This window comes from Panthera tigris, chromosome F2 (assembly GCF_018350195.1).
Source record: "Panthera tigris isolate Pti1 chromosome F2, P.tigris_Pti1_mat1.1, whole genome shotgun sequence".
NCBI lineage: Eukaryota > Metazoa > Chordata > Mammalia > Carnivora > Felidae > Panthera > Panthera tigris.
The window spans coordinates 57,896,590-58,040,768 of NC_056676.1; the positions used below are offsets into that span (position 1 = coordinate 57,896,590).

The 144,179-nt window shown below is 34.0% G+C and overlaps 1 long non-coding RNA gene, 1 other non-coding gene and 1 pseudogene across 2 annotated transcripts; 2 read left to right on the top strand and 1 right to left on the bottom strand.

Annotated features, from left to right (window-relative positions):
* The first annotated feature begins 1,597 nt into the window (after positions 1-1,597).
* LOC102964768 lies at positions 1,598-2,083 on the top strand (annotated as a pseudogene).
* Positions 2,084-9,335: 7,252 nt separating this feature from the next.
* LOC122235215 lies at positions 9,336-9,441 on the top strand. Its single transcript, XR_006213337.1, has one exon. It is a non-coding gene; the product is annotated as a U6 spliceosomal RNA (small nuclear RNA).
* Positions 9,442-42,704: 33,263 nt separating this feature from the next.
* On the bottom strand, positions 42,705-111,650 carry LOC122235114. The gene is made up of 5 exons (XR_006213243.1): positions 111,538-111,650; positions 85,896-85,933; positions 83,024-83,088; positions 47,036-47,089; positions 42,705-42,912 (listed from the first exon to the last, which is right to left on the bottom strand). It is a non-coding gene; the product is annotated as an uncharacterized LOC122235114 (long non-coding RNA).
* Positions 111,651-144,179: the final 32,529 nt, after the last annotated feature.

Here is a 144,179-nt window from a genome sequence, read left to right on the forward strand (position 1 = left end):
TAGAAAGGGTAACAATGGAGGCCCTAATGGAAAAGAGAACATTTGAGAAAAGAACTGAAAGAAGAGAGAGGGGAATCGGTACATCTTTTGAGGAGAAGAGAGCTAGAAAGGATTCACAAAGGGGTACCTGGGTGGCTCAGTGGGTTAAGACCTCAATCTTGATTTCAGCTCAGGTCATAATCTTGCAGTTGGTGAGTTCAAGCCCCAATTTGGGCTCTCTGCACTGACAGCATGGAGCCTTCTTGGGATTCTCTGTCTCTCCTGCTCTCTTTGCCCCTCCCCTGACTCTCTAAATAAATAAACTTAAAAAATAAAAAAGGGCTCACATATCTTTGCCTTGACTTTAGTGATGCTCATAGTAAGCTCTCATATAAACCTTAGATCTAATGTGATTAAATGGCCATAACTATAAATGAAAATAATACTCTCAAAGGGTTTGTTCATAAACTGATGCCAGCTTATAGTAAAATGCATGTCAAAGTTTCTGACCTTCAACCTGCACTCTATATTAGTTAATAGTTGCAAATCAAGACCTAGAAGGCTTACTTTTCATACTAGTAGGCACATCAATAATGCTAAGGTTAGTTATTCCTGCATGGATAAATTATACCTCTTTTAAAAATTGGACTTACAATAACAATAGTAAATTTGGCAAATAAGAATATTAGATCTTGTGTTTAAGAAAAATAAACTTTGTAAATGTAAGATTATTGAGACATGGATAAATAAAAACTTTCCTTAAAACATTTGAAAACATTGACCACAGGCTTAACATGCTATTAAGTTTTGTCAGATTAAAAAATAGTTATATTAACTTAGGCCTTACTATATTGAGGAAAATAATTCAGATATTGTCTTTTACAAGTGTTTATTATGTCAGAAAATGTGTTCAGTGTAAAAATAATATTTTAAGGGATCACTAAAATATTGATGTTAATCTAGAAAGGAATAATAACTCTAGAAGAAGATTTAAAGCTTTAAATGTAGTTTCTGAGAAACACTTAATACAGGTAATAGCTGTTATTACAAATTTCAGAAAAGTGTAAATTTCCTCCATGGTTGTCTTAGGCTGGTCAAGAAAGGTATTTATGCCATTCACCTCTGGAAATTGCTTTTAATTAATGAACTCAGGCATGCTGGACAAGCCAAGTAGCTAAAGGGTTGTAAAAGTTTATTTCTATAAACAAGGCATTGTTTTTGGAAAAAGATGTGAATGTGAGGAAAAAGTAGATTAGCAAGCAAGGATTTGAGGTGATAATTCAAAGAAAATCAATAGGTAAATCTGAGTGAAAAATTATATAAGAACACCTTGGAGACTATATTTAACTTTTAAAGCAAAGATTTCAAAAAAAATGCATGCATTTATTTGAGAAATTATTATAGACCTTAAGGAATGGTATCTGGTCAAGCAATGAGTAGCAAACTGAAAAAAGAAAAAGAAAAAGAAAATTTCTTGCAGACAATGAAGTTAGTACTAGTGTGTTGAGGGGGCCACATGAAAAGAAACTACAAGCAGTCTATAAGTGTCGAGACTGGTCCCTCACTAATGGCCAGGAAGAAAAGGGAGACCTTACAATCACAGGAAATGAGTTGTCTTCTCTACACTGGGAACAGTGCTCCTGCCACAGCCCCTCATCCCCTGAAAATGTATGCCTGTCCAAAGTTCTCCACCACCTTCTTGGTCAAGAGCACCTCTCAGCTGTTGAGCCAATCACTATCTGCAGTAGTAGTGCTAAAACCACTGGAGACCCTGACAGATGAGAGCCTTAGCAGCTTGGCAGCCATGTGTCCCCTGACCTCACTTACTCCTAGCCACATATTGAGAACCAGTGCCATTTCATGGGGCAGTGACACAGCAGCCAAGTTCATTGGGGCTGGGGGAGCCATGGTAGGGGTGGCTGCCTCTGAGGCTGGAATTGGGACTGTGTTTGGGAGCCTCCTCATTGGTTAGGCCAGGAGCCCCTTTTTGAAGCAGGAGCTCTTCTCCTAGACTGTGCCATTCTAGGCTTTTCTGTCTCAGAGGCGATGGGGTTTTTTTTTTTTTTGCCTGATGGTGGCCTTTGTCATCCTCTTCTCCATATGACAGAGCCGTCTTCACCTGCCATGGGTCTTTCTCCCAGGTCTCATATGCTTTGTATGTTCCTTTTCCTACACCTCCCTACGCGGAGAAAGTGGTTGGTTCAGAATTTGACACAGAGAAGACAAATACTGTATTAATAAGAAAAAAATTATTATTTGTATTATTTAGTTAATTTAATTAATTAATATTATTTATTTATTTATTTATTTATTTATTTATTTATTTATTTATTTTTATTATGAGGCACCTGGGTGGCTCAGTTGGTTAAAGCGTCCAACTTTGGCTTAGGTCATGATCTCACTATTCGTGAGTTTGAGCCTCCTGTTGGGCTTTGTGCTGACCGCTTAGAGCCTGGAGCTACTTCAGATTCTGCATCTCCCTCTGTCTCTGCCCCTCCCCTGCTCTCTCTCTCTCCCTCTCTCAAAAATAAACATTAAAATAAAAATTTAAGAAAAAAAGAAAGGAAATGAATTTTGCCAACCATCTGAAGGTATTTGAAGTAGATTACTGTCTCGTCTAGTTTCCAGATTATTGACTTTGTTAAATTAGCATTTATTAAGTGGACCCCCAGAGTGTCAGATGGTGAACAGTGATTCAACAGAAGACCACAAGAGAAAGTAAGATAGACACATTTATTATTCATAGGTCCTGGAGGAGACGCAGGTCACACCCCTAAGGGCATGCGGGAAACTCAAGGCAGGTAGAGAGAACACAGTAGGACATGTGACACATGCCATTATTAGGATCTAAGGGTTGCATGCTTTGGAGTTCCCAGGCTGAGGCTGTATTGGTCAGTTCAAACCAAAGGAAGCAGGATTTTGGTAAGCTTCTATGGGTGGGGTATCTTACCAAGGGGCTCACAAGGGGAAAGGACAGGGAGGCAGGGGAGAGTGCATATAGCAAGAGATGTTGGAGGAAGTCTTGTGGCTCTGGGGGCTGTTATTGAGGGCACATCCTTGCACTCTTGAGAGGGATTAGTGTCAATTCAAGGCCCGCCGTCCACTTGGCCACAAAAATGGATGCCAAGGTAGGATAATGTGGACTAGTTTAGCTAAGCTGTCAATAGAGATGGGCATTCAGTCCCTGAAAAAAGGACCCTGCTAAACTGCCTGCACTCCTGACCACGGAAACTATGAGACAATAACTGTGTGTTGTATTATGCTTGTAAGTTTGTAGTAATTTGTTATTCAGCAATGGAAAACAGATATAAGCCATTGGAACAATTTCAATTAGCAGGGTGGTGTGGTGGTGGTTATTTAACCTAAGTCCAACCAAATGGAATTCCATTCCCTCAGCCAGAAAAAAACTGATTTAGAGATGAACATGTGAATCAAGCTGAGTTGATCAAAATTCTTTTTAAGATATTTTCTGCTACAGCAGATAAAACATGGTTCTGCTAAAGCTTTTTATGCCAGTCATCATGCTACCTGAAAAGAGAAAAAAAACCCTTAATATTTCCTCCATCTAGCTATATATAAACAGTCTCTAATAAGCTGCACATCTTAGAATTCCATAATTCCATAAGAAATATCACTTGCTAATAATAAGTCATGGCTAATACAAAGACTAATGGTTGGATCTATTCCTTCCTAGCATATTCTTCATAACCATTAAATTCTGGCCAAGTTTAACTATATGCCATTTCCCTAACTCATCGCCTGTACTTGACTTCTGTATCTTTGCTCACAATATTTTTTTCACTGCAATGCATTCCCTTGCATACACTTTCCTTGACTTTTTATAGCCAATTCATATCCATTCATCAACGATCTGAGTTGAAGTTGCCTGTCACTAGACTATCTTTGCTCAAAAATTCAAAATAAATTTCCAGAACAATTTTACCTTGGTCATACAAACTGATTTCCACTTTGGAATTTATTAAAAATGTCTCTGTGGCTTAGCACATGATCATTCCATAGTAATTCCTCCAATCTTACTTGAAATGAATGTATATTCTGCTTATAGGCTTTCTTTTTGTTTAGATCCTTTACCTAATTAAAGTACTATTTATAGACTTTTCAGTTATGTTGTAAATAAATCTATTCTAAGTTAAATTTTAAATACGTTATATCTAATTAATGTTGATATTTTTAAAGGAATTAAACTTGAAATTTGGAGATACATGATTATAAATATAGTTCTAATCAAGCAAGATGCTACCATCTTGACTTCTGAGAATGAAGAGCCTACCATAGACTATGCTAGTGGAACGAGATATAAAATACCTTCTGTCACTTTGGCTAGTCATTTTGCTCTGGACACAGGATATCCTACTGAATCATGATCCTGGGATACTGGTATTTAACTCTTAATATCAGAATTCTGATGAAAACATTGAGTTGGACAGGTTTACCTATAGCTAACAAGCTATGCATCTCCTTCCATACTCTAATTAATAATTTCATATTTGTATAAATTTGCTTCATTTTCTAGACTGTAAAATTTTGTGTGTGACAGGAAAACTATCTACTCTACCTTGACTTTATATGCTCTGAGCCAAGCCCCAGCAATAAACAGTTTTTACTTAGCACATTATTGGTACATAAAATAATGACAAACTAAGGAAGCAGTACTAACAGCTCAGAACTGAGTAGTTTAGTGAAAATGCTTCCACTTGGTGAAGCAACTTATGGGACTTGCCATGAATTTAATAATAACAGTGAATTAATCTACTGAGGAAAAGAGGGCAGACAAATTATGTGCTAACAGATTTGCAATGTATATACTCACTGATATTCTTAAATCAAACTTTAGGACCTTCCTTGATTGACATACTTAACTTCATCACTATGTATGCTGCATAAAGGTGGGATCTTTGTAAATAGTATTTCTCCATCTATTCTCAACATATATTGGGCCTTTGGTAAATATTGATTACATGGCTTAACGAATTAATCAGAACAATTATTAGAAATATGAATTAGAAGAAAAGTTGCTTGTCTTGTGGATGTTGCCACCCCACACCATCCACGCCACCGAGCCGTGGTCAGCACCACTCTGTTTTTCGACATCACTATGGACTGTGAGCCCTTCAACTGCACCTCCTGTGAGTTGTTTCCAGACAAAGTTCCAAAGACAGCTTCCAAAGAACTGTCATGCTCTGAGCACTGGGGAAAAGGATTTGGTTTTAAAAACTACTGCTTTCATAGAATTATTCCAGGATTAATGTGCCAGGATGGTGGCAGCAAGTCAATCCAGGGGTAGAAATTTGATGATGAGAATTTTATCCTGAAGCATATGTGTCCTGACATCTTGTCCATGGTATATGATGGACACAACACAAATGGTTCCTAGTTTTTCATTTGCACTGCCAAGACCAAGTGGTTGAATGGCAAGGAAGTGGTTATGCTTGGCAAAGTATAAGAGGGCATGAACATTGTGGAAGCCATGCAGTGGTCTGGGTCCGGGAATGACAAGACCAGTAAGAAGATCACCATTGCTGATTGTGGACAAATCTAATAAATTTGTCTTGTGTTTTATCTTAACTATGATACCATTCCTTCTGTAGCTCAGGAGAGCACCCCTTCATCCCCATCTGCTGGAAATATCCTATGATCTCTGTGTTCTTCCTGCAGTTCTATGGGTTCCATGTTTTCCTTACTCCCCTCCAAGTCTAGCTGGATTGCAGCATTAAGTTTATTATAATAAAATAAAAACTGAAACAAAAACAACAACAAAAAGAAAATAATTTGCCTAAAATATGTTCCTTATTTGTTACATGAATTTCTGGCTGTCATTTATAGCAAGAAAACCCAGTGAATTTGAAGAGCATCTACTTTTATTTTGTTTGCAAAAACTCTTGGCTTATATTAAGAAAGGTCTGTCCTTACCCTGAGTTCTCGCATTTTATATCTGTGTTCCACTTGGTCTTCATAATAACATGTCCAATCCTCTTTGTTATCATCTTTTACTCAGAATGGATTGACTTCTTGTCTTCCTCATTCTATTACAAGCACTACATTTTTTTCTAGCTATCAAATCCTGCAAACTTATGATAATTTTCAAATGTATTCTTGTTCCATCATATCCAATTAATTGTCTTAGACTTTGAAGACATCTGTTAACCACATTTATTTTGATAACGACCCAATTGGACATGGTAGAATTCCGTATACAGATGGGGAGATGGTGAGTCACTTTGAAGGTTTAAATAACCATTATTCAGGCCCAGATCCTGTCACAATATCCCCAATAGCTCTTTCTGTAGCATTTACTCTTCTATTTTACTTTTTTATGACACAATGTGTATAATATCCTATATTTCAATTATGAATCTTACAGTTGAACTGTTTCACTTGTGCTTAGCATGTTTTGAGCTATAGCAATGCCTTTGATGGCTCAGAATAAGGCTCTCTGTGTCCACTCCAAAAGGTGGCTGTTTTTGACCACCTCTGAAAGATGAATAGCTATAGCGTATTCTATTTACTATATTCCTTCTAGACAGTTACTTTCAGGGCAATTACCATTCTCATTTTGAATCTGCCTTATGATCACAGACAAATCCCTAGCAGGCACGTTCTATTATAAAATTTTTCCAGTGTGGTGGATTTGTACCTCAAGCACACTTATAGCTATCAGACAGACGTATTATCACTAATACCCATAAATCCACAGTCAAGGTGAAAAGACATGCAAATAAATAGTAATTTCTCCTGTTAGAGATATGTAACAGGAACCCATGATACCTATAGAGAGTATCAAACCTAATGTGAAGAAGTCTTGAAAGCTTTTTCAGTGGGTGGAGGAACTCATATTTTTATTTAGATACATTCATATGACATAAGATTCTCCACCTTAAACATTTTAAATTATACAATTCAGTGCTATGCAGCATATTCACAATGTTGTGCAACCATCACCACCACCTAATTCCTGAAAGTTTTAATCACCTCAAAAAGAAACTCCATACCCATTTTAAGGAGTCACTCCTTATTTTCCCCTGTCCCTTCCCCTAGAAACCAATAATATATTTTGTCTCAATGGATTTGCCAACTCTGAACATATTCTAGAAACAGAAACATAAAGTAGATTAGTCTTAATCTAACAAGATCAATTTTGGGCTTCCTTAGGGACAGTTTCTGTTTATTGAGTTTCCTCCCCTCCTGTTTATGGGCCATATATGATCATATTAGTTGTATGCATCATATTTTTGTTGAAAACTGAACATTTTTAATATAATAATTTGGCAACTCTGGAAATCAGATTACCCAATGCCCCCAGGGTTTGCTGTTTTTCTTTGTTGCTATTCTTTGTTTGGTAACTTTTCAGAGCTAATTTGTAAAGTCCCTATTCTGGGTCATGTGTTGCCACTAATGTTTCTATTAGTTTGGTGGAGCTAGAGACTGGACAGAGATTTGCTTAAACACTTGGAAACAATAAACTCCAGTCTTTTCCAGTGGCATGTATGTATGCTGGGTATGTCTTCAACACTCAGCTCAGCAGTCTACAACTCTGCCTTAGCCTTTACTTCCTCCCTGTGTAGATCCTGAAGGGCAGTCAGAGTGAGAGCTTAGGGCCTTCTTTATTCTTTATTGAGCATGTGCCCTGCTCTGGAAATTCACATGACTTTCTAGATTCCCAGGACTATGTTGAAGCTTTTAAAAACAGGTGTTTCCCTAAAGCATCTCATTCCCTGGTCTTTTCTCCCAAGCTCTTTCATTAGTGAGTGATTTTCTACAAGTGTTATCCATTGTTTCAGACAGATATACATCTCCCTGTAAATGTTTTTGACAAATGCCCCAGAAAGCTGCCTCAGCACCTGTAGAGTTCCAAGTTAGGCAGGATAAAGGCAAACCCTCTAAGCTGGTCTTTCAGAGAGCCATCAGACAGGTCAAAACAAATAGCCACGATTCTTTGAGAATGAGTTCTTGTCCACCCTCTGGTACTGGTACCTGTATAAGTGTTGTGTATCAACTTGGGAATGTGAAATGAGAACAGGGAAAGTTAAAATACCACAAATCTCTGTTCTTACCAAGATTCAGAATACTTTTCTTACTTAAATCTTGCCTTCGTTGTTGCAAGCTTTTGATCTGTTTCCAGAATTCCGAAAAGGTTGATTCTGACAGTTTTTACAAGATTTTGTTGCCTTTATGGAGGGATGAACTTTTGGATTTCTTTACTCTGCCATTTTCACTGACAACACTAGAAAAAACTTTTCAGATGATATTACGATTAAGCCGGGTTTTAAAGATCCAGCAGGAATTGGTCAGGTAGAAAGTTAAGAGAACAAACTAGATAGAGCTTTTTATCCAAAGGCCCAGAAGTACAAGGAGGAAATTAACATGTTCTGGGAAATGACCCTAATTCAGCAAGGCTGAATTATAGGATACAATTAAGTAAAAAAGACATCCATTTTGGAGGATATAGGATGAAGACTCAGAACTCCTTATGCCATAACAATATTTGAACTTAATTTGGGCAGTGTGTACTGAATTATTTAAGCAAACTTGTTTAAAAAAATGAATCTGATTTACCTAATCATTTTGCAAGCATTGTGGAATATGGATAGTTTGAGAATGAATTTAGGCAAGGAATCTATTAAAGAGACTAATATAAACATCATGAGCATGAGAGATGATGAATCAAACTGAGGATGTGACTGTTGAACAGAAAAGAGTATTTAGTACTTAGGGAGATACTTAGGAGCTAAAATTGGTACTCTCCAGATGTTTCAATGTGTGGAGAGAGGGAATGCACGGCAATGAGGAGAAAGTGTAAGGAAAAGGTCGAGAATAATGCCGGTATTTTGGCTTCAGAAAAGTGACTGGACATTGATAGCATTCACTGATTAAGAATACTCAACATGAAGTAAACTTGGAAAAGAAAAGAAAAGCTAAATGAATTCAGGTTTGAACATTTTGAGATTAAGTTGTTCATGAAACATGCAGAGGAATATTCAATGGACACTGGGGAGACACAGGTTTGATGCTCAAGAGGGAATGTGGAGCTGCCAATGTAGCCTTTGGATAGCTAAGGTATATATTAGTGATAAAGAAACTGTGGGTATAAATGAAGTCATTAGAAATAAAAAATATAGGGGTGCCTGGGTGGGTCACTTAGTTCAGTGTCCTACTCTTGGTTTTGGCTCAGGTCATGATCTCTCAGCTTCATGGTTTTGAGCCCCACGTTGGGCTCTGTGCTGGCAGCATGGTCCCTGCTTGGGATTCTCTCTTTCCTTCTTTCTCTGCCCCTTCCCCACCGGTGCTGTCTCTGTCTCTCTCAAAATGAATAAATACACTTTCAAAAAAAAAATATGGTGCTCACTTCTGTAGTACATATATTAAAATTGCAATGATACAGAGAAGATTACCTTGACCCCTGCACAAGTGCTCCATATTGTGTAATCTATGGACATGGTATTTTGTGAATGGCCTTTTCAATAAAAGAAAACCTTATGGAAAAAAGTGAAATAAATATAGTGAAAGAATATGATTAAGGCTATCCTAGAACTCTTTAACAATTGAATAGAAAATTTATTATTAGTATTCCTAGCCAAATTGCATAATACAATAAAAGTCAATGAAAAGGTTTATTCATACTAGTGTATGAAGAGATTATAACATTCTTTATTATTAGATGTGTACCTTAACTTTAGAACTATTGAAGTTTTCATATAGTCAACACAGAAAGTTTTCTGATGGAAGATTAAGCCTGGAGGGAGAGTTTTGTTCCAGTAGTGTAGAATCCAGAGTTCTCATTTATATGGTAGAACAGTTTACCTGAGATAACCATTCTTTTGTTTTGTTTTTTTTTAGATATAGGTCCTCAGTATGAATTTAATTTTTAATATTGTGATCTGCAAGGAAATTAAGTTGCTTTAAGAAAATAAGACGAGAGAGTCCTTCAAAATATAATCGGGGGGGAAAACTGCTCTTGAGAAATGTGAGGTATAGTTAAATCCCCCAGGATTAGTTTTATTCCCAACTTTAATCTATCCTAAAGTTAGAATTTCTTTAAATTACATCCAAAGACATAGCTCATGCTTTAACAAATAAATAATACATTATTTATTTCTATTTAAATGTGCTAGTATTTGTGGATAAGAACTGCTTTTAGGTTTTTTTTTTTTTTCAAATTAACACCATGATTACATAATGTAATATTGCATATATGATACCAAATACTATATATTTGACAACAGAAACACAGTATTTATAAATAAAGATTGTAATAATCGGTCACAACCAGTGTTCAAGATGGACATATCTAATGAAGAAGAGTAAACTGAGTTACTCAGAAAAGATTCACTCCAAAGGATTGGAGATTAGCTCCTTTCACACAGCAAGATAATTCCCCAGCTACCATGTCATATGGGTAGTATTTGTGAGGGGCAGCACATCTTTCTATAAAGAAAGCAAATATTTTAGGCTTTGCAATTTATACCATCTTTCATAACATCGGAAATATGTCCATGTATTGCAAAAACAGCCATGGGAAATACATAAAGGAATGAATGTGCTTAGTGTTTGAAAAAAAACACAAACAAACAAACCTTATATATAGCTGCCAAATTTTGATTTCCTATAACTTTCATGCACCAGGCAATATGATGCTTTTGATTGTTTTCAACATTGAGGGTAAAAAAATACTTTCTTAGTTCAACATGGAAAGCAAACAAAAACAAGCAGTAGGTCACATTAGGCATTTGGACTACAGTTTGCTGACTTCTGATTTAGCACCTAAAATCTAGGTGATTATTCTTTCAAACTGAGTATATGCTAGCCTAAGACTGAGTTTTCTGGATTCTGAAAACTCTGAGGTTGGAGCAGTGTGGTTTTTCCCCCCTCATATCTTACTGTCCCTCTTATTTGACATTAAATAAATGATTTTGTTTCATAGACTCTTAAACGTAGGTATTTAGAATGACTATACAGTCATTCTGCAGACTACACATGTATGGCTGAATAAAAATGTGAATGACACTTCTATTTTGGTAGGGCACTAGACAGAACCCAAAATCAAATGACTCAATTTTCTTTTTTCCCAACATTTTTAATGGGACTATATTATAAGAAGTGCAGTTCCTTCACTGATGTTGACTTAACCCACAATATGTAAGCATAATCAGTTTAAAATTCCATATCCATTTCAATTACTCATAAAGGAGCATAATAACAGAGTTCATCACTGGTCTAAATAAATATATTATTGGTTCTGTGCCTACAAAGCTTAGGCATTTAAAGACTAGAGACTTGGGGGTGCCTAGGTGGTTCAGTCAGGTGAGCTTCTGACGCTTAGTTTCGGCTTAGGTCATAATCCCAGGATTGTGGGATCCATGCTCAACATGGAGCCTGCTTGAAATTCTCCCTGTCTCTCTCCCTGGGCCCCTCTCCCCAGCTTTCTCTCTCTCTCTCTCTCTCTCTCTCTCTCTCTCTCTCTCTCTCTAAAGTAAAAGAAATTTAAAGAAGACTGGAGGGTTTTTTTATGGCTATAAAGCACAATTATTTTAAATATGGCATTATTTAATAAATATATGTATATAAAAACCAGATAATCATATTGATTTTCTTTTGGCTACGTAATAGTGTACTAAGCATTGGAACATTTGTTTCCCTCAATCATGTGTTTAGTTGTGCTAACTCTCTAGATGTTTAATTCTTCAGGTGATAATAGATTAACAACCTTGATATAATAAAGCATAATGGTTAAGAGCATAAGGTCTGCAATTAAACAAAACTTCATATCTCAGATCTTACTTCTGACTACCTATGTGACCTTGGACAATTTACTTGTCTGTGACTTGTTTTCTTCTCCTTTGCATGCAGGCAACAATTGCTTAGCTCAGAGGAAGTTAAAATTTAAGAGTTAATATGTACAAATTGTTCACAACAGTTTCTGGTGCATTTTAAGGACTTAATACATGTGAGACATGCTTATTTTTAGTTATCTATTTCATCCCACCCACCAAGTATAATATAGGAGAAAATAATTAGGAGCCATTAGAGAAGATTTCAGACAAATTGCCTGATACATTAAGAATATTTCACATCATACAAGTAACCTACATTGAAAATGAGAACTGAAAGAATATTCCTACCAGCAGAAAGCAGCTAAAGGCACTATGGAATTTTACCCCAAATCAACAGAAGAAATGGTTACCTTTTCCTTTTAAAAGGACATACTCATATTCATCCATAAGCATGCTTTTACTTGTATCACGTTTCTTTTACTTTCAAATATTTTAAGTTAGAAGGCACATCTGTCTCCCTTTATGTGAATAAATCCCCTTTGAATGTTGCCTTTTCCTTGGCTGTGGGAGCATATTAATGAGAAGGTTATTTACAAAACTCAGAGTTATCTTGTATCATGATCACTATACTTAGAATAGTCAGCGGATTCAAAAGTGCATAGAAATAATAAAGTAAGGTATCAAAATTGAATTAAAAAGGGAAATACTCAAAATTTTTATTAGAAATCATTGCCACATATCTTATCTTTAATTTGTTGAATAATTTATTAATTTATTGATTCATTATAAAGAAGTTTCTAGCTTGGAATCTTCCAGAATAGGCATAAATCAAATAAATAGCTTTTGATAAAAAGCAAATAATCCCCAAATATCTTCAAGTACAGCTGGATGGTTTTTTGTTGTTGTTGTTTGAGAAGTTTTTGCTGTTGTTGTTACTGTTCTTTTTTAAGGAACTATGTTCGCAGTGAATAAGATGCTTGACACTAGTCGGTTTTCAGTGTCTAAGATAAATATGTACCATATCTGAGGTAATTCTCTTTTAACATCCTAAAATTAGGTTCTGTTTATAATTTTGAGAATGTTAATTCATACAACATTAGACATTTTTTCATTTCATAAGGCACAATTTATATCAATCAATTACTATTTAATCTCACAAGAGATAAATTTTGACAAACGTTTTCAGTGAGAGTATTAGAATCTCTTAGTTTTTGTGCAACTTCAATGCTACATCCTTATCATTTGCATGCTCCCTCCCATACCCAAATAACCATTTTTATTACATTGCTTCTTCTTGTATTTTCATCAGATTATATTATTTAGTGTTTGTCACTTTGTAACTTAAAAACATTATACTATAATGTACTTTTCAATCTTGCTTATTTTACTCATTATTTCACTAATCATATCCATTTTGTTACATGTATCAAGCATATAGAAAACAGTGTTTGCTTTTTTCCATTTTTGTTTTAAAAAAATATTTGCTAATTCTGTTTATTTGATTTGTCATTTTTATTAAGGGAATGTCAAGCATGCTTTAATACAGGGAGAAGTTCAATTTAAAATTGATATCTTGCATTACTTGTTTACCCAGAATTTCTACACAAGAAAGAATTATACAGCTTAGCCTTTTTTAGCTATATGCTGATAGATGCAGCAAGGTAAACTGATTTCTAATTCCTAGTTTTACAGAGATGATATATTTATCACAAATAAATGAAATACACTCCAAGAACAATTTTATAAAGTTTCCCCCAAATCCACATTTCTTCCTTATTGAATTAGATAGAAATATTCATCGTCATAGGCAACCAAAATTTCTCTTGGTGGTTTTAGTTAATGTTCTCAGTGGGAAGAGAATAATGCAAACCCAAATATAAATATGGCTTGTACTAAATCAAAATGAAGTTTAATATTGTTCACAATACCAAATTTAATAAGCATTACCAAAGGTTTAAAAACAATTTAATTGGGGCGCTTGGGTGGCTCCACTGGTTGAGTGTCCAACTCTTGATTTAGGCTCAGGTCATGATCCCAGAGTTGTGGGATCAAGCCCCGTGTCAGGATTCATGCCTGAAGCCTACTTGAGATTCTCTCCTCTCTCTCCCTCCACCCCTCTTCCTGGCTCGTGCACACTCCCTCTCTCTAAAATAAAATAAAAAATAATAATGTAACTCTCTTAATTTACATCTGACACCTTAATATAAGATAATAAGGCTTGACTCAGACACATGGTTCATTTAATCAAGTAGGCTTTTGTCAACACAAGTCTACTGACAGATGTTTACAATAATACAGATGTCACAACAATACAGATAAATAACATCTGGGAGATTATTTTTACAAGTGAATATTCTTGGACTTTATTCTCAGAGATTCACTTCAGTAGATCTGGATTAAGGCTGAAGTTTGGACTTTAGATGGTCAATCTAGAAGTTTTTAGTGTGATTTTCCACTCATCTTGGATTGAAAACCACTGTGGTCCCTTCTCTGAACTTGTACCATAGTTTACATGTATCTTTATGAGGAATACGTAGCACATAGTTCAGTATTATAAATTTTTTCCTCGTAAGGAAATAATTTCATCAATGGTCAGAAAAAGGTTTATATTGCTTTTGTTCTTTTTTGATGTTAAATTTCATGTTGTAAGCAAAATATTAAGCACATTAATTTTTAAGGAGTAATTTAAATACCTTCCATATATTTCTTAGATGTCATATTGTACTAGGAATGCTTCAGTTATAGCTTTTTTTCCTTAAGTTTACTTGTGTTTGTCCATATAGCCACTATTTGTATGTAAATCATTCACATTGATTTTTTTTAAATAAAAAAATACTGAGTACCTACAAATTACCATTTATGGTTCTTGAGTTGCTGGGATTCCACACAAAGTCCTCTCCTCTCCCTAAGTAAACTACCCAATTGAGTACTATTTAGTAGGGACAAAAGAAAGGCTCTAGACATAAATTAATACATTTCAGGTAGTAATAGGAATTTTAGGGAAAAATATAGCACAGTTGGTTGGATCACAAGTGGTGTAAAGGCTAGCTATTTTATATAGACTTAATAGGAAAGGCCTCTGTGGAAGTGACACTTCAGCAGATGCATAAAGGAAGTAAGGTCAACCACTATAGACATCTAGGAGAAAATAATTCAGGTCAAGAGGTAGCAACTGATAGTCCTTAAAGCAGAAATTGGCATAAGGATAAAGAGAATGAGAGGACACTGTGAAAGCAGCAGATTTAAGGATGAAAAATGGTAAAAAATGAAGGCAGTGACATAGCTGGTTGTCTTATGGGTCATTTAAAAACTTTAGCTTAGGGGCGCCTGGGTGGCTTGGTTGGTTAAGCGTCATACTTCGGCTCAGGTCATGACCTCACAGTTCGTGAGTTCGAGCTCCTTATGGGGCTCTGTGCTGACAGCTCAGAGCCTGGAGCCTGCTTCCGTTTCTGTGTCTCCCTCTCTATCTGCCCCTCCCCACTCTCTCTCTCTCTCCCCCTCTCTCTCAAAAATAAGTAAACATTAAAAAATTAAAGAAAAATAAAAACTAAAAAATGAAACAAGTAAAATATTTGGCTTAATATGTGTGAGGGGGAAGCTACCTGATTGATGTTAATATAAATGCAATATATCTGGTCTTTTTGGTTACTGGATGGAGACCAGACCATTGAGGGAAGGGTGGAAGCAGGGATACCAGTTTGGAAGCTACTGCAATGCTCTAAATTAGGGCTGCCAGGGCCTATACAGTGGGGTTGTTATGGTGATTATAAGAAATAGCTGGACTCTGGACATTTTTTCAAGGTAGATTTGATAGGATTTGCTGATGGATATGGATGAGAAATATATGAAAGAGATAAGTGAAAATGGCTGGAAAAATTGGGCCTAGGAAACTGAAAGAATGGATTTCTACTTACTGAGAAATATCAGATTGCATCAGAATCATGTTGAAAGTAGATTTAAAATATATATTTATTTTGTACATATTAAGATACCTATTAGACATTCAAGTGGACATGACTGTGAGGATTTCTTCTGGCTTGCCCGTATTATGTTTATTATTTATCACTGGTGTTTAATGTCCTCACAACCTTGAATGTTTAAAAGTACAACAGCTATTAATGGCAATTTATGCAACTATTAAATACGTGGTATTAAGCCTGGATCTGAGATAATCATCTTTTAAAAATCTTTATCCAAATAAATCTGCATTAATGTCTACCTTTAGTTTTGTTTCTAAATAATCTTTCTACCAATAGAAGAATGAAATGTCTGCCCCTCATTCTCTCTTTTCCCACCCTAACATGCACACGCCCTAACATACACACCACCTCAAACACACACACTCCAAACACACATCCCCAACACACACCCACACACGCTCTCACAAGTTTTTTACTCCAATGAAGCTCAATTAACTAGATATATAATGAAATAGGACTTCAAACTATGTTTGTACTTGTATGTATTTATTGTTGAAACAAAAAAGGAAAGCAAGTATTAACCTGGAATTTGAGATTTTTCTCTACAGTATAATATTTATATTTCTCATTCTCATCTTTATAAAAGTGAAACAGAGTTTAGCCTAATGTTCAAAAGACAGACGCAATGACATTTTGCTTAAATGAAGGAAAGGAGTAGAGATAATTCTGTATAAATCAACATAATATGGCTATAGAGATGTTTGACTTGTAAGCAGAGCTTATAATAGTAATGATATGAACATTTGCTGAAATCTACTATGCACTAGGCATTTGCTAAGGGATTTGCATGAACTATTAAATATTCACACAAATATTGTGAGGTTGATTCCATTATCATTCCTTTTCTAGATTATAGGGAAATGGAGGCACTAAGTAGTAAAGAAACTGGAATGTGGTAACACAGCATTATTAGGTATACTTAACATGATCCACTTCTATCTTACTCCATCATCTGTTTTTATAAGCATGAAGCCACACAGCGTTAAGTGAATGAAAAAAATATTTCTGTATGTGCAGTTGTGATATAAGAGATTTATGTGAGAGAATCCACTAGACTAGCCTTGTTTAGATGATTGGTATTTGGATAACAGTGTGGTTGGCATCTCTGGGAGTATTATTTGCAAGGTGAACCAACAGTTGGCACATGTTCCTTTGCGAGATAATGATTTGAGATTCAACTCAATAATCCAACTCTTCCTTTTCTACTAGGACAAGGAAAGAAAAAAATGACTGGGATAGCAGTTTCTGAAAGATGTATCTATAAAATAACACTAATCTTGAAGTAGCCTTCTTTCCTTCTGGTTTTCACTCAGGTGAGCTCCCACCTCAGGTTTTGCACATGTTTTATTTTCTGAAGATGTGCTTCCTTGATTTCTTTCATTTTTTATTGGCCTTCTAAACTCAAATATCATGTCATCAGAGAGGAATTTTTTGACTACGTGATCAAGAGACTTCCCCTTACCTACCATGTGCACAGGCATTATTACTTTTAAAAAAATCATAGTCTTGTATTTATTTCCTTCACAGCACAGCTCATACCATTTGTAAATTCATTTCCCTGTGTACTTGTTGATTGCATGCCTCCATTTCTAAAATATAAGCTTACTTCACTTTTCAACGTGTAACACTTGTCTATAATATCTTCCTATACATCACAGATGATCGATAATGACTTCTTACATTAATGAATCGATAGTGCCACCAATCTCTCATCATCTTTCCACTACATCCAATGAATGAGAATTTGCCTCACTTGGCAGTGCCTGGTGTTAAAGACTACTTACTGTGATTGAAAGATGTAGGTCAGAATGTGAGAAATTAACCAAGCTTTCTATAAATTAGGCTAGCCCAGTAACCATTTGCTGCAAATAGGTTTGGAGTTCATATTGAAATTACTCCAAATTTCCAGTTAAGAATTTTTCCTAAAAGCCTATCATCACTTCACACTTCTAATAATTAAGACAAGACCTGCCATCTGGAATCTAGTAGGTTCCTCTACTCCATAAACCTGCTTCTGTCGCTCATTTACTAAGCCTAAAATCTCAATACCTAAGCTTTATTTTTCAGTCTTTTTTAGTCCTTTCCTTATAAACCCATGTGGTCATGGAAGTCTTTACCTAGTCATTTATCTGTAAATCTCTGATGGAATGGGAAATGGGTATGATGTCCTAGAATATTTTTAAATCCAGTCCTGTCTCTGGACGTGGACAAGTTTTGACATCTGAGGCTCAGATTTATCATCTATTCGAAGTGAATGATATGATATGGTTCTAATTGGTATTATGTAAATTACACTATGATGCAAATTAGAGCTTTGGGATTTGAAAGACTTTTATTAGAGTCTTGAATCTTCCCCTTAACAACTGTTAGTCTCTGAGGAGTGTTCCAACCCATAAACTTGAAAAAGGACTAGCATCTACTTCATATGCATCTAGAGTGAAAAGTGCACTTCCTTATACAGAATAGAAACTAAATAAATGGTAGCTACTGAAGAGCGTGGTGACTCTAAGGGAAAGTTGGGCATACGAATATGAGTACAGTAGCAAGATTATATGCAGAATAATGATCTCTATAATCAGAGAAGGCAGTAACCAATCTTCTGAGGAAGGGATTCTTTACAAGATGAGACAGTTAAACTGAATGATGATCAATAGGTTTTCACCTGATGCTCTCTGCTTTTCCCCTGCTCTCTCTCTCTCTCAAAAATAAATAAAAATTTTTAAAAAATTAAAGAAGTGTGGTAGAGAATGAGAAGCAACAAGAAATGGTATGATGATCTGAGGCTGAATTGAACATTGGATAGAAGTGGAGGGCAGGAAAAATGGCAAATACATTGTTATATCTCATTGTAATTTTGATTTGTATTTCTCTGGAGATGAGTGATACGGAACATCTTTTCATGTATCTGTTAGCCATCTGGATGTCTTCTTTGGAAAAAAATGTCTATTCCTGTCTTCTGCCCATTTTTTAATTGGATTATTTGTTTTTTGGATGTTAAGTTTGTTAAGTTCTCTATAGATTTTAGATACTAACCCTTTATCAGATATGCCATTTGCAAAAATCTTCTGCCATTCCAAACATTGCCTTTTAGTTTTGTTGATTGTTTCCTTCACTGTGCATAAGCTTTTTCTCTTGATGAAGTCTCAATAGTTTATTTTTGGTTTTGTTTCTCTTGCCTCCAGAGATGTGTCTAGTAAGAAGTTGCTATGGCCATTGTCAAAGAGGTAACCACCTGTGTTCTCCTCTAGGATTTTGATTGTGTTCTGTCTCACATTTAGGTCTTCCATCCATTTTAAATTTATTTTTGTGTATGGTGTAAGAAAGTGGTCCAGTTTCATTCTTTTGCATGTTACTATCCAATTTTCCCAACACCATTTCTTGACAGATATCACCTCACACCCGTCAGAATGGCTAAAATTAACAACTCAGGAAACAATATGGTGGTGAGGGTGAAGAGAAAGGAGAGCCTCTTACACTCTGTATAAATTCAAACTGGTGCAGTCACCCTGGAAAACAATATGGAAGTTTCTCAGAAAAATTAAAAACAGAACTACCCTACTATCCAGCAATTGTACTCCTAGGTATTTACCCAAAGGATACAAAAGTACTGATCTGAAGGGATACATGTACCCTGATGTTTATAGTAGCGTTATCAACAATAGCCAAATTATGGAAAGGGCCCAAATGTCCATCCACTGATAAGTGAACAAAGAAGTGATAGATAGATAAATAGATGTAGATAGAGATAGAGATAGAGACATATAGAGATATATAAATATATAATTGAATATTACTCATCCATAAAAAATGAAATATTGCCATTTGCAACAACATAGATGGAGCTAGAAAGTATTATGATAAGCAAAATAAGATAATCAGAGAATGACAAATACCATATTATTTCACTCATATGTGGAACTTAGGAAGTAAAACAGATGAACATGGGGAGTGGGAAATTGAGGCAAACCTGGAAACAGACTGGTAACTAAGAGAACAAACTGCAGGTTGATAGAGGGGTGGTGGGCAGAGGGATGTATTAAATTGGTGATGGATTTTAAGGAGGGCACTTGTAATGAACACTGAGTATTATATGTAAGTGATGAACCTCTAAATCCTGTACATGAAACTAATATTACACTATGTGTTAAGTAACTGGAATTTAGACAAAAACTTGGAAGGAAAAAATCAAAGTTAAAACAAAAACAAATACATTGTTAGATGTAGATAAGGACCAATCATGAAGAAATTTATGTGGCATAAAAAAATATCATTTAATTCTTACTGAGATAGAAAAAATTGGAGGATTTGAACCAATAAATTGTCCAACCTCTGAAAAACTGCTGTGATATTTATGATTTATAATAATAATATATATTTGGTCTTTGTCTCATTCTCTTATACAGTGCTCATAAAGCCACTAGAATTCCCTAACTGATTACAGTTATAAAACTGCCTCTTGTTATTTTATGAGGTAACTTTTAGACCCTATCTAAGGATGGGGGCTGGTTGCCAGGACAACCAACCATGTGATTAAAGGGTTTGAAGTTACTTTCCATACCCGGACTTCTGGAGAGGATGGGGACACAGGCTCAAGGTTGAATCAGCCTCTAATGGTCAATGATTTAATCATGACTTTGTAATAAAGCCTCCATAGAAATCCAAAAGTACTGGTTTTGAGAGCTTCCAGATTGGTGAACACATGAAGATGTGAGGAGAGTGGTCCTCCTGGAGAGTGCATGGAAGCTCCTGCCCTTTCCCCATATCTTGCCCTTTGTATCTCTCCCATCTGAATGTTCTTGTTATATCCTTTTATAATAACTTAGTAATATAGTAAGTAAAATGTCTCTTTAAGTTCTTTGAGATGCTCTAGTAAATTAATTGATACTTTCTGAAGGGGGTCATTGGAAGAGTCAATCTATAGCTGGTAGATCAGAAGTATAGGTGATAACCTGAGCTTTGGTGTCAGAAGTGGGAGAAGAGAGCAACAGTCTTGAAGGCCTGGGGAGGGTGTACTTGGAATCTCCAGTTCTATACCTGGTTGGTGTGGGTCAGAATCCATCCATAAAAATTAAATACTACCAGAAAACCTAATATTTTTCTTCAATATTTATGAATATAGTACATATAATAAAGTGAAGAGTTACTACTATTTTATGTTGATGAGTTTTGAGGATATGTTATCTTTCTACCACTATCTAAAATCAATGGAAAGTTCATCATCACCATGGAAAGTTCCCAAATGTTTCCAGTCAATTCCTAGTCCTTCTCTGCACCCCTACCCACTAAGGAAACCACTTTATGATTATATTATCATGAATTATTTTGCTTACTTTGGGTTTAATACAAATAAAGTAACAGAGTCAATATGGTTTGGTTTGATATATTTTGCTCAATCTAATGCTTTTTTGTATATGGTAACAATATAAATTTCTTTCTTTCTTTGGTTTCCTTTAGCAGACTGAGGAAGTATGCTTTTATTCCTAAGGTGCTGAGTGTTTTTATTATAGATGCATGTAGAATATTATCAAACATTATCTCTGCATTTATTGAGATTATCATATATATCTCTTTATGTTGTTAGTGCAGTTAATTAAATAGATTTTCTATGTAAAATCTGTTTTTCATTATTGAGATAACTCTCATTTGATCGTGCTTTCTGTATAATAGGATACAATTTGCTAATATTTTGTTAAAGGATTTTGCATGTATGGTGATAAGAAATTATTATCTGATTTTATTTTTACCATATTTTTATCAGATTTTCATGTCAGGTTATATTGACCTCACAGTACAATTTGGGAATTGTTCCAATCTGCTAGATTTTCTGGAAGAGTTTGTATAAGACATTTATTTGTTTCTTTAAAGTATTAATAAAATTTACCAGTGCTGCCATCTAGGCCTAGAATTCTCTTCATAGTTTTTAAGATTGTTTTCAACCATGTTAATTGATATAGAGCTATTTATTTTTCTTATTTTGTTTTGAGCTTTTTTAGGTAAGTTGGGTTTTGCTTTATTTTTGTTTTTGGAGAAAAATTTTGTGTTTGATATAAGTTTTCAAATTTATTGGCATAATGTCCGTGTATGTCCTTAGCATCATTTTAATTACTGGGATGTCTCTACTGGTATCTACTCTTTCATTATTGAAATTGTTAATTAGTGTTTTCTCTCTTCTTGATTAGTCTTGCAAGGGATTTATTAGCTCTATTAATCTTACAAAAAGCAACTACATTTACTTCCTATCCCTGGAGATAATGCAAACCTGCTACAATGTTAGCTCCTGGAATCATAATAAAAGCAGTGATCTATATGGAGGTGGATAATGTCTGTAATGAGCATGTTAAAGTGAATGCACCATCCATTCTCCAAAACTCACCAGATGGTCATCTTCTATGGGAAGGCTTGGAGGTCATTCCATTTACCAAAGCGAAGAGGCATGCACTGGTTAAGTGGTACAAAGACCAGTATCTTGGCAGTTCATTGGTGGTTTTCCCAAAGGAACTGAAAACAATTACTCCAATAACTGCACTGAAAGGAAAATTGGGGGAATATCTAAATGCTTTCAAGATTGCTGGTCACACACAATGTTCAATTTTACATGGATTTCTGGAGATCTGAAAGTGGCATCATGATGTTGGTAGACAATTCTACATTGTCCTCTCAATTTTTGCATATCTTGAATCAACTTTTGTTCTGTAATATGTTTCCAAATAATGTTTGTATAGCAGACAGCCTTAGAAGATAGAGATAGGGTCCCCTTCCAGGACAGAGGTTATATTGTTTGGCTTTGATGATAAAGATAATGTTTCTTCTGGGAAGGTATTTGAGCAAGTTTTCTAATAGCTTCCTCATCACACATTTAGAGTTTGAAAGCTTGAGGTCCCTCAGTTGTGAGGCAAATTCACTCTTTGTGCAACATTCTGTGGGATCACTCCATGTGAACCTTGATGGGACTTAGAGAGCAGGGAGAACTAATGTAAACATGAAACTCAAGATTCTTTCTCTGTCAGGACTAATAAAACACTTTCCCTTTGTCTTTGACCTGAGTTTCATGTCTTCTGCTAGCATACATGCACTTGTGAAAGGTTGACTTGTTAGCTTGGAAACAGAAAATTTCAGATACTTCATAGCTTTTGATAATTAACCCCTATCCCCTTACAGATTTAGAACATAAAGGAAGCTACTGTTAAGCTGAGTTCAGACTAAGTGGACTGGTCAGTCCACAGACACACTTAGAGGTCATCTCTCTAACCGCTAGATGTATAATCAAAATCAATGTAGTTGGCATAATGCATAACCACTACATTTGGTCCTTGGCCTGTGTGGTAGGAACTCTTGTAGTTTGGAAGTCTATGTGGTGCCTCTGAAATTGTCCCTTTCCCATAACCAGTATTTTATTTTATTTTATTTTACTTTATTTTATTTTATTTTATTTTATTTTATTTTATTTTATTTTATTTTATTTTATTTTTAAATCACATGTTTGAGGAAATAGCAAAAATTAACAGCACCTTAAAGAACCAATGAATGCAAGAGTGGTAATCCTACCATATCTCAGCTTAGCTTCCAAGTCCAAATGCTACAAAAATCAGAATATGGAGAATGAAAATTATATACTATTATATCAAGCAAGTGATAGCTTCAATTCAGACACTCTACCAGATGCAGTATCTGCACTAGAGAGAATTAACATGATCTGAGAAACATGGCATGAGACAAAGTATGATTTATAAAATTGATTTATTTATATCTCTCTCTGTTAGGGGAGAGAATCAGAATGAGTTCACATTCACTTAGAAGAAAAAATGGTATATAGTTACAATTTCCCCAGGGCTGTGTTGATTCCCTTGCTCCCTTTTATATCCTCCAAAGAGATCTAGACTCTTTGGACATTACATGGAATATCACTGGTACATTGAATTGATGATATCATACAAATAAAAGATTGGATGAGCAAGAAGTGGCTAGTGTATTAGAGGCCTGGGTAAGACATGAAGTCCACGGGGTGGAAACTAAAGACTAGAGACCTGCTACTTTGGCAAAATGTCTAAGGGCTAATGCTCTTAGCATTCTGGGAAATCCTCTCCAAAGTAAAAAAAATTATTTCATCAGACTCTCCCACCATGAGGACTCTGAGATTTATTTCTCTTATTTTATAGTGATTCTAGAAATAAAAAAATATCTTACTAGAATTTGTATTCAAATAACATTATGCTATTTCATGAACAATATAAGAAACTTATAACTGTACAATTCCATTTATACTTTCTCCTCTTGATGTCATATATTTTACTTCTGGATGTACTACAAATCTCACAGAATGTATACATTTATTTTAAAATAATTTATTAGTTAATAATATATCCACTGAATGTATAGAAGAATGATGGCCCTATGGCCTTTGCCTCCTGGTGCTATGCCCAAGAATAAGTTCCATTAAATGGAAAAAAAAATGACATTGTAGATGTCACTAAGATTATTAACCACTTGATTTTAAAATAAGGTTATACTGGATTATCCAGGTGGGTCCAGTGTAGTCACATGAGCCCATACAACCAGAGGATGTCTAAAGAAGAGGAAGTTAGGGAGATTAGAAGAACAAGAATTTGACCTTTCATTGTCGGCTTGAAGATGAAGGGGCATTGTGGAAAGCATGAGAAGGAAAAATTTCTGGCATCAATCAGTGCACTTAAAAGTGGATCCCAAGCATAGAATATAACTGAAGTCAGGCTGATAACTTTATTTTAGCCAAATGTGACTCTGACCAGATTTATATACTACCTACCAAGTTTCTGACCTTTGCAACTATGAAGATAATAAATTTATATTGTTTAAAGGGCTGATAATGTGTTATACAATGATAGAAAGCTAATTATATACAAAACATACATATGTATGTGTTATAATTATGTATATTACTAATTATGTATATTATAGACATTGCATATAATTAAGCATATATGCATATATATGTAATAGATACATAATAATGAACATATCCTTTTCTGTTACTTTTTACTCCTTTTACTCTTCTGTCACCTGGTATTAGGGAGTGAGGCCTTTGGGAGGTGCTTAGGTCATGAGGATAAAGCCCTCATGAATGGGATTAGTGCTTTTATAAAAGAGCCTCCAGAGAGCCCCCTACCCCCCTTCCACCATGTGAGAACACAGCAAGGCACTAATGATGAACAAGTAAGGGGGCCTCTACGGGAAGGTGACCACGCTGATACCTTGATTATGAACTTGCCAGTCTCCAGAATGTGAGGAATTTCTGTTGTTTATGGGCCATTCAGTCTGGGATTTTGGTACAGCTCTTCTTTTTTTTTTTATTTAAAAAAATTTTTTTAATGTTTTATTTACTTTTGAGAGAGGCAGAGTATGAGCGGGGGAGGGGCAGACAAAGAGGGAGACACAGAATCCGAAGCAGGCTCCAGGTTCTGAGCTGTCAGCACAGAGCCCAACACAGGGCTTGAACCCACGAGCTGTGAGATCATGATCTGAGCTGAAGTCAGACACTTAACTGACTGAGCCACCCAGGTGCCCCTTGGTACTACTCTTCTATAAATAAACTTAAGACATACTCCTTGTGGATGTAGGCTTCTTTTATTTCTTTCCATTAGCTTGAAGAATTTAGCATTTATTAAAGGTTGTATCTATTAGAAATGCAATCTGTCAGAGTCTGTCTGACAGATTTATTTCCCCTTCTGTATTGAAGAATATTTTCACTGGTTATATAATTCTAGGTTGTTTTTTTTCATTCAGCATTTTAAAGATATCGTTCTACTGCATTGTTAATTTGCCATGAGAAGTCAGCTGTCATTTGTATCCTTTTCCCCTTTGTGTAATATGACATTTCCTTGTGTGGCTTTTAAGAACTTTCCCTTAACTTGATGTTTTTAACGTTAATCTACAATATGCCTAGCTGTACATTTTTTATATTCCTTGGGTTTTCTAGGATCTGTTAATCCCTCACTAGTTTTTTTTGGAAAATTCTCATACATCTTCAAACATTTCTTCTCATCTGTTATTTCTCTTTTTTGGAGACTCAAATAACATTTATATTAAACAATTTGATTTTGTCCCACAGATATCTGACCTTATTTTCCATTTTGTTTTCACATTTTTTTTCACTTTTAATTTTGTAATGAGGTCAGTGGAAACTATCTTCATGTGTAGCAATCCTTTGTTCTGCTGATTCCATCATGTTGCTAGGTATGTCAAATAATTTTTAATTTTTGATAATTTTTTTTAATTTCTAGCATTTATATTTTATTCTATATTTTAATGAATTTCTCCGTGTAGGAATTTTCCATTTGTCCATATGTATTCTCAATCTTTTCCACACAATGTGTCATTTAAGACATTTATTATAGTTATTTTAATGTTCTTATGTGATCACTACATTGTTAGGACCGTATCTTGGTCTACTTCTGTTGGCCTTAGATCCTATTTTTGTTCTTTTTTGTATGTCTCACAGGTTTTAAAACTGTTATTCCTAACTATACTAGAATTAATCTATTAAAATTACCAATAAGGAGTTAATCCATTATAAACTCCAAAAATTTTTTTATTTCCAAAATAGTGTGTAAAAGCTAAGAAGAGACTGAAGTAAATATTTATTCCCAGAGAAGGCAACATCCATTCTTCTGTCAGACTGCTCTAGGGTGACTGCTGTATGGAGTCTGCAGTTCAGCTGGGCCTGGGCTTTATTGCAAATTCATTTAGAAGCAGTTCAATGCTGGCTTCAAATGTTTTAGTGGCAGGATCTGGGCTTGCTCTTCAGCAGGGTTTGGGATCTAAGCACCAAAAAAAAGCTTTGGTGATCTTTTTACATTTTCTGTAATAATAAAAGTGTTCACCTTCTTCAAGCATCTTATGGTTCCTCCTACTTTAGGGTTAGGATACCTACTTCTAGGTGACTTTGGAAATATTCTTTGCTCCTAAATCCCAACTTCCCATCCTAACCTTTTTGCCATCAAGCTCTCTCTCTCCTCCCCTTGTTCAGCATCAAACCTTTAACCTATCATAACTTGAATGATTTTTTCTGAACTCTCCTGTGCAGTATACTTTAATAGGCCGCTGCCTTTTACTTGGTATACAGATTTCAAGGTGGTCTCCATGCTCTCCACCTCCTGCTATTCATGCCTTTCTGTGATTTCCTCTGATTCAGTGCGCACAGGACTGGTAATTTCTTCTAATCAGTGGATGTGGCAAATGTAACATGATATATGTGATTATGTTGTGCACATGATTACATACAAATACAGCACCTATCTCTGGACTCAGTACCTCTGTCTCCCTCTCTGCCATTCCTTCTCTGTTCTATCCACTTACCACCTGCAGGCTTTCAATAAGTCATCTGCTATTAATCCTACAAGGATTATAGGGGAGTGAAAAATGCCAACAACTGGAAGGACCTTGGAAGTAGCTTCTTGGTCAAGCCTCTTGTGAGATCCCAGAACCGGAGTAAGCTTTAACCATAGCCTTGTGTGGATGTCTGTAGGTGGCTGACATAAGCCATTCCTGGATTCTAGAACTGCAGATACCATGAGATAATAAATATGTGTTGTTTTAAATCCCCATGTTTGAGGTAGTTTGCTATAGACATTCTTAGAAACCCTGTCTGCCTCATGGGTGATCTTCCTCAGCTCTTTTGCCCTCTCCTGGGCCTTTTGTGTGTTGCCTCCATGCATCTGATACAGATTTGTAAAAGTTGGGCAGGTGAAGACTTGCTGTGTATACCATCAGCCCTGGTATACAGTAGAATCCCCATGGACTATATACCATGTTATTAAGGACAGACATATTTATACTCGATAAATTTCATTGTTTACCTGAAATTCAAACTTAAGTGTAGCCCTATATTTGTTAGAGGGCAGTCATAAATGGAGAGTCACAACCAAATATTTTTTGATGTCTGTGCCACTCTCACTAGTTTATTCCTAACAGTCTTGATAGATGGTATGTTCATTTTGGCCTTCCCAAGGAGCATCATATTGTGGAGGTCTTATGGCCTCACTGAACATATCCCATCAGGAGGCGCACCTACCTGAGTTTTTTGATAACATCCTTACTATCTGTCAGGGCAGCCTAAACATATATTTATACTTTGCTTAACTTTGGCCATTACTTTCTTCATGTTTCTGAGATTTTAACGCTAGCAGAAAGTTTGCCCCATTCTTTAAGGTCCTTGCCAAATTATCATTTTCATTTTTTTTTAGTGTTTATTTATTTTTGAGAGAGAGAGAGAACGCATGAGTAGGGGTGGGGCGGAGAGAGAGGGATACAAAGAATCCAAAGCACACTCCAGGCTCTGAGTTGTCAGCACAGAGCCCAATGAGGGACTTAAAGCCACCAACCTCAAGATCATGACCTGAACTAAACGGCTGCTTAACCAACCCACCCACATGCCCCCAAACTATCACTTTCTATTCCAAAAAAATGCCTGATGCCAGTTAATTCTCATTCAGTTTTATATTCCAGTCTCACTTAATTCTTAAATAGAATCTCAAGGATACCCTCTGTCTCATAATGGGATATGCTAGCTAAATCTTGCACTTCCTTTAGGGTGTAATTACATTCCATGCTTATCAGGTTTAACATGTCTCCAGCCAGCTTATGATGATATAGCCCTTGTTTTAGGCTTGGTGGTTAGGAAATTAGCTCCTGAGAGTCAATTGTTATTTTGTAGACAAAAGGCCTATTTTGTGTCTTCCTGCATGGGGGAGACATTATTATTATAATTGTTATAATAATAATAATTATTATTATATTTGATAATAGTCAATTTGACAATGTGAATGATATCTTATTGTGATTTTGATTTGCATTTCCTTGATGATTAGCCATGTTGATCATCTTTAATGTGCCTGGTGATCATCTGTATGTCTTCTTTGGAAAAATCTCTACTCCAGTCTTCTGCCCATTTTTTAATCAGGTTATTTGATTTTTTGATATTAAGTTGTGTAAATTACATATTTTGGCATAGCCTCTTATTGGTTGTATCATTTGCAGATATCTTCTCCCATCCCACAGCTTACTTTTCACTTTTGATTTGCTGAGCGAAGCTTTTTAGTTTGATATAATCCCATTTGTTTATTTTAGCTCTTGTTGCCCTTGCCTGAGGAGACTGGCTCAAAAAAAACAAAACAAAACAAAACAAAAAAAAAAAAACAAAACTTTTTTTAAAAGAATGTCAAAGGGCTTATTTCTTCTGTTTTCTTCCAAGAATTTTAAAATTTAATCCATTTTGAATTTATTTTTGTATATGGTACAGTAGTGCTCAAGTTTAATTCTTCTGCATGTAGCTCTCCAGTTTTTTCCTACACCATTTATTTGTAGAGACTGTCTTTTCCCCATTTTATAATCTTGCCTCATTTTCCATAGACTAATTCCTATGGCCTAATTTCCATAGACTGTACATTCATGGGTTTATTTTTGGGCTGTCTATTTCATTGATCTGCATATCCCTTTCATTCCAGTACCATACTGTTTTGATTGCTATAACTTTTTAGTATAGTTTGAAACCAAGGAGTATGATACCTCCAGATTTGTTCTTTCTTAAGATTGCTTTGGCTATTCAGGGTCTTCAGTGACTCCATACAAACTTGAGATTCTTTGTTCTAGTTCTTGGAAAGATACCATTGATAGTTTGATAAGGATGTCATTTATTTTTTTTTTTTATTTTTAAAGTTTATTATTTCTTTTTAGGGGGGTGGGTCAGAGAGAGAGGGAGAGAGAGAGAGAATCTCAAGGAGGCTCTGCATTTTCAGCACAGAGTCTGATGTGGGGCTTGAACTCATGAACTGTGACATCATGACCTGAACCAAAATCAAGAGTCAGACATTTAACCAACTGAACCACCCAGGTGCCTGGATAGGTATGTCATTTAACCTGTAATTTGCTTTGGGTAGTATGGACCATTTTAACACTAATTATTCCAATCCATGTGTATGAAAATATCTTTCCATTCGTTTGTGTCTTCAATTTTTTTTTTTTTTTTTTTTTTTTTACCAATGTCTTATAGTTTTCAAAGTTTAGGTCTTTCACCTTCTTGGTTAAGTTTATTCCCAGGTATTTCTTTTTTTCTTATTTTAAAATTTAAATTATATTAAAATAATTTTTAATGTTTATTACTTTTTTGAGACAGAGAGAGACAGTGCAAGCAGGGGAGGGGCAGAGAGAGAGGGAGTCTCTGAATCTGAAGCAGCCTCCAGGCTCTGAGCTGTCAGCACAAGCCTGATGCAGGGCTCAAACCATGAACCGTGAGATCATGACCTGAGCTGTAGTCGGACACTGAACTGACTGAGCCAAATTTTTTTTTATGAGCCAAATTTTTATTTATTTTTAAGAGATAGAATGTGAGCGGGAGAGAGAGAGAGTGATCAAGGGCAACATGGCATCCAGGCTCTGAGCTGTCAGCACAGAGTTCTGTGTGATGAAGTGAAGAGCTAAAGTCAGATGCTTAACTGAATGAGACACCCAGGTGCCCTGGTATTTATTCTTTCTGATGCTATTATAAATGGGATTACTTTCTTAATTTCTCTTTTTGATGACTCTTTATTAACATATAGAAGCACAACTGACTTCTGTATGTTAGTTTTTTATTTGTTGACTTTACTGAATTCATTTATTCTGATAGTGTTTTGATGGAGTGTTTAGGGTTTCCTGTATATAGTCTCATGTCATCTGTGAATAGTGACGATTTTACTTTTCCTTTCCAAATTGGATGCCTTTTATTTCTTTTTCCTTTCCTAACTGATATTGGTAGGACTTGCAATAATATGCTGAATAAAAGTAGTGAGAATGGGCACCCCTATCTTTTTCTTGATATTAGAGAAAAAGTTTTCAGATCTTCACAATGGAGTATGATGTTAGCTCTGATTTTATCATATATGGACTTCATTATGTTGAGGGATATTCCTCTATACCTATTTTGCTGAGAATTTTAATCATGAATGAATGTTGAATCTTGTCAAATGTTCTGAATCTATTGAGATAATCATTATTTTTATCCTTAGTTGGTTTCTTTTATAAATTTGTGGATCATATATATTGATTGGATCAATCACTGGAATGAATGCCATTTGATCATGATATATGATACTTTTAATGTATTGCTGAATTTGGTTTTCTAGTATTTTGTTGAAACTTTTTGCATGTATGGTCATCAGGGATATTGGCTTGCAATTGTGTGTGTGTGTGTGTGTGTGTGTGTGTAGTGATTTTGGTTTAGTTTTAGTATTAGGGTAATGTTGTCCTCATAAAATGAGTTTTGAAGATTCTTTCCTCATCAATTGTTTTAAAAATAATTTCAGAAAGATAGGTGCTAACTGTTATTTAAATGTTTGGTAGAATTTATGTGTGAAGCTCTCTGGTCTTAAGCTTTTGTATTCGGAGAGTTTTTAAATTACTGCTTCATACTCATTACTTGTACTTGGTCTATTTAGATCTTCTATTTCCACAAGAGTTTGTTTTTTTTTTCCTTTAAATCCCTGTCTTTCAGTTAGTCTGAGTGACTGTTGCTTCTTTACTTGTTATAGCTTTATCCTTTCACTAGTCTGCCCTTCCTATAGATATAATTTACTAAAATATACAATAATAAAATTACTCCTACTTCTTGACAACATCCAATAAAGAGTTAAATGACACATACATCTTCCCTAAAATCACCTAAAGAAGCCTAAAACCTATAACAAGTTCTTTCTAATACCCTACAATTGTGATAATCCACAGTTCCTTATGGTATGATTTTTCCCTCACTAAAATGAATAATAACCCACATTTCCAACTACTGGTGTGTTGCTCCTGACTTTTCAGTAAAGGACATTTATAAGAAGGATAAAATAGGAGCAGACTGGTAGAGAATTTAGTCCACAATGCCTGTCTGATCCTTATGACAGGAGACAGGGAGAGAAGGAGGACTGGCTAGCAAGAGACTCCGATCCAGAGCAGTTCTGAGGAAATGTGATCTGGGCAAGTGGCTTCAGCAGAGATTGCCCATCAGTGGAGTTCCTTAATTTGGCAAGATGTGTCTCAGACTTTGATTAGTAACAGTCTGGGGAAAGTGCAGCCAGAGGGTGAATGTTGGAGTAAATCTAAATGTAAGGCAGGTCCACTTCTCACAAAAGTTTCTCTTCAAGGGAGATCTGACTGATGCACCTCCATGGATGCTATGGAGAGAAGAGAGATAGCTAACAGTGATCTGAATCACAAGGCCAAAATTTTATCACTGATGTGAGGTAGTACAGTTTGAGAATAGTAATACAAATAGTGGATGGAAAAGGCAATTTTAAAAGCTGTGAAAATAATTAAAAAAATAAAAAGCTATGATTGTTAAAACTTCCCATCTGATTGGATATTGAGGATTAAAAAACAGGAATAATTCATGGAGAACAAGAAGTTTGAATAACTCTGAGAATAGTAAAGTCAACACAATAATATTGGAGTTTCTGGGTGGCTCAGTTGGTTAAGTATGTGACTTTGGTTCAGGTCATGACCTCGCAGTCAGTAGGTTCAAGACTCGCGTCAAGTTCTGTGCTGACAGCTCAGAGCCTGGAGCTTGCTTCAGATTCTGTGTCTCCCTCTCTCTCTGCCCTGCCCTGCTCACACTGTGTTTTTCTCTCTCTCAAAAATAAATAACATTAAAAAATATTAAAGTTAAGATAAGAACAGTTTGTTGGAGGCTATGATGAGTGTATTTTGAGATGACAGAGGGATATGTTAGTCAGAATTACAGCAGAAAATTAAAATGAATACTGGAGTTCATAAGAGAGGAGGGATAAAGTTTTTGTTTTTGCTTTTTTTAATTTTTTAATGTTTATTTAATTTTGAGAGAGAGTGGGAGACAGAGTGTGAGCAGGGGAGGGGCAGAGAGAGAGAAGGAGACACAGAATCTGAAGCAGCTTCCAGGCTGCAAGCCATCAGCACAGAGCCCAGTGCAGGGCTCAAATCTACGAACGGTAAGATCATGACCTGAGCTGAAGTCGGACACTTTGCTGACTGAGCCACCCAGGTGCCCAGGGATAAAGTTTTTAAAGAAAAAAAATGAAATAGAAAAGGAAGATTTGGTATGAATTTACTTCTATATTAAGTTGAAACTATGAGAAGTTAAATAAGATAGCCAATATAGGAAGGAAAAAAAAATCATGCAGGGATTAGAGTATGGAAAATAACAATAGTAAAGAGGAAGAGATATTAATGGAAACAAAGAAGGAATTCAAGAAGTTGGGAGAATAAGAGCTAATAGAGAATCCTACAATGACAGTGAAAATATATAAATAAGGTAAAGGAAAAAGGTGTCAAGTTCTTCAGAAAATCAAGGACAAGAATTATTAATTTATTGATTAGAGAACCATTGGTATTCATTGAGTAATATCAACATGGTGATCAAGGCAAAGGATGACATGTTCTAGGGATAAAATGTGTTTTCTGAAGTTTGGTTAGAGCCCACTTAGATTAATAATGGAAATTCTTGTCTTCTCCCCAAAGAGGCTATATCAGAATTAATGTAGAATAAATTGGGTGGGGCAGTGAGTCCTATAAATCAAAGTGTGAGAGCCACTGGAAATATCCATTTTCTAAAGAAGTTTGGTAGTAAATAACAAGCCACAGATAGGATAGGCATAGAAACAAATATGTTCAATAATGTTAATGCCACTCCAATGAGAGAAACATGAGACAGAAAATCCGATAAATAACTAAAAAATTAAGAACTCCAAAATGACAACAGAGTAGAGAATTAAGAATATATATTTATAGTTTTTCTTACATAGAGATAAGCCTACTCTTCTTTTGAAGGGCAATTTGGAATGGAACGAATAAAACTTGGTGAGGATATGCTTTTATAAGGCTAAACAGTTGAGATAATGCTTGCTATTACTTCCCAACCCAAATATTACTGCCTAAAATGACAGAGCTACTTAATCTTTCTAACTTTTGGTAGTTTTTATTTAGGCTATATACATAAGTATGTTAAGAATTTGGAAATGCTGAAAACTGCCAATGACAAACAGTATTTACATGTGGTCAGTATGGAATAGTATATGAGACTATATGACAGGGACAAATCTATCTGTAGGGAGGTTCATAATTTGAGTATATATTTTACTTTCAAGTTTCTTTATTAGAGGAAAGGGAGAGAGAAAGGAGTTTTGGGAGCCAATCTTTAGCATATGTCACTTTAATATTCATAATATGTCCCTAGTCAGAAAGATGTTTAAATGTTATAGGAATTAAGGGATCTGGGTGGCTCAGTCAGTTAAGCATCCAACTCTTGATTTATCTCCCGGTTTATGAGTTCAAACCCCACATTAGGCTCTGCACTGACAGCACAGAGCCTGCTTGGGATTCTCTCTCCCTCTCTCTCTCTCTCTGCTTCTCCCCCACTCTCTTTCTCTCTCTCAAAAATAAATAAATTTTAAAAGATTAAATATTAATATGAATCATCAGTTAAGGCTACAATTTACATTTTAAAATAGTGAATAAATATTATTGAATATTATTCTGTTTATTTTATAGGCTAAAGAGCAATAGTGATTTTTGATAGTGTTATATTTTGGATAAATTGTGTGTGTGTGTGTGTGTGTGTGTGTGTGTGTGTGCGCATACACATGCGCATATTGATGTTATGAATATTGATATATATTTAGCCACATTTTCAAATACTGCATATTTAGCTTTATATTTAGACTGATATTTTGGAGTTCTGGAAACAATTTCATCATGTGGTACTTTTGAAAAATTTTGAAAGAGAAATTGTTATAACTAAAGAAGATATTTTTAATGGCTTTGGTCTATAGAATCTGTGTTGTCTAATAAAGTCACTGTTTACTTAAATAAGCATGATTCTAAAATAAGTGGTGGCAGGAAAGATGACAATTGAAATAGTTACTTTAGAAATAGTGTATGAAGATGTAGTAACAGATGACAACTTAAAAAATAATAATAGAACTATTCTTGAAGGTGTGTGTGTGTGTGTGTGTGTATATATATATGTGTATATATATATATTATTGTGTATATACACATCTTGAAGGTGTGTGTATATATATATATATATATATATGTTATATATTTAATTAACCTACACAGTTTTAAAATGAGGAATTAATATTTATTTCATATTGTCTTCTATTCATGTTAAAATCTTTAGGTGATTATTTTATTAGAAAATAAACTTTTCTAGTAAAAAATTCTTTGCTTGCATTTGAAACATGTTTCAGAGAAGTCTAATCTGAGGTAGAAATCTAAAAATATTCTACAAAGATTTTATTCAAATTTTTAGAAATGAAATGTTCAAGGAAATATTAAAGACTGAATTTAGATATTACTTGTCTCAAATCTTCCTTCACTCTTTCCTGGTTTATAGCAGCGAAATCATATACACCATTTATCACAATCAGAACCATCAGTCTTGACCTTCCAAAGTGTCATTTTTATTCTAAAAATTCCAAAACAGTAGAAAAATCAGGGCACATTTTCCAGGAAAAAAAAAAAACATCTAATTTATGAACCTTGGACAGGTACTAATCAAAAATAGTTTTTAATAGAATGATATTAACACTAAAAAAAAAGAATATGCTTTATTTCTAAAGGAAAATCTCATTTTTATGACAGAAGGAAATGTGAAACTCAGCTTACAAACTTAAAAGTGAACTTTGAAAATAATAAGCATTCAGAGTTAAAATTTATTTATTATTTTTTATTTAAATTTTCTTTTTAAATATTTATTTGTTTTTGAGCAAAAGAGACAGAGAGACAAAGTGTAAGCAGGGGAGGGGCAGGGAGCGAAGGAGACACAGGCTCCAGGGTCTGAGCTGTCAGCACAGAGCCGGCCACAGGGCTTGAACTCAAGAACCATGAGATCATGACCTGAGCCTCTCAGATGCTTAACTCACTGAGCCACCCAAGTGTCCCTCAAAATTTCTTTATTATTGAAATATTTTTTTCTATTTTATCTTCCATCCAAGGATACATTTAAATATCAATTGCTTAGTGACAAGATATATAAACTATATTGAAAGCTAAAACTTATTGTTCATTGTGATGTGAGAAGTTTCATCTGCTAAAATAAGAATTTTCCTCATTGTATATTGAAATACTGGCTTTTTAAAAAAGTACATTTTCTGTGAATCTCATCCTTTTTTGTGATATAACTGCAATTTCTAAATAGAGATAACCTTAAATACTGAAGTTACTCAGAATCACCCTTCTTAGTTAGAAAATTATGAGTGGAATTACCATTTCTACATTGTTATACCTATATTTCTCATTTTCTCATATAGAAACAATTTATTTCAGTGTTAATTGGTAAATTACAAATCTGATAATACTTCCTGGGATTCCATCCCAATAATTGAATACATATAAATTTAAAAAGACATATCAAAGAAGTGGAAGTAGAAAAAAATACTTATGATTGTAGAAACATATAAGGTATGAGTACTAAAAGAATTTTCACGGCATATTCTGTTTTAAAATATGTCTGAAATGTAAAATAAAACTTCATAGCTCCATAGTTACTTGTCTAGTAAAGATTTTAAAAGAGGCTTTGAATGCCTAAATATTGTCTGAAAACACTTAGTATTTTATATTCTGTGATTATTGAAGTCATTAAAATGGTGTCTTTTTTCCCCAGGGCTGTGAATCTTCCTTTTTCTCTGTGTTAATCCTGAAAGTATTTCTTCTGTTGGTTTGAGTAACTCCTCCCATTTATTTTATACACTTTGGCAACATATCCAGGGATATATGGGCAGATATTTCAGTTCTATTGTCTGGAAACTTTCCAAGACACAATATTTTTTTTTCTTTTTAATTTTAATTGAATACCAAAGATGTTTCTGCTTACATATTCATCTAAGAGGTATAACTGTCACATAGCAAGGAATTCAAAATGAAGCTTTTAAAAGTACCAAATATCTGTTTAGTTTCATAACAGATTTAAACACAAAGATTTATATGCTAAAAGAAAAACAAAGGAATGAGGATAACCCCTTTATAGATGATGAAAAAACTTTTAAAGATAAAAACTCAAACATGGAAGTTAGCTTATATAGAAAAATCATTCCGTAAAAGACATGACTTGCTATTCAGGCTCTAAGACACTTTATTGATGATAACCCATTTAAAAATCATAGGTTTGAAGGAAATGAGAAAGATCAATAACTTTAAAGTTTTAGAATACAGGCAATTAAAAGATTATCTAGCAAGATTTTCTTTTTGTTTCTCTATAGCTTCATGTACATTAAGTACAGTTTTTGTTGAAAATATTGAATAGTTTTTTTTGTGTAAATCATTGTATAATAATGGATTATATTATTCTCTCAAGATTATATAAAATTTAATAATAATTTAGTGATTACCATTAAATTTGAATATTAAATACTTGTCATTCATGGATTTCCCATGAAAAATTTTTAGAAAGCTACTTGCTGTAAATGTCCCATAAATGAAAACAATGAACACTTACAAAATAAACCATGTACTATTTTTAACATGTTTACTAGTTAAAAAAATGACTCAACATAAAATAAGTACTTTGTCCAGAGCATCAAAAAGAGTCCAGAGTACCTTCCTGACAACATGAAACATACATAGTTACTATTTCTAGCTTTAATAAGTAGCTGACTACATAATGAGATAAAATTACAGGAGCTCTCTCTCCCACTGGTCTGCATAGGGGTTGAAATTGACTTATTCAGAATACATTTATGAACTCTTAACTACTGTCAGCAAATCTAAGGAAAATGGATTTAAAGATAATCAGAAAAAAAGAGTCTCTGCCCACACTATACTTACAGGCTAACTTCCTAAGGTAGAGACGTCTTTGGCTCTTATAAAGCATACAGTATATTTGTTCAGGGCATATATTTTAACACTGTAGCACAGAATCATCTCTGTGTTCTTTTGCAAAATATACAGCTGAGTATAAAATGACAAAAATAATGCTTAATAAATATATAATTATAATTTAAATTATAATTTAAATTATAATTTAAATTTAATGATTATAATTTAAATTATATTTCAAGTATAGATACAGAATATATGAAATAAAAATATTCTACTTATTAAAATTTAAAAATTTGTTCATGATCAAATGCTGCAAGATTGGAATGTTGGAGCAAGTTTCTTAGCCAAATAGTGAACTTAATGAGTAACTTCTAAGTAGGAAACAAACGTTTTAATATGACTCATGAATTTGGCATTTCTTCCCAAGTATTGTAGTGTGTCTAACATCATTTTTTAAAAAATTTCAACTGAGGTAAACCCACATAACATAAAACTTGCCATCTTGCCAATTTCTAAATGTATAGTTCAGCAGAGTTACATATATTTACAATGTTGCACAATTTCTAAAATTTTTTCATATTGCAAAACTGAAACTCTATCCATTAAACAATGATTTTCTCTTTCTCCCTACCACCAGTCTCTGAAAAGCCTCATTTTACTTTCTGTTGCTATGAACTTGACTACTCCAGATACCTAATATCGTTGGAATCATATAATATTTGTCTTTTTGTGACAGGGTTACTTCACTTAACATAGTATCCTCAAAATTCATCCATGATTTAGTATGTGTCAGAATATTCTTCCCTTTCAAGCTTAAATACTAACCCCTTGTATGCATAACACCTTTTGTTTATCCATTCATCTGCCAATGGACAGTTGGATTGCTTTTATCTCTTGGCTCTTGTGAATAGTGCTGTTATGAATATGGATATGCAAATATCTCTCCAAGGCCCTACTTTCAATTCTTTAGGATATATAATGAGAACTGAAATTGCTGGATTGTACATAACATCTCATTTTTAAACAAGCACCGTAAGAGCTACATAACAACTTCTTCTCTTGTCACCATCTTCCTACACTTATCTTGTTTCAATATCTTGTGCATTCCAAGATTTTACCCTTCTCCAAACCATATGGGGAAGTGATGAAACATTTTCCCCCTTGTTTTTATTTTTTCTCATATTTGGGTTCTCCATAAAAGCCATCTTTTCAGAGTTTCTCCTCCCCTGTTTCAAAGATCTCTCTATCATCTTCCTATCATTATCTCCCATCTCATACTAGTCTTTATTGCAGCTGTTCATTTCTTTGCTTCATTTCTGACTCAAAATTAATACTCAGAGTATTTCCTTTTTTATTTATTTCAAGTACCATGAGGCAAAGAACATATCTCTCATTCACTGCTATGCATTATTTCTGTTCACAACTGTGTACTGTCTACTGACTACCTAATGAGTGAATGAATGAATATGACTTACACTAATAATTTTGAATTCCAAGGAGAATGAAGTGGGCGGTTGGCCTATTATATTAAAATAGTCTTTTTTGAACGGATTATTTTTTTTTACCATGTTCTTACGATGCTTATTTTGTACTTGCAGACATAAATATAAATAGGTCGTTAAGACTCTTCTTCGCCATTCAAACTGGTTATGATTCTATTAGAGGGTAATGATTCTATTAGAGGGTAATGTGCACTCAAAGTTATATAATCCTTAACTCTTTGATTCTGTCAAAAATGAGGCAAATTTCTATTAAATAGTGTTTGTTTGGTATAGCATAATGAATACTTTATGAAATCTTGAGCAATATAGAGCTCAATTTACCAGCCAGTTCAGCCAGTTCTTATCTCCGAGCTATCTGAATCTCAATATCCTCCTATGTAAAAATAAAGCAAAAATATAGTTATCTTCGAAGTTAAGGTCATCATTTGGTAGGATAGCATATGCAAAAGGCCTAGCACACACACCCATAATTATAACTTTTTCTTCCTCTTCTCTTATTTAATTTTTTATTTTTAAAATATGTTTTAAGATTATTTATTTGAGAGACAGAGAAAGAGAGAGAGAGAGCACAAGCAGGAGAGGGGCAGAGAGAGAAGAAGAGAGAATCCCAAGCAGGATGTGCATTGTCACCACAGAGACCCATGCAGGGCTTGAACCCACAAACCATGAGATCATGACCTGAGCCAAAACCAAGAGTCAGACACTTAACTGACTGAGCCACCTAGGTGACCCTCCTCTTCTCTTATTTTAATCAAACTGTTATGCAGTCCTGTTTTTAGATATGTAGAAAAATATTCTAACATATTTACCTATTAGTTTATTTAAAATCTTATTTTTATAACTGAATTTCTTCGCAAAGGGATATAATATAACTTGCAACAAGAACATTTACCAGTCATTGATGGGAAAATACAAATGTCTAGATGAAAAAAAATGTATATAATACAGAAACATTTGCATGGTTGATATAGGGGATTAACTCTAAGATTTTTTGTTATTCAAAGTGGATAAATAGAACAAATAAACAAAATGTGGTATATACATACATTGGAACATTGTTCAACCTCACAAAGGAAGAAAATTCTGATGCATGATATTAATGAATGTTGAAGATTTTATATTAAGTGAAATAAGCCAGTCACAAAAGGACAAATACTGTATTAATTCACTTACATATATGAGGTACCTAGAATAGTTAAATTCATTTAGACAGAAGGTAGAATGACATTTGCAAGGGGGTGAGGAGAATGTGAATGCACATGCCACGGAACTATATGCTTAAAAATGGTTAAAATGGTAAATTTTATATTGCATATGTCTTACAATTTTTTTAATTTTATGAAAAGAGATGCAGAAATCTAGTGAACAAAATTATTAAAGACAAAAATCAATAACAAAGCAATAAATAAAATTTTCTTATCTCTGAATACAAAGAGCAACATATGGCATATCATAGGTTGATGTTATGATTCAGGTAATGACTAGGTGAAGAATCTATATTTTTAAGTGTACTACTCTGGTGATTTTGATGAATTAGGACTAATGTGATAATAGAAAATATCCTCAATAACACTTCTATAAATATTAACATTAATTAATATTACAAGAGAGTAGAAATTTACCTGACATGGCTACAACTTCAACATCAGGGTATGTTGTAAAAACTGCTCTGAGGGGTGCCTGGGTGGCCCAGTCAGTTAAGCATCTGACTTCAGCTCAGGTCATGATTTCATGGTTTGTGGGTTCGAGCCCCCGCATCGAGCTCTGTGCTGACAGCTCAGAGCCTGGAGCCTGCTTTGGATTCTGTGTCTCTCTCCTTCTCTCTCCGCCCCTCCCCACTCATGCTCTGTCTCTCTCTGTCTCTCAAAAATAAATAAACATTAAAAAAAATTACTCTGAGTTTAGTCTTATGATACTGGTATGATGTACCTTTCAAAACTAGATGTTTCCTGTAGAAAACAAGCATACATAATGCAATTCCAGTTCATTAAAGATTATAAACAAAGGAATTCTCTAGGAAATTGGGTGGTGATGAAGGAATCTTAAGTTTATACCTTCAGGTATATTTAAATTTAGGTAAATTTAAACACATAATTGTTTTTATATTTCAGTATTTGATGGAAAGAAAAAAAGAGCCCATATACTCCTTATGCCAAGAGAGAATTCCTTGGAGGTTATACATTTTGGGGGCGGCAATCAGAAAAGCACTAGAACCATGCAGAGAGCATCTACTAGAAATTCTAGACCATTTGTTCCAAAGCCTGGAAACAATGGTAGCTATTAGAACATTTGGTTGAGACTGGAATATTTTACTGCAATGTCAGGGATTGAGGATGATTACCAGCAAACGTCTTGGGTGTCCAATAGGAGCTACATGGCCTCCAAACCATCACTGTCTCATCTCAGTGTTGGAAGCAATAGTTTCTGGTTACACAATACTTTGTTAAACAGGACTGTTAAGTGCGTTGAAAAACATTCACCATGTTGGGATCTTGCCCCAATCCTCAATGACACATATGTAGTCTACTAGTGTTTTTGAGATTGTAAGTCAGTGATGAATGTTAAATGTTAGTGTGGAACTTGTCTCCCATGAATTCTGTTTTCCTTGCCTGCCCAAATCCCACCAGTTATAAAATATTCTGTACTCTCCCAATCTTTTATCTCTTCACCTTTAGCCTTAGCTCTTCGGCCTGTGATTCTCCAATCTTTGTCACTTTATGTTTAGATCTTCATCCTCCTGTCAATCAGTCCTGTTCTATCCTTGTTCTTATCCATGTTCATATCAATCAGTCCTGTTCTTATCATGCAGGGCTTCAACAAGCATGCATGTGAGAAGGGCACACACACATGTACACAGAGTCATGTGAAAATTGGCATACAAAAATAAATTAAAGGAGGAAATCAGACTTCTTTAAAACTGACTGGAGGGGCGCCTGGGTGGCTCAGTCAGTTAAGCGTCCGACTTCGGCTCAGGTCATGATCTCACAGTCCGTGAGTTCAAGCCCGGGGTTGGGCTCTGTGCTGATGGCTTGGAGCCCAGAGCCTGCTTCGGATTCTGTGTCTTCCTCTCTCTCTGCCCCTCCCCTGGTCATGCTCTCAAAAATAAATAAAAACATTAAACAAACATCTGTCTCAAAAATAAATAAAACATTAAACAAAATTAAAAAAGAACTGACTGGAAACATGCATGTGAAATAAGGAAACTCAGTTTCTATTTCCAAGTCTTTGTTTCTTGTTTCCTATATAATTTTCTGAACATATCCAAACTACTATAATCTATTTCCTCATAGTAATTACAATATATGATTACCCTGGAATCATACCAGGATTACAAGTCTTAAATGAATATTACTATAAATCCTCCAAAATTATCAAAATTATTAAAATATAAGGATGAATAATGTGTTTATAGCTAAAGTTGTTCATATGTTAGCTGCTTATTATAAGTCTTTATGCTTTTGATTTCATATTTCATATGTCAACACTGCTAAATGATAGATTTCATGTGTCCATTTCATTGGCCTTGTCAGACCAAACAGAATTTCCACCAAAGAATGATAAAGAAGAAGTGAAGATTATAGTTCTTATCTACTACATTTGTTCTTCCAGTTCATTTCACATAGTATTAAAGAAATCAGCAAGCCACTAGGATCTCTTGGCTCTTTTCAGGTTTAATTCCTTTGCTAAAACAAATGCTTTCTCCCATCCTTTGACTTCTTTTCTCTTCTGTGGTAACATTCTCCATTCCATCGGACAGTGATCTGTTGTTTACATGCCAGATTTTTAAGCCATTAATTTATAGCCAGACTCTCTTGATCAGTATAACAGGTATTCATCTTTCAGTTGTATTTTGTTCTCTTGCTTGGTAACAGACTGGATTGAAAAGCAAAAGGACAGGGAAAATAGAAACAATTGCCTGGGATAGGTTACATAGTACGTCAGGATACAGAGACTCCAGCCATGTGCAATTTGAAATTCACAATAATGGACATTTCACTTTGTGAGACTTTGCTATTATCGATAGAATATGCTATTATAGAGAATGGAGGAGGAGAGCTAAAAATAATCCATGGTATTGTGCTGGTATCCATGTGGCATTTCTGCTGTTTAAAACTTCTGCCACTTTGTATGTGCAAACCAGTTAGACATAGGAAGGCTTTTGGGTCATGTACACAATCTAGCTAGTCCCATTTCTTTTTAAAAGGCATGGGAAGGGAAAAAAAGGGCACGAGAAGAAGAAAGACATGAAAAGCCATTTGGGAATTTTGTGTGTGGGTGAAAGGTAGCCCAGAAGCTAGCAAAAAATATCTGACTTCCAACATTTGTCCTCATTAAAATGTGATACATGTAATTGTACTGTTAATACATTAATTTTAGTAGTTTTGTTCATAATACCATCTTCTACAAAAATGAACATATGAAATCAATCATATGAAAACAATCGCTGAAGTTCCATACTCCTGAAAAAAACCACAAGAATGATTTACGAAGATACATATCTTCTTTATTATTCAGAAATCTGATCATTTTTTTTAAATAATTAAACGTTGGCATTTTAAATGCAAGCTCTACTTTCAAAAGGTTTGTGACTTGGCTGCAAAAATCAATACCTAGCTAGAATTTGGCATAGCGAGTATGTAGTGCAGTGACATTTCAAATGCGTTTTTCTTAAATATACCATGAACTGTATTTCAAAGAGATTGGCAAGTTTAATTTCAGAACAATTCATTGCCTCCCAAGATCACCATCCCAGCTACCTTACATAAACACACTATCCAGGTAGAGTATTAAGATACACAGATTTGTGGAACACTGAGAAATCTCAGCAGAGTGCAGAGAACAGAAGAGTAACTTCATTTGAAGTTGCTGCTTCATTGTCTCAGTCATATCCTTGTTTTGGGGAATGTGGGATCTTGGAGAAAAAATTGGAAAATTTCAGCAAGTTCTATTTTATAATGTTAGTAGAGTGTTACAATTCATAATTTTCAAGTGAACTGATGTCAGATACACCAATGTAAAATAAGCAGAGAAAATAGTGATCGATGTATTGTTTAATGCCCTGTGCTTCAGTTGAACGACAAATAATCAAAGGCAGAAAGGGAAAAAGGAATGCCGAAATGGGTGAAAATGTACCACAGCTGTATGATAACAGGGACATTAGAGTGAAAATCAACAGATGTGGATTTGAGAATCTTACTGATTGTGAAAGCAAAACAAATTATCTTCCTTTTTTAAGTCTTGGAGGTTTCAACTGTGAAATAAGGAATTCAGTTATTTAATGCTAAGAAATATCTATTTTTCTTTAATTTTTATTTGTAAATGCTAAATTAAAATCCTTTAGGTTAATGACCAATTAAGAATTTTATATGTATGAAATAAACTCTTAGAAACTAAAAAAAAAGTCTGATATTTGTAGATCAATGATCTGATCTTTAATTTTTCTTTTTATGTCTTAATTTTCCTTTAATTTTCTGTTTTCAAGCATACAATTCATAATAGCATGAATGATAAGAATTCCATAATTCTGGAGGATAGTACAGAACATAAAAGTAAAAAAATGCTACTGTTTTAAATAAAAGAAAAAGTGTATAATTAAAATAAAGCTTTTCCTTTGTCCTTCTGAAAGATTTATAAAATATTCAGAAAAACTTATTTTTACATATAATGAATATTCTGTAGTCATGGGGCACTTGAGAATTTTAAATGCAGGAAGCTGGACCATTCATGCCTACCATCATTTTTGACTGTACTTTTTGCCTTAATCCATACTGTTTTCCAGTTAATAATTATGAATGTTACTGATGTTACTTTTGGGACAATTAAATATGCATATATATATATATGCATAATATATATGTGTATAATATATATATGTAATATAAAATATATATAAAATATATATAAAATCTTATTTGATTGTTTCAATGTACTCTGTTAAGTATAGTGTATTTTTCTAGTAAGAATTCAATATAATTTTTCATATCTGAATACACCATTTGGTCTATTTTTAGAGAAGACCTAGCCTCATGAATCTGCTTTTCTCACCATTGTCTCAAAATTCTCAAATGTCTGCTTCTTACAGATGGAATCACTGGAGAATTGAGAAAGGTGGAGTTTGGCCTTTTGCTAGCTTTAATATGGTTCTTTCCTTTAGGGCAAGCCATTCCCTATAAAAGGACTTTTTTTATTGCTTTGCTGTTTATTTTGATTGAGTCTCTTTCTCTTTCTGTTTATATTCAAATAAAACTTGATGGGGAAAGAAATCTTTCTAAAGGCCAAAACAAGATCAGTAAACATAACATCACAAGGCGTATTTTTATTTTCCATGGGTACTAACCGGTTACTTAATAGCAAATTTGTCAATCTGCTGTTCCAAGTAGTCTCTACCTTTGCCAAAATGAACTAAAGTCCTAGATCTAGATCAAAGGTTACACTTTCTTCTTTCTGTGCTGGAAGTGAGCCCAGAGGTCAAAATGTAGTAAAATAAAAATATATACTTCATCATCCAAAACCAGAGAAAGTATTAGATTGTAGATGGCAGAAGATTAAAGACTTATTAAATTGATGTGCTAACTAATTTGAGAAGAAGAAGATGAATAGCTTTGGCGAACACCCCTCTGCCAACTTGGCATTGTCTATTGAATTATATTAATTTTGTGGAAGATCCTGAATATGATAATGAAAGGAAGGTCCAGGTAAGGGAATAGTACATAGGTACTAAGGGCAAGAGAATGTGGCAAATAAGGGATTGTAAATAGATTTAGAAGCCTAGAAAGTATAATAGCTATGACAATTAATAAAAATAAAATAGTATAAGTCAATATTTATTGAATACACTTACATGAAATGATACCAATTATGATGTTTCTGAGCTCTCATATCAAATATGTATAATAGGTAGAATTATGTAAGTCAATAATTGTGTAATAATTTTATTCTTTTTTCACAATCTCATTACTTAAAAATACACAGGTAGATTTCAATTCCATGAAATAAAGAGCTTAGAAGTTTTTACACCTGTTCTTATAATAAGAAAAAAGCTAGACATCCTGGAAATCAGTGACTTTTTGTCAACCCATCAGAAAACTAAGATTTCAGGGCAAACAGCCAACCGAAAATGTCAAGAGATGGATCTATCCATAGAATTATATCTGAGATCTGATTACCTAGAGTAATGGGTGTTGGAATCGTGACTAGTGGCACTACTTAAATAGTAATTTGAAGAACTGCTGATGTAGTAGGAGACTGAGAAATTTCTGAGGCCACAGTCTTTGGGAGGTCCCACACTTTTATAGGCTTACCTCCAGGAACACCACCAGATTATCAGGGTGAATTCTGAGAAAGATGCTGCTTATCACAGCAGCAGGAGGAGGGCAAGATTAATCCTTGAGACATAAACCCAGAACATTCTCCATAATAAAGACCCAACACTCAACAGAAAATGCTTTGCCAAAAGCTTACCTCAGCTAGATGAAAGGAATTTCCTCCAATCTAGCCTTTTCCGACTTTCCTTTCTAGCCCAATGTTTAGAGAAAGAATGTAGCAAAAATTGAGAGAGAGAGAGAGAGAGAGAGAGAGAGAGAAAGAGAAAGAGAGAGAGATTTTAAACACTGTAATTAGGAAAGGGAGTAGGGGACCAGGGTGGTGGGGTGGAATTATACCACTGGAAAAACACTTGTGGGGGCCACATACCAGAGAATCAAAGCCTGAGATTTAAACATTAGATTATAGAACACTCTCTTCATCTTGCACTATGCACCATTTACAACAAGGCTCTAGTATAAAAACAGTGGATTACAACAAAGAGCTGCAAGAGGCAGACTCCTTACAGAAGTTAAAGGCAAGCATGGTGACAAAAATAATGACAGTAGAACAGTTTGATCTGATGGCACTTAAAGCTGCAGCGAGCATTAAATATAGTCCAACTCCTACCCAAAGTAACATAAATCCTCACCCCAACACCTACTTACCTTAGTCCCTATGACCTGATACATACCTGGCTTTCAACTAACAGTTATTAATCATGCCAAAAGGTGAGAGAAAACATAGTCTGAAAAGACAAATCAAATGTCAAACTCAGTCTCTGATATTACAGATATTAGAATTATCAGACAGGGAATTTAATATAATTATGCTTATTGATATGTTAAGGCTTCTAATGGAAAACAACATGCAAGAACAGATGTTTAATGTAAGTGGAGAGATAAAAATTCTTAGAATTAAAAGGAAATGCTAAAAAAAGAAACTTCCAACACAATGAATATTGGCTTTGATGGGCTCATCAGTAAGCTGAACATGGCTGAAGAAAGAATCAGTAAGCTTAAGTATAGGTTAACAGAGACTTCCAGAACCAAAAAGCAAAGAAAAAATACAAAAGGTAACACCTAAGAACTCTGGTACAATTTTAAAAATGTTAATTGGAATATCAGGAGGAGAAGAAAGAGAAAATTTAGCAGAAAAAATATTTGAAGTAGTAATTCATGCAAATTTCAAAGCTAAAGACAGACAACAAACCACAGATCCAGGAAACTCAGAGAATGCACAACACACACATACTGATGTGTATTATGTTCAAATTACAACAAAACATAATACTGCCTAGTAGAAACTAGGTAAAAAAAATGAATTGGCAATTTTCAAAGAGAAAAACAAAACAAAACTAATAAAGAAGAGGTGAGTGAACAGGGAGCCTGGGTGGCTCAGTCTGATAAGCAAGCGCTGTTGTACTTTGGCTCAGGTCATGATCCCATGGTTTCTGAGTTTCAGCCCTACTTCGGGCTCTGTACTGACAGCTCAGAGCCTACAGCCTGCTTTTGATTCTGTGTCTCCCTCTCTCTCTGCCCCTCCCCTGCTCACCCCCCGCCTCTCAAAAATAAATAGTAAAAAAATGATAAAAATAAGTATTAAAAATTTTTTAAAAATGAAGGAGAAATAAATTTTAACAAACAAAAACTGAGGAAATTTATTGACGGTAGGCCTTTCTTCCATGATATAGGAAACATTATATATACATACTTCAGGCAGAAGAAAATTTTATAGGGCAGATTTGTGGGTCTAAGTAAAGAAAGGAAGAAGGCCAGAGAAGGAATGAATAAGGTAAAATAAGATTTTTTTAAATTTTTTTAATGTTTATTTATTTTTGAGACAGAGAGAGAGACAGCATGAGCAGGGAAGGGGCAGAGAGAGAGGGAGACACAGAATGTGAAGCAGGCTCCAGGCTCTGAGCTGTCAGCACAGAGCCCGATGCAGGGCTCGAACTCACAAACTGTGAGATCATGACCTGAGCCAAAGTTGGACACAACCGACTGAGCCACCCAGGCGCCCCTAAAATAAGATTTTTTAATTTGGGGACACCTAGGTGGCTCAGTCAGTTAAGTGTCTGACTCTTAATTTCTGCTCAGGTAATGACCCCATGTTATGTGAGATCAAGCCCTCCTTTGGGGTAGTATGGACAGTGTGAAGTCTGCTTAGGAATCTCTACCCCCACCTCTCTTTTTCCCCTCTCCTGCTTGTGCTCTCTCTCTGTCTCTCAAAATAAATGAATAACTTTTTGTAAACAAAAGATTATTTTCTTATTCTTAATTGTCCTAAAAAGATAACTGTTTAAAGTTATAGTTCTAAGAACATACTGGGTGAAAATAGCATATGTTCAAGTGAAATGAATGACAGCCGTGTCACAATACATGCACAAGAGGAAATTGGGATATTCTATTATGTACCTGCAGTACATGTGAACTGATACGGTGTTATTTGTAGGTGGACAGAGTACTTAAAAATATAAATTGTGAACTCGAGGGATGTAGTAAAAAAATAAAAAGAGGTATAATTGGTATGCTAAGAAAGGACATAAAATGGAATCATTTAAATTGCTTAATTTACATTAAAAAAAGCAGAAATAGTCGCAAACATATTTATCCAGTTGGATTAACCAAGAAGCAGGTGGTTATATCCCCACACATGGCCCATACTCACATCAACTGTCCACACCGAACATTGATTTATAGAGAGGTATGCTGGAGAAATATATCAATTATTATTAGAACAAATATAAGCATAACTTTTACACATTACAATCCAGTCTTGGAATCATTGCCTTGTAGAGTTGAGGGATTCTTAGTTGTTTTTTTTGTTTGTTTTTTGTTTTTGTTTTTGTTGTTTTACTTATCATCTACATCAATCATTTCCCTTCCTTTGACATTAGAAAACTTGTACTCTAGTGCACTGATATTGAGTAGTTTTCTTCTTAAATTTTCTTTAAAATTAATAGAAGAGCATTTGCTTGATGTACTGATGCTCTTACCCTAGTGAACAAAAAAGTATTTTTGAGCTAGAATATTAAAATACATTTAAGTGTTTGTCCTGCCCAAACCCTGGAATCCATAAGGAGTCTTGATGCATTATGAATGTGTCTAAAGAGAGAATGGCATTGAGAACTCAAGTTCTGTGTACTGGGTACTACTGGAGTGCCATTGCTTCTCAGTCTTTTCAGTGTACAGAGCTAAGGAATATAAGAATGCATACTAAACCAAGAAAATAAATGTCCATGCTGATGTATCTAACTATATGCATATGTGTGTGTGTGTGTGTGTGTGTGTATACACTATATTATGAATTACATAGATTCATTATATATTCATATACATGTATATAAATATACATACATATATATGTATGTATGTATATGTTGAAACCGAGGGCACCAAACTGATGTAGCAACTAATAATTTGAGCAACAAAATAAATACGATAGTACTTGATTATAATCCATAAAACCAAAATAAAATGAATCCATAAAATAAAATGAAACCATAAATAAAATGAATCCATAACAATAACTCTATAGTGGAGAAACCAGGAAAGTCAACATCACGGGTAATAAAACAGAGCAGTATTACGAACCCTGTCATATAATGCTTTCAGAAGAACTCAACATCAGCTCTGTGATATTCTTGACAAAAATACATAATATCAGTCTAGTCATGAAGAAGCCTAACACTCAACCAAACTGACCGTCATTAGACAAAATAAATTATTAATATTCTTCAAAAATATCAAGGTCATGAGAGACAAGGAAAGCTTGAGGAACTGTTACAGACTAAAAAAGCCTAAGGAGAAATAATAACTAAATACAATGTGAGGTCCCGAAACAAAAATAACTTCAGTGGAAAAACTGGTGACATTGGTATAAAGTCTTTAAGTTAGTTCATAGTATTGTAGCAATGTTAATTTCTTGGTTCTGACAATTCTTTGGTTACGTAAAATGGAAATATTAGAGAAAGCTGGAGGAGAGATATATAAAATGTCTTTATAGAATTCATCAACTATTCTCTGGGCCTTAAGTTAGCTGAAGAGACCTTTTAAAAGATCTCTATTTGTCTTGGGATTCAAATATTTTATTAACAATTATCTACACTCTATCCAGCTCTCTTGATTCCAAGTTCAATGATCTTTTCAATATTCTCTGTTCTTCCAAATCTTTTGGGGATATTTTTTACTCAAAGTATAATTGATCTAGTAATGCATTGAACTTGAAGTCTATTGTTAGCCATCATAAAATATGAAACTCATTTTTTAAAAAGTCTCACATAACCACATTCTTGATTCCTCTAAAAATAATCCAGAAACCCATCCACTTAATTTTGTGGTTACTCAATTAGTTATTCTCTGCAAAAGAGATGAGAAAGCCAAGATTTATTTTCAAGAAGGCAGTAGGTTGTCTTTTTTTTTTAAAGAGATCGTAGAATTATAGAGAAAAAGCATTTAGAATATTTTTATGTTTCTTTCCTATCCTAAGTGTCTTTCCTATCCTAAGTTTGTTCTTAAAATTGGTAGCTTCAGATTATCCAGGTAGTTTTATAATACTGTTTTGTTTCTTCTGGGCCGTTTAAAAAAGAACATATTAAGACAATATAGCTTTTTAAAAACATTATCAGTAGAGAAAATATACAAATTCTGAATATATAAAATAATGGTATTTCCCCTGGACTTCCGAAATCAGGCTTGTCATTCTTTAAGCAATAGTTAAAATCATATTTCCTGATGCTAACTTATAAAATAAAACTGTTGGATATTCTCATTGACTGTGCTCTTTGATTTTGCTGCAATTTCCAGTGCCATATAAGAATATCTATTAGTATGTGATTGAAATGCCATCAGTGCCTACAAAAACATGCAGAAAATTTAGCTCACAGAGTCACATGCTGAATTTTATAGATGGTTCTATAGTGGTATTGCTATTAGTATCGAGTTACTATTCATAGCATTTAATGAGAATATTATATAACTGTGTTATATAGAAATTAATCATTGATTAAAAATCATTATTTGGGGATTTATCAGCAAAATACTGATTTTATTACATTAAAATTCTGGATTTGGAAATATTAGGCTAAAATTCCAAACTTCTATCATTTTCCTGAGTCTTCCACAATAGCATCTGCAGTGTCCTCATTGACTAATTGATTTTGCATGAGCTTCATTCCCATTTTGAGTAGCTAATTAAGACGATTACGATTGTCATTTTACCTTAAAACTTAAAGTGAAGTTACTTCTATGAAAGATCCTGGACAGAAACACATAGAAACAAATCCATTTAAACAACAAATTACTTTGAGGATCCCACAGAGGTAAACTCAATAGGAGCTGTTCATAATACAAACCCTGGGGACATCCTTATTAGTCTACCCACCAAGTGGACTGTGTGTGTGTGTTGTGAACTCTGTGGGCTAGCAATAGCCAATAATTTAAAGCCGGTAGAAGAATCATTCCATACATTTAAAATGTGATCACCTACTCTTTGCTGGCATTTAAAATAAAATGAAGAAGTGTAAAGTTGGCGAAATGGACTTAAAATTCTCCAAGGGCATCCATAAAGTTGTCTTGTGGTTTTGTATTGACAACTTTATGTTGAATATGGATGTTTAGGTTGTCAAGGATTTCCTCCTTTTGGGATGGTAGGCAAGAGAGACATAATATTAAATGTTTATTGAGTCCCTGTAGTTTTCCTGCCTAAAATAAAATATGCTCCAACAGAATAATTGCCAGATGGTTAAGGTAGGTTGTGGTGGTAATAATAAGATGAAGAAGATGATGATGGCATGCTGGAACTTTGAATACCAAAAGAAATATAAATAACAGAAAGCATAATTTAGATAGGATATGGTTGCCAGAACTCAGAATATGTAGCCTCTAACAATCATCCTTAAATTTGTCTTTATTCTCTCTTGATCTGTGTTAGAGAGTGTTATTAGTGATTTAATGAAACCACTTTCACTAATTTCTTATGTAGAGTAAAGAGAGATGTAAGCCAAGTTAAGCTTCCTTTCAATATGTTCCTATGTGTACTATAGATAGCAGAATTTCTAAAATAAAGAAGTCACACAGAATTTAAGTTCACAGTATTTTAGAGATGGATCCCAAATTCACTTACTATGTTATTTCTCTCAATCATTTCATTGGGAACCTTGGAAACTAAAGTAAACCCAGGCTTTTGAGAGTTTTATATTACTTGGAAACCTATACATTAAAGTTCTATATCCTCCACCATAGAAAGTTTACTATAATTAAATATCCTGTAATATAAATCTCATAGGTACTTCTAGTGTAATTTACACAAAATCCAAAAATCAAAAGCAAGTAAGGAAAATCTGACGACAATGCCATTAGAAGAGAGGTAAGGCAGAAGCTCATTCACAGTCCAACTTCATTTAGAGGATAGAGACACAAGGTCTGCTTGAATCACATAAACTTTTTGTTCCAGAATTGTTATTCTTCAATGTATTATACAGTTGTGGGAACAAGATTAGTTACTGGTGGATTGTATTACATTTCCCTTTATTGTCTGCCAAAATATGCTATGCATATATATGTCTTATTTTCAAGTGAATTTTAATACTTTGGTGTTGATTTTACCTCTAATTCCACTCTAGTTTTTTCAGTCTTAAGTCTTAGTGGCTTTGAAAGTAAGAAAAAAGCATCATCTAAAACTGGTTTTGCTTTATTTTGGCAATACTAGAAATGCAATTCATGTGTTCTTGGTATGAAAACATGACTAATATGATATTGTTAATGACTATGCTTTTAAAGACTTCCTATATATCAGAAGCTTATATTATTTCATTGAGTTCTCTCAGTAGCTCTTTTGGCCACTGTTATGTGTAATGAAACACAAAATTATTTTCAATCTAGTAAAGTGTAGAAGATTTAATCCCAGATTTGACTGGTAACTTTGTGCCTGCCAACACTCGAATAAAGTGTATACAATTATGAGAAATTGGATAATTAGTTAAGATTAGGATTCACAATCTTGATTTTGGTTCTTAAAGAGTTAAAGGAAACATTTCTTGGTTAAGCATATTTCTTCCTTCTCAGTTCTTAAGAAAATACTCAGAATTTTACTTGTGGTACTGCTTGCTGAACTCTTTATTTACATCCTTATCTTGACCAGCAGATAGATGATTAAAGTGCTTTTTCTTTCCAAGAAAATTGTAGTTTCTGGTCTAGCATTTTTATAGTTCTACAGAAAGACCAAAGTAGTGATCTATCATTTTATTATAATTCATCACTATTATCTCCTCTATTCATAAATAAACATGGTGGGATTTGAAATTTTACATCATGTTCTACTTTGTCAAAAATACCTTCTTGGGGCGCCTGGGTGGCTCAGTCGGTTAAGCGTCCGACTTCGGCTCAGGTCACGATCTCACAGTCTGTGAGTTCGAGCCCCGAGTGGGGCTCTGGGCTGATGGCTCAGAGCCTGGAGCCTGCTTCCGATTCTGTGTCTCCCTCTCTCTGCCCCTCCCCCATTCATGCTCTGTCTCTCTCTGTCTCAAAAATAAATAAAAACGTTAAAAAAATTTAAAAAAATACCTTCTTCAATGATTTCTAGAATACCAATTGAAGACTAAATTGTTTGAACTGTTTGAACTTGAAATACATACTGAAGGAGGAAATCCTTGGATACTCAGATCGTGATTTATATAATACATATATTCTGATTTGCTCTTTGCAGATTAATGCATTGACATTCAGATATTTTGGGATTGGCTTAGTTAGCGACTGGAATTGATATTTCTATAAAAGAATTTAATCATTATTAGGGAGAAGATGCCTTAGAGAGATTCCACATATCAATTGAATTCAGAATTAAGTTTGGACAGGTGGTTGAACATAGAACATCTTCCCAAATGATTAGGGAGAATCATATAGAATGATTCAGTTTGTGACTGCTAGGCATTATACCATTTAGCTTTTTGTTTCATGTGGAAGAGGTATGCTGCAACTCCTTTTTTAATTAACATAAACACCTTATTTTCTGTCATCAAACCAGTTATCTCTCCTGAATTTCTATCAATTTTTTCCAGTTTTCTATTCAGTACCCCCTTTTAGTAACAGCAAGTTAATTTTTGTTTGGGAAATTATTTACTTGCTCTTAGGAAATAGTTTTGTTTTATTTGCTAAAACTAATGTCCCTCTCAGAAAGACCTTATATGTAATCCCAATTTCAAAAACTATGAAGAATGACAAATAGAATTAGGTTTCCAAGTGCTGTCAGTTTGGTTTACTACTAGACCAGCAAAAATGCAGGACAACCATTACCTAAAAGATCAAAGTGATAGGTGAGTTGACCACATTCCATTTCTTACCACTCTTTCAGGTTTACCACAGTTTTGATCATGAATTACCATATCCATCTTCTTCTGAATGAGAGGTGAATATTTGGTCTAAGTTAGACAAATGCAATTTTCTCCTCCTAGAATTTAAATATGAATTTACAGAATTTGATTCATTATGGAACTAATATTCCATTGTCCCTTAGAAGCTATTCTTTTGTTCCTTTTACTTATATCCTTCTATAGTAGGACTCCCTTGTATTTTTTATATTCTTATAATATCATATTTCTTAATTGGATTTTTAACAATATTAGTATGTATCTAATTTTGTATTCTTTTCATTTATTACTTTTTAAGTAATCTCTATCCTCACCATAGGGCTCAAACTCATGACCTCAAGATCAAGAGTTACATGCTCTACTGACTAAGCCAGCCAGGATTGTTTTTTTGTTGATAAAAACTCCCAAAGTATAATCCCTTCAATCTCATATACTTGACCACCACTAATTTTGTGTTTTCATTCCAAAACTGAGACAGGATGATACATTTAAATCTAAAATATTCCTGAGAGAAAGACAAATAACATATGATATCAGTCACTTGTGAAATCTAAAACAAAACAAAACAAAACACTCAAACAGTGAATAAACATACAAAAAAAGAATCACAGAATATAAATACAGAGAACCTATAAATACAGAGAGCAAACTGATGTTTGCCAGAGGGATGGGGTGCAGGATGGAAAAAAATGGGCGAATGGGTGTGGGATATACAGATTTTCAGTTATGAAATAACTGGGAATAAAAGACAGCGTAGGGAATATAGTCAATGATATTGTAATAGTGTTGTCTGATTATAGATGATGGCTACACTTGTAGTGAATATAGAAGAATGTATAGAGAGGTTGAATCACTGTGCTATACACCTGAAAATCACATAACATTGTGTATCAACTACACTCAAATAAATAATATGAAAAAATATTGCTGAGAAGACATGCTGTGTTAGGATTTGCAACTTGCTTGTTGTTTACATTACATTATGGTTTTTCTGAATCCGTGCTTGTCCTTTTGAAAATAATCTTTTACTATTCACAAAATAACTGTTGGTATTAATTTGTGTCTTAGTGTTCCTTTCTGACTTATGTCACATTTCTGAAACTCACTTGATTTTATGTATTTACAATTTTTGGGCTGGACCCCTTGCCAAAAAGGACAGATCACAATTTTTGTTTATAATAATGATCTCTGGTCACTAACAATATTCCATTGCTACACCCACATTGAAAAATTTTACCTATAGAGTGTCATGTGTAAGAGATGAATCATTGGGTTCTACTCCTGAAGCCAAAACTACACTATATGTTAACTAACTTGAATTTAAATTTTAAAAAATATATAGATTTCAGAAAAAAAAGAAAACTTCAGTATACATCTTGTTTATTTGTTTGTTTATTTATTTATTTATTTATTTATTTATTTATTTATTTATTTATTTATGTATTTCTTACAGAGAGAGAGAGAGAGAGAGAGAGTGCAGGAAAGGGGCAGAGGGGAATAGAGAGAGAGAGAATCCTAGGCAGGCTCCTCACTCAGTGCAGAGCCCTATGCATGTCTTGCCTCCAAGATTTTAAGATCATGGCCTGAGCTGAAATCAAGAGTTGGATGCTTAAGGGACTGAGCCACCCAGGCACCCCCACATGTAAAATTTAAAGTGCCATATTTTACAGAGACAGTTTTGCTGATCGATTATTTTTTTTTCATTTTCAACTTTTTATTTAAATTCCAGTTAGTTAACACACAGCACAATACATCATTTTCAGGTGCAGAATTTAGCGATTCATCACTGACATACAACACCCAGTGCTCATCACAACAAACGACCTCCTTGATACCCATCGCCCATTTAACCCATCCTCCAGCCCACCTCCCCATCAACAACCCTCAATTTGTTCCCTATAGTTGAGTGCACTTTATGGTTTACTTCTTTCTCCCTACCCCCCACTATGTTCATATGTTTTGTTTCTTAAATTCCACATATGGGTGAAATGATATGGTGTTTATCTTTCTCTGACTGACTTGTTTCACTTAGCATAATACTCTCTAGCTCCATCCATGTCATTGCAAATGGCAAGATTTCATTCTTTTTTATGGCTGAGTAATATTCTTCTTTATCCATTCATCAGTGGATGGACATTTGGGTTCTTCCCATAATTGGCTATTGTTGATAATGCTGCTATGAACATTGAGGTTCATGTTATCCTTTGAATTAGTATTTTTATATCTTTTGGGTAAATATCTAGTAATGCAATTGCTGGAGTGTGGGATAGTATTATTTTTAACTTTTTGAGGAAACTCCATACTGTTTTCTGGAGAGCCTGCACCAATTTGCATTCCCTCCAACAGTGTAAAGAGGGTTCTCCTGTCTCTGCATCCTGGCCAACATGTGTTGCTTCCTGTGTTGTTATTTTAGCCATTCTGACAGGTGTGAGTTGTTACCTCATTGTAGTTTTGATTTGTACTTCTCTGGTGATGAGTGATGTTGAGAATCTTTTCATGTGCCTGTTGGCCATCTGGATGTCTTCTTTGCCCATTTTTAAACTGGATTATTTGTTTTTGGGGTGTTGAGTTTAGTAAGTTCCTTGTAAATTTTGGACACTAACCCTTTATCATATATGTCATTCACAAATATCTTCTGCCCTTCCAGAGGTTGATTTTTAGTTTTGTTTATTGTTTCCTTTGCTGTGCAGAGCTTTTTATCTTGAAGTCCTAATAGTTCAGTTTTGCTTTTGTTTCCCTTGTCTCACAAGACTTATATAGTAAGAAGTTGCTGCGGCTGATGTCAAAGAGGTTACTGTCTGTGTTCTCCTCTAAGATTATGATGGTTTCCTGTCTCACGTTTAGGTTTTTAATCCATTTTGAATTTATATTTGTGCATGGTGTAAGAAAGTGGTCCAGTTTCATTCTTCTGCATGTTGCTGTCCAGTTTTCTCAACACTATTTGTTGGAAGAGACTGTCTTTCCTCCTTTGGATATTCTTTCCTGCTTTGCTGTGTATTATTTCTTTTTATGTCAATAGTCCTTTCATTCTTTTTACACTGTAATTTTGGTGTCTTTTTAAAAAACTGATTTTTTAACTGGTTAGGAATGACGATAAGTACGGATTAGTATTTTTCAGATTACTTTCCAATAACTGTACTCATTAAAAAATTTGTAATTGTAAACGCCTAGCAGCATACAGTAGACAGTGTATAACTTTTGTTTTTATGAAAGTATGAATTGGGTGAAATTAATGAAAGAATGAATAGGTGAATTTAATATAATAGTGAATTTGCTTTCGTATTAAGGTGAACAAATAGCAATCATTTAATTTGATAAGTAAAAACTAAGTTGATGTGATACTAAGGACCCCAATTCAAGTATAGAAATGCTAAAAATACAAACATAATTTTATTTATTTATTTATTTATTTATTTATTTATTTATTGTTGAGAGACACGAAGTGCGTGTGGTGGGAGAGGCAGAGAGAGAGGGAGACACAGAATCTGAAGCAGGCTCCAGGCTTTGAAATGTCAGAATAGAGCTTGACATAGGACTCGAACCCAAGAACTGCGAGATCATGACCTGAGTCGAAGTCAGACACTTAAGCAACCAATGTAATAAATACATGACTTAGACATACTTATTTGTTTTCAATGAAAAGAATGACATAAGTTTGATATCAAATGTATTATAAATTGCCTGTAGCTTCATAAAATATATCTATCTTTGGATAAAATTTCAATTAACAGACTTAAAGTCTCCCATTTCTCTAGTCTGTAGTAATTTTATCATGCTGTGTGAGTGTGTGTGTGCATGTGTGTGTGTGTTTGTATTATTTGGTTGTAATTACCACTAGATTCTGGGACCTTAAAGGTAGAGATTTTAATTAAAAAAATTTTAAACATTTATTTAAGTAATCTCTATACTCAAGTGGGGCTCAAATTTATGACCCTGATTCAAGAGTCGCATGGACTTCTGAGACAACCACGCACCCCAAGATTTTAATTCTTAAATTTTGAATCCCCATATTTTAGATTTTGAATCATTCTAGTTCAAGAGTGATGTTATGTAGAAAATGGGCACTGAATATATATTCTTGATTAAATCAATTGACAATTACAAGTATTGTTTCATAGTTCTTTTGCATTTCAATGCTGCACTGGTAAAATCTTATGAAAACATTTCTCTTGTCTGTGATTAATATAAACCCTAATAACAATTACATTTAAAATATACCATATTACTTCTTAAGCACATTGCATTTCTGGCCTTTTCTTTCAACTTTCTGTCCATTCACCTCAATGTCTTAGTATTCACACAACTGAGTTGACATTTCTTCCCCAGAAGCATGTACTAAATATTCTTTCTCCCTATTACTTGTTTTCAAATATTCTTTAAAGAGAAATATCACACTTTTTCCTGAAGAGCCCTCTTTATCTTCACACTTTCACACCTTAAGTTTTTTACTTGACTCCAAGTCAGTTTCTTATTTATATAATTCTTATGCCAATCCCAGAGTACTGCTTTCTACTCTAGGTAGTCTGTTGCTGAAGCACTTTGTTTTAAAATACAGGTTTTTGACTCTTAAACACAGAGAACAAAATGGTGGTTGCCAGAGGCGTGGTTGATGGGGCAGATGGGCAAAATAGATAACGGGGATTAAGAGTATACTTCTCGGGGCACCTGGGTGGCTCAGTTTGGTTGAGCTTCCGACTTATGCTAAGGTCATGTTCTTGCAGTTCATGAGCCCAAGCCCCACATTGGACTCACTATTGTTGGTGCAGAGCCCGCTTTGGATCCTCTCTTCCCCTCTCTCTGCCCCTTCCCCATGTGCTCTCTCTCTCTCAAAAATAAATATAAAAATGTAGTTTAAAAAAGTACACTTCTCATGATGAGCACAATAATGTATAGAATTGTTGAATCATTATATTGTACATTTGAAACTAATATACTATATGTTCATCATATGTCAATAAAAAATAAAAATTGTAGGTTTTAAAAGCACTGTATAGTGACAGATGATAGTTACACTTGTGGTGAGCATAGCTAATGTATAGAGAAATTGAATCACTAAGTTGTATACCTGAAACTAATGTAACATTGTGTGGCAACTCTACTCCATTAAAAATAAATAGTATGAGGAGCACTGGGTGTTGATTGTAAGTAATGAATCACTAAATTCTACACCTGAAACTAATAGTACACTGTATGTTAACTAACTGGAATTTAAATAAAAACTTGAAAAAAAAGAAAATATTACATGAATTAAATGTAGGTTTTATAGCTATTCAGGTATGGCAAAGCCAGCATGTCAGGAGACAATCACCATTGAGAAGAGAATTGCGACACTCACTGATTCCAGGAGAATGGGGCACTCCACTCCCTGGGAGGCCAGAAGGGCAGAAGCACTAAGGTCAGTTAGGAGGCAGTTAGGATGTCAAGGAGAAAACAACCTTTGTTATGGTTTCCATGGGAATGAATGGGTAAGGCAGAGTAAACAGATTGAGGATTGGCTAATACCATTACGTGATTGGCTAATCACCTAATAAGTGAGGTGATTAGGGCAGAGGAATAGTGGCCCTGAGTGTAAAAGTCCTATAGAGTAGGTGGTTGGGGTGCAGGTTGTGGATGGTTGGTTCACATATGAAAATCACACTCACAGGCATGTCTTTTACTCTCAGTATTAGCTAATCCTGGGAGAAGTAGTTTCTCCAGTGTCAGCAAGGCCTCAAAGGTCAAAGCATCTAAATTACAGCAAATAAAAAGATGTCCTTAATACACCCTTTCATAATTAAAAAAAAATCTATACATTTTTATTTATTATTTGGATCCATTACATCATTGCATATCAGTTCAAGTGCTTGAGTGGTGTTAACCATGGTTTTCCTTTCAGAAATTTTGTTGACTTCTTCCTATAAGATTATACAAGTTTAAGAATTTGGTGAACCTGCCTTTTATTGATTCCATCAGGCTTCCAACCATAGGCTTTCACATCTGTTTGCAGCTCCCTGGGTACTCTATGGACCCTACACAGAGATAAGTTTGGAAGAGTGGAAAAATCATCTAATTACAAGTTAGCAATAGCAAATTGTATATTTTGAATAATGGAAGGTTTTTACTTTTGCTTTGCTTTGCATATAATGGATGTCAGGTTATTTTAGTGGCTTATTCAAATCTGTTTTTAGGGTGTTGGTGAGTTTGCATGTCTTGAATTATGGTTGAGTTTTAGAATCTTTCAAAGAGACATTTTAAAATTTTGTTCTCTCTCAAGTTATGTTTGTTACATGTTTTTCCTTGTTTATTGTGTTTTTTTAAAGTTTTTTAAAAATTTATTTTGAGAGAGAGAGAGAGAGAGCACATGTGCACACACACACACACACACACACACACACACACACACGGAGGAGGAGCAGAGAGTGAGAAAGAGAGAGAGAGAGTGAGTGAGAGGGAAAGAGGGAGATAGAGGGAGAGAGAGAATCCCAAGCAGGCTCTGCCCTGTCAGCGCATGGATCCAGCCCAGGAACCATGAGTTCTTGACCTCCGAAATCAAGAGTCGGATGCGTAATCAACTGAGCCATGCAGTGGACCCTCCTTGTTTTTTACTTTCTTTTTTTTTCTTTTTAATGAAACTATTGGTAATTAAAGAAATGAGTACTTCACTTATCATCTGCTTTGCAAACATTTCCCCCTACTTTGTTAGATGTTTTTGCTTTGTTAATGGCATTAAAAACATATATTTTAATAAAATTAATAGACTCTATTTTTTAGCCTTTTACTCTAGGTCTTATTTTAGGTCAGCTTACATAGTCCTTCTATACTTTAAATTGATAAACTTATTTAACCAGATTTTCTTCTAACATTTTATTTCTGTGTCATATTTCCGACATAGATCTTTTGGGCACCTGGAATTTATGTTGGTATTTAAATAGTGTCTTAATTAGATAGCAAAACCAGGAATATATTTAGGATTGATTATAAACTCTCTATGTGTTATCTAGTGACAAACTTTTTTTGTCAATAATAATGTTTTAGTAACCAGCAAGTCTGTTAATACTCTATTTTTCTTTATCCTGATTGTATCCTGATTTTTCTTACATGCTTAATTTCCAGACAAACTTTACTATATCTTTGTCAATTTCCAACAAAAAAAAACAAACCAGAAGTCTATTTTAATTGGGATTAAGTCCAAAAATATGTAATTTGGGGAGGATTGATACTCATATGTTTAGTATTTTAACCCCAAAACATTTAAATACGGTTTTTCAGTATTTAATGGGAAGCAGTAAGATGTACCTCCCATGATCTCCATCTTCTGGTATTTATATTCTTCTCTAATCCCCTCTTCTTTAGCATGGGTAGGACCTTCCACTTGCCTCTAACCAATAGAATGTTTCACAAGAGTTGGAATGTCACTTCATGATTATGCTTCATAAGATTGTAACTTTCACATTGTAGGAAGAACCTCTTTCGTGTTGGCTGTGATAAAACACATTGTTTTGTGCAGTATTCTATGTAGGGGCCCATATGGAAGGAACTGTATATGACCTCTGACTGATAGACAGCAAGAAGCTGAGGACTTTAGTCCAACAGCCCCCCAAAAACTGAATTCTGCCAACACCAAATGATTTTCAGTAAGATCCCTTCCCAATCAAATTTTGAGATAAGACTGTTACATAGAGAAAAATCTCATTTACATAAAATATGCAATATGCTAAATTTAATGAGCTAATACTTTCAGTTTTTGTGGGTTTTTTTGTATTGGCACTTTTCAGTTAAGTTAATTAAGTGGCAATTTTTGCACTTTGTTCTATCTTTCTCAGATTTGTTATCAATGCTAAATTGGCTAAATAACAAGATAAATGGCAAAGTTTTCTATTTTTCACATTTTACAAGTTATATTGTATATTATTTCCTTCATTAAAACTTTAAAAATTCATGCAACTTCCTCATAGAAACTCTATCAGAAGCAAATGCTGTAAGGTTTGTGAATCTTTAATCAGAACTTGGAATTGTTTGACATTCAATAAATGTTAGTTTTATTAATAATAGGACTTTGACAGTTTTACCATTTTTTTCAAGGTATTTAGTTGTTTAGGTTTTCCAAATAGACAGTGATATTTTTAAAATTTGTATTTTATATTTTATCTAGTGCTTCAAATTATTTGCATGAGTTTTCCAAAATGGTTTTTGACTGTTTCCATGTACTCTGTATGTGCTGTGACTTTTCTCATTCTTATTCAGTGCATATGTGGCTTCTCCCTGTCTTCTTTTTAGATAGAATTGTTTCCTGTATACTTTATTATTCTACGCGTTCACATTTCCTAATCTAGTTTTTCTTTTATATTATGTCCAAATAGATGATTAATTCAATTTTATTCTCTCATGTAGCATTGAAACAGATAAAAACTGATACTTTTTCTCTAAAAGCAAATTTAAATAACCAAAAGTCTATACATTTATTCTTTACATTAAAACTATTTTTTAATATTTAGCAATTTTGGTTATATTTTCTATTTTTGACACAACATTATTAATAGATTTTCTAATTTTTTGTATTTTTTCTTTATCTTTCATTATTTTTACTACATTTATTTGTATTGCTCAAAGTACATGATCCATATTATTTGGTACTTTTTTAATGTTTAATTTGGTTAATAATTACTTATTTTTGACACAGAGAGACAGAGACAGAGACAGAATCCAAAGCAGGCTTCAGGCTCTGAGCTGTCAGCACAGGCTCTGATGTGGGGCTCAACCTCATGACCCGTGAGATCATGACCTGAGCCAAAGTCGAACACTTAACCCACTGAGCCATCCAGCTGCCCCAATATCCTTTCTTTCTTTAAGGTACATTCCCTCACATAAACTGACAGAGGCAAGTTAATTTTTATTTCTATTGTATTACTGCAAGTTTTGTTTTTATATTTCCTATATTTTATAACAGTAGGTAGGTTTTTAAGGATTATGTCATTTCTAATCTTCACTGTGCATTTCATCTTTTGTCATTTTATAGTACCCTCTCAGTGTCATTAAATAAATTTATCTTATATACAAACTTACTTGATGATAATATCTTGAGCTAGATTTTTTTTTTTTTTTTTTGGTAATGCTTGCCCAGCAATTTTCATCCATCTTCTACTGGACTGTCCATATTTTTAATCCTAAGTAAAAACATAGAGTAGTGAAGAGTATCTAAATAACTAACTATACAGACCCCTTCCTTACCCATTGAGGCCAACATGTTCTGAAGCTATCCTCTCAATGTTCCAAGCATGGCAGTTCTTATGGCAATTACATTAAAGAGACAAACAATTATGAGTCTCCCTGTGGTATAATTCCATCAGGACAAGTACTTATGGGAATGAAAAGTACTTTGTAGTAGTGAGATCAGCATTATTTTAAGCACTAAAATACAACTTACTGAGGCTAAATAACCCAAGTGATAGCATTCATAGGACATTCTTGGATTTGAGGTTAGCAAATGTTATCAGTGATTTGGCTATATAACATTCAATAGAATCACAAACAGAAATGCGTTACCAAAAAGAATGTCTCAGAAGATAGAAGTTAAAGAAATAAATTTTAAACACTATACACCTTTCCTACTATTTTATTAGACTTCTGACTTTTTAATATAATATGGACAAACACAAGAGACTGTAGTCAAAATAGTTGTTTTCTAAAAATATTAAAGACCAAAAACAGAGTTTTCTTTTCCTCTCTCCCCCTTATTCAAATTTTACAGAAATGTAATATTGCTTGGGTCTTGGAGAACTTGATATAGAAACTACTTTTATGATCAAGAGCTCATGGTGATTTTATCCCTGCTATACACAAAATTCCGTGAATGTAGTAATCAAGCCTCCAGTAATTCTCACTGCCTAATACTGTGTGTAGTACATAAGTGCACTGTTGTTGCTCCATACATATTTTTCACTTGGAATATATGAGTGAATAAGGTTGAATACTACTACCTACTTTAAATTAGAAGTTTGTAATCCCTAAATAGTGACACAATGTCCTATGAGATTAGTTTCTAAAGTAAAAGAAAAAAAAAGTCTAATTAGTGATAATTCTGTGCTTATATGTGGCAGGATTGTCCTAGGTGCTGAAAATCCATAGTAAGCAAAGCAGGCAATATGCTTCATCTTTATGAACTTTTTTTTTCAAATGAAAGTTTCATGTGAAGTTTAGCCATTCTATTCAAGAATAGGGTGTATATTACTTTGTCCCATTAGAAGGCAGTTACAAGATTTGACAGTGTACATTTAAAAGTAGGTAATGTCTATCAACTGATGAATAGATAAAGATGATGCACTTTATATATACAATGGAATACTACTTGACAATGGGAAGGAATGAAATCTGGCCATTTGCAGCAACATGGATGAAACTGGAGGGTATTATGCTAAGTGAAATAAGCCAGGCAGAGAAAGACAGATACCATATATTTTCACTCATATGTGAATCTTGAGAAACTTAACAGAAGACCATGGCGGAGGGGAAGGGGGAAAAAAAGTTACATAGAGGGAGGGCGGCAAACTGTAAGAGACTTTTAAGGACAGAACAAACTAATGGTAGATGGGGGGGAGGGGGAGAGGGAAAAAGGGGGTGATGGACAGGGAGGAGGGCACTTGTTGGGATGAGCACTGGGTGTTGTATGGAAACCAATTGGACAATAAATTATATTTTTAAAAAAGTCGTGGTTGCCATTTATTGAGAAGAGCTATTTACCAGTAAGTTGCTATACCTGAAAGCCAATTCAGAATTGTCCCTTAAGAGAGGAGTGCTTCTAGAATGCTACCGTCTTCTTAAAGGTGTAGGCATTCTGTACAAATTATGCTCACAGGATATATAGGCAAGGTCTCCAGACCTCCTTGATGCTATTAAGAGTTGAGTAACTCATAATGTCCACTACTTTAGTCATTTCCATCAACCATAGTCATAAAGGGCCTCTTTTATTAGCAAGAAGTTAAAAAAATCAAAGTACCAGTGAAACTCTGAATCTTGAGGTTCTAATAAAAAATGTTTACTTAAGTTAATAGAGTTATTTGAATGATGTGGAAAACAATAGGAAAAACCCTCATGAAATTAAGTCAGTTATATTTTTAGCAACGTAGCATTTATTGAGCAACTGTCCTTGCATTTACCGCTAAAATCTACATAGAAACATTTGTAGCTCTGAAATTTTTCTAATTTATCCTAATAGGTTTATCTGTTTGTCTATTGCCTCCACTATTCAAAGAAGAAATTAAAGATAAAGCCTAGGTGTTCTGTACCAATAATAATAACAAAATCAACAATAATTTAAAAAACCTATAAACACTATGCTGTATGCATTTGTTGAAGCATTTTACAAACATTAATGACACTCATAACTATCACATGAGGTGGTACCTTTAATAAAACCTGACTTCAATTCCAGTATCTGGATTTTAAGTCCATGCTTTTAACCACAATATAATGCAATATCCACTAGCACATTATAGTTAGTTAACAACTGTCTCTTTTACATAATTTGTGGGGAATGCTTACATTTTTAAAAATGAATGACTATATACATGCATAAATATGAAAAATACAAATATAATCTCTCTTCTCTAGGGTTTCACAATGTAGGACTAGGAATCTAGTACATATGTATATGAGTACATTCAAATCTTTTTGTGCTGTGTTTTTTCACCTTTTCTGTTTTTATCCAAAGTCGTGTTGATTTCTCCATGTGTGTATAGTGATAGCATATTTCTGAGACTAAATATGAATATCTTCTGAGGCCTTTTCTCGTATAGAGACAGTATCTCTTATTCATAGAGCCCCTTACTGGGCTATAAGATGCAGTAACACTATTTAAGCATAATATTCTTCTACTTTTTAAGATTTTAATTTTTTTAAATGTTTACTTATTTATTTTGAGAGAGAGAGAACAAGTAGGGGAGGGGCAGAGAGAGAGGGAGAGAGAGAATCCCATGCATCCCCGTGTTGTCAGGGCAGTGCTGAACATGAGGCTCAATCTCATGAACCGTGGGATCATGAGCTGAGTTGATATCAAGAGTCGGATGCTTAACCCACTGAGCCACCCAGGCACCCAGCATAATATTCTTCTTGAATTAAAAAGATTACCTTTTGTCTCAATGTTACTATAGTATAATCAAAAGTACTATAGTAGCACTTCCTTTTAGGTAATAACAGTGAGAGAATTTAAAACTTACTCTATAAAAATATAAATACTATATAGTATTAAAATACTTGATTCAAATTTTAAACTTATTAAATTACCATTAAATATAGTATGATATTCTTTACCTGGAGGTTTTTATTTTCTTCCAAAGATTTCATAACACAGTAACATGAATTTAAATCTAGGTATAAGGTATATTAAAATCTTTTGTACATTCATTTAGGTTTATACATTTAGGTTTCTGTCCATACATTTACGTTTCACTTGTGGAATCCTTGTCTTCTTTCCCCTTCCCTTTCTCAAAAGGGATTTTATTACACTATCCCCTATCCACAATGAATTTAGTTATTTCTATGCTTACTCAAAGATAGATGCTACGGACATCTAGTTCAAAGTCATATGTGATAGGTTGACTGCATGATTTTTGTTCAAGCTGAGCCACTCTTGAGACTCAAAAGTGCTTTTGATAATTAAGCAAAGATAGGAATTGTAAACCAGTGCTGTTCTAAGTAAACTGGGACATAAGTTCATCCCATGTACAAATTTTCCAACTCTACCTAAGCTAATCTGCCATGAAGGAAAGGTGCATTCATAGCTCTCTCACTTTCCTAAAGGTAGAATTTTATCATATCTAACATTCCATCTTTTCTGGATATCTAATGAAGACAATTTACAAATTTGGCCACTAGAGGCATACTGATCTAACGAGCTGCCTAGTAAACAGATACTACATGTACTATTAAGGAAAAAAAGGGGCACCTGGGTGGCTCAGTCAGTTAAGTGTCTGATTCTTAGTTTTGGCTCAGGTCATAATCTCACAGTTCGTGGGTTATAGCCCCGCATAGGGCTCTATGCTGGCAGCAAGGAGCCTGCTTGGGATTCTGTCTCCCTCTTTCTCTGCCCCTCCCCTGCTCTCTCTTTCTCTCTCTCTCTCTCTCTCAAAAGTAAATAAATAAACATTAAAATAATAAAAAAAATATTTTCCAATTAAACAGTTATTTAATGCATATTTATTGTATTCATCTTTAATATTTATTACATTATTGAAAATATTTTATCATATATTATACTTGTCATACAAAAAGTAAAATTGTAAGGGAAATAAGTTAGTTGATTTATTCCTAAAATTGTTTTTGTGTTTACAGTAAAATTCTTCTGATCACTTTTTAAATCAACAATTGATAGCTGTGTTTTCCCACACAATATCATTGAGTTCATCATGCATATAGGTGATAAAACTCAAACAAAAAACTTTTATAGCATAACTAAAAGGCAATGAAGTCTACTTCCTAGGAGAGCTTTGCAGCTTAGTAGAATTAGGTGTGTTTTCAAACTATATTTCATTGGTACATACCATCAGTATGTAATTCAAAACCTGTAAAGGTAGGGGTACCTGGGTAGCTCAGTCAATTTAAGCATCTGATTCTTGATTTTAGCTCGGGTTATGATCTCACACTTGCTCGGGAGATGGGAACCCCACATGGAGCCCTGAGATGGGCTCTGCGCTAGGTGTGGAGCTTGCTTAAGGTTTTCTCCCTCTCCCTCTGCCCCTCCTGTGCTCACTTTCTCTCTCTCTCTCTCTCTCTCTCAAAAATAGATAAAACATTAAAAAAGTAAAAGTAAATTAGAGATATCATAGTAGTTGCTTATGATTATACCTTTCAAAGTTTATGAGGTGAATTTAAAGGTTGTAAACTATACCAGAGGTGTTTTACTTAACCAGTCATCTAGATTGGATAGTATGCAGTTATATAATGTCCTATCTTCTTTGTCTAGTTTTGTTTACTATTTTATCCACAGAATTCTGGCATTCGTGTGCATATAGCAAAAGTTCATTCCTTTTCATTGCTGCATGGTATTCTTTACATGAATATGTCATACTTTATTTGGGTGTTCTATTGATGGATATATATGGGTTGTTTCTGGTGTGTGGCTAATTATCTGAACTTCTTGAGCAGATGTTAACATTCCCACATCAGTATATGAATTCCAGTTCCTAAACATTCTAATAGTGGTTATTGTGAATTCTTTAATTGGAGGTATTCTGTTGGTTGTAAAATGTCATTGAAAAGTATTTATTAGCAAGCATGAAGAGAGATAATTCCCAGATCCATGGTTAAAGGCAGAAAGTAAGTACCAGATCATTGTTCTTATATGTATTCTGGTAATATGGTTTTATTAAAAAGTTTAAGATAGGCAATTCTTCACTGTAGGGGGCTGAGCTGGGCACTGTAGGGTATGTAGCAGCATCCTTGACCTCTACCACTAGATGCCAATAATACTTGTCTTCTCTGTGCCCTCAAGATGGACAACCTCAAGTCTCCTGTTATTGCCAAATATCCCCTAGAGGGCAAAATTACCCAAGGTTAAGAACCACTGAATACAGGATTCAATCAACTTTATGTTCCACATCAGGAAAAAGAAATCTTTTGGAATTTTATCTAGACACAATATCATGCCTCAGGCACGTTCTCAAAGGGGAATAGTGGAATACTTACCAGTGTTACACCCTATTGATCAAGAAAGGGAAATATATCAAGAAAGGGAAATATTGATCAAGAAAAGGGAATATATCTTAAAGATATTAGCCGTGTCATATAATCTTGACTATAAATTATCTCACCAATGAGAATGTGTTTCTAATATACATTTTGTGGATTAACAAGCCACTAACATTCACCAAAAGGAGACAATTTATATTGTAATTATAATTGTATATTTTTGGAAGGTATAGGACACTGAATCAGCTTGTAGTGAACACTTCTGGAGTATTGTTTTTCCAATTTAATGCTAAATGACCATTCTTGGAATATGTATTAATTATTAATATGGATTAATTATTAATTTTAGGATGATTAACTGTCCCATGAACTAGCCTAAATTAAGACATATATAATATCCCAGTGTTTATTTAAAAGTAAATTACAGATATCATAGTAATTGGTTATAATTATACCTCTCAAAGTCTATGAGAAGAATTTAAAAGTTCTGAAAGATGCCAGAGATATTTTACTTAACCAATCAGCTAGGTTGGAAATTAAGTTGTTTAAATGCTTTAGTACTATTTAGTAGGATGCTATTAGACATCTTGGCTTCTCAACCTTACTTTTACTATAAACTTGTAAATATAGCATTATTAAATTTCGTGATCTGTTATGATTTTGTATTTTTATATAATAGTGTTACATTTCTTTTCCTACTTTTCACTCCATTTGTGACTTCACTCTTTTATATCTGGTTAAATTAACCAAAGAGTTGTTTAAAATTTTAAGGGGATAAACTACTTCTGAAAGGAAATATTTTCAGTATCAATCTATAATTGCCCATTAATTAGATTTTAAGTAATAGTCTCTTCGTCAAAATATCTCAAGGAATATTTACCTTCTCCCTATTCAAAGAAAACTGTTTTCCACCGATTATCTACTTTACTGACTTTTTTTTCCTATTAGAAGAATCTTGCATGGTGTGTTTTTGGGTTCTCCCTCCTTTTGTGTTCCTGCTGACTCTATTCTACTCTAATAATGTGCAATTATTTTTCCCTTAGCTAATTTTGGAGAAAATGGTAACTTTCAGAATGGTTTTACTAAAAATTGGTCTTGTATCTGATAGAACCTTGGAATCCATGAAACTTTTCGAGTGACAAGTTAAATGAGCTCCTCTACCTTAGCAGTTGAAGAGTTTCAACATTATACAATCTCATCTCAACACGTCTATAGATAGAACTTTTCAGAGGTGGCTCTTCACAGAGTAGGGACTTGCTTTGATACAAGTGGTATTCATAAACTAATTTCATAAATCTCATAATTTGTAAATTCTCAATAATCCTATAAATATATAGTAAATATATTTTGAATGGCATTAGTGCTGAAATGATGACACTCATTTTGAGAACTCTCTTTTTTAAATATTGTATGTGCCGTATTATGTTTATATATTATTTCAGAGCCACATTTTGTCCATCTAAGAACCAAATATATTCTAACTATACACTTTTTCAAGTTGTTTTATTTTTTTGCTACTATAGTTCCTCTACTACATTTGGCATATATATTTGTGTTCTTGTTAATGTTGTTCTTGAAATTTCAAATAAATGATGTCTTCTTTTATCTGTAATGTTTCATTTCAAAGACTATAATTACATAAACACAGTAGTCAGAGGATATTCTATTTGGAAGACAATAATTGCTTTCTCTTAGGGTGCTAGGGATGCAGAATGCATGTATAGAAGGATAGTGTTTATACACAAAAGGAAATATCAGTCTTTCCTCCAAGTTAGGAAATTGTTGTGATACCTTCATTTTAAATATGAAGATATTTTATAACTGAAAGTTAATAAAAACATATTTTGAAGAGGACATACTAAAAATCACATCTCATATATTGCACTGGAAAGGAATGGTATTATTATGGGCTTAATAAAAGCTCAGGTTTCAAACGACTTGTATAATTCATTCTTTTTTGTAATGATTTATTGATTTTTAAGACAGAAAGCATGAGCAGGGGAGGGGCAGACAGAGAAGAGGACAGAGGATCTGAGTCAGGCTCTGTGCTGATAGCAGCCAGCCCCATCGGGTGCTCAAACTCAGGAACCGTGAGATAATGACTTGAGCCGAAGTCAGATGCTCAACCGACTGAGCCACCCAGGTGCCCCATCATTCTTAAACAGTCTATACTACAGTTAAACCAACTACCTAAAATAATTTTGATAACTTTTTTCCTTTGGATTATGCTACAGTTAGCTCAACTGAATCACTGTCTTTGTGCCATAAGAAAAAGAAAAAAAAAAAAACCAGGAACTTTGATTCTGTGTACACCAGTATAAGAAAAAAACATAAATAATAAAAATTATAGACTTTTCACCTTTTTTATTTTATTTTTTTTCAAATTTAAACATATTTATTCATTTTTTGTAAAATTAGAATCTTAAGGCATTTTATTTCCAATATTCTCTTTTTAATTCAGATGCTTTTTGGTTAATGTTATGGGGTTTTCTCGTTTTCATTTAAAATTATTATTTTTTGTTTGAGGGAAGTTTGTACACAATGTTACATTAGTTTCAGATGTACAAAGAAAAAAGAAAAGAAATAAGTGAGACTGAGAAAGACATACACCATATGATTTCACTAATATGTGGAATCTAAAAAAAAAAAAAAAAGAAGTCAAAAGAATAAAGAAACAAAAAGTACGATGTAAATACAGAGAACATACTGGTGGTTCCAGAGGGGCAGGGGATGGGAGATGGGCAAAATGGATGAAGATGAGAAGGAGATACAGGTTTTCAGTTATGAAATGAGTAAGTCATACATAGAGAACGCAGTCAATGATATCGTAAGAGTGTTGTATAGTAACAGATGGTAGCTACACCTGTGGTGAGCACAGCATAATGTATAAACTTGTCGATTCTCATCCTATTTTAAATTTTTTATTATTTAAAACTTGGTTAATGATATCTTTATATTCCCATGATATCCATAAGTATGTATCAGACAATAATAGCCAAATGATGTTATGTAGCAAAATACCTCATTTGGTCTTCCCACCTACTTGACCAAGCACTTATAGTTGCCCATTACTTACCCACTTATTTGCCTTGACCAGATATTAGTCAGGTTTATCTCCTCCCCAGAGCCTTGAACTTTGGTTTGTTCCTAAGCTTATGTATCATTCCCCTTTAACAACCTATTTCCAAGGATTGGCTGACCACAGAAAGAAACATTTTCTCTTAAGTGTCTAATTAAGCTTTCTGTTCACCCCCACTAGTTGCTTCTTCTACAATAAAGTTTCTGTTAGCTCTACTTACCTCTCCTTATAGGAAAAAAAAAACTTTTTGTGGTTAATTTTGAGATGCTTGCAAATCTTGTAGTCAGAGTATTCTTCCTACTATGACAGTCTTTCCAAAAAAGTTTATTCTTACTAAAGTCCAGGTCTATTTATTTTTTGTTTTATTATTTTTTGGCATACAAATATATTCAGCAGGTTTATTTTTATTTGACAAACCAATGTTATTATCCTCACTTTTGCCGTTTAGTAAACTGCATATGAAAGAAGTAGAAGTAATTTAGCAAAGATAACGCATATAATAAGGTTCATATTAGAGTGTTAACATAGGTCTGGATTACACACAATTCTCACTTATGACATAGCCTTATATTATACTTCCCCAAAATGTGAAAACATTAGAAAGGGGTGTGCATGTTTAAAAACACAGTTTTTTTTTGTTTGTTTGTTTTTGTTTTTGTTTTTTTTTTAAGCTTCTAATCTATTCCCCATCCTTCCTCAGTTTTGGGAATGCATCTTGTGAGCCACCACTCAGTAGAATTATTAGGCACATATACTTTTTTTGGCCACTTGGCCATGTGTTTTGTCCTCAAAATATCAAGCGTAAGTTTATTTATATTTAAGCTTAAATCTAACAGCTGAGTCATGTGCTCAGGTACATGCCAAGCAATAGAGACCACATGCCCCTGTCTCCTGGTGGCCAGGCTGATTCCTCTGGGATACCTCATCCTCAGCTGGTGGGGTTGTTTGGATCCCGCCCACCATCTGAGTTTTCCTGCATTTCATCCCTCAGAGCCTTGAGATATGATCTGATAATCAGATTCCAGGGGTTGATTAAAACTTAGCAGGGGACTCTACAAGATAATCTTTTAAACCCAAAGGAATGAACTTGTGAATTCCATCATCACTGGATAGAATTCCAGGAATTTGAGCAAATGAGAAGTTTTAGAAATGTGGAGCTTGAATTTGCTCTTTTCAAATGTACCACAGAGGAATTTTTAAAAATATGTCAAGTCATCTGTAGCCTTTGCTGAAGTATCTATCTGCAAATCCCATCACTTTGTAGTTTCATTGTAGGATAAATGAATGAGTGCCACCTAGATTTTTAGCTTCTGTCGAAACCAACAAAGGTGCCTTTTCTGACTTCTCACTTCCCTGTGCGATTTGAAGAGAACTTATGATCACCATTCCAGTTTTTGATTGTTCTTTAATGTATTAGACTACAATTGGGCTTAGAATAAGTAATAAAAATTTCTTTAGAACAGTTCAAAATATGCCAGCTGATCAAATTGTTTATCAAGCCATACTGTATGGTTCTCTATGTGTGTTATTTCCATGATGTAACCCATATACTTTGTGGGCCAAGCTTCTTCTAGATTTAATAACAGATGTGAGCACAAAAGAAAGGAGACCTATTCTGAACACAATGTGAAAAATGATTCTGGATTTCTAAGTTTAAGGTGTTAGCTATGATTATTGTGCTACAAAAAATAGCAAGAGTCTACCTTTAGGATAAAGAAGCAATCACTGATGCATGGCTGGGCACAAACATTAGCAATGGAAAATTACTTTTTCAGGCTATGTAGGAGTAAAAAATTAAGCTTATTTTTATATTTGAGCTGAAATCTAACAGCTGAATCATGTACTCAGGTATAGGTCATTGTAGTGTGTCCTTTTCTTCTGAAATATTTTAGTGGTATCTTCCTGAATTTGAGCATTGTCAATAAACAGTGGAATTATAAAGTATCTGAAGGGGATGCTTGAGTGGCTCAGTTGGTTAAGCATCCAACTTCAGCTCAGGTCGTGATTTCGCAGTCCATGAGTTCGAGCCCTGCTTCGGTCTCTGTGCTAACAGCTCAGCCTGGAGCCTGCTTCGGATTCTATGTCTCCTTTTCTCTCTGCCCCTCCCCTGCTTGCTCTCTCTCCCTCTCTCTCTCACAACAATAAATATAAATAAAAATAAAAATTTTAAATAAAGTATCTGAAGGAAGAAGGATGCTAAAATTAATATAAACAACTAAAGTGAAAAAAAGGTTAAATGAAAAGAAAAAGGGAAAAGAGGGAAAAAAGAATCCAATTATGGGATTCCAACTAATTAATAACTGTCAGACTGATTTTGTAATCTATTTAAACAGATAATTTTTCTTTTGCTAAATTTGAGATAAATTTAGGATTTAAATTCTATGGTGAAAATAAGAAAGTATTAAACTATAAAAATTTATCTTGCCTCAAAGAACAACATCTATTACAAATTGATATCTATATCTATACCTGTCTGTTTCTATGTATAGGGTAGTATATGTTCATTTATAAGTTAAAAGTAAAATATATTCATAAGTTGAGAATCTAGCTTTTATCATATTATTTTAGGAAATAGCTTTTAATAACTTTTAATTTTATCTTATTATTTTAGGAAATAACCTTTAATTTAAAATTTAGGAAATAATTTTAAAAGTTATTATATATTAAACATTAAAAAATAATGTGTGTTTTTTGTGGTTATATTTTTAATTTTCCTTCCCTATTTTCAATATCTCCACCTTCCACAGTTCCTCTCATCTTTATGTACCCAATTGAGAAGCTCTTTTACTCAAAAGATTAAAACATACAGTGCATAGAAAATACTTAACCCATGGCCTAATACATAGTGTTTGCTTGATAAATTATAGTTATTAATAAAAGTATACATTAGCTAACTTCCGAACTTCTTTAAGCCTCAAATCTGTATCTTCAGCTGAAGTGATTAAACACTTGATAAGTAAAACTACAAAACTAGAGTAGTTCTTGTAGAATAGTGGTGGATTGGTGGTGGGCGATTGGCACTATATAAGTATCTTACTTAATACACAACAGTGCTCAAAGGAGTACATATATAAAACCACTGCTTTGAAAAGCAGACAAGTTATCTTTTTAAAGCAAGATAGAAGAAATACTAAGCACAAACCTGTATCAGTGTTTCAATTTTTTTTTTTAATGTTTACTTATTTTGGGAGAGAGAGAGCATGCATGCACGTGAGTGGTGGGGTTGGGCGGGGGGAGGAGGAGCAGAGAGAGAATCCCCAACGATCTCTGTGCTGTGCTGTCAGCATGGAGCCAGACAGGGGGCTTGAATTCATGAACTATGAGATCATGACCTGAGCCAAAATCAAGAGTCAAATGCTTAACTGAAGCCACCCAGGCACCCCTTGAATCTGTTATTGTAATGGACATAATAATTGCCAATCTTTTTACTATTTTAATCTGCTTCATTCCTCTATAGTCTGAAGACTGGCACTGTACTCTTTCCAAAAATATATATAAAAATTAAACTGATTAAGATGGGTTCTGGCATCATCTCGTTGGACTCAGATCCATAGCATAATTCTGGGTTAGCTGTGTTTGCTGAAAAGTCTCTGAATTTGCCCCAGTTGTTTCCTTTGGATATCAAGGCTTGACATAAATTTTTACCCTAATGATACAGCCTAGAGCGTTTACAGACAGTACTTTCTATTAAATGCAGCATGAAGGATGATAAAGTATTTTAGGTGAATTCCTATTAGGCTTTTACTGTGGTTGTCTCTCCTAAGGATAAAGAAAAAATATTGCAGAAAGCTATTTCTACATGAGCTTTGTCCCACCCCATGGTAGTTATTTCTGATCCAATGAGGGATTCGTTGCCTACCCAAGTGATTAAGTTTCTAATTTGGTAATTCATATTCTTTATTTCTATGCTTTTTTTTTTTCTGTTACACTCCCTAGGCCTTTCTCAGGAATGGTTTCATTTACTCTGAATTTGCTTTCTTTATGGAGATTGGGGCTCCTGGTAGCTTTTGAAAATATTTTACAGGCTACACAGCCCTCTGCTAATTGATGCTTTGCCCTTTTTCTAAACAGACTTAAATATTTGGGTCTAGCAAAAGCTAAAATATTCTGAATCTAATATTGAATAATTATACAAGAGTAACACCTTAACACTGTTTTTATGTGTTTATTAAAGTAAGCTTACTATATGCAGTATTCATAATTTAACAAGGAAATTAGAGTTTATAAGATGTAAAATGTGCATAATTGTTTTTAAGCATATTTGGAGTAAGCCATTGTCTCCTCAAATGCTTTAATTAATTGATCAGTTAATGGCTATGGAACAGTCCCTTATCAACATTGAGATTTGCTGGATGCACATTGAATAGGACTATAATAGTCTGTGTGTGTGAATGAAGCCATGAACCTTCACTGTAAGAAACTGAAATTTCCACCGTAGAGACTAATCCAATGCTTATTAAACTTTAGTTGAACCAATTTAGAATTTCCTGATTAATTAAGTGACTGAATATGTTTCAAAAACCACCTGCAACTGTCTTCTATTTGTCAATCATTTCGATAGACTGAGTATTTAAATCATTTAAAGTTATTCAATTTCTGTATCCCATAGTTAGCATTGGTGTTTACCTACATGAATGATTTCATTTTGTTTAACTATACTCTATTTTTATTTGGTAAATAGCTGTAATGAGGCATATGTGAGCTAATTCAGAACTGATAAGAGAGAACAGATCAATAAAACAATGGAGCAGACTTGCCTTATTGCACTTTGCTTCAAATTCCTAAAATTGACATGTACATATGTGTCACATGTACATGAACTTGCATATATACTCACAAAAACTGTTTGTCACAGTTATATACATATATACATATATATATTAAATATTAATATATGTAACATATATACTGCAAATTAATATATATGTAACATACATATTACAAAATCCATAACTAGCTTGAGAAACAAAAAATAGTCACTGGGAAAAAAAATATTGAAATTAATTCCAGAAAGACTAAATGTGGACTGTGACCTTAATGGAAATAGGGTCATTACAATTGCATTTAGTTAAGATGAGGTCATACTGGAGTTGGGTGGACCCCTAATGTAATATAACTAATGCCTTTTAAAGAGGGAAATTTGGACACACACACACACATACACACACACACACACACACACACACACACACACAAATGCCATATGAATGTTGGAATTATACTTTAATAAACCAAAGGACTACCAGAGGCTAGGAGTTCTGAACATACATTTCACTAGTGCCTTCAGAGGTAGCATGGCCCTCCTAACACCTTATTCTGACACTTTTAGCCTCCAGAACTGAGGTATGATAAATATCCATTGTTCGAGCTATTTAGTTTATGGTGCTTTGTTATGGCAACCCTATCAAACCAATGCAACTGTACAGACAAATATGATCAGTGGACACATATAGAAGTATTACAGATACAACCAGAGACAAATATCTGAAGATTGTCTCTCAAAATTGAACACTGTTCAAAGTTAGATTGGCTAATGTGGATGATTTTTCTTCTATATTTTTGTATTTTATTGCTTCTAAAATGAGTATTTATTGTCTCTTTGATTAGAAAATAATACCATTTTATTGTTATAAAATATAAGATGTTACCATAGCATCTCAGAATTATCAGGATAAGTAAGCAATATGACATTTACTTGGAGACAGTAAGGAGAATAGTAAAGCTTGGAATTCAGATAGTTTGAATAAAACTTTTGTTCATTATTTATCAACTAGGTTATTTTGCTCAAATTAGTTAACTAGGCCTTAACTTTCTGATTTATAAAATGTGGGTAAGAATGAGTACTTTGGATGATTGTTATTAATACTGAATTTAAAAATCTGTATAAAACGCAAATCCCAGTATGACTAAGTATGAAATACTGATTAAAAGTAAAATGTCAGTATGTATTAGTATAATTTTCACTTATATAATACTACCTTAATTTGCTTTATTCTGGTCAAATATATTGGTTCATATTACCTGAACCTATGGAAACATTTTGTTAGTGGCCATAGAACCACAGAAAACAACTGTGCAAATCTCTAGCTCATTTGAAACATATTCACAACATCAACACACAAAACAAAATAATCCATTTAAAAATGGGCAGAAGACATGAATAGACATTTTTCAAAGAAGACATACAGATGGCCACCAGACACATGGAAAGATGCTCAACACCACTGATCATCAAGGAAATACAAACTAAACTACAGTATCACCTCAATCTGTCAGAATGGATAAAAACAACGTAAGAAACAACAGGTATTGGTGAGGATGTGGAGAAAGGGGAACTCATGCACTGTTGGTGGGAATGCAAACAGGTTCGGCCACTCTGGAAAACAGTAAGTTAAAGATATAGCTACTCTATGGTCCAGCAAATTGCACTACTATGTATTTACCCAAAGGATACAAAAATACTAATTCAAGGGGATGCATGCACCCTGATGTTTATAGCAGCATTATCAAATAGCCAATTATGGAGAAAGCCCAAATGTCCATCCACTGATGAGTGGATAAAGATGATGTGGTATATGTATACACACACACACACATACACACACACACACACACACACACATACACACACACACACACACACTGGAATATTACTCAGCCATAAAAAAGAATGTAATTTTGCCATTTACAACAACATGGATGAAACTACACAGTATTATGCTAAGAGAAATAAATTAGTCCGAGAAAGACAAATACCATATGATTTCATTCATATGTGGAATTTAAGAAATGAAACAGATGAACATGGGGGGAAAAGAGAACTAAGCCATGAAACAGGCTCTTAACTATAGAGAACAAACTGAGGGTGTTTGGAGGGGAGATGGGCAGGGTGATGGGTTGAATTGGTGATGGGTATTAAGGAGGGCACTAGCTGTGATGAGCACTGGCTGTTATATATAAGTGATGAATCACTACAATCTACTCTTGAAACTGGTATTACATTGTATGTTAACTAACTGGAATTTAGATTAAAAGCTGAAACTCAAAAAAGAAAGAAAGAAAGAAAGAAAGAAAGAAAGAAAGAAAGAAAGAAAGAAAGAAAGAAAGAAAGAAAGGAAGAAAAAGTAAAGGAACAGATTCTTAACTACAGATAACAAACCAATGTTTATGAGAGGGATGGTGGGAGCAGAGATGGGTTCAATAGGTGATGGGAATTAATAAATGCATTTGTGATGTGCACCTGGTGTTTTATGAAAATATTGAATCACTATATTGTACACCTGAAACTAATATTACATTGTATGTTAAGTAACTTGAATTAAAATAAAAACTAAAAAACAAATTCATAACAAATTTTATAGAAATCTAAATTTTAAAAATTTTTACTAGTATCCACAATATTACTAACAGGTGTATACATTATTTTGATCAGTTACTGATTTTTTTTGGCTGTTGTTATCCCAAAATGAAAATACATGATTTCATTAAATTTAGAACAGGGATTATTTGTTTGGGATATAATAAAGTAATATGTGCCAGGTACATATCTTTTATTTTATGATGAAGTACAATTAATCAATGTTTATTATATGATAGGCCAAATAAAATTATGTAAAGTATTCCCAAATATAAATTATTTCTTATAATGTCAGTCTATGAGTGGTAGATTTTGGCTATGCATCCTATGTATACTCTACAGGTTCACTTAAATAAAAAGAATTTAAAAATATACAAATCCTGGAGTCTTAAAGAAAGGTTGGCACTAAAGCTAATATATGTTTAACAAAAGCAGTGAATGTTGTTATTTCTGAGAATTTGAAAACCACACGACTCAATACATGTTGTAGCACTACTGGAAGTTACCTTTCATTTATCAACTTTTAAAGAGCAACTAGACAAAGGACCCCATTTTTATCCAGTATCTATGTCTTATGCCAAAATGAAATATTTGTATTTAGTTTATAGAATCTCCTCCATTATGGAGTCTTTTAAACTATGAAATATAGTAAGAAGATATCATTATGTGATTTTATGTGATTTTTTAAATTATTGGTCCTATTTTAATGACAGGTATGTTAAATTTATGTTATTTTATCTTTAGGAAATGATACTACCAATTTTCTCCCAAAATAAAATTCAAAGCATTGATTTTTGTATTTAAATCCCCAGGGTTTCAACCCTTAATCTCTACATGTCACAATGATATAGATAACCATACAAAATGGAATGGTTATTCTACGTTCTGTGAAACCTCACAGAATTGCCACTTTTCCCTTACTCCAGTTTCATTCTTTGAGGTATTTCATCCAAATAAATTTGCACATGTTTGGAATGATTAAAATTGAGAATTTTTTAAATGTTTGGATTAGCTATCTTACTAGCTAGGGTGCAAAAATACCATACACAAATGAGCAAAGACATGGTTTTAAAATCACATGATTAATATTTTCCATCGATTAGTGCATGACACAAAGACAACTAATTGAATGGGAGAAAACATTTCTTTAGAAAAGGACAAATAAAATAAAATATTTGAATGATCCTGGCAGTGACTGATTAGTCATTTGTCCAATTCACTAAATTAGAAGTTCTTATAGGAATCTTATAATACTGGTTCTGCACAGAAGAGACCAAGATGGAACAGAGAAGATCCCACCCCACAGTCCTTTCCATTGCTACCACAATGGGGAATGATGCATTTAAGAAAAGTTTTAGTTGCCTAAATCTCAAATGTATTTAGAACATCAAAGAGCCAATTATAGTCAGGTACGTTTTGGTTTTAAACACAGTTTTATGGGGTGCCCGAGCGGCTCAGTTGGTTAAGTGTCCGACTCTTGGTTTCGGCTCAGGTCTTCATCAGTTCCTGAGATAGATCCCCACATCAGGCTCTCCTCTGTCAGTGCAGGATTCTATCTTTCTCTGGCCCCTCCTCTCCCTGTCTCAAAATAAATTAATAAACTTAATAAAATAAATATATTTTTATGCAAACTGCTCTTATTTGGAAGATGAGTTTAAAAATAATACTGGGGAAATGCAATGAGCTTCTTTGAGTAATACCTGAGATCAGTTACTCACATCAAGAAAAAATCGTGTTTATTCTTTAAGTGCCTTTCACTTGTTTCATTAGTTAAGACTGCTTTTTGCCTTTGATATTTTTACAATTTCCTCTATTTTTCAAATTGCCTCTCACCCCAAATAGTTTCAACCTAGAACTTCCTAATTATTTCTAAACACAAGTTCCAATGTTGTCTGTCCTTGTTAAGGTACTGGGCTGTCAACTAATAACAGAAATAGGGTTTATTAAAAACCAAAAACTAAATGCAGATAATTTATTTAGGTTGGAAGAAACCTCCATATTTCATACAGTCATAATTCCTTGTTAAATTAAGTTGCCTCTCACTTGTTTGCAACGTAGTTGTAACCCTAAGTTGAACATTAAGGAAAGAAAATTTAATGGTGGTCCACAGACCCCAGTTCATATCTGCAAAGATATCTCTCTACACCTGCCTAACACAACATTGCATGATTCATTACACAAAGACACAAAAATATCAGTTCAAAGAATAAAGTATTAAATATAACTTATTATCAATAGATTATCATTTTTAATCTAATCAATTCAATACACACACTTCTTTAACCTACTAGGTTATGTCCTGTTTTACTACCACCTCACTGCACTTCTCTCTACCACATTTCTAATTATCATTAAGACTATATTCAATATACACAGAGATAACTCATCTAGTACTGGATCTAACCAGTCACTTCTCTAAATCCTTCCCTAAGATCTTGTTTTCTGTCCAAATTTACCAGCCCACTTCTGTGGCCATGCACTGAAATTTGTCATTACTTGGGGTACCTGGGTGGCTCAGCCAGTTAAGTGTCTGACTTTAGCTTAGGGCATGATATCTCTGTGCATTCGAGCCCTACATGGGGCTGTCTGCTGTCAGCACAGAGTTCGCTTCTCATCCCCTGCCTCCCTCTCTCTCTCTGTCCCTCCCCTGCTTGTGCGCTCTCTCTCTCTCTCAAAGATAAATAAACATTTAAAAAATTTAAAAAACAATAAAATAAAATTCGTCATTACCTGTTACTTAACTATTAAAACATGTATTTCAATACTCTCATCATTTCACCACTACTTCCCCAATTCTAGCAGATTTCCTCTTAGTAGTATTCAGTTTGATAAGATTTCAAATAATGGGGATAGCTAGTTCCTTAACTTTACCCCATATCATCATTCTCCAAGTCATGACTTCCTTTTATCTTATTTAGATCTCATGGTCCATGCTTTTATCCATATGCATACCTTCATTATTTCCTTTCCCTCCCTTAGTTTCCATCAAAGAACTTATTTTAAAAAGTGTAAACCAGTAAAATGATGCCTTCTTCTGTTTTGATATATTAAAAGAAATGAACATGACTGGAAGGGAAAAAGGAAGGGATCTCGTGCAAATCACTTTACTTTGAATTTATGACCCCAAAAGACCCCTTGCAATTTCCCAGCAACGCTTTCATATTTTCAGAGTCAATCTAATTTATCAGTCTGTGATGGCTATTTCATATCTTTTTACCTTTTCAATTACAAGCAGTCCCTACTCTCTGTTCGTCTTCACTAATGACCATCCTTATGATTTCACTGCAAAAAAAGAAAAAAGATATATAGAGAGAACTGCCTTAGTTTCCTACTTCCAAAAAAGACAAACTGGCTCTGTCTAGAGTCTTCTATTCTCTTTTCTCTCCTCATTACTATGCATGAACTACCTCTGCTTTGATCTAAAGCTAAACCTTCCATTTTCCTCTCACCTATTCAAGGTAATTGCTCTCCAGATTTTTCCTTGCATCTTTAAATTTTGACACTGGCTACACCTTTGGATATATCTATGCTGTAATGTCCCTCATATTTAACTAATTTTTATGCACTTCATGAAAATACTTGTTAAATGAGTGAATGACTTAATTAATGGCTCCCAGGAGTCTACCTCTATTTTCTTCATAATTGTGAAGATAATTTTGTCACCTGTCTTCCATTCCTTCTACTCTTTTTTTTTCAAAGAGCAACTAATCTTTGGAAAAGGAAACAAAATTTTCCAAACTTTCAGTCCCTCACTTTTAAGAAGGCTCCCAATATAGTTTTAAGCCAGAAATAAAAGGGGAATAGTGTGCATTAGTCTTCTTGAACAATTCCCTCTTAGTTTAATGTAAATATTTTGCATTTCTGGCTATAGTTTTTATTGTGGACACAAATTCTACCAACAAATAAATCACCTGAGGATGATACATACCACCCTCACTTTGCACGGTAGTGCAGAAAAATTAAAATGCAAGCTAAAGCTATGAATAGTGATCATAATAATCAATGGGAAAAATACAATTGTCCATAAATTAAAAAAAAATATTACAACATTAAAAACACTTTTATTGGTATACATGCATAGTGAAGTGAAAAAGCAAAGTTAATATTTACTTAGTTTACTGTATCTTAAAATATTAGAAGTGTTAAAAATTAAAATGTTTTATTTCGTCATAAAAATTTACCAACAATAGTTTGAACAATACTTGTCTTCTCATTTTATGCCTTACAATACAGTATATCCTTTATATGTATTGGAAATCGTGATGAGAATTTCTAAGTTCTGAGATCAGCTTTCAAAATTTTATGCTTAGAGCTTTAAATGTCACAAAATATCTCCAAGAGTTCCATTAGTGTGTGTGTGTGTGTGTGTGTGTGTGTGTGTGTGTGTGTGTGTATGTTTTGTTTGTTTTGTTTTGTTTTGTTTTAGGCTTCACAACCTCTGAGACTTCATAATTTTTTTTTTTTCACAACAACTTTTTTCATTTAGGTCGATAAGCTCACCCTCAATAAATTCCTTCGGTGAAGACTAGAGTCTCTCAAACTTTAGCAATGCCAACATCACCACCGTCTGCTCTTTCTTCTGTAACTCCATTTAAATTCCACTCAAATTTCATATCCAGAATTATCACCTTTCAGGTTTTGGCCAAATCCCTCTTTAAAAAAATGTTTATTTATTTATTTTGAGAGAGAGAGAGAGAGAGAGAGAAAGAGGTGGAGAGGGGCAGAGAGATAGAATCTCAAAAAGGCTCTGCATTGTCTGCACAGAGTCCAAGGAACAGAGTCCTTGGGATCAATCCCAAGACTGTAAGATCATGACCAGAGTGGGAATCAAGTGCCAGACACTTAACCGACTGAGCCACCCAGGCACCCCTTTATATCCCTCTTTTGATGATTCATTCTGGTAAACTGTCATGAGGGTTTATCACATGGAGATAAGGAGGCAATACAAATACAACTTTTGTTTTTGCATGAACTCAGTAATAAGACAGTACCCAATTATAGACAGACTTCAGAAGCGGTATAATTGGTCACTGATCATGATGGACATCTGTGATATGCATAATGATTTATGGACAGAGCAGTTTGGAGCAAAGTTTATCTTTCAATAATTATCTACAATTAATATAGACCAGTAACTGACATTTAAGTAATATTATTGAGATACTGGTGTTATTTGAACTGGGTTGACGATAACGTGCAAAGCCAAGATTGCTTTATTCAGTTGTGTTATTTTATACTTTTGAAAGTGTCTTGCTGTAGGGATAATACTGAAAATTTTGCAGTTATTTCATAGTAAACCTAGGCACATTGTACTCTTCCAACATTTCAACTTGTCACAACAGGCAATGCTATTTTTATGGCAAGGCATCTTAACTTTTTCTGGGTTATAAGATCATATCCTCCTATGCTTGTATGTGTCTCCCTTTCCTATATCCTGCATAAAATCAATAGAGTTGTAAAGTGAAATATGGTATGCAATTTCCATGTTTCTATGCAACCTTATCACTCATTGCTGTGTCTTAAGAAAACAAATGGCTACTAAAGGTGACCGAGATTTAGGACTAGGAGATGATCCTAAAATTAGAGTTTTAAAGCCTTAGGTCTGCATTGATACAGTAAAAACTACAGTTCACCTTTATAAATGTTGGATTATTCTAAATACCATAATTTTATCATAGCATGCCTTCCTTTGTCATTATAGTTTTCAGTTGAAATTCTAGTAATTATAAGTCCAAAAATGTGCAGGAGGTAATCAGAATATATAGCTTAGTCATAAAATATCATTTAGAATATTTATTCCCATTACTCCATAAATTTATCACCTTATTTGTTTTGTTGGTATCAGGTTATTAGATGGCTTTGAACAATTTACTGTCTTTTCTCTGAGAATATAGGTCCCATAGTTCTGAAGGTAAGGAATCAATTTGCCTGAATCGCCAGAATGCTGTTTTTAGTCTCTTATCTTTTTTATACTTATAATCTTCCTCAAGCAGCAGGAAGAGTAAGAGTTTTATTCTTTGCCATCATGTCACTAGACTCTTCCACACAAGTAAACATATTAAAAATATAAATTAAAAAAATATACTTACCACTTGCTGCTGATTTAGAAAGGTTGACTCCAGGGATCCTTTGGAAGAAAAGGAACAAGAAAAAGGGACATGATAGAGCAAAACAGAAAATAAAAGAAAAAGAGAGGAATATTGTACAGTCAGTGTCAAGTTGTTGGGATATTTTCAGAAACAGACAAATCAAATTGAATCTGCTAATTTGAAGATACTAAGGCCCCTTCCATCTTTATCCACTACATTCTGAAATTTGGGGCTATGGTAATGTAAACTGTGGGGTATTTGTGAAAGGAAAAACAAATAGATAAGCAAATATAATGTGTACTGGTTTATGACTAAAGTTCCACTGTGGAATAGGAAGAAAAAAAAGTTAGGCTTTCCAAAGTATGGTCCTGAGTCAACTGGCTATACCATAGAAAAAGTGAAATGAAACTTGACTCTTTTCTCAAAGCATCCACAACTAGTTCATAATAAATTGTAGATATAAAGTGTTTAACATTATAGCTTATAGAAAAAATATAGGAAAAAAAAAACCTTGACATATGGCAATACTTCTTAAACAGGATATATGAAGTTCTAAGTTAAAAAAAATTAAAAGGTGTATCTAAAGACAGCTTTGATTTAGGAACTGCCAAACCACAGACCGGGGTAAGATACTTCCAACACATAAGCTGAATTTTCCAGGGTATGAAAATAACTCATTCATTCCAATAAGAACAAAGATAATTAAATTTAAAAAATGAGGAAGAAGCCTGAACAAACAGTGCTTCACAGAAAGCCAATGAATATGTGAAATATTGGCCAATCTCATTGGTCATCGAGGAAATTAAATTCACAATGAGATGCCACTACATACCCACTGGAATAGTTAAACACTGATAATTCTAATTGCTGGGGCTGATGTGGAGCAACTGTTTCTATCATTAAAAACACATGAGGGTAAATTGGAAAATAAGCACAGTAAAAGATCATCAATACCATTAGTCATCAGGGAAATGCCAGCAAAAATGACAATGATAGTTAAATAGCATGGTAAAGGCATAAAACAGGCATATAAACAAATGGAACAGAATAGAGAGCCCAGAAATAAACCTATACATATGGTGTTAACTAATCTTTGTCAAGGGTTCAAGAACATAGTTTCTTCAATAAGTGGTATTTGGGAAAGATGGGTATCCACATGCAAAAGAATGAAATTGGACCCCAATCTTACACCACTTAAAAATATTAACTCCAAATGGATTAAAAACTTAAATGTAAAAATTGAAAGCATAAATGTCCTAATAGAAAACATAGGAGAAATTTCCTTGATATTGGTCTTAGCAGTGATTTCTTGGGTAAAACATTAAAAGGACAGACAACAACAGCTAAAATAAACAAATGAGACTCATCAAATTTAAAAGCTTCTACATAGCAAAGGAAACAAATTGAAAAGTCAACCTATTGAATAGGAGAAAATATTTGCAAACTATATATGTGACAAGGGTTAATATCCAAAATATATAAGAGACTCATACAACTCAACAACAACAAACAAACAAACAAACAAAAAACAATTGAAATAAAAAGTAGACAAAGGACCTGAATAGAGATTTTTCCAAAGAAAATATCCAAATGGCCAACAGGTACATGGAAAGATGCTAAACATCACTAAATATCAAATGTAAATCAAAACCACAATGAGACATCACCTCAAATATCTGGTATCAAAAGACAAGAGATGACAAATATTGACGAGAATATGGAGAAATTAGAACCCTTGTAAACTGTTCGTAGGAATGCAAATGTTACAGCCATTATGCAAAACTCTATGTAGTTCTCCCCCCACCCCCACCCCAAAAAAATAGAACTACCATGTGATTCAGCAATCCTACTCTTGGATATATATCCTAAGGAAATAAAATCAGCATCTCAAAGAGATATCCAGACTCTTATGTTCATTGCAGTTATTCACAATAGCCAGAATATGGATACAACCTAAATGTCTTTTAATGGGTGAATGGATAAAGAAAACATGTGTACACACACACACACACACACACACACAATGAACTATTATTCAACCATTTAAACAAGGCAATCCTGCCAATTGTGACATCACGGATGAATCTGGAAGGCATTATCCTAAATGAAATAAGCCAGACAGCAAAGAACAAATACTATATGATATAACTCACTTGTGGAATAATAATTATAATCATCATCATCATCCCCATTACATAGGAAACAGAGAATAGAATGGTGGTTGCCAGGGTCTAAGGGGGTGGAAAAGGGAAATGGGGAAATTTAGGTCAAAAGGTACAAACTTTTAGTTACCATTTTTGAAGATCTAATATACAGCATGGAGACTATAGTTAATAATATAATATTGTGCATTTTAAATTTTGTAAGAGCAGATCTTAAACATTCTTACTACCGAAAAACAAACATACACAAACAAAAAACTATGTGAGATAATGGGTGTGTTAATTATCTTACTTTAAACATTTTTACCATATATATATATATATATCAAACCATCATATTGTACATTTTAAATACTTACAATTATATTTTCCAATTATTGCTTAAATAATCTGGCATAAACATAAAAAATAAATAAAAGGGATAAAATGTTGCAGTTATGCAACTTGAATTAATTCTAGAGGTCTGTATAGCATATTGTCTATAATCAACAATACTGTGTTTTGCACTTAAAATTTTGTCGTGAGGTGAAATCTCATGTTAATTGTTCTTAATATATGCAAAAAAAACAAACTAAAACAAAACAAAACAAAACAAGAGACACAAAGGAACTTTCGGAGGTAATATCTATGTCCATTACCTTGATTGTGGTGATGGTTTTATGGGTATAGGCATACGTCCAAACTCTTCAATGTATACATTAAATAGGTATAATTTTTTATATCAACTATACTTCAATAAAGCTGTTTAAAAATAAAAAGTAAATGTTGGACAACAGGAGGTGTTGAAAGAAGATGAAATAAATGGAAGTCTAATGTGTTGCTAGTGGCAATGCAAAATGGTAAGGCCGCATTCAAAAAATGTATCGGTGTCTTACAAAATTAAACATAATTACCATACAATTTACCAACTTTATTTCTAGGTATTTACTTAAAGGAGATTAATGTTTATGTACTATGAAGTTAATATTTATAGCAGCTTCATTAGTAATATCCCCAAACTGGAAACAAGCTCAAAAGGAGCAGATACTCTCAGAAATGTATTCTGTATGTTGAGACAATATAATACTAATTGTCAGCAGAAATTGACATTTGCAGCTGACAATGGATCAATGGATCCAGTGGATCCAATGGATCAATTTAAAAGATATGCCAAGTGAAAGAAGTATGGGGTTATAAAATATCTATTTTTATGACATTCTAGAAAAAGCAAATTATCACAGCAAATAGAGATCGCTAAGATACCACATGCAAGGAATAATTGACTCTCCCCCGAAAAAAACCCAAATCCCAAAGATTTATGTAAATAAAGAAGTAACCTTCTAGTTAACATTAATCTAATTAAAATAAAAAATCATTTTGGGGCGCCTGGGTGGCTCAGTCTGTTAAGCGTCTGACTTCCACTCAAGTCATGATCTCTTGGTCTGTGATTTCAAGCCTCAGGTCAGGCTCTGTGCTGACAGCTAAGAGCCTGGAGCCTGCTTCAGATTCTGTGTCTCCCTCTGTCTCTGCCCTTCCACTGCTAGTACCTCTGCCTATCTCTGTCTCTCTCAAAAAAAGTAAACAAACATTAAAAAATGAAAGTAAGATGATAAGATAAGAAAGATAAAAATCATTTGGGCATTCAAGTGAAAGATTTATTTTTTTTTTTCTTAGAGAAAAATCAGAGTTCACTCAGATTTTTCCACCTCAATATTCAGCACATGAAAACAATGGTGTCACTTTTATGCTTAAGAAAAGCTTGCTAAATGGTTTATACCTAGCCAAACTGCCCATCATTATAAAATGGCTACCAAAATATTGAACATAAGAAATAATTTTCCTAGAGTCCTTCTTAGGCAACTACTAGAATGTAGCACTCAACCAATCAAGAAATGATAGAAAATTAGTCTATGTAAAGACTGAGGATCAGCATGGAATAAAATTAAAGTGAAATATGAAGCAAATAGAATTATGATGATATAAGAGGATGTTAACAATTTAAGCTATGGAACTGTAGAAATGATCTAACAAAATATTAGGAAAAGAAGGAGAGGAGAGAAAAATATGAGATATTCATAAATACATCTCATGTGAGAAGTTTTCAATGAGTGGTATTAGGAGGAAGGAGAAGCAAACAACAATGGAAAAGATCTTCAAAGAGTATACTAAAAGATCACAATGTATGCTATGATCCCAATAAAACATATAAGGAACATCATATTTATATCTTATGAAATAATTTTTATTATAAATTAGAAAACAAAACTATAATTCAATGTTATCTTATTGAATTATGAATTTCTGAAGATCAAAGATATTTAACACATTTATATTTTCCTTTTATGTTTTCTTATATAATAATTCCTTGTGTGTGTGTGTGTGTGTGTGTATATATATATATATATAATCAGTTTCATAATGTAATAATTCAAACTCAGTTCCTATTCTTTTTTTTTTGGTTATAAAATTAAAACAAAATTTAATTAGTATTTCTCAAATCAAATCGATTCAATAGAAGAAAATACCTCTGGCGATATCAATGTTCATTTATATTAATGATATAATATTACTTATAGTGCATATATATCTAATTTAATTATAAAATCAAACATACACAAATTAAATATAAGCAGTAATACAAAACAAATAAAATTCCAGTTAATAACTATTTAGTGGGATCAATTATGTTGTTTTGAAGACGATAAATAATTTTAAATACTGGCTTATTTTTAATGAACCAAAGAAATAACAACAAACATCAAAATATTTACATTATTAACTATTGAATGACTATTAAACAATTGAATAGTAAATGGAATATATTTTATAACTATTAATATCTTTGCAATTACAATTGATTATAGTTAAATAATTGTAAATTAGCTACCTATTAGCAACTTTGCTATTACATTTACTATAAATTAACTGTTAGAACTTGATATGTACAAAACTGGACCTTCCTAAAATTGAAGGTTCCTTTGCATTTGGCATAATTATTCTACCATGTGAAGTGTGTAATTCTATTACACCTTTTTATTATACCTTAACTCATAAAGTATTATGCGATATCATGGCTTTTCATTGGTGTTACTATGCTTTTTTTTTTTTTTAATATTTATTTATTTTTGAGAGACAGAGTGAGACAAAGTGAGACTTGGGGGAGGGGCAGAGAGAGAGGGAGACACAGGATTGGAAACAGGCTCCAGGCTCTGAGCTGTCAGCACAGAGCCCGACGTGGGGCTCAAACCCACAGACCGTGAGATCATGACCTGAGCCGAAGTCAGACGCTCAACCGACTGAGCCACCCAGGCGCCCTTCTATGCTTTTTTTTAATAAAGTCAACCTAAGTTTCAGATTTGATAATGAACACAATTGTTTGTATTTTCACATTAAGACAAGCCAAAATTAGTTTAATGAGATATACTTATCAAAAGAGTATAAATTAAATGTTGTCACTTTAAATACATAACAATTTTTCAATGCTAAACCCAAACTTTGGCTCTATAATTGACTGGTACTGTAAAATTATGGAGTTGCCATCCAGAGGATTTAGAATAAATGGCAGTTAACAAATTATTATAAAATTATAAGAAAGAAATGACTCCTTGAAAATGTATCCTAGATTTGAGTGGCATTGGACAAGATCTTATCTAAGGGTAATCCTAAATGCAATAATTATACTTATTTATATTATTGGCTTTAAATACCCAGAGTTTATTTTTTTAAATATTATTTTTCCAAATCCCAAAACAACTTGGTGGCATTTAGAATCTCTCTCTATTTTTTAAATATTTAATGATGTCTCTTCATTCTCTATGCTATATCTTTAAAATTCTGGCTGACAGGGGCTCTGAAACTACTCTCAAAATAAAATAATAAATTGTCCTTACTGCTGGGTCTATGGTGTCACTATTGTCCATATTCAGAAGATCCAGCTGTTGAAGCAGCCTTTCACTCGGGGACTCATTACTAAGTAATTACTCAACCTCCATGGTTTATGTGTAAAATTATTATATTTAAAATGCTGAAGTATTTGCAGAACTTCATTATGCCTTTGTAGTAGATATGCAAAAGTATATTAAAATATGTGATCAACTTTTCTATGTGGAGGAACAGTAGTAAAAACACACCACTGGGACCTGAAATTTTACGTTTCACATAATGTTAAGATAACTCCAGGGAGATTAAATTAAATAAATCATACATTTCATTCTTGTAGTATATAATTACAGGGATGTTATTAAATATTTGCAAGTAAATAATCCTACTTGACTTTACACAAATTTAGAGAAAGCAATATTTTCAGGGTTTCCTCTTATATGCATAAAGAAATGTTACATAATATATTATGATTTAACATTATTACTCCATTGCTTAATATTCATTGTTGTTGCTTCATAAAAATACATTTCAAAAAGTGAAGAAGTAATTTAGCTTGAATTCAGTGTTTATTAGTGGTAATGCTCAATCTTATAGCTTAAATAGATGCTCCATGAAGATAAACAAAATAACAGAGTTCATTAAAGAAAATAGATAATACAGTAGGAATAGAAGAACATTTTGTGAAAAATACCACCAATTTGAACGCTTGGTAACTGTTCAAATATATTTTTCTTCTCACTAAAATCTAAGAATATCTAGAACAGTAGGTAATAATTTGAGGGAAGTTTTTTCTGTTTCTTTCTCCAGTTTTTCAAGGACATTATGATGTTAGAACTTCAGATCTTAGGTTCAAAAGAAAATTTCCAGGAAGCTTGTGAATGGCAGGCTTATAAGGATTAAGACTCAAAGTTGAATAGCTGAAGTCCAAATAATGACTTTGATATTTCTTTCGACCTGTTCTATAAATCAAGGTGAGGGCTCCTCAGTGAGGAAGAATGAAGGTCAATAGACAGGAGGTGTTTGGCAGCCTTAATTTAACTAATATGCAAAGGCTTTAAAACATTCTTTTTGTAGTACTTGGATCAATTACTAAATCAGACATGAAAGGTCTAACTTTCAAGGAAACTAAACTTAGGATTCAGTCTGCAGCATTATGGAACCAAAAGAGTAGCCAGCACTCAGCATGGAGTGTGATGTTGTTGCATAAGTAAGAAAAGGGAATTACTTTCCAGTACTGTGGATTTATGATCTGTGAGGAAATGACTTTCAGTGTGGAAATTTTCAACATTAAGTGTTACCCACTTCAAAGAATAGCAAAATTGGGAGGGGAAAAAAAAACAACCAAAAACTCTAAGAGTATTAATTTTGAAGTTAGAAAAGTATTAAGATATTTCCTCATTTTAGACAATATTTGTTTTCATATAGAGAACAATTTTGAAAGCAGTCTCATATGAATTTAGAAATTCTTTGCAGGAAGGCAAATTACTGGATCTTTTTATTTTATGATATACATTCTTCAATTAATACTTATGTCCTTACTAACCAAGAAGCCAGGTACTTGGGGAGTCAGTAAGATATGAAATAAACAGGGCTGTTGTGGTCATACAAATAGCCTAGCTTTGCTTCTGGGGGAGAATTTTTGGGCAAGTGACAGCCTCTCTAATGTCAAGTTTCTTATTTTTATAATGGCATAAGGATATCTACTTCACTGGATTTATTGAGATAATATGTCAGTGACCTGGCACTTTGCAGATATTCAATAAACATTCATTTCCTTCCCTTTCAAAAGAAGTAGCTCAGTGTATTGAATGCTACTCTAAATGTGCTATCTGAAAACTTTTGTGGATACTGCCATTTGCTAAACTGTTTTTCTCTACCTACAAATTTGGTAGTAAAAATGCCTGACTGACCAAAAGCAGAAAGATTTTGATGGTTAATTAAGATAAAAAGTTTTAATGTTTTCAAAACCTATAAAGGATAAACGCAATGTAAGTTACTCTCATAAAATAATGGAATGTTACAGATATAAAATATGTAAAGCATACCATTTTATAAAATGTGAAGTATCTATATTTCTACAGTCCACCTTTACAAATAAAAATTTACTTAATGCAATGAAAACCACATGTGTCTTTCCTGTCACCGTCCCTATCACTTACCACCCTCCACACCCATATGCAAATAACTACTGGTCTAATTTAACATTCATCATTATTTTGGTTTTCCCTGTGTAGTACTTATGCATTTTCCCATAAATATTATCTTGCATGTTTTGATTTTGTTGAATAGAATGTGTTATGCTACCTGTATTATTCTATAATTTGATTTTTCTTAGATGTTATACAGTGAGATATAACTTGTTAATATACAGAATTCAAATTCATTCATTTTAATCTTCCTTTCTTTAAGGAAACTGGGCTACATGACATTATCACATATTCTAAACACAAGAATGGCTAGATAATCATAGTCACAAATTCCAGAGAATAGGACAGCTATATCAAGGGGAGGAGGCTTTGAGGGCAATCTTAGAATTCTGCCTGTCTCATTGTTCTAATTCAACCATCCCTTGATTGTTTAAAATCCATGTTTTTCATATCAATTTTAAAATCATCTTATAAAATTTAACAAAAACCCTCTGATTGTATTCATTGCATTTATATTAATATGTACATATAGGATAACTGGCCCTTTATGATATCATATTCTCCTAACTTTTTTTTTTTAATTTTTTTTTTCCAACGTTTTTTATTTATTTTTGGGACAGAGAGAGACAGAGCATGAACAGGGGAGGGGCAGAGAGAGAGGGAGACACAGAATCTGAAACAGGCTCCAGGCTCCGAGCCATCAGCCCAGAGCCTGATGCAGGGCTCGAACTCACGGACCGCGAGATCGTGACCTGGCTGAAGTCGGACGCTTAACTGACTGCGCCACCCAGGTGCCCCAAGACAGTCTCTTAACTCATAAAGTATTATGTGATATCATGGCTTTTCATTGGTGTTACTATGCTTTTTTTTAAATATTTATTTATTTTGAGAGACAGAGTGAGACAAAGTGAGACTTGGGGGAGGGGCAGAGAGAGAGGGAGACACAGGATTGGAAACAGGCTCCAGGCTCTGAGCTGTCAGCACAGAGCCCGACGCGGGGCTCAAACCCACAGACCATGAGAACATGACCTGAGCCGAAGTCAGACGCTCAACCGACTGAGCCACCCAGGCGCCCTTCTATGCTTTTTTTTAATAAAGTCAACCTAAGTTTCAGATTTGATAATGAACACAATTGTTTGTATTTTCACATTAAGACAAGCCAAAATTAGTTTAATGAGATATACTTATCAAAAGAGTATAAATTAAATGTTGTCACTTTAAATACATAACAACTTTTCAATGCTAAACCCAAATGTGACATATGACTATTTCATTTTAGTATTCATTCTTATGTACAATTAATTCTATTTTTTTTCTTGGTCTTGAACAATTTTGTGTAACAATTGTTTCTGAGTAACATTTATCTTTTTAAAATTAAATTTGTGAATGATATGTTGTAAAATCATATTTAAAACTGTTTTAATTGGGTTGGAGAGTTCAATTACATTTTTATGAATTTTATTAAAATACAAAATACATATGTAAAAGTATAAAATAAAAGACATATAGCCCCAAAATTTTCTCATGGTGAAACCACATTTAAAGTCAGTGCCCAAATCAAGAAATGAAACACTAATGGAATCCACAAAACACCACTAGTTACCTTTCTACTATCTGACTTCCCACTCCCTATGTAGACTCTAGCCTGTTTTTTTTTCTTCTTATACTTGAGGTGAAATTCACATAGCATACAATTAATCAATTAACCATTTTGAAATGCACAAGTCTAGTTTTAAAACTTATTCATCATCTCAGAAGAACATTCTGTACCTTTTAAGTAATTTCTTTTAGTATTGGTTTGTAGGTTTCAGTGTACTAGTCTTTCCCCTCCATGGTTAAATTTATTCCAAGATATTTTTTGAATGCTATTACAATTGGATTTGTTTTAATAATTTCCCTTTTGGATTTTTCACTGTGGTTATATAATAATACAAGTAATTTTTATATGTTGATCTTGTATGGAATCATGTCACCTGTAAATGGGCATAATCTCCTTTTTCCTTTCCAATCGAAAGGTCTTTTATATTTCTTTCTTTCCTAATTGTTCTGGCAAAGACTTCCAGTACATTGTTGAATGGCAGTGGTGAAAAACAGGCAGCCTTACCTCATTCCTGATCTTGAGTGAGAAACTTTCAGTCTTTCTCCACTGAGTATAAAGTTAGCTTTAATTAATGCTGCTAAGGAAGTTTATGCCTATTCATTCTCATAATTCTGTAGTATGTTTTTTACGACAAAAAAGTTCTTAATTTTAGTGTGGTAATTTTCTTTTTTTTTTTCTTTCCCTTCACTGCCACTAATTTTTGAATCTTAAACTACAAAACTTTGCATATAATAGGGTCTTAAAGATACTAACCCATTATCTCCTAAGGGGAGAAAAAGACACAACTCTTGCTTTACTTTTTTATATTTCAATCAACAATAACATAGAATGTATATATGCTCTATGTACACACATATCTATACACATAGAATATATGTATGTGTGTGTATGTAGATGAAATAGCATTAGCTAAAAGTTCTTCTTTTCCATATATTGTCCAATGGCTTAGTATTATAATTGAAAAGTCCATCTTTTCCTTACTGCATTGAAGTTTCATGTTGTAATAAATCAGGTGACTTTATATGTGTATATCTATGAAAATTTTTGTTCTGTTCAACTGAACTTTTCTGGTTTCTTTGTACCAATACTATACCATCTTAATTATAAGAGCATTACAATAGACATACTATTTGAAATGTAAGTCTTCCTATTTTTATTTCTTCAAAATTTCCTTGGCTCTTATTTACCTTCTCCATTTTCACATGAGTTTTAAATTTTTTTTTAACGTTTATTTATTTTTGAGACAGAGAGAGACAGAGCATGAACAGGGGAGGGGCAGAGAGAGAGGGAGACACAGAATCTGAAACAGGCTCCAGGATCTGAGCTGTCAGCACAGAGCCCGATGCGGGGCTCGAACTCACGGACCATGAGATCATGACCTGAGCCTAAGTCGGACGCTTAACCGACCAAGCCACCCAGGCGCCCCAATTTTCACATGAGTTTTAAATCAGCGGCTTGGTTTAGTACACACAGAATAGACCTGGGATTTTGATTTAAATACATTGAATCATTAATTCATAATACACTTAATTTATTCCTCATCATTGTTTGCCTTATTGTTGCTATATTGTACTCTTCAGTAATTTTAACACAGTTCAATTCTTAATAAAAATTCAATTCACTGTAGAAAATCTCCAGCTTTTCAGCTATTTTTGAACTTTTTTTCTTTCCGTATTTTAGAACATACTTATCATAGTCACTTAAAGTCCTTGCCATCTAATTCCAATATCTGAACCACCCGTGTATTTGTTTCCACTGTCATTTTCCTTTGATGTTCAGTAATACAATGCCATTATGTAGCCTACCTAATAATTTTTATTTAATGACAGACATTGTGTATGAAATATATAGAATACTCAAATGAAATTATCTTTCTCTAAAGAGAGTTCTTAGTTTCTACTACTAGGCATAAATACTGTTGTTTGATCAATTTTTTTCCAATCAAGAGGATTAATCAATTTATTCTAACTAAGAACTATTTTATTTGAGGCTAGATTGTACCTCTAGTAAGGTTCAGTTCACCTCTATTTCATTGGTATCTCTTTAGTGTTTTCGTACATCAAGCCTATTGTATTCTGCAGGTGGGTCTCCCTTCAGGACCATACTAACACCTAGTTGTCCAATAAGCTTTGCACAGATTCTCAGTCCCTGCTGGCATTTCTGACCCTCTTGGGTTTTCAACAAATGTCTATCTTAATATTTCCTCTAATGCAGGGTTTGGCAAACTCCTGCCTACTGTCTAAATCCACTATCCTTCATCACTTCTCCCTCAGGTTTGGGTAGTTTAAAGATTAAGAACTGTTCATATATGTTTTATGTTGGAAAATAAAGTAAGAATAATACTTTAGGGTACATGAACATTATATTGAATTAAAAGGTCATTATCCATAAATATAATTTTATTGGAATCCGGACACATTATTCATTTTAGTTTCATCTAAGACTTCTTCACCACCAAAGCAGCAGAATTGAGTATTTGAGACAGAGGCCATATGTAGTGTTTTCTCTACACTGCTGCCCCTGGCGCTAGAAACTGTAGTGAGAATGCTATGACATGACAGCATTGTGAGTGTCCCATGTATCACCTGTCTGTGTGAAAAAAAACAAACAAAAAAATTTTCAGAGATATATAAAATCTCTCTGTAGATCATCATCAGCAGATGAGCAATCAATTTTTAAGATAGGGAATATAGACTTTGAACCCCAATTAGGAAAAAAAAATGTTTTTTTTAAGAAGAATCCCATTCTGATATTTAATATATTTGTATTTTTGAAAATTGTTATTATATATTAAATTGAATCAATAAACTATTTGGATATTTGTTATTTCTCTAAATGTCTCTAAATAATATCCTCACTTTTTATTCTCGGCCCACAAAAACTAAAATATATCATCTGACTCTTTACAGAAAAAAAAATTGTTATACCCTGCTCTAATGGGTCCTATAGACTAGTTGTTATTTTTCAAGGTTGCTAACGATTTCTGCACTGTGACTTGATTGTGGTAACCTTATAATACAAATATCCAAATATCTGGTATTGCAAGTGTGTACTTCTTTGTATCTTTAATATTTTAAAAGCTATTATAAATTCATTATAAAATCCAAATAGCATTGCAAAGGCTTTGAAAACTGAACTCATCGGAACTATAGCCCACAAAAGGCCAGTGTAACTTAGTGCCTGAATATAGCCAAGTTAAATGTCTGATAAATATAAAAGCATCAACATTCACCACATTCTTAATCCTCAAGATACAATACTGAAAACTTCCAGGAAACAATTCAAAATATTTATCATATGAAGATCCAGGAAAATCTCGATTCACATAGGAAAACACAGGAAACAGATGCCTACACTGAGATGGTACAGATGTTGGAATTTTCTGACAAAGACTTTAAATACCCCAACAACCAATTATGAACATTCTTGAAACAAATAGGAAAATAGAGAATGTCTGTGAAGAGACAGAAGATGTAAAGAAGTACCAGATGGAAATGTATAATTAAAAATTACAATAACCACAATAAAATCTATTGAAATAGGTGGCTGTGGTGGTGGCTCTAAACTTATCTTCTGTTTGAATGAGACCAGACATTGAAGTTAGACTGCAAATTTTTTTCTCATTTCCGGTAAAACATTAATACTCCAAAATCACTATAGACGAACTTCTCCAATTTCTTGTTTTGAGTATTATTTCCTATCCATAAACAAAGTATTTTGATTTGAGGGTAAGAACTGGCCATATAAATCTAATAACAAACACCCTGGATGTTCCTGATGTAGCTTTTCTAAAGACCACACTGCCCTAAATCATTTCTGATATAAAGATCATTTATGTGTAAATTCTATTGATTTATATTTCTTATAATTATATATGCACTTCTCTTCTTTAGAGACTCATTTCATACTGATGAGGTTTTGGGGTGATGGGTGTTCAGGGATGATGGCCAAGAAAGAACTCCTGAAGATGTCTTTGATGCAAAAAGGTGATTTTATTAAAACACAGGGACAGGACCCGTGGGCAGAAAGAGCTGTGCTGGGGTTGTGACGGGTAACTGATTATATACCTTCAGTTTGGAAGGGAGTTAGGGACAGTGGAAGTCTCTAAGGAATTTTGGAAGCAGGGTTTCCAGGACCTTGACGGGCTAGCTATTGCTGGGGAAATGCCATTTATTGCCCTTTAGTAAAATCTCAGTCATGAGATCCTTCAGATGTATATCAAGGGGCCATAAGCTTGGAGTATGATTACCAGCATGTATCTTGGGGGAGTTGAGATAAAGGAAGTTTCCAAAGGAATTTTTATACGTTAAAGTAGACTTACAGGATCCTTGTGGGTCAGGATAAGGTTAAACCAAGATTCCTTTCTGCCCCTGGCAAAGTGTGTCTTCATCACAGAGGGAGCTGAGATCCTAGAGGGAGGTCACTCTACCAGTTTCAAGGACTTGTCAATGGGCTTTAGGCAGTAAGAGAATTCAGTTTTTCATTTGCATTTGTTCCCCCACATCACCATGGCAAGCACTTAAACCCCTTTCATTTGTTCATGGGTAGCCAGGAGAGTTTGAGGAATATCATGCATATTCTACCCTGGTGGGGGGTGGCTAGCTTGTACTTTGCCCCCAGCTTGCATTATGCTTCCTCTTCAGTACCACCCCCCTATGTGCTTCAATGCCTGTATTTGCTATAATTAGAAAATTAGGATATGTGACTTGGCATTTCTTTGAAAAGTAAAAAAAAAATAATAATAATAAATAAAAATTGGTGTCACATTTGGAAAACAGCACTGAGGATTTAAGAAGGGTAAAAGTGAAACGAAATCATATTTGGGTCTTATAGCTCACCTTAGTAAAAGAAATGTCCACTATATTATAATGGATATATAATGCAGTGCCGTATCTAGTTTATGTACTTATTTTCAAATGTAGATAATGGTCTCCAAGCAGATATCTGTAGAATGTTAGACTATGTGAAATAATGTGTGAAAGAATCAAGTAGGATTTGAGATTCGTCTTATAAAAATAGATATATTCAGGTCAGGCTATTCCAGTTTGTTCAAATACACTTGCCATGAGATTATTATGGATATAAACCTTATAGCTTTTTATGTGTTAAAAAATGATGAGAATGTGGACTCATTTATATATTTACATATGACAGAATATCAGTTACTTTACCTCCTCAGCGCCCTGGCTATTGAATCAGCAGTGTAAGAACTAACCGTATGCACATCAAATGCATATGGCCAAGTAATCACAATAGCTACATTTATTGTGTTTGTATTCTGAATCATGATTTTGATTCACTATCTTTTTGAATTCTCTCCAAACCTTATAAGGATGTTCTTCTTATTTTATATGGTAAGTAACATGAGTTCATGAAAATTCTGCAATTTTTTAAGTAATCACACAGTTTATATTTGAGTTATTTAATCACTGGTGAGCCTGACTATAAAATTTGTCTTCTTCATGTCTTACACTGCTTCAAGGATTAGGAGAACAGAATAACTACCCAATCTTAAAAAAAAAAAGAGAAAGATCTGATTTTTTTTCCAAGTTATCATGTCATATTCCTAATAACTGTATGTTTATAGGGACAGTACATTAACCTAATCTACTGAGATACTCAGACTTGGAAGGAATAATAAACTCCTGTGCTACAAACTCCAAACCCAAGAGCTCAAGACAAGTTATCACAGAACTTAGAGTTATATAAATGTGTTTAGTGGTAAGACATTCACTTACTCCTAATGTAGCTTATTGCAGTTTAAAATTTGTCCTTATAATTTTAAAATGCATTCATCTTTTAAAATTCCATCTTCCAGAATTATAAACAAGACTATCTCTTCTTTTTTGTGTGTGACAAATCTTCAACAATTAAAAACAAGTCCCATTGCATTTTTTCTCCTTCACATCTATCTTCCCTTTTACATTAGATCTGACTTCTGGTCACCTCACTATCCTCATCTGGTATGCCTTGGCACACAACTCTAATCCACATCCTTCTAATATCAAGCTATCCAGACACAAATTCAATACTCCAAAAGTGTTTTGGCTAGGGTTGCAATTATTCTGGGGTCAAGATTTTTTGTTGAATAGAATGAAGCACAAAACAATAAGTGCCTATAATAGTACAGGCTTAAGTGCATGCCATTGAGTTGAGGAGTGTCATTTGTATTTGGATACCATTTTTTCTTTGCTTTTGAGAATCAGGGAGACAGACTGGAGCCAAGGGTTAAGGAAGAAGAGAATTGATTTTATTCTGTCCTCGGACATTTTCTAAATTTGGGGCTTTTATTTCAGGAAAAAAGTAATTTTAGGGTCCCTAGCAAGTTGACCTGCTAGTTAATGAGAAGGTCAATGAGACCAATTCCTTATGTCTTTTGGGTAAAAATGGCATAGTAATTGGAAATTTTATATTTGCTTTATTTATCCAAAAATAGCCATGGTGGTCTGCATACATGTAGTCCCTAAACTGCATCTTTAAAATGGAAACATATGAGATGATCAGAATCTGGTTTGCATTTTATATTTAACCTCTCTATTAAGGTAGTCAAGGGTAAATTCTTGACACCTATTTCTAGGATATATGAATGAAATAGGAAATCTCTTATACACCTTCATTCTTTGTATCCTACACACACACACACACACACACACACACACACCCTCACATGCGCACACACACGTGCACACACACACACACACAACCTAGAGGTGGGATGATTTTCAGTATTGTTGCATAATTTTGTTAGAAAACATGAGATGGAAAGGATTAATCATAAATCCATCCCATCTCTTGACTGTCACTAGTCTAGAACTACTTTTTTGGCATATACTTTAATAAATAGATTATGTTTCTTCTGGTGATTCCTAAAATGGTAAGTTCCACAAACCAGTATCTCACTGATCCAATACTATTAATAGAGTTGAAGGGCTCATGATACAATTGCTGATTTTGTTACAAATGCATGAATTGGTTACTTTGTTTTGTGTTCTTACCCTTCCCAGTTTCCCAATAAAATCAGCTTCTTTCTTTTTCTCACTTGTTCATGGAAACCTGTGGAATCTTTTTAAAATATTTTGATACGTACTTGCCTAAATAAGATTCTCTTATCCTCATTTTCCTTGGGAGACAGTAGAACTGAGGGTTCAGTGCCCAGACTTTAGAGTTGATTTTTGTGGGTTTGAATGTGAGATCCACTAGTGAGAAGCTGTTGAACTTTGGATACATTCTATAATCTCCTCAAGTCTGCTTATTCATCTATAAAAGGGAAAACCTACATCAATTAGATCAGATGCTTAATAAATAAATGATATTTTTATATGTATAGTATTACAGTACCTGGCATATGGACAGTCCCCAGTAATTTTTAGACAAGTGGATTTTTTTAAATTTGTCTATTTGTTATTTATTCATTTAGTGGAGGGAAAACTGAGTTTATTTTAGCATGAAGAATTTTAAATTATGAGTGTGCAATGATTGTTGTCTATTTGGCTAACAGAGCCCAATAAATCTTTACATTAAAAATATTTACTTAATTTTAGGTAATAGCATAAATCAGTAGAGAACAAAACCATATGTCCAGTAAGTCACTAGGTAATGAATGCTTCCTAAGATAATGTTGACCTTACTGTGAAGTTTATTACATATTTTGCAAAAGTACTAAAAGTAGTTCATAGTATTCTGAGGCTACCAAAACAATGCATCCAGCAATCCTTAGAAGAATTACAATCACATTTAATCATACTTTCTGTGTCAGTCTTTCTACGAGAAGAATAAATTGTTTATATTTCTAATAAAGCCTGAACCCTTAAATTCAATTCTCTGAGTGTGATGGTTTTTCTTCCAATTCCTTCTACCTCTCTGGGAAGTTCAGCTAGAAACCTCCTGGTAATTATAAAGGCCAGATTACTTTTGGATTTACATTGTTTTTCTAACTTGAAAATATTTGAGTATAAAAACATTTAACACTTGACTGTACTTTAATGAGTTACTAATTAACTTGAATTAACAGAGTCTTTCTCCCATTATTCTTGGTAGGCATCGGCAAACTTTTTTCTGTGAAGGACCAGGTAGTAAAACATTTTAATTTTGTGGGCCATAAGGTCCCTAAAAGCTATTTAATTCTACCTTTGTAGTGTGAGAGCAGCCAAAAACAATATGTAAATGAATGAGTGTGGCAGTGTTTCAATAAAACTACTTACAAAAAGAGGAAACCTGCTGGATTTGACCCACAGGCCATAATTTACCCAACTAGACTAAAACAAGCCCCAACTGAAGATCACATAAGTGTTAGATTTTTTGTGAAAAACAACTTCTACTTATGTAGACAGAATTATTAGGGTTGAGCCTATCTAACTTGTACTCAAATCTATGTAATATTCTCTAAAACTGGAATCTAAAGGACAAAAAGCCTAAAAAGGACTCCCTTTACCTTGTACACGTCCCTGTTAACCCCTTAGTCTCCAGGTCAGGAAATAGATTTGTTCAGTTTCAGAGCCATAGTTGGAATAATCATTTCTGGTTTCCCAGTTTCTCTATTGTATTGTAACTGGGTAGTGGATTATAAGATTCCCCTTTTCTTGTCTTCTCCAAGGAAACAGTTCAGCCAAGAAACTGGGTAAGAGAGTTAAAGCAGCAAAGGTATTATTTAGCCACGTTAAAGTACACTCCAGAGAAGTAGGGGAGGGCTGACCAGAGGGTGGGTTACAGCCTGCTGGGTTCTGCATTGTGTTTTTGTGTTTGTTTTTGTTTTTGTTTTAATAGGGGCCTATTTGGTCTCTTCCTCCCCATCCTGTCAATATCACACTTCCCTCTGGACCCACCCTGGTTTCCTCCCTTCCAACTTTTTGTGCAGGTTTGTGTCCACCATCTTCCCATAAACACCTAAGGGAAACACAGGGGGCTACAACCCAAATGTAAATGATATTATAATGATATTACAACATCCTTGGGGCTACTAGCAGACAAGGGTTTCTCTAAATGCACATAGTTCACAGTTGGGACAGTCCCCTGCAGCGAGTATTTCTGCTTATCAGTCTCTGCTAAACAGCACATGGGGGTGGTCTAAGGGAAAGGGGTGGTATCTGGCAATTTCCCATCTGCCTTCTTCTTCTCTCCCTTCCCACTCATGTATAACTAACTGCCAACTGTAACAGTATCAAACCTGAATACAGTCTTATGTTGGAATCCCCTAAGAGACTACATACTTTCTTTAGTGTCCCTTTAGAACAAACTAGCTAATACTTTCCTGCTTTATCCTGGGAAAATCAGCAATGTGTCTTTGTCATTATTTTCCCCTGGTTAAGGAAGACAGTGTACTATTCATGTCTCTAACAAGTCCCAAAGAACTTTAAATTTTCTTGGGTGCCTGGGTGGCTCAGTGAGTTAAGCATCGACTCTTGATTTCAGGTCAGGTCATGATCTCAAGGTTGGTGAACACTGCATGGGACTATGCTAACAGTATGGAGCCTACTTGAGATTCTCTCTCTCCTCACTCTCTGCACCTCCCCTCCTCCCTCCCTCTCTCTCTCTCTCTCTCTCAAAATAAATAAACATTTTAAAAAACTTTAAATTTTCACATGATTCTTTTACTCAATATTTGGATGACCTTTTTTTTTTCCCTAAAGAGTAGGGATAGCTAAGATTGATTCCATTCCTCTATTCATACTTTTTGTCAAAAAGGATATAAGTTTGCCAAAAAAAGAGAACATTTGTCAAAGTAAATTGTATTACCTAAGATATGATTTATACAAAAGAGTTAAATCCCTTACTCCAGACATCTGAAAATCAGTTCAAAATTTTCCAAGGACAGTAATTAAGAGTAACTGGGAGTACTTCAGGGTCTCTGTGGCTACCGCAGGCATTTCTGTAATCTCCAAGCCACTCACTATATGACTTAAACTAAGTACTCTATAACCTAATCTCTTCCTCAGATGCCTAAACATTAACACAGTCCTTTGTGATTTAAAGTTAGCTCTTTGGCAATCTCACAGTGTAGGCTAATTGGTTATCATAAACCTTTCTGCCATTTTATTCAGGATGGGTCTGGATGCACTCTTAAATTCTGACTCAGAATGAAACGGATTACCACGTACCAGTAATATGCTACAGCCTCTCACCCTATCTAGAAGTAGGAAGCTAAACTAGTGGAGGCCTCTGCCATCTTGGTTTAGGGTCTTCTTTAAACATGATAGTCTTCATTCTGTAAAATCTATTTTGCTCACCAAAAATACATGTTTTTTTGTAAGTAGGTTTGCCTCCTGTAAAATATTGTTTTCTCCCTCTTGCATTTCCATTCGTTATTGTAATACTGCTACTCCTTTTCCATTACTTGAAGGTAGGGGAACTCATGACACACTAGCGTCTATTCACAAGCTTTATACACCTCAGAAAGATTTATTGGAGTTTTCTCTAGAAAAGCTGAATTATTCTTTGGTTGATGGATCAGATCTTAAAATGCAAATAGAATACATCAGGATGGAAATAATTATGCAGACCAAACCTTGTCAATTAGATAGACATAAGAGGGTTAATATGTATACGCTGGTAATAGATATGTTTTGGGATAGTCCATACTTTTAGAATGCTTTGGAGATAATGCACATAGGAACTCCAATTAAGGATGGTTAGCAAAGTAAAGAATGTTCAAATTCCCTAATTATTAAAGACATGAAGATTTTAAAGGTAGGAATGCATGTAAAGTGGGATAAAATGGAATCTAACAACAATTTCCAGACCAAAAAGTATACTACTCAGGCAGATCTTCCTTCATATAGGTGCCAGCACTTCTAAACCTCAAGACCAAATCTTTGGAGAGTTTCAAGGAGGCTATTGGACAATGCCAGCAATTAAATGGGAAAGAGTTCTGGGATGAAATCTGATTACAAATTTAATAAGAATAACCTCTTGTGTTCTCAGGATGGTTACTTAATATTACCAGAGAAACTAATATGACATGTTGCAATAATTTATAAGAAATTAGTCACTCAAAAAAGACAAATAGACCAATAACCCTGGGTGAGAAAGATTTACTAAAATTGCTGATTTGTAGCGGTAACAAATTCTCCCAGTTTGTCTAATTTTTCCCCTTAATTTATGAATTATTTTTTTGTTGACAGTTATTTCATTTCAAAACTTGAAAGATGTCATCACATTGTCAGTCTTATTTGTTGCTCCTTTAAAGTGATGCATCTGTTTTCTTCTGACTGCCTTTAAGATCATATCCAACCTTGGTTTTCAATAATTGTAATGTGCATAAGATGCGTTTTGCTATTTTTCTTTTAGCTTTCATGGAAACTTCTATGATCTGTATCTTGGACATGGATCAGTTTTGGTACATTCTCAAATATTTTTCTCTCCCCAACCTTCTGCACCACTATGCTCTCTTTACTCAATTTTTGGGACTTTAGCTTCACACATTAGAACTTTACATCTAGCTTCATGTTTTTCTTCTAGTCTCATGACTTTTCTATTTTTCTCTTCCCATTTTTAGCATTATTATTTTCTGATAAACTATTTCCCTATTTACCAAACCCAGTCTTTACAATGTCCAGTCTGCTGTTAGTCTTTCAAAGACTTACGGTTTTTGTATCTTATGGTTTAAGAAACTTCACTACAGTTTTTTTCAGGGCATCTAGTTATCCTATAAAGCACTTTTGGTCTATTTTCCTCAGCATATTATTTATAGTCTTTCTCCATCATTTTGTTTTTAAATTAACATTTATTTATTTTTGAGACAGAGAGAGACACATACACACACAGTGTGTGAGTGGGGGAGGGGCAGAGAGAGAGGAAAACACAGAAACCAAAGCAGCCTCCAGGCTCCGAGCTGTCAGCACAGATCCCGACATAGGGCTTGAACTCACAAACCGCAAGATCATGACCTGAGCCAAAGTCAGATGCTTAACCAACTGAGCCATGCAACATCCCATCTCTGTCAATATTAATAAGGTCATCTGTGGTCCTGTTTCTGTTGTCTGTTTCATTCTTCTTCCTATTTCTTGGTTAGCCTCATTTTTCTAAAACTGATTTTTTTGATATCTTAAGTAAACATTTTTACAGCATAATATGTTGTCATTAATCTTTATCTAGTAGGATTTCAGCCCATCCTCTCATAGGTAGAAAGTGTAAATTACTTTAATCCAATAAAGGTTTGACCTGAGTCAAGACTGGTTTGCCTTCTGCTAAGGCCTTATCTATTTCTTTTACATGCTCTGCTAGGATATAGATCTCCAGGCATCACAAGTGAGAATGTTTTGTAATTAATAAGACAACCTTCTTAGTACCATGAGTCTACCTCAGTCTCTGTGCCTTTAAGAAGTTTTATTTAGCTTTTTAGCTTCTTGCTCTATGCAAGTCAAGAATTTTTAAAATGCCAGGAGGAGAAACCATAAAGTGGAAGAATCACTTCTTTCTGGCTCTCTTCTCTCCCGATAGCCTTAGGAGTTCAAACTCCAATATTTTTTCTTGCCAGTCCCATGAGTCTACCAAAAGTAATGCAAGCTTTTCTATGTTTAGCCATGGTCATTTTTCTTGATTATTGGCTTCTTGCCCCATGTCAAAATTCAGCAAACACCCTAAAGGGAAAGGTTGCTTGAATGAAGTCTTACTTTCTCTCCCTAACCTTTGCCCCTAAGATCTTGGCTTCCTTGGTCTCTGATATTTTGTACGCCAATGTTTTCTTTCTTTCTTTCTTTTTAAAGTTTATTTTTTGAGGTGCACGTGTGCAAGTCAGGGAGGGGCAGAGAGAGAGGAAGACAGAATCTGAAGCAGGCTCCAGGCTCTGACCTGTCAGCACAGAGCCTGACGTGGGGCTCGAACTCACAAACTGCGAGGTCATGACCTGAGCCAAATTTGGTCCCTTAACAAACTGAGCCACCCAGGTGCCCCCTGAAGCCAGATTTCTAAAATTAGTCTCAACTACTCTATCTTAGCTGGAAGAATAAGCTGAGGCTTGCATTAGATCTGTCCCTACCTCACAAAAAAAGAATGCCTTTTTTAAGTATTTTTAAGGCCTGATTTTATTTCAGCATAGAGATCTGACAATTGATTTTATTTCAGCACAGAGATCTGCAAGATGTAACAACCACTCATTCTTTCCACAGCAATATGTCACCAACAACATGTACACAGGGAAGACTATAACTGTAGAAAGAGACTCTCACATCATTAAACCAAAGGTTGTACCTCTAAATTATGTAACATTAATCGGTACAAATTTTTATGCTAACCAGGTTAATGCTGTTTAAACAAGTCACTCCATGTAAACTCAGTTATATGTGTCATTGCTCCAGATATAAGTGTCCTTTTTTTCTGTTTATGATTTCTCCAATAAAATTGCTTATTCAGTTATAAGGATAATTTATATAGTTAACCAATTTAGGCAGGTAATTTTGAATTTTGAATTAGGCATGTGTTGCTTTATCAAATCATTTATGTGTTTCGAACAAAATTCTGTCTTCTAAAAATTTTTAGTGAAGGCCAAATCATTTTTTAAAAATGAAATTAGAGTTACTTTGGCAGAAAAACGTATGAAAAGTGGAACTGGTGGCACTTTGACGGCACTACCATGGTCGAAAGTAGTAATAGAAGCAACTGTGATGTAATAAGCTGAATAGAGCCTCTGACTTTCCACCATCCTCATATTGCTCTTGTGAAATCAAAGATTTCTTGTGATATCAAATTGATATCGTAGAAACTGGCTCCTGAAGATTAGCTGCATTCTTTTGAAACAAATACCAGTAACCTTTGGTAAAAAAATGTAGTTTCTCTAGTATATGCAACCAAACCATCATAGAGAAGGAGATAAAGAAATTTTTTCAGCATGAAACAGAAGTTCTCTTAGTTAATATTATTAGGATCTATAATAGGTGATTCAAGGAAGACTTATGTTAAAATGATAAATAAAAAAAAACAATACACAAATTAAATGAAAATGTATTTCAACTTTAAACATGATATCATATTTGTTCATGAATCTGTTGCTTCATAATCAACAAGCCCCCTTTTATTTCGTTTTTATTTTTTGAAGTTTATTTATTTATTTTGAGAGAGAGAGTATACCCACATATGCACACATGAGCAGGGGAGGGGTACAGAGAGAGGGAGAGAGAGAATCCCAAGCAGGCTCTGCACCATCAGTGCCGATCCTGACTTGGGGATTGATCTCAGGACCACTGAGATCATGACCTGAGCTGAAATCAAGACACTTAACCAACTGAGACACAGACACCCCAAGTGGTTCTTCTGAAGAATAAAAATCAGTTATCCGAATAGAGGATATCAGAAATAACATTAAAGTTTTTCCAGCTGAAATTCTGTTAATTTACAAATTCAGTAATTTTTATTAAGCCAGATCAGTGTCTTGTGAAGACCGCTTTTCCTGGTTCACGGTCAGCCATCTTTTCTCTATGTGCTCAAATGGTGGAAAAGGTGAGGTATCTCTTTAGGGTCCCTTTTATAAGGGCACCTATCTCATTTATGAGGGTGCTAATCACCTTTTCAAAAGCCCCACTTCTGTATACCCTAACAACTGAGGATTAGGTTTCAATATACAAATTTTGGGGGATACCACATTCATTCTAGAGAAAAATGTATAATTCTAAAATAAAACAGAGTTTATACAATTTATTTCAGAAGTGAAATCAAAGGACCTTAAGTAGCATTCACTCAACTTGTGTGAGTGTGCACACTTCCTAAAGTAGAGCTCTGTTGTTTCCGTGGTTCATGTGAACTATAAATCAGTGTTTTCCTGTCATTCAGCCAGATCCTGAAGTGTTTCTCAATGTAACAAGATAAAGAATGAGCAGTTTGATAGAATGTGTTGAGGATGGCAGTTTTTTGAGGAAGGGGTGTAGTTACTGGACTGATGGTTTGCAGATGATGCTGCACAGAGATAGGAAGAACAAGGATCAGAGACAGGTCAGAAAAGTAGTGAGCTTTAGCAGATGGGCCATCTTTGCAAACACTTGAGTAGTCATAAGTTCCCCTTTGTTCAGTACCGTGGAACACTTCATATAAGTAGAATTCCTACATTGATGTATCCATGTTAGATAAATGGGTTACAGTTGGCCTCTGTATGTTGGTCTTATGTCATTTACTTCTTCAGAATAGACTTATACCCATTAGCTCAGCCAAAGTCAAATTTTTACACATGCAGTTAGTTTTTTTTGTTGTTGTTGGTTTTTCTTTGTACGTTTGTTTCTTTTTCTTTATTTGTTTGTTTTTATTAGAGAGAGAGCATTAGTAGGGGAGAGGGGCAGAGGGAGAGAAAAATCCTCATGCTCAGCACAGAGCCCAACATGGAGCTCGAGCCCACAACCCTGGCATCATGACCTGAGCCCAAATCAAGAGTCAGACGCTCAGCCAACTGAGCCACTCAGACACCCCAGTAGTTGTTTTCATTATAGTTCCAATAAGCTGATTTTTAGCAATGTAGAGGCTATTGGCTTTGCATACCCCACAAAAATGCACCTAACGTCTGCTAGCCATAAATACAATAAGCCGTTGAGCTATAAATTACCCCAAGCTTCTGCTGTCCTTTGGAGAGCTCTGACTCAGACTCCTCAAATTCTGCTGGGTGACATCATCTAGCTACTAAAGCCCTTTCTCTGAATCCACCTTTCTCCTTTGCCCTCTTTCGAAATTCTGGGTAATGGCCACACTCTGGCTGACCATTTCCTCTGAAGGTTCTCAGACTGGGAGGGATATCCCACATGCAAATCTGTCAAAGCACCACCCACCTAGAGTTCTTTGTGTGTTATTGCCATCTCATGGTCAGATCTTTTTCTTGATCTGTCCCTAATTCTCTTCAAACTCATGATTTTCCATTACAGAAATATCATTTTAAGCTTTGAATTCTATTCCATACTCACTGGTAAGGAGTGTTTGATAAAATTGAAGCCTGTAGCATGTTCCTAAGAGAGAAAACTTCATCTATTTCATATGCTATGATATTCACCCTGGATCTTTTAAGCAAATTGTAGCACACAATCACCACTGATTAGTTACCAGCAATCAAGAGTGCCAGAACACTAGAAACATAAAGCAATGAAATAGAACCATTTCAATTATGACATGTAAAGGAGCAAAACTCTTTGAGATTTGTAGCCACTGGACCCATTGGCTTCATCAGAGTATCTAGAAACTGAGTTCTGTTTCTAGTAATGACAAAATAGCTTATATCAAACTAACTCTCACACAGGAAACAGTTATAACCTTGGAATCAAATAAAAGAAAATCACCAACTAATAACAAACCAACAATGTTATCAACAAGGAAATATAGGTGATTGGACCTTTCAAATAGGTCATCACTGGGTGAAGCACACATTTAAAAGACTTATTTCCTGATGTCATGCCCCAATCCATATCAAAGGAGATTAAAACACAAACAAAATGTTCCAGTCATACTATGAGGAAGTCAGACAAAAGGATTAGGAATGCCAGAACATCTGGAAATTAAAGGAAGAAAAAATTCTGGAGAAGAAAGGCAGAGAGGGGAGGAATGAAACTATGAATGTAACACCTTTCAAAATCCAAATACTGAGCCTCCAAATTAATAAAATCTTAAAAGTAACTATGAAGGGAAAAAAAAAACCTTCAATACATACAAGGAAAAACAACAGGAATTTTGGTTGGCTTAGCAGAAACACAGAGGCAAGAATATAATGAATTATAATCATTAAGGATGCAAAACTTAAAAAAGAAAAGATATTGTTAATTTATAATGCTATATCCAATGAAAATGTTTTTCACAAATGGAAACTTAATAAAATACTTCAGATTAAAGAAAATGAATTTGTGTCCAGCAGACCTGCATCAAAAGAAATACTGAAGATATATCTTTAGAATGGAATGAACTGAAATAATCCACAAAACTAAAAGGCAACTTACAGAATAGATATCCAACAGACATATGAATAGATGTTTATCACCACTTAACATCATGGAAATTTAAATTAGAACTGCAAGGAAATATCACCTGACACCTGTGAGAATGGGTGAAATCAACTTCACAAGGAACAACAGGTGTCGTTGAGGATGTGGAGATAAAGGAACCCTCTTGCCCTATTGGCAGGAGTGCAAACTGGTGCAGCCACTGTGGAAGACAATATGGAGGTTCCTCAAAAAGTTAAATTTAGAACTACCCTACCATCCAGCAATCACGTTACTGGGTATTTACCCAAAGAATATGAAAACACTAAGTCGAAGGGATACATGCACCCTGATATTTATAGCAGCATTATTTACAATAGCCAAGATATGGAAGCAGCCCAAGTGGTAGATGAAAGGATAAAAAGGTCATACATGTATGCCATGGAATATAATTCAGCCATAAAAATAAAAAAGAATGAAATCTCATTATTTGCAATGGCATGGATGGAGCTAGAAAATATAATGTTAGGGGTGTCTGGGTGGCTCAGTCTGTTGAGCATCTGACTGGCTTAGGTCATGATTAATGGTTCCTGGGTTTGAACCCTATATCGGGCTCTGTTCTGACAGCTCAGAGGCTGGAGCCTGCTTCAGATTCTGTCTCCCTCTCTGTCTGCCCCTCTCCCACTTGCACTCTGGCTCTCTGTCTCCTAAAAATGAATAAACATTTAAAACGTTTAAGAAAATATAATGCTAAATAAAATAAATCAAAGACAAATACCATGAGTTTACTCATGTGGAATTTAAGAAACCAAACAAATAAAGGAAAAAGAGAGAGAGAGAGAGAAACCAAGAAACAGACTCTTAATTATAGAGAACAAACTGATGGTTACCAGAGGGGAGGTGGATGGGGGACTGGGTGAAATAGGTAGGTGATGGGGATTAAGGAGTGCACTTGTGATGAGCACTGAGTGATGCACGGAAGTGTTGCATCACTATATTGTACACCTAAAACTAATATAACACTTTATGTTAACTAACTGGCATTAAAATAAAAACTTTAAAAAAAGAATGAAAAGGAATGACAAGAGATGAAATTTCAGATGTCCAGATAGGAAGACAAAACACAAGAAATGAATGAATAAACATAAAATGTTCTTCTTTTCTTTTTTTTTATAATTAAAAAAATCAACTGCTTACTAACGGTGAAAATAACAGTATAATTTGGGGTGTATAGGACACGTAGAAAAATATTTTGTAAAAAATGGTAAGGGTGTTTTTAGAATTATATTGTTTTACATATGTATACACATTCACATTGTTATTGTATATAAAATAATATACTAATTCAAATCAATTAGTGATTAATTAAAGAGACATTTACTTCTCTAGAGCAAACACTAAAATATACAGAGATAGAGCTGAAAATATGAAAAAGACATATCAAGGTATAAATAAAATATATGTATTTTAACCAAAATCATAATAGAAAAATGTAACAATTGGATAGAAAACAGAAAGGACAAATAAAAAATGAATAGCAGGATAGGAGACAGAAAAACATCTTATTACTAATTACATTAAATGAGGATGGATTAAATTTCAAAATTGTATAACAATAAGAAAATCAAGACAGCCATATGCTGTCCAAAAAAGATGCTAAATGTATGTTAAAAGATATATTATGCAAGTAATCATCATAGGAAAGCTGCAGGCTACAAAACAAGAGATAATACCAGAGACAAAGGGGGACTATTCTTATATCTGAGTCAATTAGCATATTAAAAATCTTAAAAATGTATAAAAACTGACGGAAATAAAAGGAAAAATAGATAAGCCTACCTACAGTTTCATGTAAAAATTTCAACTCTCGGGGCACCTGGGGGGCTCAGTCGGTTGAGCGTCCGACTTTAGCTCAGGTCATGATCTCGCCATCTGTGACTTCGAGCCCCGCATCAGGCTCTGCGCTGACAGCTCAGAGCCTGGAGCCTGCTTTGGATTCTGTGTCTCCCTGTCTCTGCCCCTTCCCTCTTCATACTCTATCTTTCTCTGTCTCTCAAAATGAATAAACATTATTTTTTTTTTAAATTTCAACTCTCTTCCTAGTAATTTTAAAACCTAAATGAGAAAATTTACTCAGTGTCTGAAGTCCCTCCAATTTTAACAACTCACTCAGAATAAAAGCTAAAATCTTTACTCTGTCCTCAAAACCCTAGATAGCATCCCCTCTCATTATACCTCCTCTGACTTTCCCTTTCCTTTAAAGTACTTTAGGTACCCTGTCCATTTTGCTGTAGCACAAACCCTCCATCAGGCTTCTGTTTCAGGGTTTCAGGATTTTTCTTCTTTTCCGTCTAGAACAAACTTCCTCCAGGTAGTACATGGTTTGTAAACTCATCTGTTAGGTCTTTATTCAAATTTCATATTCTTATTGAGGCTTCTTCTGCCCATCAAATTTAAAACATCAAGCACTTCTGCCAGCACCTTCTACTCTCCATTCATCCTGAATTTTACTTGGTTTTAATTATCATCCTACACCCTCCCTATGTATTTTACTTGTCTAATTGTTTATTATTTCTTTCCATGCACTAAGATATAAATGACATGGGTGAGGGACTCATAAGTTTCATTCCCAGTCATATCTGCCAGTGCTTAGAACAGCCCTTGTCCGTGTTGTTGAATGAAAAATGAATACATAATTAAATACTATTTCTCGAATCCAGTGGTGGATCTAAAATCCACATACTCTGTGACTAAACAAAATGTATATTAGAGTCATTTATGAAATAAAATACAGGGATGCCTGGGTGCTCAGTCGGTTAAGTGTCCAACTGCAGCTCAGGTCATGATCTTGCAGTTGGTGAATTCAAGCTCCACGTCGGGCTCTGTGCTGACAGCTCAGAGCCTGGAGCCTGCTTTGGATTCTGTGTGTGTGTCTCTCTCTCCCCTTCCTCTACTCACACTCTATCTGTCTGTATATCTCTCTCAAAAATTAATAAGCATTAAAAAACAAATAATATGAAAAGAATGAAAGGTTTGGAAAGGAACATTTTGGTCTAGCACAAGCATTTCATTTTACCACCGAGAAAACTGAGACCCAGAGAGGTTTGCCTAGTACACAACAAGGGTGGGTTGCAAAATACACCACTCTATACATTTCTACTCCATTATAATGGCCGTCCCAGAATTTGGGCTCATTGAAGTTTTCTTTTTGTCTCACATAAAATTAAAAAAAAAAGAAAGAATTAGTTGCCAATGTTTAAACATTAGCACATTTCTCATAAGGGTCTAAATACCAACTTCTCTTGAAAGTTGGAACGTTTGCAACACAAGATCTGTATTTCCATTTGGCAATAATTTCCACTGCTTAGATGAGGCATGTGTTATCAAATCTGCTTCCCTTTTTTATTTACCTCATCTTCCTGATCTTTGGAGATAACTGATTTTGCGACCTTGGATTCATTCCTAATTTTCATATTTTGCTTTAAGTATGTGTTCACGAAATCATTGATTCTGGTAATTACAGCATAACAATGGACAGAGGAGAAAAGGAACTAACATTACTGCAAGGGAATTTAAATGATGCTATAATTCAAAATCTCTGCCCCATACATTTTACAAATATTCATATACATGCATTTGATTGTGCTTTTCAGGATTTTGATCTCCTACCTCAGAAAGTTACTTAGGGAAGTAATCCATCAGTCATTCACATTTTATTATTATAAATTAGCTTAATAAAATCATACTTTTTTATTATCCAGAACCAGCAGGCTTAATTAATTAAATATAGGTCTTGAAAGAGAAATAGGAAATTATAATTATGATTATTTTTTTTTTTAATTTGAGATGCTGTGAAGGAAACGAAAGCCAGGTTAACTATATGGGGGTAGTTGATAGTCAAAGAGAAGTACATGTTTATATAAGGAGTTTCAGTACAGTTTGATTAAAAGAGGGGTATCAAGAAGTAGGGCAAATACTTACATTAAATGTCACCTAACTGTGTAGTTTTCCTGCGTGTCCTTGATATATCCTGCTGATGCGAAACTACTAAATTAATCTTGCCTGACCAAGCTTGTATTACAGTCTCATATTTTTGTGAATATCCAAATTTCTTCTATCAATCTTGTCTACAGCTTAATTGTTGATAATATCAACAGTATGGCCAGGCTATTTGGCTCCAGCTCTAAAGTAGAATATTGCATATATTTTTAGTGAAAATGTGAATTGAAGAGAATCCAAAGCATTAGTTTATTTCCCTCTGTTTTAATGGCATTGTAAATAATTTTCTCTGGTTGTTTTATTTTTCTTTATTGCCTACACAGCCTCCTACATAGCCAAATTCATTTCTTGATTGCATATTGGTGACTGAACATGTAGGTGCTTACTAAAATAAATGTGCTGATGAGACATATGGGCACAGCTTTTTTTCCAGCTAATTTAATATTTTCCTTTAATGTCTGCATAATATTTTGCTTTTCTAAACTGTATAACTGGCATTGATAACTAATTTTGCAAGAGTATGTTCTCTATTCTAAATACTCCTATTATCATCTGTCCTGTAGGATGATTTTTTCCCACTCGTGTTAGGAATATTCCATATGATATTCTTACTCAGGCCATTGCTGCTTAAAATCTAAAATATTCTCTTTTCATATTCTTTTCTCTGTACCTTTCTTTTTCCAAGAGGAAATCACCTACCTCGGGGCATAACAAACTTTTCTTCTAGAAAAAAACATTTCTTTCAGCTGTAGATGGGAGGCATAAGACATCATGAGGGGATAATACACTTTATCTGAAGAGAGATAACACTTCTCGCTTCTTCTAAAATTTTGTTCCTACCAGCTTGACATTGTCATTAAAATACTAGATTATATTGTTGCTTCTGTTACTTAAGAAGTCATGATGCGTAGATTTTGGAAAAGACCAATAGGTTTCCATTATGAAGATTCTGTCATTTGTTTCCCATATCACATCTTTAGTGTAAAAATGTGATTACTCTGCTCTAGTACTGGACACAATGTTCTATGCTTTATATGGGGAAAGAATGCTTTTATGTAGGTGGAGAAAATGATAATTCCTCCAGACAGTTGTGCATTATATCTTTATTGCTGCTTTGTTTTGTCTGCTTTTTTTTACTTTTTTTTAAATTTGATGTTAGAGGTTTGCATCAAAACAGAAAATAATTTGGGCTGGAAGTAGTAGGATCATATTTGTACACTGTGTAGACCCGTTGAGGAGCCCCACTTCTATGATTGCTTGAAATGCAGAATACGCTGGCGAGAGATAGTCATGGCTTATACGACATAAGACCCTTATTGCCTTCCTACCCTCACAGAATTCTCTTTTGTGTTCTTAGATGAAAATTGCACAAAGGCCTCCAATTTCAGATAGGCATTTATGACTTAATTATAAAACTACCTTTACTAGAGATGTAGGTAATCACATAGTAAAGAGCAAATCTGGACTCATTAAATGGCCCTGGATGAGACAGTTAAAAGAAAACAAAACAAAACCCTATTACATTTGTGTAAAACTTACGTTCTTATTCACTCATTTGTTCATTACTCACATCCGTATTGAGTATAAAGAAAGAGGGTCTAAAATTGGAATGCTAGGGTTCAAAATCCATATTTGCCACACGTTAGCCATTTATAATCTTGTGCAAGTAAAATTCTTTGTAGGGGGTGAGACTTCTAAATTATAGGTCTTCTTAACTCTCAAATACGTTGTAAGAATATATTCGTAATACATACAAAGAATTACTACTTAGTCAATACTACTCACCATTAGTGGTTTTATTATATGCCAGGAACTGTACATACAAAAATGGAGATGACAAAATATTAGGTGTTCAAGGAAAACTCAAAGACATACAAATCATGGAGTTTGAGGGGAGACGTGGAATCAATCTTAATATATTGTTATATATATAGATAGACACATAGAGATGATAGAGATACATAGAGATGATAGAGATATTAAGGATGTCATAACAATGATATAAATATCTATGATTTATATATATATATATATATATATATATATATATATATATATATCTAGACATGTAGATATTGGGAAATAAGAAATAAACTTACTTTACTGTGAACACTGGGAAGATGTCAGATGAAGCCTGAAAACTTGAAAGTCATGAGGTGAATAAGAAGCAAAGGGTATTCCAAACAGAAGGAACAGAATACGTAAGGTTTTATGAGGTAGGTGAGTATAATCAAGGGCAGTATCTTCAAGGAAAGAAAGTGGACTGAGATGGGGCAGAAGGAAAATGAAGATAAGTTCAGGAAAACATAAAGATTACACAGCTCTGTAAGGGGTGGTTAGCTGAGTCCTTAAAGAGTATAAGCAGGACAATTTATTTTAATTTAATGATTTAATTTAGTGATTTAATTTGCTTTTTAGGAAATGGCAGAGGTGCCTAGGGTCGATGTGGATGTGAAAAGGCAAGAGGTAAATAGACTACGTGGATAAATTTTGCAATGACCCCAGTGCAATATGTTGCTGCCTGTAATAAACAAAGAAATGAGAAGAGAGAATAAATCCATGTATATTTATGAAACAGAATCTAACCCAGACACCATGTAGTGACACGGGAAGGAACCAAGTTGGAAACGGCACCCAGCAGCTTGGCCTGACACGCCCAGGAAAGCATTTTTCTGAATAAGATGATAAATCTGGTTTTTGTTAGACTAAATCTCAGTTGCCTGGTCTGTTAGACATTTACATACATGCAAGGTGAGATGATTGATGATCCAGGGAGGCTGTACCAGAGAACCATTCTGGAAGTAATCATAAAATGGTAACTGGAACCTTGAATGTAGATGGGATTATCTAAGCAGGGAGTGTACAGAATGGCCTGGGAGGTATAGAGAATCCAGAAGAGAAGAGTTAGTCCAGTAGCAAAGAGGAACCTCAGGAGAGTGAGTGATAGGAATTCTTAAAAGTACCGTTTCCACTGGGAAATTTAACAAACAGTAGTGACATTGCTAAATTAATTTCACTGGAATGTTGCTGACAGAACCCAGATTGTGCTGTATATAGTAGAAAATTTCTGCTGTTCTCAAATAATATTTAATGTTATAGATATATTAACTGTTTCAAACACTATGTGTGGCATGGTCCCATTTCTGTTGAAAGAGTTATTTACGCACATGGGCAGTGATATGTGATTGTTATATGTCAGTGTGAAAAACAGCAATTCTTGGTGGAGTTAGGAGTATTTGCTTTTCTTCCTCGAGCTTTTCTGGGGTGTTTTTCCAAAATAATATACATGCATTCTTATTGAAATTAGGAAATATTCTTTAAAGATTAACTGTTAAGGGGCACCTGGGTGGCTCAGTTGGTTGAGGTCTGAGTCCTGATTTTAGCTCAGGTCATGATCTCACAGTTCGTGAGATCAAGCCCTGCACTGGGGTCCACAAAGACAGTGGGGAACCTGCTTGAGATTCTCTTTCTCCCCCTCTCTCTGCCTCTCCCCTGCTCATGTACACATACTCTCTCTTTCTCTCTCTCTCTCCCTGAACAAACAAACAAACAAACAAACAAACAAACATTAAAAAAGAATGAGCTGTTAACTAAGGAGAGAAAAAAATGTAGAAGTAAAGTGAAAGCCAGAGCCTAAGGAGTTTTATAAGATGGGAGACATATAATCATGTTTTTTTCTGAAAAAAAGAGTCAACGGAGAGAGAAGGCTAAATATGTAAGAAGTGCAATCATGAAGAGAGAAAGCCCTGGAAAGGAGAGAAAGCACAGGGTAGAAGTTTGATAACATGGAAAGAAAGTCAGCCTGGCAGCACAAGACAAGACACTTTTTCTTTATAACTAATAGGAAGGGATTCAAGATAGATGTGGCCTGAAGAAGCTGGTGCTTATGAGGATGTAGCCTACCTATCACTGTGAAAACGGACTTAAAAAGTTAATAGTCACCTAAAATATGTGGTAAAAGAAAATACTAATGCACAAACTCTTATCTATAGTACGTGCTGGAAAACTTTATTTTAAATTTATTCAGCTCATTTATGTAAGGGCCAGACATGGAGTTAATTTGGGGCTCAGGCTAACTGTGAAATAATAAGAAATAGTAGAGAATAATATAATCTATTTTAAGAATCGACTATATATGAACCCAGAAAAAAATCAAACCCATACAAATATGGGGTTGGGTACAGCTGATAGATGTCAATTTCCCAATCTATTAAAAACAACCATTAAATTAAATGAACATATTCAAATAAAATTTTTCAGATAGTGTTCACTTACACCGTATATATCAACATCACTTAATAGAAACATGACTACCTCAGATTCCTTCCTTTACATCTATGTAGATTAAGTTCCCTAATAGAAAAAATATGTTGTCTTCCATTTTCTTAAATGGTTTCACTTTGACAGCTTTCTGAATAAAAATTCATGAATATAAATATGATGATCATTTTCAAATTATGCATGAATTCTTTGCATGGATATTTGTGGTTTTTGTGCTGGCTTTCGCTAAGTAAGATTTCAAACAATAAGAATGAGAAACCAACACAAATTACAACAGAATTCATTTTAAGCAAAATGAAGTGGAATGTAAAATATAAAACTAATATCTAAAAATGAGATTTTTGAAATGCGTATTTACATTCTCATTACTTTTTTTGTAATGTGAGAATAACTTGTTTCCTACCTTTATGTTTTGAGGCAAGATTGTGGGTTATAATGTTTCACAGAGTATGATGTAAGCTTGCAGATATCAGAGCATTGAAAAGAAGTAATTTTTGCCAAACTATTTATGTTATTACCTTCTAGAGGGAAAGAATCAGCCAAATGTTTCCTTAATTTTGCATCACATGAAGAAACTGTTAGACTTTTATATTTGCAATCCTGTTCAAAGGCACAGTATATAGTAACCTACAAGCATTCTTATTGGATCAGTGGGTGGAGGGATACAAAATGAACATTCATTAATAGGGTTAGATTATTTTTAAACAACTTGAGACTTCTGTCTTGGAAACTAGGAAACCAGTGCTTGAAAATTGTGCTTCTGAAGTCTTAAAAGAGAGCATGATGATCCTTATATATTTCTATATCACCAATGAATTTTTAATTGACTATTCTTCCAGTACTTTACCTGAAAACAACATTTTTTCCATGACATTTATCCTCTGAGATGAGCTAGTCACAAATTTCCAAGTAGTTTGTGTTTTCACTCGGCCGTGTAATCTCCCCTACGTTAGAACCAAATTCTGGAATTAGAAACAAATATGTATGAAATAATTGTATTTTATAGATTCCTTAGTGAAGTTGCATGCTACTATAAATGTGCCCCTTTCTTTTATATTCTCCAAAAATAAAAAGGACCCCTGAACTAGCAAATAATATATTCAATCCAATTTGTAGGCATTTCTGTATATTATTTGTAAACCAAACAGAATTTCAGTAATTGACTTAATAAACTTTATCTTTTATATTTGTGAATACTATTATTACTATTGCCTTAATTTGAAAAGTGCATAGAGGAACAAATATTTTAGTTAAAGGATTTATCAAAAGATCTGTAGGCTATAAAATACTGAATATAAATAATATTACCAATTTTAGTTATCATATTTTTATTTTATTATTTTTTTATTTTTATTTATTTATTTTTTCAATATATGAAATTTATTGTCAAATTGGTTTCCATACAACACCCAGTGCGCATCCCAACAGGTGCCCTCCTCAATACCCATCACCCACCCTCCCCTCCCTCCCACCCCCCATCAGCCCTCAGTTTGTTCTCAGTTTTTAAGAGTCTCTTATGCTTTGGCTCTCTCCCACTCTAACCTCTTTTTTTTTTCCTTCCCCTCCCTCATGGGTTCCTGTTAAGTTTCTCAGGAAATATTAGTTTTACTACTGCTACTATGACTGTTTTGTGCATGTTTTAGTTGTTTCCAAATGTTTGAAATACATCAGATGACAAGTTACTAATTTAGCATTTAAATTATTACTATTTTAGTTTATTTATTTTTAATGTTTATTTATTTTTGAGAGAGACAGCATGAGCAGGGGAGGGCAGAGAGAGAGAGGAAGACAGAATCCGAATCAGGCTCCAGGCTCTGAGCTGTCAGCGTAGAGCCTGATGCGGGGCTTGAATTCACAAGCTGTGAGATCATGACCTGAGCCAAAGTCAGATGATTAACCTATTGAGCTACTCAGGCACCCCAGTTTATTTATTTATTTTGATAGAGAAAGAAAGAGCATAGTGAGGTAATGGGAGAGAGAGGGGAAAAGAGGGAATCCCAAGCAGGCTCTGCCTTATCAGCACAGAGCCCAATGCATGGCTCGATTTCAGGAACCATGAGATCATCACCAAAGCCGAAATCACGAATCTGACATTGAACCAACTGAGCCATCCAGGTGCCCCCAGGGTTTAAATTATTAGTTAAAGTAAGTCAAATAGTTCTTTAGGACAGCTCAGTTTGAGAATGAACATTAGAAGCCTGCATAGTTATATGTCACAGTTACAACTTATTTTCACTGCTAACAGATTTCTGGATGGAAAAGTTGTTAACAGAGTTTTTTATATTACAAAATGCAGTGGGAGTAAAGAAATACTGATACATACGTGGAATTCTAAAAAAAATAATTTAGTTTGTCCTAAAAAATCTAAGGGACATATAATCTCAAAGTATTATCCATAATTTTGGGAACCACTTAAATAGTAAATAGAATGTTTATTTTAAACAGTAACCTAAATTATTGATGCCTGAGGGGCACCTGGGTGGCTCAGTCATGATCTCACAGTTCCTGAGATTGAGCCCCAAGTCTGGCTTTGTGCTAACAGCAGGGAGTCTGCTTGGGATTTTCTCCCTCTCTCTCTGCCCCTCCCCTGCTTGTGTTCTCTTTTGCTCTCTCTCTCTCAAATTACTTAATTAATTAATTCATTCATTAATTCATTAATGTCTAAGCTAAATAAACAATTACACTGATTTTCTCATTGAATCTTGATCACACCAGTACGAGACAGGTAATATTCTCAGATTCCACATAAAGACACTGAGGCATCCCCATGTCACAGAACCAGTGACTCTAGTATTTGTCTAGAATCAATAGTGATTCTAGTATTTGAACCTTGCAATCTATTTTCAGAGCCTACCTATTTACCCACTTTGTTTCACTGTCAAAGACTGACTCCTTTCTTCCCTATATTAAACATCAAGTATAGGTATCAAGTGAAGGTAAAATTTTCTTCCTGTTTCTTTGAGATTATGTTTATAAAGTACTATTTGTTTCTGCTAATCTTTCAGCAATTCCTTCTTTTCAGGCATCAGCATGTATCTTTTGTGTCTTCAATTCCATTCATCACATTTTACTTGTCTTTCAGAAATTATAAGTAAATTTCAAGTGAAGATGATAACTAATTATTTGAGAATATACATATACATATATATATATATATACATTCTTATATATGTATTCCTATATATATATATTACTATATCATATATATGATATAGTAATGTATATATACACTAATATATGTATATATATACACACATACATACACAGTGCATATTCATACACACCTTTTAGAGTTTTATTGTTTTTAAACTATAACTAGTGTTTACCTGCATTTCAAAAATTTTTAAGCTCCCCTGGAGCAGGTTAAGCATCAGCATCTACCATTTATCTACAGCAAGTGTGAAACTGTGAACTCTAAGATTTATGTTCTTTGCTTTTGTAAAATGAAATAATTTTTCACATGTTGCATAATAAATGCTTAGCAGGGTCTGTAATGCTATAGAAAAAATGGCAAATGCATTGGGAAAATTTTATATGTTTAACAACACTTATTTTTTCATTGATTTCTAAATTTAAAATTTACCAAGTTAAAACTTAAAAAATCAGTGGAACCAACCAAAAGATTTGATTTCAAGAGCCTGTGGAACTAAATTCACCTTGAGGCATGGGATGTTAAAGGATGGTATGAGAGAATCAACATGTCTATGTTTTAAGAGTTGAGACACTGTGGGAGCAGTTCAGATAGAGTATCAGCAGTGGGTTAGCAGAAAAATGGTCCAAATTGTACAAGGGAGAGCCCAGTAATAAAGCTAAGAGTGGCAAATGAAGTTCAATATGAAATCTTCTTCTTCAGTAACAGAGAAAGTAATGAAGATAAATCTACAGACTTTACTAAACAGCATGCCTTTGTTTTGGTGAGTTACTTAATAGGCCAGGTGAGCACTGGCTAGGAGGTATCTTAAAGTCATTAAGTGACTGGACAGACAGCCTAGTAAAGGAGAAGAACTTTGAAAGTGTCGATGTGATGTGCAGTTGTTGTTCAGAATCATGTAACAATTATTGACTAGATTTGTCCCTTATGATCAGATAGTAAAATAACCTATTTGGCCTTATTTGTTTTTAATGTATCATTTTAGTAAAAGTAATGGTTAAATTTAATTCTAACTTGGGAGAGGTGTTACACTAAATTGTTTTGGTAACATGCGACATATCACCTAATTTATATATTGACTTAAGTTCATTACTTCTGTGTATAGATTGAAACATTTAAAATGTGTTCTTATGGGCACCTGGGTGGCTCAATCTGTTAAGCATCCAACTTTGGCTCTGCTCATGATCCTGTGGTTTGTGAGTTCGAGCCCTGTGTTGGTCTTTGTGCTGACAGCTTTGAGCCTAGAGCCTGCTTCAGATTCTGTGTCTCCTTCTCTCTCTGACTTTCCTCCACTCACACTCTGTTTCTCTCTCTCTCTCTCTCTCTGTTTCTCTCTCTCTCTCTCTCTGTTTCTCTCTCTCTCAAAAAAAATGAGTAAGCATTTACAAAAAATAAAATGTGTTCTTATATTTTTAAATCCAAAAACAAAAAGAAAGAAAACAATGGCTACAAGAATAAAATTTCTTGAGTTTGTTAAGAAACTGACAAAGATATGGGATGCCTGGGTGGCTCAGTTGGTTAAGCGTCCAACTCTCAGTTTCGGCTCAGGTCATAATCTCGTGGTTTCATGAGTTTGAGCCCCACGTCAGGTTCTGCACTATCAGTGCTGAGCCTGCTTGAGATTCTCTCTCTCCCTCTCTCTCTTCCCCTCCCCCACTCACACTGTCTCTGAGTCTCTCAAAATAAATCAATAAAACTTAAAAAGAACCTGACAAAGTTAGTCTTATTTTTATTTGCAGATCTCCCTTAGTAGAAAACAAACTAATAGACATTAGTTTATACTTGGTATATGTCCATTTTCATATCTACCCAAATACTCCTTATTTGTAGGAACTTTTTCAAAAATACATCGAACTTCTTACCTCCACAAATACCTAATTTAGAATAAATGATTGGCAAAACAGAAAATGGCTTTACAGTTACTGTGGTCAAATTTCAGTTCAAAAATTAAACTGGTGACTAGAGAACTCAGAAATGGACCCACAAACGTGTGGCCAACTAATTTTTGACAAAGCAGGAAAGAATATCCAATGGAATAAAGACAGTCTCCTTAGCAAGTGGTGCTGGGAAAACTGGACAGTGACATGCAGAAAAATGAACCTGGACCACTTTCTTACACCATACACAAAAATAAACTCAAAATGGATGAAAGACCTAAATGTAAGACAGGAAGCCATCAAAATCCTCGAGCCATCAAAAGCAGGCAAAAACCTCTTTGATCTTGGCCGCAGCAACTTCTTACTCAACACGTCTCCGGAGGCAAGAGAAACAAAAGCAAAAATGAACTACTGGGACCTCATCTAAATAAGAAGCTTCTGCACAGCAAAGGAAACAATCAGCAAAACTAAAAGGCAACCCATGAAATGGAAGAAGATATTTGCAAACGACATGTCAGATAAAGGGCTAGTATCCAAAATCTATAAAGAACTTATCACACTCAACACCCAAAAAACAAATAATCCAGTGAAGAAATGGGCAAAAGACATGAATAGACACTTCTCCAAAGAAGACATCCAGATGGCCAACCGACACATGAAAAAATGCTCCACATCACTCAACATCAGGGAAATACAAATTGAAACCACAATGAAATACCACCTCAGACCTGTCAGAATGGCTAACATTAACAACTCAGGCAACAACAGATGTTGCCAAGGATGCAGAGAAAGAGGATCTCTTTTGCATTTTTGGTGGGAATGCAAGCTGGTGCAGCCACTATGGAAAACAGTATGGGGGTTCCTCAACAAATTAAAAATAGAACTACCCTACAACCCAGCAATTGCACTACTAGGTATTTATCCAAGGGATACAAGTATGCTGTTTTGAAGGGACATATGCACCCCCATGTTTATAGCAGCACTATCAACAATAGCCAAAGTATGGAAAGAGCCCAAATGTCCATCGATGGATGAGTTGATAAAAAAGATGTGGTGTGTATATATATACATATACATATACATATACATATACATATATATACACATACACAATGGAGTATTACGTGGCTATCAAAAAGAATGAAATCTTGCCATCTGCAACTACGTGGATGGAAGTGGAGGGTATTATGCTAAACAAAATTAGTCAGAGAAAGACAAATATCGTATGACTTCACTCATATGAGGACTTTAAGACACAAATCAGATGAACATAAGGGAAGGGAAACAAAAATAATAAAAAACAGGGAAGGAGACAAAACAGAAGAGACTCATAAATATGGAGAATAAACAGAGGGTTACTGAAGGGGTTGTGGGAGGGCAGATGGGCTAAATGGTTAAGGGACATTAAGGAATCTACTCCTGAAATCATTGTTGCACTGTACGCTAACTAATTTGGATGTAAATTTAAAAAAATAAAATTAAAAAAAATTGGCTCCCCAAAATATGAAGTAACTTATTCTGAATTCTAATTCTAATTCAAGCATTCTGATCTCCATTATGAAAGACTTTTGAATAGATTTAATGCTGACATTGTGAGTGCCCTTATCTAAATATTTTAACTGCTTTAGTTAAGAAGTACATCATATTCTGGTTTGATAATGCTATTCAATAACCACTGTTATTTAGAGAACAAACATAGACATTATTGTCTACAGGAAAGAAGCAAATAATAAAAATCAACTGGGCTGTTATTTTAACTTTCTCCACAGGACTGGGATTCTGGGTGTAATAGCATTTCTTTCTTTTTGCTCTCCTGAGCTGCTTTTTCCTTTCAGAACTGCCCTTTTCTCCTTTACCACAGGAGTGGGTCCCTGGAGTCTTTCAGGGAATTGACACTGACACTGAGGAGCATAGAATGTGTCTTTTCCGTGGGATTTCAATCTCTAAAGGAAGATTTAGACTTGACTCTCTTGAGGGAAGTTTGATGCATACAGAGGAAGAGAATTTTCATGACAATTAATAAAGATAGGGGTAGGGATGAGAATAAAGATAAATATAGGAGTAAAAGATGGAGGTTTTTGACCATTTTGAAGCTCCTGATCCAGAATGCCAGAATCCAATTCTCTTTGGGCCTCCTCGTCTATTAATGATACACCAAATATTTGATCACCTATCATATGCCAGGCATATTCAAAGCACTGGGGGTTATAGCAATTAACAACAATAACAACGAAATTCCTTATGGACTCACATTTTAAGTGGGAGAGACCATAAACACTGTTATGCAAGATTACAATGGCACCTTTTTGAAAAAAGTAGGGAAAGTGAATTGGCAATGTGGATAGTGGAAGCTGGGTGGAATTTTAAATAGGGCCAACAGGGAAGATCTAATTGCCAAGGGTATTATTTGAGAAATTACTTAAAGATTTTGATGAAGCCAGATATTGGAAGATGGACAAGAAAGTCAGTGTGTTTGAGGCACAATAGGACAAGTGGGCAGGCATTTTGTTTATCGTCTGTCCCTCTTTATAAGGATGCAAAATCCAGGAAGGCATGTGTTTTCTTTGGTTCACTTCTGTATTTCTAATCACTAAAGTAATGCCTTGCACATAGTTGCGACTCAATAAATTTTTGTTGAGTGAATAGTGATACCTTGTGTTTTCTTAGAAAACAAATTGAATGTCTCAATCAACCAATAAAAATTATATGTAAAAATTGTATTCTGATGACCTTACTTAATTTAGGGGGAAAAAAGACGTTACTTTGGCTTGCCAGGTTTGCATCCTAATAATGGTAAGGTAGCTTCATGTTACAACAGGAATGTTATCACAAACATACATTTCACTATTAGTAAGAAAATAATATAACTAAATATTGAACCAAGTGTAAAGATAATGACCCAAACTGTATAGGTTAGGAAGAATTTCAGTAAAATGTTTAGGGAGAAACATTTAGGGAGAAACATAAAATGTTTAGGGAGAAACAAAGAAAGTCATTGATCTACAACAGAATGATAACACAGACAATAAAAACTAACTCTAGGAATTGAGACTGTGGATGGCCAGCAAACTGTAGGTGTTGAAAATCAGAACAGCTAATCATCTTACTAAGTACAATTGCTTATAATTTGTACTCAAGTAAAATACTGCTCTCCTGCAAGTTAACATTTACAATTGCATTCTGCAGCTGTCCTCCTACCCACAGGCTAGTTTTTCTCTCAGAGATATTTGTTGTTCTAGCATTTAAAGATTAGTTCCCACTTCAAAATCTAGAGGTTCTAATTATCTCAGATGTGGAGTAAAATCTTCCATTGTCCACTTGTCTTGATTTAAGTTCTAGGAAATTGTGACACTAAAAATATGTGGTTTCTTTTATTTATCTTATAATATTGTGCCTTGCTGAACTATTTGCTACGTGATATACACTCTGCTTTTCTACTCTCTTATATATGTTACTCATTTGCCTGGACAGCCAAATGTTGATAACAGGGAGACCGTGACCTCTAAATTTTTGCAGTTGCATTGATAATAAGACAAAATATACAGCATAGGGAGAAGGTTGTGCTGGTTATAGAGCTGAATATAAGAGATGGAGGAAAGAGTCTGGATCTTTATTTCAGAGAGCAATGCCCCTCTTATTGTTAACAAAACAAGTTCAATAAAAAAAAAAGTAGGGGCAGCTGCAACTGCAAGAAGAAACTGGGAGATTTTCTTTACCCTAAGTGGGTGATGGACTGGGATTGAGCTACTGATTTCTGGGTAACTGAAGTGAGGCATCAATTAGTGGAAACCTAGAAGCAATGCTCCAGGGAAAAGCAGAGAACAGTCACAGGCTTGATAAATGGTAGAGATACAAAAGCAGAGGATTGTTCAAGCCTTTATAGATCTCAGATTCTAGGAGATATTTTTCTTGACTGGTAAGTAATTAGACCTATAAGAAACAGACTTATAATTAATGTACCTAGAGATGAGAGAGAGGTTATTTAAAGGATTTATCAATCTCCAGGTTTCCTTTTGTGAACTTCAACAATAATGTTTGTGACATGACTTTTGTTAATGATTGTCTTAGACAGCTAGGGCTGCCATAACAATATACCATAGACTGGATGACTTGAACAGCAGAAATGTATTTTCTCACAGTTCTGGAAGCTGTAAGTCCAAGATCAGAGTGCCAGTATGGTTGGGTGTTGGTGAAGGTTCTTTTCCTGTTATGCAGACTGCCTCCATCTCCTTCGGTGTTCACATGACCTCTTCTTTAAGTGTGCAAGGGGAAAGAGAGAGAGCTAGCTCCCTGGCTTCTTTTCTTTTTCTTTTTCTTTTTCTTTTTCTTTTTTGACGTTTATTTATTTTTGAGAGAGAGAGACAGTGCAAACAGGAGAGGGGCAGGCAGAGAGGGAGACACAGAATGTGAAGCAGGCTCCACGTTCTGAGCTGTGAGCACAGAGCCCAATGTGGGGCTCAACTCAAACTCACAAACTGCGAGATCATGACCTGAGTTGAAGTCTGATGTTTAACCAACTGAGCCACAGAGGCTCCCCTGGCTTCTTTTCTTAAAAGGACACTAATCCTATTATGAAAGTTCCATGCTCATGACCTCATCTAATCCTAATTACCTCCCAGAGGCCTCATATCTAAATACCACCACAATAAGAGTTAGGGTTTCAACATGATTTGGGGGGGAACACAATTCACTCCATAACAATGGTCCATATGAGACATGTTATAACCTAGACTCCCAAACCTTTTGATAAGACCTCAACTATTTATTGCATCGCAGGTATTTGTACACAATTATCTATCCTCTATTAATCTCTCAGCATTTTTAGCCTAGAGACTTTACCTTATTCATCTGTGTACCTAAGAATTTATTAGCCCATGTGTATACTTGCATCAGGCACTTGATGAAAGGAGATAAATGATAATAAAAATAAGCATTCTATTAATAACAACTAGAGAGGAGAATGGCATAGACTGATATTAGGCATTTTTCCAGGGCTATAATGGGTCATACGTATAGAGAAACCTTAATAAATGATAGCTTTTATTATTCATGTTAGGATGGAAACAGAAATAAAACCAAAGATGCAGTTAATTTTAAAAGATCCTTAATATCAGTTTTAATTTTTATTAAATTTCAGGGTCATGGTTTACATAATTAAACATGATTTCTTATGCTAACATTAATTTAAGTATGTATGAAGTAGTCTCAAAGTAAAAGATGGTTCGAATGTATTTTGTGACCCCAAACACAATACATTACTATATGGTACATAAGACAGAGTTGATTAACATTTAAATGTTTATTCTTTTCAGTCATTGATTAGAAATATACACATGCACACACAACTGTACATAGCTACATATACAAATATACATGTACATATGCATAATTGTGTAAATACATGTATGTACTTTGTATATATACATATCTTGTATATATGTGCACATAGACACACACACATATATACAAGAAAGAAAAAATATTTGGATCAAGAGCTATGACAATCAATAATTATTTTACTTATTCATTATTCATCTATAGCAAATTATGGTTGAACAGAGAATAAAACCACATTATTCATGTGGCATTCAACACAATTATTAAATATAATTATTATGGCTTATAAAATGTCTAATATTGGTGATATGGTAATTTGAGAAGATACCCTTCTTTCCCGGTACAAATTTCTGTAACCTCATTGTCTAGGAATTCATGATCATAATACAGATAGTGACTATTTGCAATATCTAACAACTCGTTTTTATTTATTTATTTTTAATGTTTATTTATTTTGAGAGAAAGAGAGAGAGAGCATGAATGGGTAGAGGTGGAGAGAGAGGGTGAGAATCTCAAGCAGGTTCCATACTATCAGTTCAGAGCCCGATGCAGGGCTCAATCCCATGAACCCTGAGATCATGACCTGAGCTGAGATCAAGAGTCAGATGCTTTACCAACTGAGCCATCCAGGTGCCCCACAACTCAAGTTTTTAATTTATTAGTATAGAAATACTAGAACCTCATCAACTTGGGGGATAACATTGTAAATTATAATGCAATGATTAATCCTAAATTTAGTTTTCTGGGAAATTAATATACTAATTTTTCAACATATCCTAGTTTTAGTAGACAGATATTTTAATTATAAGTCTTTTTATGAGTTACCAATATCAAATTTCTCACTCTCTAAATATGTATAAATGTATGTGTCTATCTCTGTATCTATCCGTCTATGAACATGAAGATCTACCGATAAATATTGTTTCTCAATAAAACAAATGTTAATATTATGTGCCATAGAAGCAATATTTGAACAGTCATTAGCTGAGAATTGTTTAGATTGTGGAAAGATATGACTTCTTAGATTAAAGCTGCCATGTGAACCTAAAAGAAGAAGAAAGATAAATTTATAGCTATATGTATCATAATGAGACATGAAAAATAAGGAAAAGGCTAATTTTTATCTAAAAAATTTTTTAGATTTTTGAGATTTTTAGCTAAAAATCAGTGGTGGCTGGACTAATAGCACACAATTTGCATCAATAGAAGCTAGAAAACAATAGAATTATGTATTTTTAATGCCAAGGAATACTATCACTTTGGAATTTTATAAACTAATAAAATATCTTTAGAGACTGAGGCCAGCTAAGAGAAACACATTTTTAGAAAAAGGCTATATAAGTTTACCATCACAAACCCTCACAAAAGTAATGGTTATAAACTGTACTTAATTAAATAGACAAATACAAGTCAAACATAAATGCAAAATTACAAAAAAAATGATGTAATTCGTTGGTAAACTGCATTAATTATTGAGTGTAAACTCTGCCTGAAAAGAGAGACAATGAAATAATTCAAGATCAGCTTTTGTCGTAGAAGAGATTAAAACTATGAAACAAAAGTAAAATTGCTCTCCTGTGCCAATCAAATATAAAAAGATCAGACAAAGTTATGTTTCGTTTCTTGATCCACCCAATTTTAGATTATATATGTTGACAATATTCCCTTATCCTCTCCTTCTCCTAACTTTATCCTATCAACCTAATTATATCACTTTTTAAAATGAAACTAGTAGCACCTGTGGATATGTAAAATTGTTAATTTTAGACTCAAATGATGGGTAAATACCTTATTACAAAGTGTTACTCCCAAATTTCTTAAATATAATAATTGACTGTTTTGTCCATCGCATTGCTGTCTATGTACTTATTAGGAGATACATTTTGCATACTTATGTAGACGAATCTTGTCCACATGCTAGCAAACATCAGTTTTTTTCTTTTTGTCTTGTGAGTTCCCTCCTGGGGCTGCCATGCCTCCTGCTGCTATGCTAGGTTCTTTCTGAGTTGGATAGAATAGCTCTTGTACTGATCCTTTTTTTGACACTTTACTGTATGAGATTACATGTCTTCTTCTTTCTTGGATTATTCCCTTCATTTTCTGGATAAAACCTTTCATTAGTTTCTGAATTTAAAAAAAAAAAAAAAAACAGGGGCGCCTGGGTGGCTTAGTCGGTTAAGCGTCTGACTTCAGCTCAGGTCACGATCTCGCGGTCCATGAGTTCGAGCCCCGAGTTGGGCTCTGGGCTGATGGCTCAGAGCCTGGAGCCTGCTTCCGGTTCTGTGTCTCCCTCTCTCTCTGCCCCTCCCCCGTTCATGCTCTGTCTCTCTCTGTCTCAAAAATAAATAAAAAACGTTAAAAAAAAAAAAAAACGTGTTTGGGAGGTAAATTATCAATTCAAATATGATTCAAAACACTTTGATTCTTCCCCTAAATACTTAATTGATATATATCCTTAGAATTTAAAGGTGTTGTACTTTGTCATCAAAATATTGCCATTGTAAAATGAAACTGTTTTTACTCCCATTTCCATGTGGGTGATCTATGGTGATTCCATATATATATATATATATATATATATATATATATATATATATATATATTTCTCTTTCTTTAGGTAAGATTTAAGATCTGATTTTTACCCAGTATTCTAAAGTTCTATAATGATGTGCCTTGGTTTGAATCATCATAATCCCACTAGTAGTAGTAGTAGTATGTTAGAATATTGGTCACTCAATGGGCCCTTTCAATCAGAAAACTCATGTTTTCACAAATAATGCAATTTTTTCATTTTCCCCTTTAGTTTTCCGTTTTAATGTTAGAGGTGAGGTTTCATATTCCTTAACTTACTATTAATACTTAATAGTGAGATTTTTAAACAGCTGGTAAGATGGAGAAAGCTTACCAGCTGATGGACACTGATAGCTGACCTGATGGTGGTCTGACCTACTACCCATGATAGAAACACATATGACACTCTCTTGGAGCTTTTTTTGTTTTTTGTTTTTTCAGACCTGTTCAATTTTTCCAGTGAGAAATACTTGAATCTCCTATGGAAAGTGTCAGGTTGGGGAGATGGGCATGGCCTCAGAAATCTATGACTGGCATGACTGAAGTGGCCAAGGATGCTTTTCTTTGTCTCTATGACATTTTATGTGTCTTTATATCATTAAAACAGGGTTTTATTAGAGAAAGAAGTTAAGTACAAATGATTAGTTGATGGTATTTCATCATCCAGTTGGCACAAACATGCAATCAGGCCCTTATTTTTTTTTTAGATGGCTATATAAGGTTAGTAAGTGTAGACAATCTAAACATCTAAATGACATCTTTTGAATCTAAACATCTTTTGAATACATCTAAACATCTAAAAAATCTTCTGAATACATTAAAGTATTTCATATAATTATTAAATTATAGTGTTCCTTTTTAAAATAGATAACATATATATTAGAAGAATTATGGCAAAACTGGTTAAGATTCATGGTAATAGATCAGTTTCAACCTAGGAGACTGGTGTTCTGGAAAAGATTGTTTTGTTTTGTTTTTTTGTTTTTTGTTTTTGGCTCTGTCCTTTCATATCTTATTGGTACATGGATAAAGATAAAAAGGCACATAGTGAAAAACAAAAACAAAAACAAAAACAAAACAAAAGTATGACCCAAAGCTTATAATGAAAATTCATGCATCACCTCAACAGATCAGGTATCAAAGGTATACATCATAACTAGAATAATCGTGTCAAACTATAAATATGAAATTTAATGAGTTTAAAGTATTTCTCAATTTTAGTCAAATAATTGAGGAAGTAAAGCACTTATGAACTGTAGAGTGATAGCAGTTCATGCAAAATGCCCTGAGGATTTTAATTTACCTCTTTTAAAGAAAAAAGAAGAGTATTTCCATTCCACAATGATAGAGGCAAATTGATATTTTCCATCATGATAAAGTAACTCATACCAGCCTTGCCATTCACAGGAAACAATGATGAAACTAGAAAAAAATATATCAGACACTTGTTTTCTGGCAATAGATAGTGCAAAGTTGTTGTTGTTGTTTTTTTTGTTTGTTTGTTTTAACCGCACAAAAAGCTAAGTTTCACATTTGATCTGGCCTTCTACCTGGGGCATTTTCTGAACCATGCACAGGAAGCTGGAGCTGAGACAGAGTACAGCAGTCTTTCTAAACTGGGAAGTACGGGCTTAGAATTTGAGGCCACTAAACCATCTGAATATTTGAGGGTAGGTATGGATAGAAAGAAGTTATGCAGCGTTGTTTGGCTGTGGGTCTTTGGCTAAGAACTTGACTGCATATACAGGGTGAGATTTCACAAAATCTGGAGTGCTAGGGACCTTTGAACTGATCAGATATAGAAGACTAAGAACAAACCAAAATAGACAAACTTTAACAAAGAATAAAACCATCATTAGTGGATCAAGTGATTATGCTAATAATTAGCTCCCTGCCAAACAAAAGTCATCCCAAATCCTTACAGTGGACAACCCATGTGTTCCACATACAACAAAAAATATTATTATACAAATGAAGAAGCAAAACAACATAACCCACAATCAGGATTAAATAGTCAATATAAGAACCAACATAAATGAGAGGTTGAAATTAATGGGTAAAAATTATGTTATAGTCAATAGAGATATGTTCAAAGATTTAACAAAGAGATAGGGAGAATGCATTGTCATATTAGAAATTTTTATCTCAGCAGAAAACATGAAACTTAAAAAGAATGGAAAATTTTAAATAAAAAATTGCAGTATCTGAAATGAATATTATTTTAAGATGGACTTAACAGAATGAAGATAACAGAAAAAAAAAGACTGATACATCTGAAGACAAGCTAATGGAAATTTTAAAACCTGAAGAGCCAAGAGAAATAATTTGAACTTAAAAATTTAAAAAAAGAGAAGGGGTAGCCTCAAAGGCATGTGCAACAATATAAAGCATTTCTGACATTTATGTAATTGTTTTTACAAAAGAAGAAAGAAAAAGAATGGTACCTTTGATCTCTTTGAAAAAATACATGCTGAGGCATGCCTGGGTGGCTCAGTTGGTTAAACATCTGACTTCATTTCAGGTCATGATCTCATGGTGTGTAAGTTCAAGCCCTGTGTGAAGCTCTGTGTTGACAGCTCAGGCAGGGCCTGGAGCCTGCTTTGGATTCTGTGTCTCCCTCTTTCTCTGCTCCTCCCCTGCTCGCGCTCTCTCTCTCTCTCTCTCTCTCTCTCTCTGTCAAAAATAAACATTAAAAAATAATAAAAATAAAAATAAATAAATGCTGAAAATTTGCCAAATGTGGTAAGACATCAACCTACAGATATAAGAAAAGTAGTTAATTCAAATAGTGCATTTAAAAAAAAAAGAAAATCACAAACAAAATCTAGACATAGTAAAATTGCTAAATACCAAAGGTGAATTCAAATTATTAAATTCATAATTTGGCTATTGTTGATAGTGCTGCTATAAACATTAGAGTGTATGTGCCCCTTCGAGTCTGCCTTTTTATACCCTTTGGGTTAATATCTAGTCGTTCAATTGCTGAGTCATAGGACAGTTCTAGCTTAATTTTTTGAGGAACCTCTATATTGTTTCCCAGAGTGGCTTCAGCAGTTGGCATTCCCACAAACAGTACAAAAGTGTTCCCTTTCTCTGCATCCTCACCAACATCTGTTGTTTCCTGAGTTGTTGATTTTACCCACTCTAACTGATGAATGGGTAAAAAAGATGTTGTATATATATAATATATAAATTTATGTAAGTAAAATTTATATATTATATATAATGTTATATCTCACAATATATTATATATATAGTGGTATATATATTGTGAGATATATATATATATATATATTACATATATATATATATATATACACACACACACACACACACACAATGGAATATTACTCAGTGATCAGAAAGAATGAAATTTTGCCATTTGCACCAATGTGGAAGGAAATAAAGCATATTATATTAAGCAAAATAAGTCATTCAGAAAAAGACAAATATCATATAATTTCACCCATATGTAGAATTTAAGAAACAAAACAGATAAAGTTAGGGGAAGAGAAGGAAAAATAAGATAAAAACAAAGAGGGAGGCAAACTATAAGAGTCTTAAATACAGAGAACAAATTGAGGGTTGCTAGAGGGAAGATGGGTAGGGAGATGGGCTAAATGGGTAATGGACCTTAAGGAGGGCACTTGTTGGGATGAGCACTGGGTGTTATATGTAAATGATGAATCACTCTAAATTCTATTTCTGAAACCATTACTACATTATATGTTAATTAACTTGAATTTAAATTGAAAAACTATTAAATTCAGTCAGAGAATAAGGGTGCATTGTGCCTAGGGTCTATCCACCATATAAACATACCCTCAGATCTCCATAAAGGGATTTTACTGCAGCGACTGACACAATACTTTTAGAGTCCCAATGCCATTGACTTTAAGACTTTTATTTCCTTTAGGCGTCTCCCTCCTGACACAGGTGAGATGATAGTTTGGGCCACTTTTGACTATTGTGAGGCTTCTGTAATAGGCAAACTTTGCTCAAAGACTTCTGGTCAGTCTGGTCAAGACTTTCTTAGAAATCTCCTGGTAACATTTTTCTTACCCAATTCTTTCTCCTTTCACAGATGTCCAACCTTCATTATAGTCTGTAGCCTCTCCTCATCTATGATGTACTCCCTCTTGCAGTATCCTCTGTAGACATTTCTCTCAAAGACTATCATATACCTATTCCTTCCTGGCATCTGCTTCTCTAGGACCCAAACTGACATAGAAGATAAATTCTATTCTCATCAAAAGTAACAGAAAATTGAAGATAATTGAGTGATATTCTAAAATGCTAAAATCTAACAATCCAGAATACAGTATCCAGTAAAATATTATTTAAAAATTAAAATGAATAGGTTTTTATAAATGAAAACAAAGCAGAGTACCAAAAGCTGAGTAACCAGCAAAATTACATAAGAATTGCTAAACCATCCAGGTGGAAGAAGAATGATACTAAATGAAAGCTCAAATGTACAAAGACTGAAAAGAATAAAAAATTGTAAGCATGGTAATAAATACTAAAAATACTTTAAAGTAGTGTTTTATATTAATTCTTGTAAACAGAGTAAACATTTTTAAAAGCACAGAAACTGATGAAATAGAAAACACATCAAAAATAGAATATATTAAAAAGGTAAGTTAGTTCTTTGAAAAATTAACATCATTGATGAACTCCTTGCAAGCATGATCAAGAGATGCTAAAGTTAATAAAAACGTCAGCAATGAAAAGGGGATAGGATATCAATACAGATTATATGTATATCATCAGTTAAGTTGTGCTTATAATTTTAGGACTTAGATGAAATAGACAAATTATTTGAAATTCCAAATTATAAATTGAAAAACAAATGAAATAGAAAAATTACAAGTTAAAAACTTGCAAAAAAAAAAAGGAAATTTGAATAACCTTATATATACTGAAGAAGTTGAGTCTATAACCATAAACTTCCTCAGAAAGTTTATACCCAAATTATTTCATGATTTCTATCAAAAATATCCAAAAATTATTCATAAACACATAAAAAATCCATAACACTATATTAGCAGATTGAATCTATAGTATATAAAATAGATAATATAACTAAGTGAGGTTTATTCAAGTAGTATAATTAATGGCTAAATTTGAAAATGTTTGTCATTGTTACAAGGATATTATTTCAAGAAATGCAGAAAAAATTTTGATGAAACCCAAAGTTTAATTGTTAAAATTCCCAGCAAACAGGAATATGAAGGGAATTATTCAATCTGATAAATTTCTTTAACTATCATCATACACTTAGCTAACATATATAGTAGTGAAATACTGAACTCATTTCTCCTAAGATTGAGACCACAGCAGGCGGTCCACTCTCCATTTCCATTCAACCTTGTCCTCAAAGTCCTAGTCAATGAAAATACGACAATCAATCAATGCATGACATAAAGTCTGTAAATGAAGAAATAAAAATATATTTACAAAACACATAATTACTTATCTAGAATATTTAAAAACTAATAAAAATCTATAAAAATTAATACATGAATTTAGCAACATTGTAGTACACACATTTTTGTATAGAAATAAGTTGATTTTTAATATACTGACAATATAAATCATAGGATATTACATTTACAATTTCATTTATAATTGCATAAAGACATAAAATCAATTAGAAATAAAATTAACTAAAACAGAGTAAAAATTTTGCTTTTTGATGAAAATTATTAGACATTACAGAGAGAATATAAAGGAAACATAAATAGAAAATGATATCATAATCATAGTTTGGAAGGTATAATTTTTGTAACATATCAGCTATTCCCAAAGTGTTCTGTAGTTTCAATGTAATATTAATAAAATTTTTAAGACCTTGTTGTTTTAATAGAAGTTAAAAGAAGTAGATTCTAAAGTTAATTTCCCGATTATGAAATATGTGGGTACTCTGATAGCAAACACAATCTTGAAAATGAAAAACAAAATTTGAGGACATATGCCATCTGATTTCAAGGTCAATTTAAAATCACAGCAATCAATAGTATATAGTATTACATTAGAATAAACAAATAAATAAATGAGAATTTGACCCACAAAATAAATAGATCTTTCTCAATAAAGAAGGAAAAATCTCTTCATCAAGTAAACTGGGAAATTTGAATAAATATGCTGGAAAAATATGACCCTCAACTTCTAGACTACACAACACACCAGAATTAGTTTGAGATGGGCCATGGACATAAACATATAAAAGCTAAAACTGTACAAATTCTAGATGAAAATATGAGAGAAAAATCTTTGCACAATTGGTTTCTCAAAGTGAACTTCAAAAGCACTTTGTGTGGAAAACAAATGGAAACTTGATATTCATCAAAATTAAATGTCTTCTGATTAAGAGACACTGCTAACTAAATGAAAAGATAAGCCACAAACTCAGTGAAAATATTCACAGTGTTTACCTCTGACAAAGGAATTATATCAAAAATATATTAAACTCATACAAATAAAAAATACATGTCAGTAGAATTTTGCAAGAAAATTTTAAGGTTTTTTTTCAATAAAAAGCATAGTAATGAACAATAAGTGCACAAAAAACTACTTAATACCAATTAGCTCACAGAGAAATGCAAATTGTAATCATAAGAAGAAACCCCTTTATATGCACTCAAGTGGTCAAATTAAAAAAGACCAACCACTACCAAATGTTAGTAGTAGAGGTATAAAATGGCATAACCAATTTGTAAATATGTATGTACAGAATTTTCCTTATAAATTAAACATGCAACTATTCTATGTCACAGGATTTCTATTCCTAGCTATTAATCCAAGATAAATGAAAACTTAAAACCATGAAAAATCTTGCACAAGAAGACTGCTGGTGTCTCTATTTATAAATCCCTCAAACTAAAAATATCCTAAATGTCCCAACAAAAGAGTGCCTTATATATGTATATTAACATAATGGGATAGCAATAATCACCAATAAAATATAACACAAAAACACATGCAAGATCTCCAAAGCATTATGTAGAATAAAATAAACCAGACGCACAAAAATATATACTGTATGGTTTTACTTTTGCGATTCTTTGGGGAAATAAATAATCTATGATGGTACAAAGGAGGTAGAAAGATATGGTTTCTTCCTGGTAAGGAGAATTGATTGAAAAGGAATAAGAGATAACTTTCCAAGGTGATAATCTGACACAAAGTTTCTCTGTCTCGATTTATGTGTTCATAAAAGGTACGTGTGCATTTGTCAAACATATCATATTGTACTCTTGAGATCTGTGCATTTCATTGTGTATAAATTTTACCTCAATACAAAAAAATTAATACAAATTTAGAACTAGAAACAGACATGGTTGAAAGATCCTATATCAAAAATTTCAATAAAATATTTTCCCTAAAATCCAGAAATCCAAATTTCTGTACCTCTCCCTCTCTCTCTCTGTCTCTGTCTCCCTGTCTCTCAAATAAACATGCAATGCATTATATAGAATACATCTTTATATTTTTATATAGGCCAAGTCACATTCTAGGAGTCATAACTTCCATATTCTTATGCTTGTGTCTGAATAAACTTGTGTTTCCCTAGCAGTAGGACACCATGAGGGCATTACTGAACAGATTAGAGCTATGGACGTGACATGATGCAGTTGATAACTGACCCAGGCTTAGTGTAACCTGAGATACACCTTACTTACTGTAATAGACACTTAAGGTCCATTTTTCAAAGAAAACTGCACATTTTATGACAACAGAGTTATGATACTAAGTACTTACTATATGTTAGGATCTATGCTAGATACTTCACATACATTAATTTTACTCAGTTGTCACAGTCATCCAATCATGTATATAGTACAATTATCTTTATTGTAGGTAAATAAGAACTGAACCTCAGCATCATCAAATAATTGCCAGTGACTATTGTGCTCCTATGTTTCATAGCCAATTCTTTTTTTAATTTTTATAAATGTTTATTTATTTTTGAGAAAGAGAGAGAGACAGAGCACAAACAGGGGAGGAGCAGAGAGAGAGGAAGACACAATTTGAAGCAGGCTTCAGGCTCTGAGCTGTCAGCACAGATCTCGATAGGGGGCTTGAACTCAGGAACCGTGAGATCATGACCTGAGCCGAAGCCGGATACTTAACCAACAGAGCCACCCAGGCGTCCCATTTCATAGCCAATTCTAATTCAAATAATCTGTTTTGAGTGTTTTACTCTTATTTCTGTGGCATTCTCTTTAATTAAACATAGAGATGTTCTCTATTAGCTTAAACCACATTCTGCATTCTCAAGCCATAAACTATATTTGGTAGTGTTTCCAATCAGGTCGGTAAACAAACTAGCTCTTGAAATTGACAAGTATCTTCAATATTGTCCATAGTGAATACTCTGAAATTTGCCTTCACTGACAGTGTGAAAGCCATTGATATTCACTGATGTTACAGTACAACTAAGAAAAAATAATATTGGAACCTGTTTTGAGTTTTAGTGACAATGGGTTGCTCTTGCATAAAGCTAGCTAGACATTCCATTGTAATAACAAACCACATTTATTATCCAGAAGTTAAAATATCAATAGCAGTTTCAAGTAAATAGCCAATAGTTTTCTATCATATATTATTCTAATGTAAAAGATTGAGCATTGCAATCTCAGTCTTAAAATAAATTTTTCAACTGTGATGACATTGGCAAACTGTATCATAATCTGCAATGTTTCAAATTTAAGAAGTTGAGAATACAGCCTGAAAATGATTGTTGGCAAATATTATCCAAGTTCTTCTGAATTGCCTATTGCTAAATACAATAACTGAAAAATGAGAGATATTCTTTAGTTACAATAAGCTTTATCTTTCTTTATAGTTGAGATAAAGCACAGGCAATAGTATGAAAAATTATGACGTGTTTACTAGTCTAATGAACAAAAATAACTAATGTGGAACTCCATTCTGCCATGCTACTAGCTCGGCAGTCTTTAAAAGTTACCCAAACTCTTAGACTCTTTCATGATTTCTTTACAGCGTGTTGTATGTATGATTTATATCATTTATATATAATATGATTTATTTCTTATATACTGTATACTAGATGGGACTGCACATTAGGTCCAGGTTCACTAATCCATGTTTCTCATTTCTGCTTGGCATATATGATTTATGAAAGTTGATGACAGGATATGCCTCTGGGCTTTAATAATAGATGCTTTTTAGTCAAAATGCCCACTATCTGAATCACCTTCCCGGTTTTGAGAAGTGCATATTTGTGTGATTATTGGAAAGAGAAAAATATTTTTCTTCAGCAAGAAGTCTGAGGGAACAGACGCCATCTTTATCCTTTGATACCAAGCACGAACATGTAGCTAGTTTCCACCAGGTATCCACCAAGGATTTTGAGTCTTCGACACATGACTCAAGATCAAGAGAACATGAAATTAGAATCTTAGTGATGGAGTGGGGAGAACAGTATTTGTATTTATTTGTGTTTGTATTTGTATCAGCATTTGTATGTCCGAGTAAAGACAGGGTTATTTACTCGAGACAGAACTGTCTATATTTCTAGGCTTAGTTTCCAAGTATCTTGTGAAACCTGTAGGTTAAATTTATTTTCCTGCTAACATTAAAGCATGTTGCTAACATGTGTACATTCAAAACTCTGGCTGAATGACTGGAACACCTATTGTACAACAGCTCTTGACATAATTTTAAGTCACTGAGACAGCCAACCTAAATGCTAAATGTAAAACTCTAAAAGCTCATGAACATGCTTTTGAAGTGGGGAAAAAATAAGACATGGGTTTTGTTTGGAAGAAAGAAAGAAAGAAAGAAAGAAAGAAAGAAAGAAAGAAAGAAAGAAAGAAAGAAAGAAAAGGAACAGAGGGAAGGAGGGAGAGAGGGAGGAAGGCAGGAAGGAAGGATGGAAGGAAGGAAGGAAGGAAGGAAGGAAGGAAGGAAGGAAGGAAGGAAGGAAATACAGTATGTAGTGGACTGATAGAACATCATGAGAAAAGTAGCAATGTGCCAACCAAAGACAAGATGAAATTAGAAAATGGATTAAAGCTTGTTACTGCGGACATGTCCCCAGTCAATGCTTTGCCTAGTGATGATTTTGTCTGCTTATTAAGGAAGAGGAAATGGGTAAATAAAGTCAATATATCCCCAAGGTTGACAAAGGACTCAGATTTTTGTGGTTCTTAGAATGAGTAAAGCAAGAAGGGTAGCAGTGAAATGACATTTAGTGCAGTTAAGTTCTGGAACATATAAGTAAGATCAACTAACATGAAATTTCTAAGTACAGAGAATATCTCATCTTCTAAGTACACTAAACTTTTACAGAATATTTTTATTCATTTGAATGATCAACTTTAAATTTCAGAACTTCTATTCATGCCTGGATGTGTGTCTGGAGGGGTATACATGGAGCCCCTATTCCACACATC